Source organism: Sceloporus occidentalis, unplaced genomic scaffold (genome assembly GCF_023333645.1).
Source record: "Sceloporus occidentalis isolate IW3139 unplaced genomic scaffold, rSceOcc1.0.p SCAF_7, whole genome shotgun sequence".
NCBI classification, from domain to species: domain Eukaryota; kingdom Metazoa; phylum Chordata; class Lepidosauria; order Squamata; family Phrynosomatidae; genus Sceloporus; species Sceloporus occidentalis.
The window spans coordinates 54,483,972-54,628,150 of record NW_028316987.1 but is presented as its reverse complement, the minus strand read 5'-3'; the positions used below and the strand labels follow the sequence as shown (position 1 = coordinate 54,628,150).

At 39.3% G+C, this 144,179-nt stretch overlaps 2 protein-coding genes across 10 annotated transcripts in view; one reads left to right on the top strand and one right to left on the bottom strand.

The window, feature by feature from the left end:
• Positions 1–24,705: 24,705 nt before the first annotated feature.
• Positions 24,706–106,075, top strand: PLCL2 (phospholipase C like 2). Of its 3 annotated transcripts, none has more exons than XM_089532970.1 (6): positions 24,706–25,339; positions 76,847–79,333; positions 82,025–82,228; positions 89,876–89,951; positions 101,483–101,592; positions 105,513–106,075. In XM_089532970.1, the coding sequence occupies exons 1-6, from the start codon at positions 25,031–25,033 to the stop codon at positions 105,690–105,692; spliced, it is 3,366 nt and encodes a 1,121-aa protein (XP_089389096.1). In that variant the 5' UTR covers positions 24,706–25,030; the 3' UTR covers positions 105,693–106,075. The 3 variants fall into 3 exon arrangements, with proteins under 3 accessions (XP_089389096.1, XP_089389095.1, XP_089389097.1); XM_089532971.1 differs by lacking the exon at positions 24,706–25,339 and adding an exon at positions 71,678–71,700; XM_089532969.1 differs by lacking the exon at positions 105,513–106,075 and having other exon boundaries at positions 24,950–25,339; positions 89,876–89,947; positions 101,483–101,587.
• A 32,033-nt stretch (positions 106,076–138,108) lies between these two features.
• The window catches only part of TBC1D5 (TBC1 domain family member 5), a 329,050-nt gene continuing 322,979 nt past the window's right edge, over positions 138,109–144,179 (bottom strand). For 6 of the 7 annotated variants that reach the window (XM_089532977.1, XM_089532978.1, XM_089532981.1 and 3 more), the window contains one exon: positions 138,109–142,249. In XM_089532977.1, the coding sequence (XP_089389103.1) occupies positions 141,953–142,249 (297 nt within the window). In that variant the 3' untranslated portion in view covers positions 138,109–141,952. Of the gene's footprint in view, positions 142,250–142,341; positions 142,458–144,179 lie in introns of all 7 variants that reach the window. The other variant, XM_089532982.1, reaches the window with a different exon arrangement.

The following is a 144,179-nucleotide window of genomic DNA, read 5'->3' as shown; positions in this document are numbered from 1 at the left end:
TTTTAGCAGCGTGCGGCATCTAAAAGCTGTGCCGCTGGAGCGCTCAGAAGCTGTCTCACATGTGGGCAGCCAGGCAGTGTGAAGTCAGCTTCCTGGCTTGTTGGGGGCACCACACTCCCAAGCTGGCTGGAAGCTGACCTTTTAATGCTGGTCTTTTCCGGCCTTGTGCTGCAGAATTTTAAGCAGGATTTTGCTTGCATGGGAAATTAATGCCACAGCCCTATGATTGCTGTAGTCTTTTGTGTCTCCCTTTTTTGTGTGTGGATGGGGATATTGTGCGGATATTGATAATTTCTAGTCTGTTGGCCAGCATTTTGTTTCCAATATTTTGGGCACATTTTAGTTAACACTAGAGTTGATTCTATATGTGTGAATTGTAGCAGGTCAACTGGAATATCATATCTTCCTGGTTATTTATTCTTCCCAGTTTCTATTATAGCATCTTCTACCTCTCTTTCTTGAATTTGGGGTTTGTCTATGTATGATTCCTCATTCCATGTGTTATTTATTTTTCCTTCTCTTTTATATAGCTTTTCTGTCTATTTTATCCATCCTATTTTTATTTCTTCCTGATCTTGTAGTATTCCTGTTCTTGTCATAGAGAGCATGCATCCCGGCCTTTGATTTTTCTTATTTTGTGGAATAGATCAGCCATTCTTCCCTTTTATTATTGTATTCTCTTTCTCTACATTGATTGTTATAGTAATCTTTATCCTTGCACACTCGTCGCACTAGTCACTGAACATTTGCATTTCATGGTTCTGATTGTTCCCCCCTTTCTTCTTCTTTTCTTTTTTTCTTTAACTGTTTGAGGTGTTTTTGTGTCTTCTCTCTCTCTCTTTTTTGGCCACCATAAGTGTCTTCCTGCTTTCTTCGTTTATTATGTCCCTGGCCTCTGCACATAAATGGGATCTGGTGCTTTCAGGGTATTTATAATTATTTGAGTTGCCATTGAAGAACTAGTCTTTGCTTCTGGTGTTTCCTCCTGGCTGTCTCTTAGTTATTCTCAACAGCAGCAATGCTGAGACTAATATTCCTATGGGTACTCTTAAATCCACTTCTATTGCACAGAAGGAATTGTTTTAAGAACATGAAGGAGGAATCTTAAAAAACTAAAGATTTATTTTAATATAATTATGGAAAGCAGTCCCAAAGTATCTTCCTAGAACTACTTCATGTTGTTAATCAGATGCTTCCTGAGATCTGTAGTGCAGCTGGTGTGATTAAAGGAGAAAATATTAGTCTCTCCCCCTGTCCCCCCCCCCCATGTATCTCTTTGCTTATAGAGTCAGTATTCAAATACAGTCATCCCTCCTGATTTGTGGTCTTGCCATTCACGTCCCTCTGACTTTTGCGGACAGCAAGTCAGGAGGGCATAATGGTGCATGCGTGTGGGAGGACACCCCTATTGTAATCAATGGGGCTCCTATATTGGCGATTTCCCTTATTCGCGGGGGATGGGGAGTCTGTAACGGATCCCCGCAAATCGGAAGGGATGACTGTAGTATCTTGATAAGCCCATTTACAGCAGGACAATCCACTAGAGGAAAAGGACTTTATAAAACCTAAGCTGGAGCTTTATTCTCTGAGGGAGAACATTAAGTGAAGCTGTTTCTTTAAGGCAATAGCCTGGGAGCTAAATTATAATAATAATAATATTTAATAATAATATTTATTTATATACCGCCCTGTGGCAAACCAATCCGGGCGGTTAACAACAGTAAAATATAAAATATAACAATTAAAAACACTTTATCCCTCCCCCCCTTAAGACAATATTAAACAGTATAACATATTAAAAACACAATATCAGCATAAAAACAGCAATTAAAACTAAAAACCCTGATATCCCTCTGTTGATCCTCGACCATCACTAAGATGGGGCCACGGGAGGAATGAGGGAATCAGGGAACCTGGGCCGGGATGGTTAGTCTGGAAAGGCCTGCCGGAAGAGATCCGTCTTGACCGCTTTTTTAAAGCTGTCTAATGATGTTATCTGACAGATCTCATTCGGCAGGTCGTTCCAGAGTTTGGGGGCGACAGCAGAGAACGCCCTCTGGGAGGTCGCCGCAAGCCTAGATTTTAAAGGCTGCAGTAAGTTCCTCCCAGAGGACCGGACAGCGCGGGGAGGATTGTGTGGGAGGAGGCGGTCCCTGAGATAGCTTGGACCCAAGCCATTTAGGGCTTTAAAGGTAATAACCAACACCTTGTACTGGGCCCAGAAGCTGATAGGCAGCCAGTGGAGGGACCTCAAAACCGGAGTAATGTGGTCCCTCCTAGATGTTCCTGAGACAAGCCTGGCTGCCATGTTTTGAACCAGCTGTAATTTCCGAGTCAAGCACAGGGGTAGCCCCATGTAGAGTGCATTACAGAAGTCAAGGCGTGAGGTTACCAGCGCGTGCACAACCGTCTCGAGATCCCTTACTTCCAGAAAAGGGAGCAGCTGGCGTATCAGCCGAAGCTGATAACAGGCACTCCTGACCGTCGCATTTACCTGATTTGTCATCAGGAGCGACGAGTCAAGGAGCACCCCCAGACTGCGAACACAGTCACTGGAGGAGAGTGTGACCCCATCCAGGACTGGAGGTTGCAACCCAATTCTTGGTTTCGGGGCCGCTACCATGAGCACCTCCGTCTTGTCTGGATTCAGTTTCAATCTGTTTTTCCTCATCCAGCCCATTACCGCCTGAAGACATTCATTGAGAGAAGAGATGCCATCAGAATTCGAGGCCGACGAACGAGATATGGAGAATTAGATTTGGGTGTCATCAGCGTACTGATAACACCCAGCACCATGACTCCGTATTATCTCACCCAGTGGCTTCATATAGATGTTAAATAACATCGGAGACAAAATAGCCCCCTGAGGAACCCCACAAGTGAGGTACCTCTTACTGGAGCTACAGTCCCCGAGTAGCACCCTCTGAGACCTGCCCGAGAGGAAGGACCGGAAACACTGCAAGGCAGTGCCCCCGATACCTAACCCCCTCAGGCGGTCTAAGAGGATGCCGTGATCTATAGTATCGAAAGCCGCTGAGAGGTCTAAGAGCACCAACAGGGTCACACTCCCCCTGTCAATGCTCAGACGTAGATCGTCGGTCAAGGCAACCATGGCAGTCTCAACCCCAAAGCCTGTCCTAAAGCCGGTTTGAAATGGGTCTAGATAATCGGTTTCATCCAAGACAGCTTGGAGCTGAAGGGCAACCGCTCTCTCGATCACCTTGCTCAAAAATGGCAGCAATGACACTGGCCTATAATTCCTCATATCCAGGGGGTCTAGGGAAGGTTTTTTCAGGAGTGGCCTAACCGCCGCTATATTATCTCCAATATTGGGTGCTTATACACTGTTTTGTGAGATATTTAGCCTCCTCTGTCCAAGAGCTCCAGTGCCACAACAAACTACAAATTCCAGGATTCCACAGCATTGAACCATGGCAGTTAAAGCAGTGTCAAACAGCAATATTTCTACAATCCAAATGTAATCCACTTATGTCTCTGTTTTCCGCCAATTAAAAAAGTGTGTGCTTAACTCTTGAGTTTGTAGCTGGATTCATATTTTCTAAGCTGGAGGATGGAATGTTTCTGTTTTTTTCTCTCTCTGGTGTTGACACCATACTATTAGTGGAAGATATCATAGAGTTGGAACAATTACTAAGGAAGGTCAAAGAAGAAAATGCAAAGGCAGACTTGATGCAGAACATAAGGAAAACAAAAATAATGACCACAGAGGATCTACATAAATTTAACCTAGACAACGAGGAAATTGAAATAGTTAAAGACTTCCCATACCTTGGGAAGATTGTTCAAAAACGGACATTGCATTAAAGAAATACAGAGTATTTAACCTCTGATAGTTATAATGAATTCTTGTGGTTGCACTGCCCAAGCCTGCTAAATACCATTTGATTAGCAGCTTCTGGTTGGTAGAACATATAATATCTTGAATGCCATGTGCTGGTGTTACCTAGCTTTATTTTGGTTCCCAGAGGGAATAACTGTCCTTTCCTTTGTTACATTTGTAGCTCCTGCCAGGCTGATGACTAAGGAGTACATATCACCTTGAAATCCTTCTTGGCTGAGATAAGAACAGAAGGGCCCCGCCTGAGCAATGGAGAAAAAGCACAGTGGCTACTTTGAACAATATTATCATATTCTAAAAATATTTAGACCAACCAGTGCCAACCCAGTAGGGAGTTGTGCTCCCTTGACAGGTACTATATTTAGAGAGAACCACTTTGTCACAGCAGGGCAACAAAGATGGTCCTTATCCATCCTTTTGTCTGTTTTCTTCTCAAGCATGTGCAGGTCTGTGCATCTCTCTCTCTCTCTCTCTCTCTCTCTCTCTCTCTCTCTCTCTCTTTTGGCACCAAGTAAGGGTGTGACACCTTAATGCTCTGAGAAATGTATATGCAATGTCTGTACTTAGCAAATGTTGCCAGTTCTACTAGAATCATAAGAGTTGGAAAAGACCAGAAGAGCCATCCAGTCCAACCATGCACTACTGTTGCAAAAAACTGATGTAAGGTGAGTTAGAGATGAGGGCAACAGACAAATGCTGGAATCCTGTGATGACTTCTGCAGGTGAAAGAATAATTTAAATCAGCTGAAAAAGGGGAGCAGTGGTGATGTCTGGCAGTGGAAGCCATATCTACCAGAACAAAAACTATCCTGTTAGCTCATGAGCAGCTCTGGAGATGGGAGGGCAACTTTATTTGCCGTTGGGGATGTCTTTGACTGCTAAACACTCCCCTTGCTATGACAGCACTCCAGGTTCCTTTTCCTCTGCTGCTGTACATCCTTTGCCATTGTAGTTATACAACACTGTATAACACAAAACAAGAAATGGAAAGTATAAACATTGTAATACTTGGGATGGATGAGCTACAATGGACAGGAATTGAACATTTTCAGTCAGATAATTACACAGCATTTTACTCAGGAAATGAAAATATAAAGAAGGGAGGCACTGATAATGAGGAGAAATGTAGCGAAGCAGTCAAAGTATTTAATGCCAAGTCTGACCAAGTAATATCAATAAGACTTCATGGAAAACCCACCAGTATAACCATAATCCAAGTTTCTGTTCCAACTACAGAGGCAGAAATTTAAAGATTCTGTGTTGGAATCAAGGGGGAAGCTGATCACACACGAAAAAGGACATATTTGAAGCCAAGCCCTCCCTCCAGTCCATCTGCCTTGGTCCAGGCCTCGGAGGTAGAGAGGAACTGCTGGACCTCTTACCCTTTCCCGCCACCCTCCCTTCTCCTTCTGTGTCATGTCTTTTTAGATTGTAAGCCCGAGGGCAGAGAACCGTCTAACTAAAAAGATTGCATGTACAGCGCTGTGTAAGTGTACAGCGCTTCATAAATAAAGGTTAATAATAATAATAATAATAATAATAATAATAATAATAATAATTTGTAATCATAGGTGTCAAGATATATAGTTGGATACTAAGGTAAAGGTGTTTATGCCATTGCATTTCCAATTTCCATATATGGTTGTGAAAACAACTGATAGGAAGAATTTGAAATGTGGTGCTGGTCCAGAGTTCTATAGTTACCATTCTAAAAAGACAAATGAATGGGTCCTAGAGCAAATTAAGTCAAAAATTAAGCTAAGGTGACTAAACTGAGGCTATCATGCACTGGACATGAGAAGACAATAGAAAAGAGTCAGGCTTAGTAAGCAGACAGCAGTAGGAAAAGAGGAAGACTGCATTTCAGAGGGTTAGTCGCAATCAAAGAAGTTACGGCCCTGAATATGCAAGACCTGAGTAGGGCTATTGATAATTGAGTGACTTGGAGGCTTCTCAATTCATAAAGTAGCTATAAGCCAAAGTTGACTTGACAGCAGTTAAGAACGTCATCATCATTGGTGGTTACTACACTAGTCAGTTGTTTCAGGTCAATCAGCTTGAAAAAGACTTCTCCTGTACTCAGAAAAGTACTACAATGGCAACTTCCTTCTTCACTGCATTTGTGCTTCAGTGGTGTTTCTATGTTTGCTTTCTTATGCTTGAAATATAATACTGTTTACACACCCTATTTACTTTTGCCTCCTGCTCCATGATTTATGTTTATTTGTTTTTTTAACAAACAGGAAACCATAATTGTGGGATTATGCAATAGCCCAATTATGCAATTATGTATTGATGCTCTTCTGGAACCACCCCTTCTGGAACTACTCTTTGCCTGGGTTGGCAAGATGAGCACTGCTTCCACCATTTTTACCTTGTTTTCCCCCTACAAAGCAACAATTGTCCAATTCCACTTTTGTATTGCTTTTTTAACCTTTGTGTATTTATGCTTGATTGACTCTTTAAACTTTTCATGAACCCCATATTCTCAAGGCATTAATCCTTAATAGGAATTATATTGGAATTGCACTATTCCACTTATTTACAATTTTAAAAAATAAAATAAGGAAACATGTTGGAAAATACGAGAATGAACGTGCAGCAGGGAATCCTGATGTCCTCCCATCCCAGTCACCAGAGATAGTGGGGTGTTTACCTGTGGTAGATCCCCAGGGAATCCCAAAAGGTGGAACAATGGACACCCACCCCACACTTCCCACTGTGCTCTCAATATCACAGCAAAATGATTACTGGACCATAGTAGGATAGGGGGTGCATTTCAAGAGGCAAAAGAACCTATTTCCAAACAACCCAACACTGGCACAGTACTGAGAGAGCCATGATGTCATTCAGTAAGCTACAGGCAAAGATGGAATTAACACAATGCAGTTGTGGAATAAAAATGTTGTGTGATAAGTTTCTTTGAAGACCTATAGTCCCAAGGGGAAATTGTGGTAACCCATGCAATTGCATGAGCACTTGTTATCTTGTATCTGAGATACTAATTACATGGACAAAGACCACATCTTGCAGAATTCTGTTGGTTGCAATTGACCTTTTGAATTATACCACATAATAATCTTCACTGATGTCACCTTTTCTCACTTTGTATCTTCTTAGTCTAGATTAAGATTAAGACTTTCACCTTCTCTTCAGTCAGAACAGTGTGAGACATATATTGAATTCTCTCAGCATGGATTATTAGGGTAAATCTTAATTTCCCCCCTTTGCTACTGGCTGTCATAAAGCCCATTACAGAAATACCATGTAGTATAATTTCCAACACTCTCCTTTGTGCTTCATTGAAAATAGAAGAGGCTTAAATATGACTTCTTAACTTTGGTGGTGGTGGTGGGGATAATTTCACACAGTGTGTGCAGCTAGGTCACTGGGTGCGTTTCAAGGCTAAACTTGAAGACAGATAACAACAAACTATGTTTTTGCTCTGTCTGTTTTGCATTCAGGAATGCAGAGGCAGTTATAAAGCATGTAGTTTCAGTTGCAGTGGAGGGACAGGTGGAGTGGGGGGAGAAGAGAAATGTTAATTGTCTCCTTCACACAACTGAAAGCAGCATAAAATTATTTAACTGCACCACTGGTTGAATGGTGGAGCACAACATTGAGATTAATGTTTATGATGGAAAATTGGATGACCCATTTGGTCTGAATATGGTTCAGTCCAGGGAGAAACAAAAATGAGACAAAACAGATGGCTACATGCGGAGCAGCACGCTTGATGAATCAACCATCATTATAATATAATTTGAGAACTCCTGATATGGAGAGAATGTTGATAATTATGGCTAATAAAATAAATGAGAAAAGTACTGGCCTAATTATTAACAGATCGAATGCGAGATACAGGAGTTCGATTTTAAAAAACAAAATATGTTATTTATATAACTGGAGAAAAGCTATTTGTCACTCCAGGATTTTCCCAATTCCTTTTTGAATATCCATTGGGATACAAATACTTTGATGGAAAACAATTAAATATATTTTTAAAATTTTAACAGCTAGTTATTGAAAATGTTTCTTTTTACTGTCTTGCTTAGTAGGATGTTCTTGCAGTTCCCTCTGTTGTATGTTTGCACCTAGACTATGGTTAATGTGTAACTGCAGTGTTTACAACCGACTTTGGAATATTAACAAAGCACAAACATAAAGACAAGGCCCCAACTTCAGATCCCAAGGACATTGGTATCTATGGGAGAACTGGCTAGCTATTTAAAGACAGACCATTGTTTCACATGTTCAACATAATTCATCCTTGATGGCTTCAGACGACCTTTCATCATCTGTTTTAGACAGTACCAAGATCAAAGACGAGACTCCACAAACTAGGATTCCAAATTTGGCAGGCCCAACTCCATCAGGGCTAGCCTCTAGAAGAAGAGCCCTCCCTCCATGGCATCTGACACCATCCAGCCTGGGAGGGAGTGAAAATACAGGCCCAACGCCATTAGGCCTAGCCTCGATTAAGAAGAAGAGCCCTCCAGAGGGAGAGAAGAAATGCTGGACCTGATCCCCTTCCCCACCACCATTCCCTTCTCCTTTTGTGTTGTCTCTTTGTAGACTGTAAGCTTGAGTTTAGGGAACCATCTAATTAAAAAGACTGTATGAACAGCGGTTTAAATTTATAGCGCTATATAAATCAAGCTTAATAATAATAATAATACCTTTTAAAAATATGATTCTGATGGCTTCCAGACACTGTAAAACTGTTTTCATTCATTCCTAGCTCATGCTTTATTGTTTACCACAAATGTATTGGTACAGCATAGTGCCACAGCTCTGTGTTTCTCTATCCCTCCAACACTATCCTTCCAATGCTGATGCTGCTTAAATCTTTCAGCCAGATGATGATGAAGAGGAAAAGGAAGAGTTGGCTGGTCAATAAAACAGGCTTTGTAAAAAGTAACTTTTTTGTTAACTGAGGTGCAAAGCACACTGCAGAAATCATCCAGTTCGAGACCAATTTAGCTGCCCTGGCTCAGTTCTAGGAAATCCTGGTAATTGTAATTTATTGTGGCACCAGAGCTCTTTGACAGAAATAAACTACTGTTCCCATAATTCCCTAGCATTGAGCCAAAACAGTTAAAATGGTCTCAAACTGGAATATTTCTGCAGTGTGTTTTGGAGCTGAGGCATGCCTATAAAGATGTCCCTGAACCTGGGATAGGTCAGATCAAGATGAATCTTTGGAACAATCTATGAAAATTAGTTCAGTGTTTGCAAAACAATCGGAATTATCCATCTTGGTTGACATGAACATAGAGGAATGTTTGTTAGAATTTGCTTTATAAGGCTGAAGAGAGAATACAGATGGATCCCTTTTTGACAGATCTTTGCTGATGTATAATGTTCACAAGACAAGACATTATTTTTTTATTTTTATCTTTTATTTATGTTCTGCCTTTCTTTCAATGTGTGTCTGAAGGGGCTCACAGCACAGATTAAAACAGAATGCATCTAAAATATCATTTATATTTTAAAAGTTTTATAAAACTAAACAAGCTATCCAGTTTAAATTAGCACTAATTTAAAATGGTTTTTAAAAACTGGGAATATAGCAGTGAGGATAAAAATGCAGTATTTCCATTAAAAGCTCTTTCTGCCACAAGCAGAAGTCTTGTCTCAATAAAAAGTCTTTGCCTTCCAATTAAAAAAGAGGACAGATGGGGCCAACCTTAGACTTCCATGGGATGGAGTTCAACACCTTGGGAGCAGCCACAGGGATGGCTGGTCTATACACAGATACCTTATGCGAAATGGTGTGGATTTTCGCATCAACATGCAATTGCTTACACTTTTCTGTGCTCATTTCTACCTCTGCGTATTTTGCCAGCCACATGCAGCTGTCAATTGAAGGGGAGGACATACACACTTCTCCTTGTGTTGTCACCTTTCACTGCTGGTCTCATTTGATCTCACCTTTAAATAGGTTTTTGATCAAAAATGTTGTGTTCGCACAAAAAAAATGTAAAGCCTTCACTGCTGTTTTGTTCTCCCCCAACCCCCCATGAAATCCTGAAAAACTGAGGGAGGGTTTTAATATAATTAGCCCTCCTTTCTCCCAGGTGGAGGAGAGGAAACAATGGCCATGAGGAAGGCTTCCTGAGATAAGATATCTTCCAAGCCATGGGCCTGCAGGTGTATGTCTGGATGGTTGTTGGTCCCCACCCATGCAATCGTAAGTTGATAAGGGGAAGTGTTTTAAGAAAGCGAATGTTTATTTCTCCTTGCTGCTCAGACCAGGAAAGAGTTAATAAGTGGAGGAGGGGGGAGATGCAGAGCCAAGCAACATTTGCATATTTCCACCAAGCTTTTAACAGTTTAAATGCTCATTGCCTTCAGAAGTGGGGTAAAGAAATGTCTATTTGTCCACCCTTTGCCACATTGTGCTGCCATGCAATTAATCAGGCATCCACATGTTCAATAATGTACATCCTTCTGTATGCTACAGTAAAAAAAATGCAATAGTTTTTTCTTCAAATTTGGAGGACTTTGCTCCCCTCCAAAAGGATGAATGAATTTGAATTGCGTATTGGCAGATCACATTCTAAACACATTTTGTTGTTGTTTGTTGTGGTGTGCCTTCAAGTCATTTCTGACTTATGGCAACCCTAATGTGACCCTATTGAGGGGTTTTCCTGGCAAGTGTATTTAAAAGAGATTTGTCATTGCCATCCTCAGCTGAGTGTGTGTGACTTGCTTAAGGTCACCCAGTGAGTTTCCACGGTTGAGTGGGAATTTGAACCTTGGTCCCTCAGTGTCCTAGCCCAATGCTCAAACCACTGCACCACACATTCTACCAGGATGATTTTTAATCATGTAGATTGGCTCCTTCTTATGTGGTCTTATCAAACATGCCCGTAGCAGTGGTGGGCACAAGAAAAAGATCCCCCAAGGTTTGTAAAATTAGGAAAATATAATCTTTTAGACAGTCTGGACCTAGATTATATATGATGTAGAGTCCTAAGAGATTATAATTTCCTTCATTGTTGTTGATTTAAAGATAACTGTTTTGGGATGGAAGGAATGCTCATAACAAAATAACAGCTAACCTATAAATCAGGTTGGAAAATTCTTGGGCACGAGGGGCCAATTTCCCACCCATACCCCTTCATGGGACACCCCTATCCAAAATGGTGACCAGAAGTGATGTAGCATCACTCTGAAGTAATATTTTGGAGCTTGAATGGAGGAAATAGGCAATCCATCTGGATTGGGGTATTCGATTATTTTACTTTATACTTGAACCTCTAATCTTGTTCCTTCATAGCTGCCTTGGATCTCATCCTGGGAGTAAGGAGGTATATAAACTCAATAAATAAATTCAATAAGTAAATCAAAAGTTGCCTTTTAAAGTCCAAATCTTCTGACTTCTTGACTGCAGTCTCCATACAGAGCCAAGGTGTGGAAAATCTTTTGACTAGTTCAGTATCTTTACCATCTACTTTAAAGTTACGTAAATCACTTGTTGTCATTTGATTTCTTAATGTTAAGTTGTAACTCTGCTTTTGCACTTTCTTCTTTGACTTTTCCCAATAGTCTTTCCCAGTCTTTGATGTTTTCTGTTACTAGTATGGTATGATCTATTATAATTTTTTAACATTCTTCCCTTCAGTTTTCACATTTCTTTTCTTCAAGTGTAATCCAGCATTCTATATTACTTTTGTTGTTGTTTTTAACCGCCCTCAAGTCTATCTTGACCCATGGCAACCCTGTGGATGAGACATCTCCAAGGCTCCCTGTCCTCCACTGTTCTGCTTAGTTCCTGCAAAGTCATACCCATGACCTCCTTAATAGAATCCATCAGTCTATAAATTAAACAGATAGACCTCGCCTGACCCCCTTGCCAATTGGAAACCATTTTGTTTTTTCCTATTCTGTCCTGATAGTGGCCTCTCATCCTGAGTATAGATTACACATTAAGACAATAAAATGTTGTGGCAAACCCATTTCTTTAAGAGCAGTCCATAGTTTTTCATGAACAACACAATTAAAGGCTTTGCTGTAATTTATAAAGCACAAACTGATTTTCTTCTGGAATTCTTTGGTGTGCTTCATTATCTAATAATATGTTTGCAATGTGATCTTCAATGCCTTTTTCTTTTTTGAATGCAAATTGGACACCTAGCATTTCTCACTCCAAATGTGGTAAAACTGTTGTGAAGTGTTGAGCATCACTTTACTTGTATAAGGAATGAATGTAGTGGTCCAATGGTTATTGCCATTCATGTGACCTCATTCATGCAGATTGAAAGGCATACTGAACATCTCATTTATAGCATTCCTTCAATAGCTGTTTATTGGGTAGAAACCCAAGAGCTTAAGTATTTCTCATCTGTAGCTGTAGAGCAGGGGAGCCAACCTCAGCTAGCTGCAGCTTGCTTTCTAGTTGTATCCACACATTTATATGCCAGATGCATCTTAGAGATTTCCTATAGCCATCTCCTTGCACCCGTCTATCTGGGGTAGCACTGTGCAAGCCAGCCTTTCCAAGTGCCCTTTCCTCCTAATAATGAAGAAAAAAAAATTTTTTTTTTGAAGAGCATGGGGAAGAGGGATTTATGTCCTGGAGTTTTCCTTTGAAACACAAGAAAAGGAGGAACATCTTTGATCTTGCCTCCTGGTTGCGTCCATCTTGATATATGTGTGAAATTTTAAAGCAAATCTAATTACTGCAGCAACTTTTCTCATGATTTTCTGAATGTGTGCCTTTGTAGTGCAGCAGTGTGTAGCATAGGCAATTGCTTAAAATTCATCTTCAGAGACTGTGAAGACAGAGTCAGGTCTATAACTTTATTATTATCAACATCACATGAGAAAGAAAATTAAACATTTCTTCTGCATCTCTCTCTCTCAAACATCAGCCTATATCCGTCTTATGACTTGGTTTAATTTTTAGAAGATTACAGATTATGGTGGCACTGACCAGAGTTCTCTGACAAAGCTAAATATCTCACAAAACTACAGTTCCCAGAATTCCATAGCATTGTGCTAGGGCAGTTAAAGCAGTTTCAAACTGGATTATTTCTTCAGTGTGTTTTGGACCAAATCACAAGTGTTAAAAATCAGAATCCTAGAGTTTCATGACAACAGGGCTCTCTGTCTGCAACAACTGTAGAGATAACTGTGTAGCAGATTCCTATTTATAGAGCATCTATGGAGAACTTCCACCCACAGGCCTAATCTGCCCTGTGAGGATCTCCAGTCTGATCTGCATGGATTTTTCCATGGGAAAGCCAAGCCCTTTTAGCTTTTATCTGACATGCTTCCTCAAGGAGTCACTCTTTGAGGTGCTGACTCAGAGGTCTCAAGCTCTCTTGGCCCAGTCAAGAACTGTGAGCAGCAAGTAAAGCTAGCTTCAGACTTCGCATGGCAACTGAAGCAGTGTCGTTTCCTTGATGAGGGGTGAAGAACGTTGGGAAAAGTCAGCTGAATGAGGACTTTGAGGAAGTGCTCCCTAAGACTTCATTGAGTTTATTACATGACATGGTTGGACCACAGTTGCACTGCATTAACCCTGTCTTTGCATGGAGCGTATTACATAATATTGTGGCTCTCTTGGTGTCATACTGCTGTTGGATTGTTTAGAATTCAGTTATTTTCCCAATGGAAGTAAGCTGTTAATGATGCCCTGTCCTGCTGTGGTTTAGTTACAGCTTTGGATGTAAAAGCCTTGTTCCACTTTGTGGTGATATTGGGAGCATACTGGGCATGATGTGGGTATGCTTTCATTGCTCCTCCGTGGAATTCTCCAGGGATCTCCCATAAAGAAGGATCTCCCATAAGGAACAGGGTTAGCCTGAAGGACCAGGAATTTTCCATTTTCATGCTAATTCTTCTGTAAATCTCTAGACAATGTGCTGTGATAAACAGAAGAAGTAATTAATGTGACACAGCCTTTCAAAACCTGTCCATCTCAGCCAAACCTTTTAAACAATTCTGCACTCCAGACATAATATAAAGGTATGGTTTAGTGTTTTGTGGGTGAGCCTTAGTTTTCTGCACACACACGTCTCCTACTCTGATGTTGGAAACTGGATGTTTTTGCTTCCTTTTACACTAATCACTTGTTGTGGTTAGTCTGAAATTATGTTTAAAAACAAAACAAGCACACTTCAAAATGTGGCTTATGAAGTTTTCTTGTTTCAGCAAACTATTGCTAAGATTATCAACATAAAGCTCATAATGCTAAACTGTGGTTAATTTAAATCAGAAGGAAAGGTTGTTTGATTTCTTCTTTGTTGTTGTACAAGAGGAGAAAAGTACACAAGCTCAAGTTGGGCATGTAATGTTAAATCCCAAATTAGTGTTATGACCAGATGTTGCCAATGTGGGCCATTCATTTCCATCAAGTAATACTGTTGTGAGCAGGAGATGAAGGGTAGTTCTCATACAGTGTCACATCTCTTGATTTTATAAGTATTTCTAGGCACAGTGCAAAGGAGATGCTGCTGTAACTTTTGTGTAATTTATCCTTGGTAGTGCAGATCCCATCAAAATCACTGAACTTAAATTAGTAACTAGCCATCTTTTGTCACAAATAACTGGTCTTGTTGTGTTCCTTCAAGTCATTTCCAACTTATGGCAACCCTAAGGTGAACTTATAACAAGGTTTTCTTTTTCATGATTTATTCAGAGGGGGTTTGCCTTTGCCTTCCTCTGAAAGTGAAAGAATATGATTTGCCCACGCTCAAACTCAAGCGGGAATTGGACTCCTCTAGAGTTGCAGTTCAGTGTTCAAACCACTACCATGCTGGCTTTCTGATTTTGGGAGCTAATCCGGGTCAGCTCTGGTTAGCCAGTGAATACCAGGTGCTGTAGGCTATATTTCAGAGGAAGGAACTGGCAAAATCACATCTGAGTATTCCTTGCCTGAGAATATCCTATGAAATTAATGAGGTCTCCACAAGTCAACAGGCAACATGGAGGCACATACACCCACATAGAATTGCCTATTGTGTGGCCAGGTGTAATGTAAACACTCTATATCTTACAATAGTTATTCTCAAGTTATAAAGTTTGTGAAACTGCCAGAAGAAACTTAATTTCTTCTGTATATACGTGCAAATCAAATCTTGTTATCACTCTGATAAGTGGCCTAGAGATGAGTTCTGTACTTTGCATTTTAAGTAGCAAAGTGGCTGAAATCATTACTCAATTTCACTGAGTTACTGCTGAGGCTGCATGACAAATGATTCTAATAACATGGTGATTTGGTGACTTCTAAATTCTGACTTTTGGTTTGAGGCTAACAGGAGTGCGATGGCTTATTCTAGGGAGTCTGTGCATCTAAAAATATATTATTACAAATTTATGCTGTATTTTAAGCTGTCATTTTATTTAATTAGTCAAGCAGTGTTGAAGATCAATTCACTCATGAATTAAACAATGTCTGTCGATTTGGATACTTAGTTTAAGCACAGTTTTATTTATTTATTTGTTGGGAATTTATCTGCATTGTTACTGTAGCTTGATCCCAATAGTCTCTCCTTGATACTTCAAATGCTGAGGTTCACAGTTTCTTTTTTTCCTTTCTGTTTGTTGTGAACATGGTGCAATATTCTGACAATAGATTGTAAAACTGGTTATAATACAAGTCCTTCATCTGACATCCACAGCTATGTGCAAATCCAACCTTTGAGAGAGTGCCACTAGTTAAACAGGGGACTGGTTTCCAAACCAGGAGAGATTTCCATTAAAAGAATGCACTGTATGGTGTTTTTGCAGGAATAAATATGGCAGCAATGGCCTTTCAGAGGTCGACTATGATAGGTGCTCCTCTCTGGCTTTCTTGTGGACCCATGTATTGCCTTTTGTGGAGAGATTGTGTGCAGAACAAAATTCTGGCATAACTTTTTCCGTAATATATGTGGCCTATGTATGCAGCTAGAGAAATCTGAACACATTTAAGTCTTCTGTGTGAATCACATCTTTCTTCTATCCTTCCATGTTGTTCATCTTAATTTGTTTCTACTTCTTTCCATTTTTTCCATCAGATCACATTTTTCTTAGCATGACTCCTGATCCTTCTTTTATTCATCTTTATTCTGTCTTCTCCTTCCCCTCCCTTTGTCCTGTCCTAACCCTAATGATGGCCCTCTGTCTCCTATTTCCATCTCCTATTTCCATTTCCATTTCCATCTCCAAAAAGTTTCCTTTTCTCACTCTTGTTACATACAGTGCAGATTGGTTGTATCAGCACCAAAAACAAATATCTCATTTAGGAGGAGGGTGGAAGGACCTGGGTTCCAGTCCCCTCTCTGCCAGGGAATCTCTATCTGGCTTTAAAGAGTACTTTTAAAAGTGTTTCGTCAACTGTGAATCTGAAATAGTATAAAATGAAAGTCATGGATTTATTACCTTGTCAAAGGATTTACTGCCATACATTCTAGCTCTGGTTTTTGGATGTTGTGTTGTTGTGCCTTCAAGTCATTTCTGCCCTATGGAGACCTTAAGGTGAACCTATCACAGGGATTTCTTGGCAAATTTCTTTAAAAGGGGTTTCCCATTGCCATCCTCTGAGGCTGAGAATATGTGACTTGCCCAAGGTCACCCAGTGAAGTTCCAAGGCCAAGTGGAAATTCACATTTCAAATAACAAACCTTGATTTTGTCATTTTAGATAAGGGTCAGTATTTTACTATGCTGTTGTATTTAATGGGACTTAAGCATCTACAGATTTTGGTATCCGCAGAGGTCCTGAGACCAAACCCCAGCAGATACCAAGTGCCCACTGTATTACAATGCAGTATTTTGAGGTCATTCATGATCTCATGAGTGAAGGGACGGTGTAGATATCACAAAGTACTGGAGAAAAGATTGGGAAGGTATTGGTTACCTTCCCAATCTTTTCTCCAGTACTTTGTGATATCTGGCAAGCTTTGGCGAGCTTTTGTAGTTTTGGGTATGTGCATTTTTATAGTTGGATGCTTTTGAGATTCTTTAGTTTATAACAGTTCTTAGTGTTTTTAAAATAGTCTGCAAATTAATCTTTGGTTCTTTTTGTGGATTCACTACTCATATCAGCCAAAACACACTTTGAGAGTTTATCAATGGTTTGAACACTTATATGTAACAGTATAATTATAGAAGCATATTAGTTTATAAGCAGTTACTAATATGCAAAGGGATCTTGTAGCACCTTTGAGACTTCAAAAGAAGTTGTAGCATAAGCTTTTTTACACATAGGCTGCATCCATACTCTGAAATAACCTCATTTAACACCATTTGAACTGCTGTGGCTCAAGGCTATGGAATTCTGGGAAGTGTAGTTTATTGTGGCACCAGAGCTCCACTCTGTAGTTGCAAATACTACTACTACTACTAATAATAATAATACAGTATCTGAATAGATTCCTTGTCATTGGTCCAAAACACACTGCAGAAATAATCCAGTTTGAGACTGCTTTAATTGGCCTGGTCCAGTGTTAGGAAATCCAGGGAACTGAAGTTTATTGTGGCACGAGAGCTCTATGACAGAGAAGGCTAAGTGTCTCATAAAACTATAGCTCCCAGAATTTTCTAGCATTGAGCCAGTGCATCTAAAGCATTCTCAAACTGAATTATTTTTGTAGTGTGTTTTGGAACATTGACTACTTCCTCAGAGACATAGAATCATTGAGTTGGAAAGAGACTACAAGGGGCACCCACTCCAACTCCCTGCCATGTAGGAACTCTCAATCAAAGCATACCTGACAGATGGCCATCCAGCCTCTGTTATCTAGGAAGTAGGCCAAATCTATGAAAGCTTATGTTACCACTTCCTTCACATACTTAAGTCTCAGTGGTGCTCCAAGATCCCTTTGCATAGTGATATTCTAGACTGACATGTTTATGTCTTTGAATTCTACAGTTAGTCACATAACATTTTTGAAGAGAAATATAACTGAAAAAACTAGGGGAAGACAGTTCTTAATTTGCTAAAGGTAAAACTGGAACGGGTAGGAGGAGGTTGGAAGGAAGGGCAAAACTTACTGTAGAACACTTAATACGTATTTTACCATGTGTAATGGGATACTAGCTGCCCTGTACTTCTCTTCTTGTGTCTTGTGATAAGAAATAATAATAATAATATGATTCATTTATATGCCGCCCAATCACTGGGCATTTGGGTGGCTTACAACAGAGGGGATAATAGATGGTTCCCTGCCCTCAGGCTTACAATCTAAAAAGACACGACACAAAAGGAGAAGGGAATGGTGAGGGGGGGAGGGGATCAGGTCCATTCATATGTTTGTAAGGTTAATACGTAAGACTGGTGGATCTGTTCAATAAGCATTTTCAGTAATTATGTTTATAACTTCTTTAAGCAATTCTTTTTATGGCATCTACATTTTTTGGCAATTGATTGGTAATTTTGTTCATCAAGTTCTCTTTAATTAGGTAAAAGAACATTCCTGCTGTTCTCTGTTGTTCATGTATACATTCTTCTGATTGCATTTACTACAGGACCAGTGTTTATAGCCTAATATTGTATCCAGGGGTTACACAACTCTGAAAGGTGGTAGCAGGTTCCTAAAATTCACACTGTGTTTTATCTCATTGTCAAATATTTTGACATCCTCAAAGAGTACTGACATGAGTGAACATTAAGGCTGTAAGACAGAGATGCCCTCCCCCCCTCCTTTTTCCTTTTGTCATCCAACTTCTCTTCTCCCTTGCATCCTTATTCTCTCTAACTTTTAATCTGTCTTTTAGTTGCCAATGCACAGATTGTTCCTTCTCTTCTGCTGATACCTTGCTGACCTCTGTTTTGGCTTCAAGCCACTCCACTCCACTGTTAAAAAAGTTTCTGGCTATTTTTTATTCAATTGCCCCTCTACTCATGTCCTATCTTTTATATTTGTGATATCATTCTCTTGATTATTTCTATTTGTCCTCCACCTTTGACATTTCTGTCACTGTGTAACATACAGTGTGTATGGACATCTGCATTTTTCCAAATCAGAGAACTGGGTTAGATACAGTGGTACATTCAATTTGTGCAATAAGACATTTCAGCTGTGTGTTTCTGAGGCAGTGAGTACAGCTGACAAGACCTTATTAGAGGTCCAGTGTGGAGGCTGTGAAGTTTTCCAGAGATGGCTTTTTGTTCCAAATGAAAGAGTATTTCAAGGCAGAAAGGGACTTCCTTCACTTGACGATCCTTAGATAAAGTTAGTTTCAAATCTGGAATTCAATCATTTGATTTTGGCATTGTCTTAAAATTAACATCTCAAAATACACAAGGGGCACAGTCAAACAAAAGTCCTTGTTTGAAATATGATTGTGTTGTTTCCCTTTGTCTCTTTACATTAACAAAAGTGTTGGAATTTTGTCCTCCATCTATCTTCTTGAAACATACACTTATGTGATTTACTTAACACAGTGTTTTTGTCATACACTTCCCTTCATAAAAAATGCTTTTGGGAGGACTTGGCATTTTCTCTTCTGTAACCAGCCAATGTCCTGCCTTCACATCCTTCCCTTCAAGCCTCTATACTGACCTCCTGTGGATTTCTGTGTCATTTTCAAGCTAGTAGTCTCCCAGACTTCTCTTTCCTCATATCCCTTTATCCCTCTTCTTTTCTCTACCTTGTTGTACATTATAAACAGTCCTATTCTGGCCTACTCAAAGGTAATCTCATGCAGACTCTTGTGTTTGTTTATCAGTCAGAAGTAAGTACCATTGTGTGCCTCTTATTCCCTAGTTAATACAGGATCTTATTTCTTTGTAGTCCAGGAATGTGTTTTTATCCCTTGCTACGAAGCTAAATATCTCTCATTTTATATGGTTCCATAATGTCTACTTTCTTTGCAATGTGTTCTCAGAACCATTGCAGATTACAGTATATTCTGTTCTTTATCAAAGCATATAATCTTTGTGTTCCCTGTTTAATTTATTGCATTTATCTTCATTCATTTAACACAAATCAACTACTCCTTCAACAGAGCTTTATACAGAATTCAAAGTCATGTTAGTCTGAAAAATCAGTATGCAAAGGGATCTTGCAGCATCTTTGAGACTAACTGGAAGGAAGAAGCTGGTAGAACATACTTTCTCAGATACAGTCATTCTGTCAGTTAGTCTCAGAGGTGCTACCAGATCCCTTTGTATGCAGAGGTTTATATATTTTTCAGTGCAGACAATCAGGGTTGCAAAAGAGTGGTGTCATGGAGGTATTCTATCCACTATTTATATTCTTTTGATATTTGTTCTGAATTTTATGAAAACAAAGAAGGGCTGTAATTATTCCATATTAATTAATCTACAGGGAAAAGATTACATCCTGTGTATGATGGATGCACCTAATTTTGTAAGAATCACATTTTCTACAACACTGTAAAATAATGCAACATATTATTATTAGTACTGTTATATAAATACGTGATCGTCTCCAAATACAAGTGCAGAAATATGGGTTTTGTTGTAAGTGGCTAATGGATTGTACAATAAAATTGCTCCGTAATCATCTGGTCGGTCTGCTAGCAAATGCATACTTAAAAAAAAACCCCAACAAGTCCAGATTCATCAGTAGACATTCGCTTGTTTTTGTCTGCACTTTCGGCCTTTTTGGAAGTGTCATCTACATGTCCTTGAGTGTACACCATGTACACACATCCATTTCAATCTGATTTGCACTTTGGAAGCTATTAATGGACAGGAAAAAGGATTGATTGTCTAGGAATGTGACTCTAACCCAATCCAGATGGTCTGATGATGGGTTAACCATTGAGAGCCCTGGGGCATTTTCACAAGTGAAGCTGGGAATGCCTTTCAGTCAGGAAGTTATTACTTCTAAACATTATTAATGCAGGAGGGAGCCAGTTTTTTTTTAAATGGGACGTTCATTCCAGCCAGATTAGATTTTACATTCCAGTCACAGAGGTGGAAAATGAAAAACAAAACAAAACAGCTATTAGTGAAGGCACCCAGAAGAATAGCTGATGCAGTTCTTCATGCTTAGTGTGCCCAGATAAGAAGTCCAGCTTGTTTGTTTTTTTAAAAAAGGGGCTGGATCCATACTTGTGCATATAGTAAATAGTACAGGAGACTAGAGGTCAACCATGACAACCTCTTGGTAAGTAACAGTCTTTTAGCCTTAGAGGAAGTCATTGAAGAAAAGTTGCAAACAAAACCCTTTGAGGGGGTCAGAATAAATCAGAATTGACTTGAAGGCACATAGCAAAAGAGTAAATCCATTGACTTGAACAGAACTCAAGTTAATTGTGGCTTGTGGCACTAATTTCAGTAGGTCATAGTGTATGAATGAACCCCACCTAGAGCAGACCCATTGAATCTGATGGAAGTTAGCTAAGCCTTGATTTACCATTCAGCAAATGGATCTACTCTAGTTGGGAGTAGCCACTGGACAGAGGCCAATGAATTTCATTTGTGCCAAGGCAAATAAGAAAGATAAGTGATGTAAGAAAATGATAGCAGAAGAGGATGTGGGAGGAAGGAGACAGCATTTTAAAAAGGAACTGTATACAAAGACAGATGGTGGGAAAAGGTAACTAAAGGTCCAAAACACACTGCAGAAATAATCCAGTTTGAGACAGCTTTAGCTGCCTTGGCTCAATACCCAATTCTGGGAACTTTGGTTTTGTGAGACATTTAGTCTTCTCTGTCAGAGAGCTCTGGTGCCACAATAAACTGCAGTTCTCAAGATACCCTAGCACTGAGCCAGGGCAGTTAAAGAGGTTTCAAACTGGAATATTTCTGCAGTGTGTTTTGGACCTAATGTTGGCCTGAAATAGTAACCCGCTGCTTTCTTGCAAAGGGTGGGTGGATGAATTTAACTAAAAAGGGGTTTGTGACTTCACAAGGGAAGGAGACTTCCTGGATCTCAGAGGAAGTAACTTTTTGTGTTGCAAATGGATTTTAATTTTATCTCCTGGACTTTGGAAGGCTTTGTTTCCACTGCCACATGGACAGAATGGGGAAGGGTCTGTTTGAATAGTTATCCCTCCTTACCAGCTCCACTCCAAAACAACATTTTGACAAAATGCAGGACTGTGACTAAACATGATGATTTTAATTTTTCCCTCCACTCCTGTATGATTTTTAAAACCTTTGCCTGATAAAAAAATGCCAGTGTGGCTTCAGAAGCTTGCAACATGTATGTTGTGCATTTTTGTGGTCTCCATGGAGGAATCCCTATTTGGTGGATTTTGGATGTTGCTGTACTTACAAAGTAGGAGGGAAGCTAGCATGGCAGTAGTGGTTCAAGGGTTGGACTATGACTCTGGAGACCAGGGTTTGAGTCCCAGCCTGTCCATGAAACCCACTGGGTGCCTTGGGGCAAGTCACATGCTCTCAGGGAAAGACAATGGTACATCTCCTGAACCAATCTTGCTTAGAAAACCCCATTAGAGGTCCTCCTTTTGTTGTTGTTGTGTGCCTTCAAGTTATTCTCGGCTTAAGGCCAACCTATCATTGGTTCAGAGGAGATTTGCCCTTAGGCAACCAAAATGCACAAAAGACACACAAGTTTCTGAAGCCCCACTGGCTTCTTTATCAGAGTCATAGTCCAAGGGGTCACCATAGGTTGGGAAACGACACACAACAACTGTGAAAGCAGGCAGTAATGTATTTCATTTATGGTTTAAATTACATTGTCTTTTTTTTTTTTTTTGGAGAATAATATATTTCATAGAAGTGTAAGACGAAATGTTATGAAACTGGAGAAAAATCAACGTTAAATCATTTTCGCAGCTTGACACAAAGTGCTAGGTGTTGAGGAATTAGGAAAACATAGGCTGTAAATAGGTGTTTTTGTATCTCACGTTTTTGTGCCTAAAGTTATTCAAGATAGTCAGAAGAAATGTTAGGGTTTTTTTTAATGTACTTGTAGGTATACTTCTGTTTGCTTGTCAGGAAGCGTATATGCAAATATGTGTAGTTTATATGTCGATGTATATGTATAGTCATATGTGATTCTACGTACATACATGCACAGATCTGTATATGTAGGTGTGCGTATATATGCATGTAATGTGTATATATGAATGCAAGGTATGTACCGTATATACTTGACTATAAGTCAAGAGATATATGCCCCAAAATGAACTCCAAAATCATGGGTTGACCTATATATGGGGCAATAAGTGAATACTGCTTATAAAGTTCTAGAGCAGGAGATGTAGGGAGGGAAGTGGTCCTTTGCTTCCCCCATTAGCTCTTTTGTAACACGCCCCAGCATTTGACCCATGGCTTATCCGTATCAAAATCCGAGATTTTGGCTGCTAAAGTGGCCCTCGACTTATGCATGAGGCCAACTTATACATGGGCATATACAGTATGTTGTGTAGGTATATTGTGGGGATGTACGCACATGTTTTTGCTTGTGTTGTCTTGTATACGTTGTGAGGGAAATAATAAAAATGAAAAAACAACACAACAGTGAAAGCAATGAGCATTCCCCCCACAAAACAAATATGCCACTGAGGCATCCATAGGGGAGAAATATTCCCGGTTGACGCTGCCATGGCTCAAGGCGAGGGCATTCTGGGAGTTGTCGTTTGTTGTGGCATTTCGCTCTGGTGCCACAACAAACGACAACTCCCAGAATGCCCTCGCCTTGAGCCATGGCAGCGTCAACCCGGAATATTTCTCCCCTGTGGATGCATGACCAACTTCTCACAAAAGCAGCATGGAAAGGGCTACCTCAACTGTAGCCATTAGAGCCTTTCTCACATCACTTTAATGGGGAGGTATGTATTTTTGGGGGGGGAGGGGAGACCGAAGGGAAACATGTGAGGAAGGAAGAAAACTGTGGAAGAAGGCCCCTCTGAGTGAGTGGGGCTGTGGCTCCTGAGTGCTGAGGGCGGGAATGTGGGAGTGGGAGGGCAATGCAGGCTGGAGAGCAGAGAAAGCGAGCGGGGGAAGGGACTGGGACTGCTCTCTCTCCTCCATTGACAGTGGAGGAGGAGGAGGAGGACATGCTCAGTTCAGCCCTTGCTCTCCAAAGAGAGAGGTGTGTGTGTGTGAGAGAGAGAGGGTTGTCACTGAAACCAGAGGAGAAGCAACGCGCGTGTTGTTGGTTTTTGCACGCCTCGCCTTTGCAAAGCGGGAGGACGTAGGTGAGGAGGAGGAGGAAGGCTGGGCTGGACCCTGCAGGGAGAGGAGGGCAGACCCACACAAACATAGAAAGAGAGACCCTCCACACACAGAGAGAGATAGAGACCCCCACACACAGAGATCCACACAACCATACAGCGAGAAACCCCCCCACAGACCCACACAAACAGACACACACAGACCCCCCCCCCCCATACGCACATATAGGGACCCCTCCCCACACAAAGCCCCACACAAACACATCCAGAGACCCCCACCCAGCCCAAGGTGGCCGCCCTGGCTCTTCTCCTCCTCCTCTCCTTCCTAACTGCGAAGGAGTGGCCATCCCAAATGTGCTCCAGGGCGGGAGCCTCTGCTGTTCCCTATGGAGGTTCCCCCCACAAAAGCCCCTCAGAGAGAGAGAGAGAGAGAGCGCTGGCTGAGGAGGATCCCCTTCCCTCCCTGGCAGCCTCCCAAGGGCCTCTCCTTCGCCTCCTCCCAAGGGCATCAAAAACCCAAGGCGCCCGACTTGGGGCTCCCTCCTCCCTTCCTGAGGGACACCCCCACCCCTCCAACTCCCAGAATTCCATAGCCTTGAGCCAGAAAAGAGTTAAAGCGGGGCTAAACCAGGTTATCTCTCCAGTGTGGATGCAGCAATCAAGAGCAGGCAGATGGGGTCACCTTTGGTTTTCCCAATGCACTCCTTTCTCTCTTCTTTCTCACCCTTCCTTTTCTCTCTCTCCCTCTCCTCTTTCCCCCCTTCCCTTTCTCAGGTGCTGCTGACTGAAGAACCCAGGCTCTTCTTGGCCAGCCCAGCCCTGCTGCTGGACTAGAGAGAGGAGGCAGGCAGGCAGGCAGGCAGGCGGGGGCTGTGTGCAACCGGCCTCTTCCTCTCCTTGGGTGTGTGTTTACAAATCTGTTTGGGGGGAAGAAGAAGCAGAAGAAGCAGAAGCGGAAGAAGAGAGAAAGAGAAAAGCAGAGCCGGCAGAAGACAGAAGCACAAGCATCATCACCTCGGAGCTGCAAAGGAAGGAAGAAGGCGGCAATATTGTTGCTTCTCCTCCTCCTCCAGCTCCAGCAACATTGTTGGCTTCCCCTCCACCTCCAGCCAGGCTGATGGCGGAGTTTGGCAGCAGAGGGGCTGGCATCCCCAGCCCTGGGGGGCTCGCCTCCCCTCCCAGCTCTCCCCAGGGGAAGGTGGCCTTCAAGGCAGGCGATGGGGAAGGAGGGGGTGGGAGTGGTGGCCCTCCAAGGACCCATTTGGACCCCACTGGCAATGGGGTCTCCAATGGCGACTGTACTCTTTTGGGACCCAGAGATGACCCAGAGTCAGCCCAGCCTGGCAGCCCTGGCCTGGATCGAGGGTATTCTGCCCTCCACCCCGAAGGGAAGGCTGGCATCCCCAGGAAAACCAGCATCATCAAGGTAAGAGGAGAGAGATGTCACAGAGCTTCAGAAATAACCTGGCTCTGATTGTGGGGATTTCACTGGGTAGATATAGTAAGACTTTGGTTATAAAGTATGGTTAGGCGTGTATTGTGTTTGTGGGAAAGCTTTACAAATGACCAGGCTTAGGTTCTGGTGATTTCTTTGGGTAGGTATAATACGACTTTTCAAGCATTGAGTTTAGGTTATTATAAGATATGGGTACATGTGTATTGCATTTGTGAGAAAGCTTTGGAAATAACCAGGCTTGGGTTGTGATTTCATTGGATAGATATAATAAGACTGTTGGCCTGTACAAAAAGTACAATCCAAGCATTGAGTTTTGGTTATAAGATATGGATACACATGTATTGCGTTTGTGAGAAAGCTTCAGAAATAATCAGAGTCCAGTTGTGGTGATTTCATTGGGTAGATATAAAAAGGCTGTTGGCCTGTGGGGAATGTACAGTCCAAGCACTGAGTTTGGGTTATAAGATATGGGTATGCGTGTATTGTGTTTGTGAGAAAGGACGGCTGTTTTACTGGTTGGGAACATTGTCCTGGAGGTGAGAGGAGTGTTTCTGAAATGGTAACCGAAGCATAACTGGCCCCAGCAAAGTGTGGAAGCAGCCTGCTGCCGCCATGCAGTGTGCTTTGAGGTTACATGGGTTTTTGCTGATCCTGTGGGACGGTGAATGCTGAATGCACCTGTGCAGAGCAATTTTGTACCCTGTTGACAGATGTACAGCAGAGGAGGCAGAAACTGTGGATGAATGATGGGAATGAAAGGAAGGTGACAGCATATCAATCAAGAGACTGCTCCTGACAGCCTTGCCTGCAGTCCCAACCTTTTAGAAATGTTGGCTAGGTATTGGTGTTTGTGGTTCACACTGAACAAGCAGGACAGATGAGACAGTTTTTGTAGGTTAATAAAGTAAGAACGAAGGGATTGTGGCTTGTTAAGCGGTCAGAGGGCACCCAGAGAAAATAACCACTATATTTCAGAACTACCAAGGATGGGGTTCATAACAGACAGAGTGCCTGTGCACCTCACTGATAGTTTTAAGCAAAGATGTGCTGCACCAAGAGTTACATAAAACATTGCTGTATGCATAGAGATGCACGGAGCCATTCTGTAGACAATGCTACATGCCTGCTAGCATGAGAAGAGGCATTTTCAGTAGCTTTTCAAGAGTGAAATTGTGCTACAATGACTGGTCCATTAGCAGCAGATCTTGCGTTCTGGAACAAACTGCAGGCTCTTGTTTTGAGGCTCAAGGGGAGCACAAGGGCAGGCAGTGAGAGAACGCACTTGCCGAACATGCACCCACCCTTCCTGTCAGGGAGAGGTGATGCAGGTTGTTAACCACTCGCAGCAGTGTGCCTGCTTGACTAAGAAAACTGCAGTAGAGTGCCAAATGTGTGTTGTTTCTTGGATAGGTATACATTTAATATGCACCTAGTCTGCCAACAACTTTTGACCTGGGTCCAGAGTTAATGTCTGACTATGTGATTTTGCTCTCTAATAGTCCAAAAGAGGATACTCTAATTGTTAGCATATTGCTGGAATTCTTTAAATGGGCTTTCAATATGTCATTTGTTTATGTAGCAGTTTATGCCTGAAAAGGGGGTTGTCTCAAGCTATAGCTTGTTTTATGTTAGGGCAGGGACCCAGAGTGCAGTGATAATGAAATGGACTTTGCCTTCCACAAATACTGTGACTTCTTAGGCAGTTAATCTGTCTAACTGTTCCATGTAAAACTGTAGATTTGTATCCTAACTTTTTTTTTATATTAAACAAGTTTGGGGTTTTTTTGCAGTCTGTTTAGTTTAGTTACTGCCACTAGTTCCGAGCCCACTTGAAATACTTTTTAGCTGTGTCAGTTTATATTTATTTCAGGTTGACATGTCAGCCACATTTACAGCCAGAACCAATATGTCTTTACTTGGGAATAAGCTCATATATGTTCATTTAGAATTACACATATAAGAATTTTATATGCACATGAGTTTTGGAAGTACTTGGACATGCTCAAGGGTATCTCGCTGTGCATGTGACACAACGTAAAAAGGGTCAGTGCATGGTGTAAGAGTGCTGTAGATTATGGACTGAAGGGTGAGTTGCATCCTCTGAAATCCCTCAAGAACACCAATTCAGTTTTGAATCTGGCATCTGGCATGGTTTAACATTACATAATTCTCTTTTCCAAAACCAGAAGTGGACGCATAGCAGTTTTCCTGGTGTGGTGGTTTTGCAGACCATGCAGTCACAGAGGGTCCCAGAGCAACAAAATTGTATCTTAGATCCTTTGAAATTGTCCGCCTGTCTTCTACCTAGTAAAAAGGGCCTTCATCACACAAATTAAAGTCCAAATGCATGGCTGATGGGACAAGAGCTTAGTAAATTGCTTTACAAGTTAGTGATACTGACATTACTGTAGTTTTCCAACAAAAAGCCATGTTGGTCATAAGGAGAAAGGGAGGGAGAGAAAAAAGGGAATCTAGCAGCACCTTTAATTGATTTTTATTTTAATATGACTGTTTGTAGATATTGTTCTACTTTCTTAGATGGAATATAGAATAATATTAAAGCCTCCAGTTATTAAACATATTTATATAATTGTGAGAGTGCAATAGAATGTAATAGGTTTCAAAATGATGCAAATCATGACCCTTACCATAAATCTTTATATTTTTCATAAAAAACTTTCAGTACCCCACTCAATCACACCAGCATAAGTATGGAGCCCTGGTGGCGCAGTGGTTAAATGCCTGTACTGCAGCCATTCACTCGAAACCACAAGGTTGCGAGTTCAAGACCAGCAAAAGGGCCCAAGCTCGACTCAGGCTTGCATCCTTCCGAGGTCGCTAAAATGAGTACCCAGACTGTTGGGGGCAAATTAGCTTACTTGCTAATTAGCTTACTTGCTGTTCACCGCTATGATCTTTGGAATAGCGGTATATAAATAAAACAAATTATTATTATTATTATTATTTAAAATAATACGTATGACAAGTCCTACTGTCAGTGATATATGGAATTTCTTGAGTTGTCGGTTGCAAATAATATACAACTTTTAGTTATGTAAATCATGACCACTATAATGGCAGTAAAAGTGGCATTCTCCAGCTCTTTAATGAATTTCTGTTGGTGTTCCTTGCTGTCCTAAGGTGGACACTTGATCTCGTATGCCACCCAACCCTGGCTGTACCTATGAGCTGCTCTGCTTTGGTAGTAGACAATAGTTTGGTAGTAGAGTTCCAGAAGTGCTTATATCCGTTGTATCAGCACAGTACTGAATTTGGCTGATTGTGTAAAATGTTAACAATGCCACCACTTCTGGGGGACTCTTTGCTTTGCTCAGGGCATACAGTAAGAGAGGTTCAGTCTTGCACAGTGCTAATTTACGAAGTGCTGCTTCCCTCTGCTAGACCACATCTGTGTTTACATTCTTTATGCCCCAAATGTAACCCTTAGGATCCTCTTTATTCAGCAACACTGGATCAAACTAAATGTGGTGCAGTGGTAGATGTTCCTACCCTCACTTGGGTCATTCTTGGGATGCTGATCTTACCTGTAGTTAAGTAAACCTTTGCCCTTTTCATTTAATCTAATACAGCAGTTTCAAATAAATTGTTGCATTCTAAGTTTTGCCTTTGTTTTTCATTGGGAAGAACTGTGTTGTTTATTATGTACTGTATTTTCTACAGTGTCTTTTTCATCTAGAAGTTCTTTCAGTTTCTTTTCCGCTATAAGGTAACTTTAGCTGTAAACAAGTTCTCTATTTGTCTAATGGTTCTTGTACAACATGATAGTTTGCCTGGGAAGAAACAGTTAACTACTTTGAAAGTATTGAGTTTTCCCCCTCTCAATGTGTTAGAAGCCTAGTCTCCCTTAGCCATCCCCACTTTTACTCTTTCACGATGGTTTGGGCATGTACAATGTATTTCCAGAATATTTTGCTGGATAAGGCAAGTAGCACTTTTTTGTGGTGATTTTGACTTGTACAGTCAGCCCTCCATATCCATGGATTTTTTAATCCTTGGATTCAAACATCCACAGATTGTAAATATCTTAAAAACATAATACATTCCAAAAAGCAAACCTTGATTTTTGCTATTTTATACAAGGGACACCATTTTACTATACCAATGTATTTAACGGGACTTAAGTATCCATGGATTTTGGTATCCATGGGGGGTCCTGGAACTAAACCCCAGAGGATAACAAGGCCCCCCTTGTATTTTTAAATGTCCATGCAAACTGAAGAGCAGTTGAACCAACATGGTATAGTGGTTTGAGCGTTGGACGTACCAGGGTTCAAATCCCTGCTCAACCTTGGAAACCAGCTGGGTGACCTTGGATAAATCACACTCTTTCAACTTCAGAGGAAGGCAAAGGCAAATGTCCTGTGAACAAATCTGAAAGCCTTGTGGTAGATTCAGCTTAGGGTTGCCATAAATTGGAAACGACCTGAAGGCACACAACAAACGGAGAGCAATAGCAACTATTTATTCGCCCATTCTTCCTTTTTCTTTAAATTTAAGAGAAGTAGCACAAATGTCATTTTATGATAATAGTTTTACTTTCTTATTCTTTGTGACATTGCCAATTTTGAAATATAGCTTTTTAGTTTAAACGCTGTATGCTTGTCATCACTAAAAACAAATAAGAAGTCTACTCTTCAAACACTCCATGGTGTTACACATTGTTATCTCCCTCATCCTCAAACTGCAACTGTGTGATAGATAGCAACTAAGTCAAGATAGCTGACTATGTTAAATTACGAAAAAGCTAAAAACCCTGATAATTAGCAAGCTAAAACAGAATTAAACAAGTTTTCATTTTAAAATGTCATCAAATTTTGAAAAATGTAAAACCAGGGGGGAAAAACTTAAAAATATAGCATTCCCGCCTTTAAAAATTGACTTGTAATCAATTAATCTTTAAATGCCTCTTTTGGATATGAAGGTCTTTCCCTAATGGCAAAAGGAGAGCAGAAAGGGGGCTAACCTAGCCTACATTGGAAGGGAATTTCACAATCAATCAAGTGGTTGTGACTGTCAAGAAGGCTTTCTCCCACTAGACAGGCCTGGAATGGTGGTGAGACTGAGAAAAAGCCTTTCCCCAAGAATCTTAATAATAATAATAATAATAATAATAATAATAATAATTTGTTTTATTTATATACCGCTATTCCAAAGATCATAGCGGTGAACAGCAAGTAAGCTAATTAGCAAGTAAGCTAATTAGCCCCCAACAGTCTGGGTACTCATTTTAGCGACCTCGGAAGGATGCAAGCCTGAGTCGAGCTTGGGCCCTTTTGCTGGTCTTGAACTCGCAACCTTGTGGTTTTGAGTGAATGGCTGCAGTACAGGCATTTAACCACTGCGCCACCAGTGGTTAAGACTCTGATAGGCTCATATAGGGAGTTAGTACAGTTGGCCCTCTTTGTTCACAGATTCAACCAACCATGGTTTGAAAATATTCACATATAGCAAATTCCCAAAAGCAAGCCTTGATTCTGCCATTTTATATAAGAGACACCATTTTAATACACAATTAAATGGGATAAATGGAAGTTGAGCATCCATGGATTTTGGCATCCATGGAGTCTTTGAACCAAACCCCAGTGGATACTGACAGCCCACTGTATCATTCAGATAATCCCGGAGCAATGGATGCAAGCTGCAGGAAAAGAGATTCCACCTCAACATTAGGAGGAACTTCCTGACAGTAAGGGCTGTTTGACAGTGGAACAAACTCCCTCGGAGTGTAGTGGAGTCTCCCTCCTTGGAGGTCTTCAAACAGAGGCTGGATGGCCATCTGTCGGGGATGCTTTGATTTGGATTTCCTGCATGGCAGGGGGTTGGACTGGATGGCCCTTGTGGTCTCTTCCAACTCTAAGATTCTATGAAGATAGTCTTAACTAGTCCTGGATACTCTGATAGCTGTCCCAGTCCTACCATTTGATACTTCATGTATGGGCATTTTGATGGCTCACAAAACATATACATACTGACTACAAAGGTCCTTGTTTTAAAAGAGTCTAATCACTCTTAAAGAACTAATAATAAAGATACTAAAATAAGTAATGAAATTAAATAATTACCATTGCCAGATCACACCTATGGCTATAAGACAACATATTTTGGAATTACTTTTTACCGTTTGTGTATACTGTATATGTGTATCGTGCTTGAATAGAAAAATCCCCTTTTCAAAAGAAAAGTGCTGCTTGTTTTTTCCTTATCCCCCCATGAACAGAGCACTCCAGGACACAAAGATAGCACTGTTCTTCTGTACTGATTTGTGTACATAGGTGAGGAGAACAGAAGAACATGGGAACAGAATAAACAAGAAATCTTATTGCTGAGAATTACTTCTCCCTGCCCTTTATCTCAGATTCTTAGAATTTCTGGAACAACCATTTATTGCAGAATATGACAGTGACTTTGTTGTAATTCTGTGTTAGAGGAGCATTAAGAGTTGAAAATCTCAAAGCTGTATCCGTTTGTTTGAAGAGGAATTGTTTAGTCTGTGCAAAAAATATAATACTATAACAAAGGGTAGGAATTTCTTGAGTTGGTACGAAGCCTCTGTTTAGACTGGACTTGGCCCTCCGCAGGCTTAGCTGTTACTGGAGACCCTTGTTTATGCAGCAGCTACCTAAAACTCAGGAAATGTTTTCCAAATTGCAGACTTTCGAATGCAGTGAAGAGAGTCCATATATAGCACAAGTAACCATTTTATGTTCACAGTAAGCCCATATTTTAGGAACAAAATGAATTCAGTAAGACTAATGTGTGTGTCTGTGTGTGTGTGTGTGTGTGTGTGCGTGCATGCTTGCAAGTTGCCTGTCAATTTATGGTGAGCCCATCAATTATATAGGGTTTCTTAGGCAAGGAATACTAAGAGGTGGTTTTGCCAGTTCCTCTGAAATTTAGCCTACAGCACCTGGTATTTGTTGGCAGTCTCCTATCCAAATACTATCCAGGGCTGACCTGCTTAGCTACTATGCTCAGACAGGGTCTGGTGCCTTTAGGATATTTAGGCCCTGGTAAGATTCATCCTATACACTATAGAAGCTAACATTAGGTTTATTAAGTGAGACTTGTTGTTATACAAGATATATTCCATGACATTTCATAGATGCTTAGGAAGAATATAATTCCTACACCTATGTATAGTGCCCTTATTATTGACAGCACTAATAATTCCTATTAATTGGGGGGGGGGGGCAATTCTTGTTCATGAATCAAGCTACAATTCAAAACATAAACATTGATTCTTATTAAATAATAATTAAATAATTAAAAATAATAATTGTAAGCCGCTCTGATGGCCATTAGGGCTGAAGGGCTGGGTATAAATACCATAAATAAATAAATAGTGTACATACATTAAGATATTGAACTGGAGTCTGATGCACACATTGAGCATAGCAGAACCTAATTCTGAGTAAACATACATAGGATGCATTTTGGACAACTTTGGGAAGAACACTGTCTGAATATTGGAGTCTCTGAATGTACTGTGAACTACAGCACAAATAAAATGACAGAGTAATTTCAGTGTATGATAGAGCTGGGTTGGTTATGATTGAAAGGAACAATTTGCAGTGAGTTTCTCAAAGAAGGCATGTTGTCTTATGAAACAGGATACTTTAATAGGTCCCCTAGTGATTTTCTTGAAATGGCTAGTCATCCATGGCTTGGCTAGAGATACAGATAATGTGTGTAGCTTTTCTGAGTGCAAGCAACAGAATTCATTGGGACTGAGATGATGGTAGAGAACTACACACTATTTCCTGTTTGGGGTTCCTTAAATTATTTTTAACTGTTGTTATGCTTCATGCACTTTTACTTTTCTCCCTTTGTTTTCCTCTGTTCGCTGTGGCACCTGAACTTTTGACGGGTGCAGTATTGTAGTTTCAGGGTGGCTGTGTACTTCTGATTACCATATATTTCTATTATATACATTGTATGCTCTTTTGTTTTTGCAGGACAGGATTGAAATTTTCTTTTATGCATATGTATGTGAAGATATAATTCCATTACTAGGTGACAGGCCAGATTGAATATGTATAGGTAGCTATACTAGAAAATATTTCACATTTACTGTAAGAATCCAGATTATTTGAAAATGCTTATAAAGCACTTTTCATAGTGTTTCTGTCCAAAAACAAAACAATAAACTGACTTGTAAACTTAGCTTTTGGACATAGTTGGGTAAATTCATTTGCATATGACCAAAATGGGTAGAAAAGCAGCTTCATTAGTCTGTCCTTTGTAATATTAGTGCCAGAATAATATTTTCATCTACACTTTAGGTCACTGTTTTACATCTTGTCTCATGAAAAGAACAAGATGTGCTCTTGCAAAGATATGCCTGTTAGCCTTGAATTGTTTTAATACTGTTAGTAGTTTAATTCTATTTTATATATGTTTTAATGGTATTGTTCTTTTAAATTCTAAGCTGGTTTGAGTCTCAGTTTTGGAAGAAATAAAATAACAACAAAGACAACAATGGCTATATCAGCATCCTTACCAGTCTCTTAACACTAGACTAGCTAAGTCATTGCAAATGACCTACTGTCAGGGTGTCTTAAATAAATAGCAGTTTTATCTAAATACTGCTATTGATCCAGTTTTGAGTTCTTACAGAGCAGTCCTGTTCTTGGTTTACTTGGAAGCCAATCCCACTGTTTTCAGTGGAGCTTACCTTCTCTGAAAAAGAGTCCTACCGGTAATTGTGCCTTCCATCAAAAACGTTACCTTAAAGTAGCTAAAATCTAAAGGAATACTGTACATATGTTTTGAAAAGCAGGTTTTTTTGAGTGTAATGGGATTTACTCCTAAGTAAGAGCTGGAACAGACTGCCATAAAAAGCCAATTTCCATCTAGCTTGGGGGTATGGTGTACAGACGATGCTTGCCCTCGAGACACACGGAAGCTGGCTTCAAGCCGCCTGGCCGTCCTGATGTAGGCTGGCTTTTGGGCATTTTGGTGATACAGCGTTTATATGCCACATGCAGCTGAACACGGCAGGGGAGAAAACCTGGCTTTTTGCCAGCACAAAAAAATTTGCTGCTCCTTTTTCAGCTGGCAAAAAGGCAGTTTGGGGCTGCAGCATGTGGTTGCCATTGCCCCAATACACCTCCAAAAGGGGTGACTTTAAGCTGCCCCTTCAGGGTGGTCTGTTTCACCCCTAATTGAAAGTAAGGCTTCAGCTTTATTCTTCTTTACTGAAATAGTGATGAATGTGGCAGAATTTGAACCTGAGTTTTTCCAGTCTTATTAGTTACTAGGTCATGTTTCTTTCAAGTTGGATATCCAACAGACTAATGGCTTTTAAAGACAACAACAAAAACATGTAACTTTACTCTTCATAGCTGGAAAATACATGTTAAAAATATGAAAAATATTGTGCACCCTAAGCAGCAGTTTCCCAAAAGTAACCACTCTGGCTTTTCTTGATACATAGTCCTTTCAGAGTTCAATCTCTTTTCCCTTGTCAAGCCCTTGAGGCCAGGTTTGATGTACAACTCCAAAATCTATGTAGTCATAACAGCTAAACAGTGACTTGTGGAAAGCCTCTAAATGAGAGTGATGCATATTCTGATCTTGCAAGTTATCTTTGGCTTCTGTTATTTTGGTCTTCTCTTCCCCCGCCCCACTTCTTACTCTTCATAAGTAGAACCGTTTAGGGAAGTTTATCTTAGAACAGACACTGCTGCTTTTACACTTGGGATTCCTAGAGTGATCCAGTCTGTCCTCTAAAACAGGAATTCCCTAACTTTGGTCCTCCAGATGATTTGGACTTCAGCTCCCATGATTTCTGACTGCTGGCTACTTTGGATGGGGCTTCTGGCAGCTGAAGGCCAAAACAAATGCCTTCCAAAGGTTGGGAACCACTATCATAGGATACAAACCACTCTTCCTCTGATTGTGGGATTTTAGTTTTCCAAGCTAAGGTGTACTCCAGGCATACAATTTCAAGACACATTGAACAGATGAGGTCAGAAAATATTGTGACAACAAGTTCCCAATGTGAGTGGCTCCATATACGCTAAACATATGATTTTAGTAACTCACACATATTGATCAAAATCAAAACTACATTTAGTACTTGGAGGAAAAGTAGAACTTTTTTTCCCATATTGTTTGTGTGATTTTGACAAGATGCCAGCAGTCAGATAGGGGTCAAGCTTCTAGGTGCTTGAAAATCAGGAGAACAGACTGGCAGTATCTATTTGAATTCTTGACACGCACGAGGCCCTTTTCTTTAACTTATTAGTGCTGTTCTAAGTACATAAAAATTAAATCTATAGATCCCAAAAGTTGAAGACAAAAAAAAAAAAAAAAAATGCCGAAAGAAGATGGGTTGGCTTCCTTTGTAAGAATAATGAATGGATAAACTTGAGGCGTTGTGGAAATTTTTCTTTGTTTCTTTACTATTTCTTGCCTCTAGTCCTCTATATGCAACAAAGGTGAAGGGGAAAATAATTATTCCTGCTTCTTCTGCTCTTTAATTGCATCCAGGTCCTTGTTATTGTTAACTGTCCTCAATTCACCTTTGACTCATGGAGACCCTCTTGAATGAGACTTTTCCAAGACCCTCTATCCTCTACTACTCTGCTCAGATCCTGCAGGCTCAGGCACCTCTGACTGAGGCTAACCATTTGGTGTACAGTCTTCCTCTCTACCTTTCCACCTTTCCTAGCATCATGCCTTCTCATGATGTGGTCAAAGTATGATAGCCTCGGTTTAGTCATCCTGGCTTCCAAGGGAGTTCAGGCTTGATCTTTTCTAGGACCCATTTGCTTGTCTTTTCAGTCATCCACAGTATCCTCAGCACTCTTCTCCAGCACCACATCTCAAATGAGTTTATTTTCTTTCTATAGGCTTTCTTCACTGTCCAACTCTCACATCCATACAATCCTAACTTTAGTGTTCAGTGATGTGCCTTTTTTACTTTTGGAGCTTTGTCAAGTTCTTTCATATGCTTCCCAATCCTAGTCTTCTAACTTCTTGACTGCAGTCTCTGTTCGGATGTGTATTTGATCCAAGGTATGGGCACTCTTTGAATATTTCTAGTTTGTCATCATCTAGATCATTTATGTAGATCTTCTTTGGCCATTACTTTTGTTTTCATTCAGCATTAGGGCTACCTTAGCACTTTCTTCTTTGACTTTCTTTTCACTTTTCCAAGTCTTTTTAGTTTTCTGCTAGTAGTTTGGTGTCATCTGCATATCTTTTTTGGAATCTAGCTTTATTAACATATCCTCTGATCAGTCTGATTTTATTCTTTATGCACATATCTGACACCACAGGGTATTTTCTTCATATGACAGTGTTGTCTGTACTGCATGTGCTGATTATGAAGGGAGGTAAAGTATATTAGGAGTCCGAACTAGGAATTTGTTCTCCATTGCCAGCTCCAGTTTATCCTGGGAGCATTAGACTGATGACAGGAACACAAGCTCACCTCTCCATGTGAAACTTTTTCTTACTAAATTGATTCTGAGGGTTGAATAATAGCAGTTATGTCAGCAATCCCAGTTAAGACAAATGGACCTGTTCAGATGTTATTCCCACTCTCTGTATGGTCATTTTTTACATATTAGGCTTCAGCTCACATGCAGTTTTCACTTCAGCTTCCCACAATGAGAAGAGAACTGAGTAGGTTATTACTGACAAACAGAGCTTGGAAGTAAATAGTTACAGCTAGTTATGTGCAATCTATTATTTTCCCCACAATACTGAATGGGGTGAGTGGGAATATTATGCATTTTTGTACCCAAGAGCTTAACTTGTAGCATTCAGATTCTTAAAAAGGAGACTAACGAAATTGAGAATTGGAAAGTTAAAGTGTAACTTTTAAAATGTAGCATAGTTAACTACCTCTGGGGTGTGCATGTGGACTTGGTATGGTAACTGTAACTAATTAACTGTTTAAAAGTAACTTTCTAAACTCTGGTAAAAACCTTACTTAATTGTCATAACTGACAAAGCAATACTGTATAGCATTGTTGGGGAGTGAGTTCAGAGTGTTACCTCTAATCTGTTTATACTTTGTACAGCATTATTGCAGATGTCTGGAGTGTATAAATTAATTCCTTGCGTTCCAGTACAAAGAACACCCCTAATCACACAATCCCCCTCTCACTTTAATTTGAAACAAATTGTGTAATCATTTAGGTACCAGACCTACGTAAATTTGTGTGTAGGCATAGATGAATGTGACTGTATGTCCCTAAGCCTTTTTAGGATTAGGGATTTACTATATTGAAAATCTTCTCTGTATTTAATGTTGTAGCAGATTATGGCTAGGTTGTGTCCAGCCTCAGTATAACCAAATAAAACTCCTTGGAAATAATCAAAGCCTTTCCCTTCAGCTTCAAATGTTAAATAAATAAATTGATGTTGTTGTTAACTGCCCTTGAGTTGGTCTTGACTCATGGGGACCCTGTGGATGAGACATCTTCAAGCCCCGCTGTCCTCAACTGCTCTACTCAGGTCTTGTAAATTTAGGCCTGTGACCTCTCTAATTGAGGTTATCCATCTGGCATGCAGTCTTCCTCTCTTTCTACTGCCTTCCACCTTCCCTAGTATTATTGTATTTTCTAGCGAGTCACAGCCTCATCTTCATAATCTTGGCTTCCAGGGTTTAGATATGCGATATTTTCATTGCTTCTCCCAAATACTTTGTTGTTAACTACCTTTGAGTTAAACCCAACACAGCTGACCCTGTGAATCAGACATCTCTAAGTCCTCCTATCCTCTACTGCTCTGCTTAGATCCTGCAGACTCAAGTCCGTGATCTCTGTGATTGAGTCTATCCATCTATCATGCAGTCTTCCACTCTTTCTTCTATTTTCCCTAGCATGATTGTCTTTTCTAATGAGTCATGTTTTCTCATGATACAGCCAAAATACTGCAGCCTCAGTTTCATTATCTTGGTTTCCAGGGAGAGCTCAGGCTTGATCTGTTTAAGGACCCATTTGTTTGTTTTCTTGGCTATCCATGGTATCCTCAGCACTCTTTTCCATCACCACATCTCAAATGAGTTGATTTTCTTTGTCAGTTTTCTTAATTGTCCAGCTCTCACATCCATACATGGTGACGAGCAATACAGTGGCTTCAACAATTCAAATTTTAGTATTCAGTTGTATATTTGTACGCTTTAGTATTTTTTCTAGTTCTTTCATTGCTGCCCTTCCTATTCCTAGTCTTCTTATTTCTTGACTACAGTCTCCGTTCTGATCAGTGTTTGATCCAAGGTATGGGAACCCTTTAGCCATTTCAAGTTCCTCATTATCTATGGTTATTTGGAACTAAATCTCACTTATTAAACTGAACTTTTATCTAAAGTGGTCATTATTTTAACCTGCAAGGAAGTGTATATTTCAAAACATTTTATAAACTACTGGAAAAGATCATAATATTTTTTAGACAAATAGTAATAATCTTTTTAAAAAATCCATAATAGAAATAAGATTAAATTAGCATTAAAGTAGAAATGTATTTGTCAGGAATCTTTTTTTTAAAGTACAGAATATTTTTGGTAACCTGACATACACAACTAAATTTTCAGCACTGCTGATGATGATTAAGCATGCAGTGCCATGTATATGTGTTATATTGTTATGTTTGTATAATATCATGTGCATCATACATTTTCAGTTGCCCAATTCAAAAATAGCCAGGACTCTGGCACCTTCAATACTGATGATGTCATTTATAGGCCAAAATATCTGGAGGGTGTGAAGTTGAGGAGGGCTGCTTCAGACACTCAAGAGACTTAATTCTCCATCTGGCTGGGAAAGTTCTATGTATAACTTCCAGCCACTAAACCAGGAGTGTGATATTCCCATTAAAGATGTTCAGGGGTAGCTGGGTTGGCCATGCATCAAATTAAAGCAAAATACAATATCCACAAAAAAAAAGCAGTATGTTTATTGGCTAACCAAAATGCAAAACCCATATCATGCAGGCTTCTTCCATAGGCAAAAGATTTATAACACTCATAAGGAGAAGAAAGATGATGGTGTTGGAGTCACAGGCCTATATTTTGTATTAGCCATGAGGTCTTGCAGCCTTATCCTTGGGGATGTTTAGCCTGGAGAAGAGAAGATTAAGAGGTGATATGATAGCCCTGTTTATTTTTAAAGTGGATCATTATGTGACTTGAACCTGACCTGTAATTTGCCCATTAAACAGTGAAGTATTGCTTTATTTATATAGCGCTATAGATTAGCAAGACGTGATTCTATTTACTCCTTGGTGGCTTTGTCAGAGCCTGATTTTGAGACACAGAGCCTCTAGGGAACATTCAGAGCACTATGGGAAGGTATCAGAGGCACGAAGGTAAACTCAGAGCATTTGCTTCCCAAGGTAGTGCCTTCATGTTACGATGGTATTACTGTATAAAAGAGGCATACTTTGTTAAATATAGATAAGGGGTTTTAGGCAAGAGAAGAAAATTTAATTTCTATGAGGGCTTTGTTGTTGTTCGTGTCCCACCCTTAATTTAAGGAGCTCAAAGTTATCCCATTGTATCCTCAGAACAATCCTGCTAGGTATGTTAGACTGACAGACAGTGAATTCCTTGCATGTACTTGGGATATTTTATTGAGTTGGTCAGGGACTCCCAGTCTCAGTATAACTATCATGCTGTCTGTAGAATACAGAAGTATACACACACTGTTTCAAGTAATTTAGAAGTTGTGCAAATAGTGACATGATGGTTACAAGTCATGAAAGTAACAGCACAGTGCCATTAGACCACAGGAGGTTTAGCTATATTCAAACATCTCTAATATCTTTCAGAGGCTATTCCCAGAGTTATTTTTAAATAATCATGTGGCCAACTGCATTCCTCAGTCAGTAGCAACCAGGTTTGCTTTCTGCAACATCCACTCAAAGTATTTGCTTCTTTGTGTTACATAGTTAGCTAACTAATCCATTTTACCATACAAAGATAGGCTGTCTCTAGTTGTTTGCTATTTAAAAACATGTATTTGAATGAAATAAAAATATGATTATCTTAATAGCAGACAGATTGAAATGTGCTAAAAATTTGAATAGATTATAAAATATGCATCTTGAGTGAAAAGAGTTCCTAAAACCAAAGTGTTCAGTACTTAAGAGATTGTAGCACATTCTAAAATCCTAAATGCACTTAACAAACAATAAGTCCTGGACTCCTAACAAACACAGTGGGACTTTTGAGTAAATGTATAGCAAAGGCAGTTAACCTGATAACTTCCCATATTTTGGTTTATAATATCTACAGTCTGACTGTTGCTGCACTTGCTTGGATTTGCAGGAATCGTAATTCAAAAAATCTGGAGGGCCCTAGATTGCCTACATCAATTCATATGTAAGATTACACAATCAGACCCTTTTCACTAATTCGTTTTTCTGGCTCTGTGAATTCTACCTTTTTAACTAGGTTTTATTGTTCTGTTCTATGCATTACTTTCCCCCTATTTTTCACCTCTATATAATATTTTAAATATTTTAATATCATAAGAATTGGAAGATACCCTTGCTAGTGCAAGAATCAACAGTTGAACTACCCCTAACAGCCAGCTATTCAGCCTCTGTTTAAACAAACTCCATCAGAGGAGAACTCACAACTTCAGGTGGTCTCTTCCACTGTTAAACAGCTCTTACCATGTGATTATTAGTTGGAAATCTTTCTTGTACAGTAATTTGAATCAATTAATTTAAATCTTATCCTCTGGAGCATCCGAAGATAAGCAAAATCTATCTTCTACATGTCACCCGCCATATATTTAAAGACTGCTATCTTTCATCTCTGTCTTCTCTCCTCTAGGCTAACTGAACTCCTGCAACCATTCCTCATGGGTCTTGGCTCCCAGTATATTCCTCAGTCAGTCACTTCATTATTTAAATAGCACATTATTAAATGTGTTCAGTGGTGAACTGGAAATCAGAACAAACAATGAAGATGATTCTTTTCCCTAGTGGATTTTTTATAAAAAAAATCACTATCAATGAACTTGTTTTGAAGATAATGAATGTAGCTTTTTCAGACAATTGCTTCTTAGTTTTTGTTCATATCCTGGATGCATTTGGATTTTATGATTAAATGGTTGTCATAGGGGATATGAATGTGGGTGAACCTTGGCTTCACATCTTCCTCCTCCTCTTTCCAGCACCGAGGAAAGCTTTAGAAGCCTTAGGCGGGATACAAACCGCCATATAGTACGTATTCTATACGTACTAGGGTTAGGAAGGGGCGGTGCTTCTGCACCCCCCTAACCCTAGTACGTATAGAATACGTACAACATGGCGGCGCCCCTTCCACATGGGGGCCACCATGTTTACATACTGGACGCATAGAGTCCAGACGTGTCGCAGCACCTATGACATCGCGAATGCGCCAGCGGCGCCTCGTGGCGTCATAAAGGCGCCGCAAAAAGAAGCTCCGAAATGGAGCTTCTTTTTTGCTCCGCATGGGAGTCGCGCGGTTTGGCTGCTGCAGCTCCCGTGCAGAGCAAATGGCGCCGGTGGGAGACCGCCGCAAAGCGGCGGTCTGTATCCCGCCTTTGCTTCTTTTTTTATATTGACTGCAGCTTATTGTCGCATCCAAAGCTAAGAAAGTGTGATTAATCTTAACTATGTTTTGTTCAAACAAGCCAAATTGATGGAGCAGGAAACGAAGGGAGTGTGTGAGCCTGAGGCTTGCTTTTTGTTCATTTGCATTAAAATATGCCATAATGTCTTATGACCATTGAGCTGGACCATTGTGTCATGGTACTTGGAACATACCAAAAGATAATTTCTTTCCAAAATGACCCAAATAAACTATAGCCTTTTTACAGCAAAGATGGAAAATCTTTTTCAGTCTGAAGAATGAGTGCAACTTCTGGTATGTTCCTTTGGGGTGTGGATATGGTTCTAGATGTGGTGGCAGAAGGCCACAGGGCCCAAATACCATATTTTACTTTAAAGCTCTTACTGCCAGTAATTAAGATTTAGGAGAGGCATTTAAACATTTTAGAACAATAGAAAAGCTTTACATAATACCACTAAAGATCTCTGGAATATCACTAAATTCTGGAGATCTGGATTTGGCCTCAAGGCCTGTGACTCTTCACCTGTGCTTCATCATTTGTACAATGGCTGTATCTGTGGCATATTAATGTCTAATGTTACACAATGTTTTGCCCTTATTGTTCAGAAGTATTTAACATAGGGATGCCTTACGTTTGCATGGAACATATTATTGTTAATGTAATGTTTGAGAGCCAAATCCTAGTTGGAAAGCAAGTTAAATAAGAGAAGAAATACAGTGGGCCCTCCACATTTGTTGGGGTTACAGGTGCAGGATCCCCGTGAAAGTAGAAAAACTGCAAATAAAAATACTGTACAGGTTTTTTTTAACCAGAGAAAACACCTCTCTAGAATCTCTGGGTCTTCCAGAGCAACTCTGTGGTCAGCATCCAGCAGAAGCTGACCATAGTCACACTGGAGGAACTACAAATGCCTAGAGAAGTCTTTTCCCTAGGAATCTCTAGGTCCTCCAGTGTGACTCTACGTTTAACCTCTGGCAGATTCATGCTGGAGAGCCTAGAGCTTCCTAGAGAGAACATACTAAACAAATCCACAAATAATCAAATCTGCAAAAGTCAAATCAGCAAATGTGGAGGGTCTATTGTCTTTCTACTCCAAACCATTTGGATCTGTAATATTCCCTGCCTTTAAAGAGGCTTCAAAACAGCTGAAGTAAGTGGGAAAATTATTTAAGTATGGGTGCATGTGCACTGCAGAAATAATCCAGTTTAACACTGCTTTAACTGCCATGGCACAAGGCCATGGAACTCTGGGAGTTGTTGTTTGTTGTGACACCCAGAATTCCATAGCCTTGAGCCATGGCAGTTAAAGCGGTGTAAAACTGGATTATTTCTGCAATACGGATGCAGCTTTAGTCTTGCTTGTGTTTGAAGTTTGGACCCACTTCCGGATGGAGTGGACTTGGATCGAATTTTCACGCTCATCTGCTCTGGCCTTATGTTTGTTTTGTCTGTCAAAAGTTTTCATTTCTGTGATTAACAGAAAGGTTGAGGCACTGTCATGCCCAGCCTGGAGGATGGCTTGGAGGACTCAGAGGATGAGCTAGAGCCCCTGGGACCTGAACCTGTAATGGAGGAGCCAGAGCCCCTGGGGCTTGAACCTGTAATGGAGGAGCCAGAGGCTGGCCCTAGTTCTGCTGGAGCAGAGTCTATGGCCCCTCCAGAGATTCAGCAGTCAAGTTTGCCTGGTGCCGAGGCTGTGGACATGGAGGAGGATCTGGGCAGTGTGCCTACCTTCAATGAGCGTCGAGCAGAAAGAGAGGGCCTTCGAAGATCTCGGAGGCTTTATCAGAAGCGTCTTCGTAATCAGACACAGCTGAAGGCCGGCTCCTTGCCTTCTTAAGCACCTAGAGATGTGTGGTTCTTTGCCAGTGGATATCTGACTCTTTTAGAGGAAAGACTCTGTCTCTGGCTCCTTTGGCTTCTTGTCTTGACTACCCGGAAACCTTGACCTTGGACTGCTTTATTGACCTGCCTATCTATTGCCCTGAACCTCGGACCGTCTGACAATTCTCTTGGTAATCCCTTTTGGTGGAACTACTGTGAATCTCCAGGACTGTGTAGCTTACACTGACTTTTCTGTGCTGGGAGGGGGTTTGTTTGTTTGGGAACTAGCTGCCTTATCAGCCCTTTGGCTGCTTTCCCGGACAGGCACTAGGAGTAGTGGGGTTATTTGCAATTATTACTGTTAATGCATCTGAGCATATTCTACCAAACTGAAAGTGGCAGATTTTCACCTCCAGAAGTATCTCTTAACTGTGAGAAGTTCTGATGTAACATTTTGTGGTCACACTCCTTTCCCCTCAGGAAGTGGTGGAAAAAGAGATTATGTTGCCACTTTCCTGAAGAATTTGTATTCTTATGATTTGTAAGAGTTATTCTGCAGTATACAGGATAAATTTATTTCATAGGAGGAAAAGACCCCCCCCCAGGATGTTTAGTTGCACAGATCCTGGTTATATACGAAATTCAAAAAATTGTAGATGATTTTGTACTGGTTTTCTTGCATGGAGGTTTATATTCAAATGTAAGAAGTTAAGTTGGTCTAATTGGTGTGTCATAAATAGGCTCACTTAAGGGAAATTGACTACCTCCTTATATTATTATGAGTGCTGATGAAAACTTTGGCCTGGTACAGACGGGCCCTTTGCGGCGCGCCCATGACGTGCTAGGGTTGCTCGAGGGCGGTGGGTGCACACGCCCCGCAACCTAGCACGTCATGGATGCACCGCAGTTGTGCAGCGTTGTATAGACGGTGTGCGCAGTGATGATGTTGCAGCTCTGCTGCATCCAGACGGTGCTCCTTTCTTGCTCTGCAGCAGCCCCACACAATTTGGTTGCTGCGGTGCTCCTGCGGAGCAAAGAGAGGCGCCTGGGAGGCGCCTCTTTTTGGTGCTTTGCACCGTGCCTTTGTATTCTTTCCCTTGGAATTAAGCACAGATTGAGTTACATGACATCAGCCCCTACCCAACTTTTCTCCACTGTATTTATGTTGAGTCTGCCTCTGAGTATATACATGGGTTGCAATTTGCAGTTTTGTGATAACCAGTCTCTCTAGATGCTCTGTCTAGCACATGTCCTTCTTCAAACTATTGAATAGTTGTTATTCATGTTGCATGGCCATCTTCAGCCTTGGAGTTACTGTTGAATAGATACATGTACTAAGACCATTATAAAGCATTTAGAAACAGAATAACATTGTAATAAAAAAAGAGAGCATGCCATTTAGAAAAGAAGCAAAAGAATAGAATTATGATGATCTTCTCTATAATGGCTTGGTGCTTTTGATAGCTCACTGAGCTGCTTCTTGTTCTTTAAAGTTTTAAAGCGAAGGATTGGCGTTAGTATACTTAAAACTGGATCAGAATAAAAAGGATTATGACCAATTTCTGGATCAGAATAAAAAAGTGGTATAACCTCTCCCTACAGTAAAAGTTTTCCTTTCCAAATGAATGCTTTAGGAGATACAATTTTGTCTTGAGAAATTTTGTGAACCAGACCTAGATATTGGGGACTCAGGGACGGAATAGACAGGTAAAAAAAGCCTGCTTCAGGGTGGCTTTAGAATGCAGTGTTTTGATGACACATGCTCTGAAGCTGCCTGGAGGCTGGTTTCAGGTCACCTGGCTGCCCAGACATGGGCCGGCTTCCCAGTGCTCTGGGGGCACACCATTTGCATGCTTTTGTAGCCTCCTGGCTTCTAGCTGCAGTGTAGGTGGCAAAGCTGGCTTTTTGTTGGCCGAAAAGGAGTGGCTCTCTGCTGTTCCTTTTTTGGCTAGGCTGAAAGCAGTTTGGGGCTGTGGCATGTGGTTGCCGCAGCCCCAGAAGGGGCAGCTTGTTTCACCCCTCAATGTCATTTGCAAATTTTGAACCATCCAGCAGTGATGTTATCTCTCAAACTGGTTCCATTGTTCAGTATGCAAATGAAACCTGAGCCTATCCAGACGTTCCCTTGTAGTTCATTCATAGCTGTGTATTACCTGTGCATTTATCTATTTGGAAGCAAATGTGCAGTGATTAGAGTGACTGGGGATTGTTCGGAAAGAAGTGTTCCCTCATAGAAATCTTGGTTCATTTTAAGATAGCTTGGATTACAAATGGTAACTAAGGGGTTTTCTTTACCAGTGAACAAATTTCTGTGTGAGTGTGTTTTAGGTAGATAACATATTTAATTAAGTCTGTACAGTTTTATTTTTTAAAACACAAATGTTTTTTAAAATATATACAGGAAAATAGATCCAGAGAACTGTCTTTTCAGGAAGTCTATAGACTTGGAAAATCCTCCTCTTCTTACCTTTTTATGTCTGCCATCCAAAACACACTTAATAGTCCCACTGAATGTCTCCTGAGTACATACATATAGGATTGCACTACAATTAAGTGTTTAATCTTGTTTTCTTATTTTCTAATTTAAATACTTTTAATGTGAATGATTTTCTGAAAATAAGATGCAAGTTCTTGGCCTTATGTCTAAGATTAAGTGTAAATGCTATGAGAGATGCACAGAAAACAATGTTCTTCCTCTTTTCTCTCACCCATCCAGGGAGTATCTTTGCTTTGTTTGGGTTAAAACAGCCTAACAGGTTAAAAGAATGACTGTATTCATTCTGCTGGACTATTTGGTTATAATTTGTGACTGGGGATATAAGTTTTTGTAACTACTCATTCTTGCCGGCAAGAACAAATAAGCCTTTTCTCCCTGCTGGGAGAGAACGCCTTCAAAATTGCATGGGTTTTTAAGGTTTATTTGCAGTTCAGGGCTTCTCCTGTGGAGAAAAGTTTAGTTGTCTGCATGGGAAGCTTATTTTCATAGGAGAAAAAACATTATTTTCTGTACAGGAGGCAAGTTTCCTATTTGGAGAATTTTTTCTTTCTCTGCAAAGACCTGGCGTGTTTTAGCACACCCAATTTTGTCACAGGAATCCCAGATGACAAAGAATTTTGCTGTGTCCATATTTACCTTGCTGGGGTTTTCCTATACGTAGTTGGGAAATTGCTTTTGTTACTGTTGTTGTTGTTGTTGAGGATTAGACCATTACAGGCCTTTTCCTTCAATTTGAGTCTCTACCTATTTTGAGACTTAATCCAGTTCAACATCTTGGAGTCCATTTTGGCTTATCATGACTTACCATTAATATATGTAGCACTGGCTTGTGACATTTACTTCCTTTCCCCCTGTTATTGCTAACCGGCTTTTCCTTCCAGTCTGAAATTCCCATATCTCATCTGTTTGTTCCTCTACATTTAGATACTTCTCTACAGTGTTAGATATAGTCTCTCCAAATCCTAAAATCCAGCTTCCGCCTTGTAAAGATTGTCCATACTGCTATTATGCCTAGCTATACAAATTGCAGTGCTTATTGAAAGGAGAGGGAGATGTATAGGGCCAACTAAGCCAATCCATTTGTCAGTGTAAGAAATGTCAAGGGGATGCTTTCCCTTTTTGGAACAGCTGTGCCAGATGAAGATCCTCTCCTCCTGAGAGAGGCAACAGTCTTTGCTAGTGAGCAAACAGTTGTACCCTATCAGCCATGTAATTGAGTGGGTGGATTTCAGGTGATTGGCAGAGGGATAGGAATTGAACTAGGGTAAGTGTTTCTGAATGGTAGGAATATTTCAGTTTTAAATTAAAACCTCTAGGTCTGCATTGCTAAATATAGTTAATGCATATTTTGTTCATATAGATTTGGAGGCTAAATTGTATGTAAATGTATGATGCTCTAGCACAACAGTTTTCAGTTTGTTAAAAATGGAATCTGGCAGCCCCCACAGTCACCAGCCCCCAACCATTTCAATTGCCTGCTGTTTGGCAGCTCTAGGGATGAGAGGGTCTCTGTATGCAGATTGAATTTCATCCAGCAGCGAACAGAAGGCCATGGCAATGTAGTTTAGTACAGGAATACTGCATTCCTGATGGCTTATGCTTTCTTGCAGTCATCCTTTTTTCTCAGCAATTGCAAAAGGGCTTTTGTTGTCATAGTTGTTGCAAAACAAGATTTCTTGTGTCTTTAGTTTTGGAAAGAAAAGATAGTACAGACATATTAACTGGGGAATATTGCTAGATTAGACAGAAAGTATTTGAGGGAGCCTCTTGTTAAAATTTGGGAAATATTTTACTGTACACAAAGTTGTCAAGGGCACAGCTGAAAAGCAGCTGCTTTGTGTTGCTTGATGCTCTAAGAAGCTGACTTCATTTCTCATTGGAGGTATATTTGGCTTGTTTTATAGGCTAAACGTTGGTATTTTACTCATGGTGGAGCCGTTTTTAATAGCCTACAATCATCTGTGTGGTTCAGCTTCCAATGTTAGGTATTGCAGAAGAAGTGTGTAACAGCTGGACTGGGGCCACTATAAATTCTGTTACAGATTGCCAAATGTTACAGCAAATACAGCAAGGCAGTGTTTGTCAGGTTTTGTCCCAATGAACCTTATAAATTAAGAAGAAATATTGTAGGGTGCTTAGAAATAATTTATTTTCTTAACTTTATGTAAATAAACAGGGAGTATGTTGGCCAAAAATATTTTCAATTAACAAATTGACCTGTATCTTTCTTTACTGTATTTCAGATAATATAATGATGATATATTTACTTTACTGGGTTGTCATCTTCTGAATACATCTGTATATTTCTGTTAGTTCTCTGACACAGTTAGAAATATAGTGGTATTTTTGCTTTTAAAAACTGTTCCACATACATCCATGCATGTTGGAGCAATAATTAAACTAGTAGACTGTGACTGATACAGAAAATTCTTTTGAAAAAGTGTCCACACATTCTATCTATCTATCTATCTATCTATCTATCTATCTATCTACACACACACACACACACACACACAGAGAGAGAGAGAGAGAGAGATGCTGGTCTTCCTTTATTGCGATAGTATCCTGTTATTTCTGCAGAAACAAAACAACTGAGTTCAGTAGGGTTGACTCCTAAGAATATGCTCATACGCTTGTATCTTAACTGTCAGTGACAGACCAATGTCTGATTTTTTTTATTAAGCAATAGAGAATGGCGGCATAGACATTTAAAAATTGCTTCTATCTTCTCTGTCCTTCCAAGCTTTCAACAAACATCACATTTGCCAGAAAGGCATTCCCAGAAGAGGCAATGACATACTGTTTTCTCTCCAGAAGCCAGTGGGAAAACAAAAGAAGTTGCTGTTCTGCACCTGCTGCACAATATGAAGAGAAGATGCACTGTGTTGCTTCCTTTGTTTTTTTCATTTTTCATTTTAAAATTATGAGAACAGTGGTATTAGTCAGCTGTTCTGTAAATATACATAGCACTTTATGGTATAAGAGATAATACAGACTTGAGGGAGAAGAGAAGAAGAGAGAGACATCAAGGCAGTACGAAAATGAAATTTCAGAAAAGGACAAAAGGAGATTGTGGAAGGAGTGTATGTGAAAGGAGTGTGAAAATTGGAGCAAACTTGATACCTGTTTGGCATATAATTTTAACAAGGATTTTAGTTTACATTGAGCAAGGGTTGAGCACAAACAAAATTGACTCTTTTGATTCAGTCCCATGTACACCAGAGCCAGAATCCTTTTTAACATTTGTTATTGTTTGCCTTCAAGTAGTTTCTGACTTATGGTGACCCTAAGGTGAGCCTATTGTGGGCTTTTCTTCTCAGGTTTTCTTAAAAGTGGGTTTTGGTTTTGCCTTCCTCTGAGCCTGAGAGAGAATACTTGCCCAGGCTAAGCAGGGATGAGAATCCTAGTCACCAGAGTTGTAGTCCAACACTCAAAGTGCTACAGCATTCTGGAGCTCTACATTCTGTACAACCCATATATAGCTAAGGGCTGATCAACACATTTAAAATACTCCTCATTCCAGTCAAATAGAATATTATCTGGCCACATGTGATTTGCAGGAGTTCCTTAAACTCTGTGGGAAAAGGTTTCACATTTTCCCGCCAGAGTATCTTCCGAAATCCACAGAAATGTGCATTATTGCATGTCTGTTTCACATGTATTCCGATAGCTGCACGTTTTTTTGTAAGAGGGAGATGATTAGATGCAAATAGATGCAAATTTGCACAGGAAAGTAAAGACTACTGTCAATGCAACTGTGCAAAAATGCACACCAATTTGCGTAATATATGTACATGTAGACTAAGTGAATAGTCACTGGAGCTTTGGGAAAGTTATTTTGTGGACATTATGGACCCATTCCTTTGCAGTGTTATTTTAGCTCTTCACCTGCAAGGAAGGAGGCTAAGACTATTGTTGGCTTTGCTTGATTTTGGAGATGGTGTCCAAGGCACATAGTAGGTGGGATGGCAAACTTGGGCCTGTTACAGAAGCCACACCAAAGCCATGCTCCAGTCCTTAGGGCTGGAGCGTGGCTTTGGTGTGACTTCTGGACTCTTAGGACGCATGCATCATTGAAACACCATACCTCCACTGTGACTCGAAGCAGCTTTATTTTGGCTGTCTGTAACAGGCCTTGGGGCTTGCATCAGAAGATTCTGGTGATTGAAATGAGTCCAGTCTCCGAGTTGCCTATTCTTAATATAAGTGTTCCATCCGTAAAGGGCTGGATAAGAAGAGAAGGCTGAAGACACACACAAATCAGTCCTACTGCTAAGTCTGTGTACATCACTTCCTTTGCAAGAGTGAATGGGAAACAGCTGGGAATGGTGTGCAAGCTGCCCTGTATGAAGAGATTCTGACTATCAAACTAATATTTTAACAAATATGAGTGGCAAAACATTGGGAGCAAAGGGAGGATTCTGTTAGTGATCATCCATCCCAGAAAAGAAAAAATAGGTGATGTATGTTGGCAGGAACAGAGTCACTGAGGGAAAAAAAAGAGAAGTAGTTTAAACTTCTTTTAAAAGTTTTTCTGTATGTGCTTGACTATAAGTAGACCTTACCTATAAGTTGAGAGCAGGTTTGGGGGCCAAAATTATGAATTTTGATATGACCAGTGGATAGGTTGAGGGTAAAACTTAGGGGCACAAAACAAAAGATGTTAAGGATGAGGCAAAGGAAAATGATGGCAAAGATTTAACACAGAAAATTTGACAAACATGCACACATGTCTTCTTCTTGTGCAAGGTGAGAAGCAGTGCCTCAGTGGAGAGAGTAGAGGGGGTCAGTGCCTCTTGGTTCTTCTGAGATGGACTAAGCTTTTCCCACTCTACTCAGAGAAGGGGTTGGGTCATTTTTTGATAGGAGTTAAAGTACAGTACTTTGGCCTGTTACAGACTGCCAAAATAAAGCTGCTTCGGGTCTCTTTGGAGGTATGCTATTTAAATGATGCATGGGTCCTAAGAGTCCGGAGGTCGCGCCAAAGCCACACTCCATTCCTAAGCACTGGAGTGCAGCTTTGGTGCAGCTTCTGGATTCTTAGGATGCATGCATCATTTAAACAGCATACCTCCAAAGAGACCCGAAGCAGCTTTATTTTGGTAGTCTGTAACAGGCCTCTGACACATGGATAAGTAGACCCAGGTTTTTTGGGTCAATTTTTGACTAAAATTTCTAAACCTGTACATGAGTATATACAGTAATTCTGTGCTTTAAATTGTTTTTAATGTTGTTAGTGTTTGAATTTTATTCTAATGTTGATTTTTGTATTTTAGAACTATGTTGTATTTGTTTAATTTGTTAGCTCCCTTCAGTCCCAGTTTGGGAAAAAGGCCAGGTATATGTAAAGATGCTAATGATGATCATCTGGTTTTTTGAATCGTTTGAACTGTCTGTCACCTACCAGGACTCCTGTCATTATTTGTTGAGAAATTTTGCTGTCCAAAAATTCAGGAAAGCTCTGTTGGGTTTAAATTAAACTTTAAGTGCTCCTGAAGATTTTTTTTACCTTTGTAGGTTTCCACACAGCCTGTTGTCATAGGGAAGCTGTTACACATATTGTTAGGCATGCACTAACACTCCAGAGGTCTTCTACATGTTGGAGCCACTACAAGAATGTGGTGTTAAGTCATAAGGAACCTTGAATGGATAAAGCTTAAGGTGTGCTAAGCAACCTGCTTAAACTGAACCTAATGTTTGTATTATAGAAAACCACATAGCACAATGGGCCTTATCACACGAGTGGTTTTGCAGCTCAGATCCAGAGTCACTGCAGGTCCAGCCATGCGTATTCACATTATAACACGATGTATTATCAGACATGATTGGTTTCAATGGGGGCTCGTTCCAAGGCAGATCCACAGTCAATTCGGAGTGACTCCTCATTTTTGTGAATTCGGTAACAAGCGAATTCACAAAAATTGTTTCCAAGCTCACTTCGATTTCACTTCAAATTGGTCTGGTGTGGAAGATCACCCCAATCTCTCCCCCAGTGACCCCCTGCGACCTGTCCCATCATCCCCTGCCTGCTCCTTCACCCTGATCTCACCCACAGTGACCCCCTCCGAACTGTCCCATTATCCCCTGCCTCCTCCACCCCGATTTTGCCCCCTCTGCCACCCTCCCACCTGTCTCATCATCCCCTGCCTGCTCCTTCATCCTGATCTCACCCCCAGTGACCCCGTGCAACCTGTCCCATCATCGCCTGCCTCTTTCTTCATCCCAGTCTCGCCCCCTCTGCCACCCTCCCACCTGTCCCATCATCCCCTGCCTCCTCCTACACCCTGATGAAGGATGAGAGCTAAGGAGGAGGCAGGGAAGGATGACAGCGTCCAGAGCCCACTGAACATGTGCAAGGTTGCCATTTCGAATTGTTGAATCCCTCTGGTGTGGTAATACAATGTGCACTTGCTCCGCTTTGCCCAAGTAGAGACCACAATTTCATTCCTCAGGTATGATAATACATCACGTGAATTGCCTTGGATCCAAAGTGACTCTACTCCCCCCTCACTTCGAATTGGAGCTCCTGTTTCACGTGTGATAAGGTCCAATATATGCTTCTGCAGTAAGATGCTGAACCTATCATCCATATTGCTGGAATTCCTCTTCAGCTTTCAGAATTTTATTGGTTAAGTTAAACATATCAAGTTTTCTTAACCAATTTGGGTTAGTTTTTTTTATACCTAAAAGATTGGATTCAAGCAGTTGGTGGTCCTATTCTAACCTTCGGTTTCGGTTGCCCTCTTCTTCTAGTCCACTTATGTAACTGTTCTTTCTAAATAAAGAGATTAGCTTGGTTTGTTCTTTACTCTCTTCTCATCTAGCCATTACACAAGAAAGCTTTCTCTAATTTGTGTAACTTCTAACCCTTTGATTCATGCGCAAGCAAATTTTGACTATACAGTAGTTCATTACTTGTCTTATGTGTGCTTACTTACTGCTGCTTCAGATGATCTCTGTTTACCACTTGCCATACTTTGTAAAAAAAAGTTGCCTTGCTTTTTAAAGACTTTTAAAGAATCGAGGAAGATGATTATCTGGATCTGGGCCAGATACAGTCCATGGGTGTTCTCCTTCTAACCTACAAGTTTCTTCTATTATTAGCAGTCAGTGACTGGAAATAAGAACTATCTTAAAGCCTGAGAACCTAGTGTATAAAACTGAACTCTGGTTTCTTCCCTAAGAACCTGTGGCATTGGGGATTACTCCTGAATGAGTAGGCATGCACTGTATTTGGTACAAAAATGTTAAACTAGATAAACACACACACACACACATACACACTTGCTTCTGTCCTTAGCTCCATACATTACTAGATTTAACATTTACTCAAACACTTAGTGACTGTCAAGTGTAGAATCCTTAACTTCCAATTAATAAATATAGAATAAAAAATTAAACAAAAGAGGCTGTGCAACATAAACCTTTGTAGACTCCAGCCCACTTGATCAAATTCATCTTTTATACTTATTTTTGATGCTTCCCCTCAAGCATAAAAACTAATAACTCCTCCTACTCTACTTCCATATATTGCATAAGATATAATGTGCAGAGTAATCCTGTTCTTCAGAAAACTTTCCCCTTCAAGGTCTCCTCAAACTCACCTCCCTTGCCCCAAAAACCCTTCAGTGGAGAACTTCACATTTAACTTCCAGTTTTTCAGTAACACTCTGTAAAGTATGTGCATTATGGTAGCCTACAGATGGTCTATGGAAATAGCACAGGGAATTTATGTGGGTCAGTGAACATAGAGCAGAACATTGCTAGTTAGTGTGCAAGGAAGAACCTTCTGTCCCTGCTATAATTTTAGGGAAAGCAGTCCACTTTCTTTGTCAGAGTATCCTGCAATTTAAGTTGCCAGCAACCTTGAGCAATATTTTTGTTTAGAAACTGGGTTAATGATGCAAGATAAAATATATAGCCATAGTCAACATAATTCATAACTATTTTCTTAGTTTTTAGTCTTGGATGAGTTGGTTCAAAAAAATAATTCAGGGTACACGTCTTGGTGTAAATATGGAACTGGGTATTCTGTTTGTTACTGGATATCTGTAAAAAGTCAGAGAGTGTAGGAAAACAGGTACATAATTCTTTTGTCTGTTAGGTCCGTACAGTATGAAAAGGAGATAAAACAAAGTACGCTGCACTGTTATGCATATCTACTCAACAGTATGTCCACTGTATTTAGTAGGCCTTAATTAGTGATAAAGTATGTTTAAGTTTTTAGAAAGGGGATGCCAAGGGTTTTTCATCTATTTGTTTTGATGCAGAAAAGAAATTTTGCTTCAGTGCCAAATACATTTTGATGTAGAACTGACTGGTATTGTATGTAGTTAAAAGTATAGAATAGCAACAAAGCTTCCAGAAAGCTTAGAAATATCAATTTGGGAAAGGAGCCACAAACAATTGTTTCTGCTTGGGGAGGGGGCATTCTCAAACTGGAGAGCTGATCTCACAGCTGCCAAAGAGACCCTTGAATGGCCATTACTGAAGTACTTTTAAGAATAAAAGCTGAAAAGAAATGTGAATGAAACTACCATCAGAAGGAGGCATTCACAGTACTGTATTGAACTTTATGTGCTACATAGCAGGGCCAATTTGCTTTCAAATTAAAATACTGAAGAAAAGATCCTAGTATCTAATGATGTTTCATTCAACTTAGAACTCACATACAAAAAAGGCAGAATAATATGAACATATGATATCATACAGGTCTGATACTTTTTGATGAACTTGGAACCAGAAAAGACCACCTCTACTTTCCCTTTTCTAGAGTTAAATCTGTGATGGGTTTGTTTGTACTATGCCAATATTTGTACTCAGTAGAGTGTTCTCTACCTTCACAAAGGAAGGAGACATACTGGATTCCAAGGAAACACCTTCTTTGAATTGTAAATGGACACTAAATTTCTTTAACTTTGAAAATGTACCAGTGACCACATGGCCAAAGGGGGAGGTGCCAACCTGTAGACAGCCCTCCCTGTCAAGACCAGAAACGGAAAATGCAGGCCTATATCTAACATCTTCACTTTCTTTCTCCTGTTTGCCTGATGAAGAAGCCAGTGTGACTTTGAAAGTTTGCAACATGTAATTATGCATTCTGGTTGTCTCAATAAAGGTATTATTGTTTGGATGTTATTGAATTCTCTCAGAAGAGGGTATATGGTGTATAACTTTGAATCACTCTGGTACGCATTCTAGACATCTGGACGGATGAAGGATGTGGGCTTATTTTGAACTGTGTGTTGCTGGCTGCATACTGGAAAACAGTATTGTACTTTGTGGGAAGTAAGGAGTGCAGTTAGTGTGATCTGTTAAATTGGTTAGATACCTTTTGTCGTGTATACCTTTTCAAATGTGTATTGAACCAAAGATATATTAAGGATTGTGAACCAAAGTTGTTTTATCAGTGGGGCACCACTAGCGGTCAGGCAGGCTCCGCTTGATGGGTCAGTGACACTGTTCATAAAATCTTCTTTGGATTAATCTTGTATCTGTTGACTTATATGAACTGAACTCAAAGTACATGTGAGTTGTAATGGATAGGGTTGCATTCTTAGTGCAACTGAGCAACTTCTTCACTGCTTCCCAGAGCACAAATTCCTTTATGTTCTTTTACGAATGCCACACAGAAGTTTTCCAAAGGGTTTTCTTTTCTTTTTTTTTAAAGTAAAAATAAAAGTGCAGTTGGCCCTTCTTATACACGGATTTTTTATACACGGATTCAAGCATACACGGTTTGAAAATGTTCCAAAAAAGTATAAATTTCAAATATCAAACCTTGATTTTCCATTTTTTATAAGGGACACCATTTTGCTATGTCATTATATTTAATGGGACTTGAGCATCCATGGATTTTGTTATACATGGCGGATCTTGGAAACAAACCTCAACGTATAACAAGAGTCCACTGTATATTAAATTAACCATCAGTCTTGTAAAGAAACAGATTTTTTTGCTCACGACTGCGTATTGAGCACATTTTCTTTAGAAAAAGGTCCAACTTGTTATAGTGAAATTTGCTTGCAAGCAAGTACAGTTAGTACTGTAGCCCTAGTAAGCTTATGTTGTGTGCGTTAGCATTAAGCACAATAGCATGTTATTCAGAGGAAAGCAGAGGATTAGTATCTGTGGCTTACAGAAAGGATACTACTTAAATTAAGACTGGAACATAAGCAAATATAATTCAGGCAGATTCTAAATAGCATTAGGGCTGTTATTTACAGATGTAATGATTTTTTAAAATAAAAAAATCAGCAGTAAAAGTGTGATTTCATTCATGTTACTTGTGTTTAAGTAAAATTACATTTGTTTGTTTCCATTTTGTCTTGGTCTTTGTTTTCATCGTCCTCACCTTTCCTCTGCCATTAGTCTCAACATTGTTCCCTGATGCATATAATATGACATGAAATAATCTAACATACAGTGCATTTCCTTCCCCTCGTGTAGCTTAGAGTCTGCAGGAACCATCCTTCCATATTTTCTCTTGTGTGGCTAGAGATAGGAAAGACAACTGTGTTTGAGATGATGGACTGTGGAGCAGAGTTCTTGGTTCTTCATTTGTCTCAAGAACTTGGGGATGCCATCAAGGAATTAGGCTAGCAAATACTGAACTGTCAGTATACACCTTGGTTATTGCTCATACTTTAAGGTGAAAGAAATGACAGAGATTTATTTATTTATTTATTTATTTATTTATTTATTTATTTATTTATTGGATCTCTTCTGGCTTGTCTTCCCAGAATAAAATACTTGGCCACATAAGACTCCCCCACACATGTGATGACTTGGCCCATAGTTATCAGTTATTGGTACTGGTTATTTTGGTTTTTAATTGTTGAATTTTACCCTTATACTATTTAATCCTTTTTTAAAGGGGGGGGGGAGATATTATGTATATATTGAGGTATTTTAATCTTTGTATGCCACTTTGATTGTCTCGACAAATAGTGGGATAGAAATAAAAGTTTTATTATTATTTATTATTATATTTTGGACTAAGGTGCTGAAAACTTGGTAATTATTCTAGAAATGTTAGCTGCAATGGTCTCACAATACTCTCTGTATTGTAGTTTCCCATAAATGTCAGAATACAAGGGGATAGCCTGAATACCCCAAAGGCAGCAGATCCCATCTGATCTTGGAAGCAAAGCAGGATCAGCCCTGGTTAGTTCTTGGATGGGAGACCACCAATGAATACTAGGAGCTGTGGGGTTTATTTCAGAGGAGGAAACTGGCAAAAATGTCTCTGAGTATTATTTGCCTAAGAAATTCATGGAGTCACTATAGGCCGACAAGCAATTTGAAGGCAGACATACATGATAGGATGGCTCGTTTGTTTTATTGTCCTGGAAGAAATGACTAAATCTGTACAAGTAGTTATAAAACCTCTCCTCTCTGTATGATATATTGACTATCATAAGATTTTATTGGTGGTTACCATGTGCATACCTGCTCTTATAGTTAGCTTTAGTTTCAATTAAATTTGGGCTATCTAGGAGTGTTCGATAATTATAATATGCTAGTGGGGTTTGAGCAGACCAGCCTCTCATCCCTGCCATCCTTTCCCCCTCTTTTGTTTTTGCTTCTAAACTGATAGCTCCTACATTATATGTCTCAATTGTTCCCAGCCATAGATTAAATATTAGACCAATTTCCCCCATAACTGACTGGGGGACTCTGGGAGTTGTAGGCCAATATATTTGTAAGGCACCATGTTGGAAAACACTAGGGAAATGCCTCCAGTCTGCTAATGTCTGTTTCTTTAGATGTGGGGGATGGGGAAGTAGCCCAACCCTTTTTTGCAGCCTCAACTCCATTTTACCCTCTAGATCCCCATTGGGTGGACAAATATTGCCCATATCATGTCCCCAAATACTGTTTGGTGTAGCACTAGGCTTAAAAACCTCCCCAGCCTTCCTGACACCTAAGATTTACAAAAAAGGAGCAGAAATGCTCCCAAAATCAGCTGAAAAACAAGGGGTCAGAACTGAAATTAGATTTCTCATCACAGGGTACATTTTCAGATGAAAGTTTGCACCCACAATCCACTATAGCTCTTGCCTCAGCTGTCCACCTCTGGTTTGTATGCAGTGAAAGCTGCTGCTCACAGAAAGCAATAGAGAAAGATCAGTGTAGCTGAGACTGGGCAGCAACAAGAAAATAGCAGCAGTTAGGAATGCTTTTGCTTCTAGCATTTGTTGTAAATCTGGATCTGCAATCTCCAGAATATTAGATAAGGTACTCTAGAATAGTGGTTCTTAAACTGTGGTCATGAAGATATTTGAATCTTCAACTTCCAGAATTCTTGACCATTGCCCCTGCTTGCTGGGACTTTTGGAAAATGAAGTCCCCAAACCTCTGGAGGAACAAAGACTGAGAAACATTGCTCAGGAATTTTTATGCTGCACAGCTGTAACTGGTTCTTGTCAGCCCATTATGAATTTTAAAATATTGTGGTCTTGTATACTTCTGCGGGAGTGTTTCAGGCATGTTGAGAATACTGTTTTAGTTTGGTATGGCCTCAAAATCTTTGGCTTCAGGATACTAGAGCAATTGATATACAGGTACAGATATAGTGAGTTTCTGTGCCTTTGAATGTATATATCTATGACTTGGGAGAGTCCATGGCTGATACAATTACTAATTTCAGAGACTTCTTATTTGTATCGTTGTGTAATGCAGGGAAGTTGTGCGTTTGTTTTTATAACCTTGCAATATTGTCATTGCACTTGTTAAAGACAGCATTTAAAACACATTTAAAACATAATAAAATCAAAACACTATTCCTGCCAGGAAAAGATCTGATTGCCGTAACATACTAAAAACCAAATTCTCCTTAAATGTTGTTCTGCTTCCTGCACTGTACTATTTCACATTGGTAGCGCTGCTGCTGCTTTTGCCACTTTCAAAAACTTTCATGTATATACTGAGTGGTTGTAAGGAGGAGCAAAGCAATAGCAAGCAGATGTATGGGGCAACAGGATGAAATATATATTAAATATCTGGAGACTTAAATAGATCAAGAGCCCTTGTCTTGCTTCACATATGGGTTTCAGGTTTTAGCTGTGAAATCAGATTTCCCCTATTCTGGTTGACAGTTGTTGAGAGCCCTTCCTTAAAATTGTTTGTCCAGCAGTAAGCAATCACTGTAAGGTGCAGTGTTCCTTCAGTTCTTTCCCTTATTTGTACCAGAGGATGAAACTCCAAATTTTTGAAGTTCAAACATACTCCCTGCATGCTCAAGGTTTTTTGATGGAACAGGAAGAAAAGCCAGTGGGAAACAACTGAAAGTAGAGTGAAGAAGAGCCAATGTAAATATAAAAAGCCAGAAAACAGGCCAGAGGCAATTGCTAACCCAGAGATGGAGCAAAGATCAAGTGGTGCTAAAGTAAGTAACAAGCTATGATATCCAGATGAGATATGAACAGGAACCGAGGAACAACACATGGAGATCTGGGAAACCTAAGAGAGGATTTTGAATATCTTTTCAGGCAGAATAATTCTCAGGCAAACACTTGAAGCTGACCTGGAAAGGATTATCTCCAGAAGGATCACTAATTAAAATACCGGTTCTGGCTTTCTTGTCTTTCATTATAACCAAGGAAGCGTGAGTTCCAGTATTAGAGAAGAAGCCAAAGTCTATGAAAGAGGTTATGTATGCATCCCCAATTGCATCTTATAAAGAGGCGGGATATAAATAAATAAATAAATAAATAAATAAATAAATAAATAAAGTATTCATTATGTATTATGTATTCATGTGAAGGGGAAAGCATGAGTTAATGAGAATAGCTTTTGTGGTTTTTTTTGCCAACCATGGTTAGATGCCTGAAGTATACTTTCCACAGATCAGAGTATCAACTGAACATATTAGCCTCATGATTATCAACCATTTTGATTTCAGGTGTGGTCATAACTATGAGTCCATTATCATAAAATACTACTTTATAATAAGACTCAAATGTATTATTTTATGTATTCAGGTCCTAGAAACGTCAAATAATTTACTTGTAGAGATGAATATATTGAAGTGTGTTAGTTTGATTCATTATTTTAATTGATTACAAATCAAATTTCTGTTACAGAGATAATTAAAATAATTGCAAGGATAGATATTTACCTACCATTTTATAATATGAGAGTTTTATAGTAGAGTTTTATTATCCTAGATTTATGAAACACAACTGCTCTCTTTTCATATTAGATTTTAATGAGATTCTCGGTAGGTTTTCAGACATAAGATACATCTAGCATTTCTTGAAGAACCATTTTCATTTTGGAAAGATTTCTAGTTATTGTAGTTCTCATTATATTGTAATATATGTTATATTATATTCAGCTATAAAACACTGGGGGCCTTGCTTCAGTGTTATAAAAAAAGAAGAAAAGAAAACCACTATGTTTTCACAAACATGCAAAAATGTTGGTTGACCAAATAATGTGAAAAATTGAAGTAATTGAAGATTTAAGATCAAGAAAGAATTTAATCCATGATTACTACAATGTTCCATTCTCCATTTAATCTGGAAGTTAGCTATGATTATGTAATACAGTTTGGTAGATGAGAAGAAGGGAACTGGGACACAGAAACACAAATGCAGGCTCAGTGAGGCATTTACATCCCTGGCTTGGTACTATTGTCTCTGTGAGCCACCTCCTGGAGGGCTGCAGTTCAAGTGTGTGTGTGTGTGTGTGTGTGTGTGTGTGTGTTGGGGGGGGGGGGAGAAATCCAAACCGGAGTTGAACTGTAGCAGGTGAATCTAATCTTAGTGTGCAAACATGCATACTGATCACCTGAATTACATGCTGATTTTAAGTGCATTATTCTTCTTTCTTTTAGTTCAGTATGTTCCATCCAGAAAGCATTTTTAAGAGAGTATTTACAGTCCGATCATGATTCTTAATCTTTTTTTTTGTTTCTTAGTAAGACCAAGAATAGTATGTGTGAAAACATCTTAAACCTGCATCATTCCTATGTATTACCATATTGACTTTTCTGACCTTAGGGAAAGCTAGTGTATAAATATTAGCCTGTTGCAGCAATGAACAAATGAATCAGAGAAGCACAAATAACTCTTTGCTAAAATACGTGACTGAATCTGGATTTGGAGAAATAGCTTTTATGATTGAATGCATCATGTTTTCAATAGTTCAAATTTTACTGGCTGTGATACAAAGCTGTTCATGACCGGAGAGCACACGTGGGTCTGTCACTAAGCAGGTGGTACAGTTCAATCTTCCACATGCAGAAAACACTCTATTGCACACACAGAGGGTCAAACCAGTTTGTTGATAATATGTCAGGGCTCTCTGCGTGTACATAGAGCTTCTGGCTTGGGTTAATTCTCTTAAGGAATTGTTTTAAAAAGCACTAGCATGTAGCGAATTTCAAGTTGACAGCAAGCAAATGCTTTTGAAACTCAGTTTATTTTTGATATTGTTAGTTTTATAACACATGCCATCACCATGTATTCTAGATGAAACCATGTAGCTCAATATTGCCTATTCTGATTAGACGTGTTTGAAATTGAACACTTACCCTTATCACTGTTCCTTATAACATTGATTGTGTGCCTTCTGCTCCCAGTTCTATGCTCAGTTTATGGAGCTAAGCTTTCAAATAAATTAATACATGTTTTCATTCTGAATAGTGATTTATGGATTGTTTTGAAAAGCAATTTGTTTTAAATGTGAAGCCTAGTTCATTTGTAACATTCAGACACAACCTTCCTTGCTTTTATATCAATTTTATTCCTGCTGTTAAAATGCAACACTCTGTAATAATACAACTGTTAAATTCATTGCTAATGGTTTTCCACTAATTGCTCAGATAAAGGGAACTTTAATTCATCTGCCAATGGTACAGTATTTCTTATAGTGGGGCAATTATAAGTTTGGCAAAAACAATTAAAGATGTTCACTACCTTTTTTGATCATTCAAAATAATAAATTACACTAAAATATCAAGCATACACTATTTTAGAAATCTGTTTCTTAGTTGGTTTTTATTTTGACCTACATTCAGCAATGGGCAGAGAAACCTTAACTTGCCCCAAGGGCAATTAACTCCAGAGCTACGGTTGTATCCAAAGGTTTGCTGGCATCCATGCATCCTGTACAGGAGATGTGTGTGGTGTGTAACAGTGTTCCCTGGTTTTTCTACTGGCAGAACATGTTCTTCCTTCACCCCAGTTTATTTCAATGGGAGGAAAAATAGTTTATGGAGTCTTGTTGGGGAACAGAAGGGCTGCTATTGCACCGTCTCTAGAACATCTTGTTTGGGGCCCTCTACTAGCTACCATTGGTAGGAACACTACTTGCATGCTGACATTAGTTTTGGAGTATATATTTATGTGATTTTAAAGTGGTATGCAGATTGGTTTGGACAGATCACCACAGGCACAATTGGAGCATTGGAGTAGGCAGCCCCTCTCCCATCAGCACAGAGGAACCTCTGCAGTATCCTAACCTCCAGCTCATCAGATCTGGGGATCAGGACTACTCATAAAAGTATTAATTATTGTTATTATAATTATTTTATTAACATTTTAAACCTACTTTTAGGTCTCACTACCCTTGAGTTCAGTCTTCCGAGGAAGACAGCAAACACTGCATAACAGTGCTCCCAGGTCCCAGCCCAGAGACTCAGGCCATAATGATACCATGGTTGATGGTACTGAAAGCCATTCAGAGGTCTGGCAGAACAAACACAGACATACTCCCCATATCCAGTTCCCTGCTATATAGATCACCCACAAAGGTGACCAAAACTGCCTCTATCCCATAACCAGGCCTGAAACCTGAAGACAGAATTGAAGTTATACTGGAAACTATAATTAAAAATTATGCTTATCAATATAATCTCAAGCTTTAAAAGCCTAAAAGAAGGATTTGTCATAGCATTAGTTATCAATCCATTGCACCAAAAGAACAAAGTGTCTTCTGGCACCTAAAAGGTTAACAGGTTTTGTCTTGTGATAATAATTTTTGCACAGCAGCCTCCTTTTTCAGATGCAAGTGAATTAAGATTCTGTCTGAAGAAGTGGACTGAGTTCGTGAAAACGTATGGCAGATAAAATACATTAGTATTTAAGATTCCACAAGACTCTTAGTTGGTTTTGCGAAAACAGAATTTGGGGAGGAAAAAAAAATGCTTATTAGGATTTTTTGTTTGTTTGTTTGTTTCACAAAACTTGTCAGAACATGGAATGGGAAGTGATGGAAATGCCTGCATTAACAACAGATATTTACAAGTGTGTTTCATGCCTAAGTTAGTGTGTGAAGTGGACCAGGCTTTCTTAGGTGAATTTCTTCCAGGACTCAGATTTAAGTGCTCAGAATATAGCTGTACAAGTTCTTTCTCTTTCTGGGGCAGAAATCTGCATCAGCTGTGCAGGTCTGGACATGTACTCCTTAGTCATATGAAGACCAGGTCCGTAAGCCTTAGTAAGGATTAGAATCCTATGGGGTGAAGCAGACTGGTGACTTAGATCATCCTGTGGCCACTGCAGTCCTGATCAGCTGGTGGCTGCACAGCCTGCTCTGAAAGTGGGCTACTGCCACAGTCCCAAACAGGTTGCTGGCATGGAGCACTTTTTCTGCGCTGCTTTTTCTGGCAGCTTTGGGCTGATGTGGCAGTGTTTATCATCTGCATGCCCTACTCCCTATGTGGCTGGAAAGTGGAAACCCCTCTTTTTGGCCCGTGTGTGTCGGACCTCTGTTTTCACTCAATGGAACTTTTAAACTAGTAATATCACCTTCTTGGCCTTTAAATTTCACCAATAGAAGATGGGTGGCAGTAGCCCCATCCACCTGGCACTGTCAAGATAACTACCACAAGATGTAGTGTTGCTCCTCTAGGAACTTGTCTCCATGTGCATGAGTCCTTTTCTTCCTTCTAGTACAGGATCTCTGTTTGTCTAGAAGAGAAGCATATAGAATATAGGGATTGTGGCATCTCTCCCACTTTTAAACACTCCTCCTGTTATTTTAAGTTTGTTCTCATGTCAAGTACATTTGTGCTTCCTTACAATCTCAAGTATTCAACTATCCTCTTAGCTTGTGTTACATTTATCAGTTCTACATTATTTAACATCATTATTATTTCCAAGTATAAATGGCAAAATAGTCTGTGATAGAACAAAAGGATTAGAGTATGAATTCATCTGTCTGGGTACTGTCTAATATCTTGTGCCACATCTGATTTAAAACAGACCAGATGGTTGGCAAGGGACTATCCCAGAAGCCCAAAGTAAATTACCTGGGGATAATTTAACATCTGCAGTACTGTTCCCATCAATTATATACAGTACATGCCTTATATAGTGCTTCCTACCATCAAGTAAATTTGTCTATAAAAGATTTCATGAGTTTAGAATAATATTTCTAGTGCATTGACCCCCTCCCTCATTCCAGCTTTATCTAAACTCTATATTTATAGAAGACACATAGATTATTAGTTAACATATTATTGTGTGTGTGTGTGTGTGTACGCATGTACTGGTTACATGTTGAGTCTCCCTTATGATAAATACTTGGGACTAGAGGTATATTGGATTTTGGAATATTTTGGATTTTGGAATATGTAATCAGCCACAGGAGCTTCTCTCACTCTCTCTCATGGGTCCCAGTCTTTTGTGTGTGGGTGTGTGTGGAGGTGGGGAGGGGACAGACAGGCCAGATTTAAGACCTCCTGGCTCTAACTCAGCTGAGGCTCAGAGGTAAAGTGCCACTTTGAAGAAGATACTTCACGTCTATTACTTTCTGACATAGGAGGAGGAGGAGGAAGCAACTGGGGGATTCAGTAGTACAACCACCACTGCCTCCCCTTCACTGGCGCTGTGGCTACTTGCCTGCCCCGGATGCAATAGCAGCCATGAGCTGCTGCTTGTAGGTAATGGACACCTCCTCTTCAGACCCTTTTATTTTGCTCTTGGGGAGCCAGAGATGGTGATGGTAGTGGCTGTAGGACACTCTCCAGAAAAGAGAGCAGGAGAGAGTAGTACTGCTATTGGAATTGGCTGAATTTGAGATCTGGGCTCTGATGGTGGAAGCAATGGGAAGAGGAGAGATGGGCTTTTTTTTTGGGCACGGGGCTCTTTTCTAGATCAAGCCTGGAGATGGTCACCACCACCCATTGTTGCCAAATCCTATTCTAGACCTCACTTTGGATGAAGTGAGAATGAGGTGGAGGAACAGCAGCAACAGCTGCCACTACACTGCGGCTGCGGCTTGTGCAAAGTTTGGTTTCAAACTTGGCCATGCCATCTTCTTCTCTACCTCTGCTGCTCCCCTGTCATGTTGGTGCTAAAAAGGGTTATAAATTTTTGAATATTTTGAATTTTAGAATTTTTAATAAGGGAGACTTGATCTGTATTAATTATCAAAATTTTTATCAGCGAGAATATTCTCTGTGGATAGTGTTGTCATTGCTGAAGAAAAGTATATTCAACACAAATCTTGGCTTCCTACAGAAATGGAAATACCAGATTAAAGACTGTGTGCAAAAGTCTCCTGTTTTTATACAAGCATTATTCCTGTCACCACACATGAACATTTGGAGGGGGTGTTAAGGTACTAAACCTTTATTTTGCCTTTATTTGGGACAACAGTTACTCAAGGGAATTACTCCAGTATTTAACACAATGTAATTTGTCTATTGTTGCAAGTCAAAAATCTTAGTATATCTTTCTGCCAAGGAATTGCCACTTTGTGTTGATGTATATGCTTTCTTGCAAGCTCTTGTCATATCCATTGTATATGTCAGGGAGGCTTGCTGCTCCAGGTAGCTGAATATTTTAGTACCAGAGGCAAACAACAACAGCAACAAAACATTTAATACATACATACATACATACATACATAAATACATACATAGTTACTTGAAATATTTTTACCCAAATCTTCTGCTGAAAAAAAATTCCTTCAAGCTGCATACAGAAATCAATAATAAGATAGTCCCTACCTTCATGTTTAGAACTGAAAAGACACAACACACAGCAATAGATGGTGGTTGTGGTTGGGAACAAATGCAGGTACAAATTATAAATTTTCTAGTTCTTATAATGACTAGCAAGGATATAAACAATTTGGTTCACAGGTGAGCCAATGGAATGGACTGCTTCCCACCTCTTCCGGGCGCAATACAAGGTGTTGGTAATTACCTATAAAGCCCTAAATGGCTTGGGCCCAGGTTACTTGGAGGACTGCCTCTCCCCATACAATCCGCCCCGCACACTCAGGTCAGCCGGGAAGAATCTGCTAAGGGTTCCGACTGTGAGATATGCGTCAACTTCACAAAGGGCCTTCTCTATCTCGGCCCCAAAAATTTGGAACACCCTTCCCGATGAGCTCCGCTCCACCACCTCCCTGGATCTCTTTAAAAAGAGACGTAAGACCTTCTTTTTCCACCAAGCTTTCCCCCATGTTCCCTGATATTATATGGTCCCCCCCTCCCCCCCCCCCCCCGATATGTATCTGCATCACTGACATCAACTCAGCTGGCTTTGATTTGGTTATATAGCTTTTTAAATTGTAAATGGTAATTTGTTTTATTGTTCTATTTTATTGTATGTACATATTGTATTTTTAACGTGTATTATTGTATTCTCTGTATTTTTGTGCACCGCTTTGATCAATGTGGAAAAGCAATATATAAATAAATGTTATTTATTTATTTTATTTTATTTATTTTCTTGCTGCAGTCTGATAGAAGGGTAGCTGCCAATTGGTGGGGAGAGTGCCGATAAGAGTTGGCTGCATTGTAAATCAAAGCACCACCTCCTAATATAACCTGCCTTCCTTAATTTGTGGAACAATTTTTTTTGCAAAAGTTGCTCCTTGCAGTATTGTCATGTGGAGAGGAAAAGAGCTTCTAGCATTCATTATAGCTCCCATTCCCCAACTATTGATATCACTGCTAAAAATGAAAATCTCAACCAACTGATATGATTCTCCTTTAGCATGATGGTTGTCCTCCTCCACTCCAGTTTTGGCAGCAGAACTCTCCATTTACATTTGAGATCTTTGTTTAGTCATCTTTTAGATAAACCAAACAGTTCTTTTTTAATTTTCTGATAAAACAGCTCTTATCGAATTCCAGTGATTCTGGTAATGTTGAGATTTTTTTTAATAGGTGGTTCATTTGTAACATCAGTGTGCGAGTGATACAGTTTCCGGGTCAAGTGACAATTCACTGAAGAAGGTCAGTGATGTAGGCAGCAGTTGCTCATGTGAGCAATTTATATAAATTATAGATTACTATAAGCTACCAGCATCTACCGTTGAGTGTTACTGAAGAAGGGAGATTTCATATTAGTACTGGACACAATCCAGTCCTCCAGATGCTGTGTGACTGCAGCTTCCAGTTTTCATCATTTGGAGGCCTGCATTTTGGACATCCTTGTCCTAGATACAATGGAAGGAATTTGGAAATTATTCACAGAATGATTAGTCGTGTTGCTACACTGATAACTGCTATGCTGTCAATTCTTGTCATTTGGTGGCTATAACTGTTCAGTGCTGAATTAGTAATTTGTGTGTAACTACATAGGGCTGTGTCTCAGAATCATCGAAGCGATTGTATTCTCTATTACTACCATGCATGGATGTGAGAGCTGTACAGTTAAGAAACAAGATAGGAAGATATGGTGCTGGAGAAGAGTGCTGAGGATCCTGTGGCTGGCCAAAAAGACAAACAAAATGGGTCCTAGAGCAGATCAAGCCAGAAATCTCCCTGGAAGCCAAGATGACAAAACATAGGCTGTTGTACTTTGGACACTTCATGATAAGGCATGGATCCTTGGAAAAAACAATAATGCTAGGAAAAGTGGAGAGAAGTAGAAAGAGAGGAAGGCCACCTGCTAGATGAATGGACTCTATTAAGGAAGTCATGGGCATAAATGTAGAGGAACTAAGCAGAGCAGTGGAGCACAAGGGTTCTTGGAGATGTCTCATCCACAGAGCTGCCATGGGCTGAGATTGACTCAAGAGGAGTTAACAACATCAAGCTAACTACAGTAATTCCTATGTACCTATAAGCTATCTTTCTCCCCATGTGGTGACATTGATGGCTTCTAGGACATTTAGTCTCACAAACTTCTACTGGGTTTCCTCTGGTCTTGCACCAGAGTTCCACCTGTATGGCTAATATTGAAAGAACTGCTTAGGTTTGTGTTAGTCCAGTGTATTTCCTACACACCCAGCTTTTGGAAGTACTGCTCCCCAACCAGTTGCAAAAGCAGTTTGCTGTGTCACTACATGAAATTATTTCCATAGATTGGAATCCAAAGAATATTGTGCTGTCAAACTTGTGCACACCCAGTTCTATATTTCTTCCTTTGAATTTGGTGTACAGTAAGTTCACAAACTGCTTTGGTATGTTTCAGTTGCAATATGACATTTCTTTTTGAATAATTGTTTGATGGAACGAAGTGCTCTTGAGCAGTATTTTTTAGGTCCCAGTTGTAGTGCTCTTAAGTCTTTTCCTGATTTGATTAGCCTGTTCAGCTGTTTCTTTGTGAATTTGGAAAGGTGTTTTGCTAATGCAACTCGACTAATCTTTGTACCCAACTTGGAACCAACTGTACAAAGTCTGAGAGGTTACAGCCTGTTTACACAAATGTCAAATGAAAATATTTGATCAGGGTTTAACTTCATACCTCCTTTTATCTACAGAACATTTAAGGCGAGATCTACCATTTGTTTTTTGTTGTAGTTTTCAAAGAAACTGGTAATTGATTTACCCAAAGGGACAGAAATTGTGCAGCAGCCCTGTAATGAAAATCCAGAGTTAAGGCTGCATCAGTCAAGAAAATGTTGAAGCAGCATTACAACATGTTAGCAGGAAATTGCACGATAGGAAGGAAAAATGTCTAAATTGATGCATTAAAGGCATGTTTTTGACTTAATCTAGCAGAGAGACAAATTACACATTTTAAAGCCATGTTTCTGCTCTGTAACCATGTGTTAAATAATTACTTGAAGGGAGCCTTCTTATGGGAGGTGCTTTAGTTTTAACTTGTGTATGCTTTTGAATGATTTTATAATATTTATAAGCTATCATTTTAATGCCATGATTTTTTAAAATTACCTCTTATTGTTAGGTTTTAGATTATTGTTTTTATGAATCAAGTTATGTCCCACTCAGGGAGAAAAGTGACATATAAATACAATAAATAATTAGATAAATAAACAGATAACTTTTTAAATCTCTGGAATGATGACATACATGCCTATGTCCAGTTGGATTGGAGAGAGTGAGCTATTCTTACCAAGCAGCCAAGTACACAGCTCCACCTCCTTGAAAAGTTGTTTTGTGGTTGCTTTCCCATTCTCTCCCCCCCCCCCCCCCATGCAAGGAAAAAGGGAATGTGAAAAGGGGTTATACCTTGGTGGCAGACCATATACCAGATGGCATTCAAAAGATTCCTATCTCTGTCCCTGGAAGCTGCAGGTTGAACTGGGGCAGGTTGATGAAAACCTGGATTACTGCAGCCAGTTATTGTGGCAGTACAAGGCTGGATATGGCTCTTAACTTTGATTTGGAGTAAGGCAGATCATGCAATAGGATTCATCTATTGTATAGATGATCATAGATGTTTTATGTAGCTTGTTTATTCTTGATCAGCTGTCTTGACTTCTATGTTTATTATTGCTTTACATTTTTTAAAAACAGCATTGGGTCCCCAGGCTAGGGAATAATACATTAATTTGCTGATGGCAGCACGTTAATTAAGTCTGTATTGTATTGTGCTTATGGCTGATAGAGAAGCACATACAACTTAATATTGTGCTGTCCAGCTTTTCTGAGGGAAAGGAAAGTTACCAGTTTCTCTAGAACTAACATTTACAAGATGTAGGAACTCAAGGGAGTATCGCTACAGATGAGAGTATAGAATTAACTTGGAGGAAGAAAGGTAGAAGTGTGAGGAAATGGATCAAGGACACAGGGCACTGAAGTAAGAAGGATTATGAAGATAGCTTTCAGTGTTTAGGATAAGGGCTGACCTGATATATCAGGAAGTGAAACAAGATTGCTAAATGAGAACTGTCTAGCAATGAAGGATGGTGGGAGATGAAGTCTTACAATTTCTGAAGTGTCAGGTTTGCTTGTTGCTGGTGTAAAGTCTATGTGTTGTCAAGACAGTGTTGCCCTTTAGTATCTCGAAGGTACACTGTAGGTTTAAGAACAGTAGCTGTGTTTTTGTTGTTGTTGTGTTTGCTACCAAGTCAACTTTGATGGAGTTCTCTCAAGCATAGTTTGCCATACAAGAGCTGCAGTCATCAACAGCCCTGCTCTGCTCTTGCAAACTTCCTTGATTGACTTCATCCACTTGTTGTATGGTTTCCTTTTTTTTCCTGCTGTCTCCCACTTTTTCTTGCATTTTTGTCTTTTCCAGTGAATCCTGTTGTCTCATAATATGTCCAAAATACAATAGCTTGAGTTTGAATGTAAATTGAAGAGCAGTAGTGGTACTAGGGGTACTGAATTTTATCATACTGATTATTTGGTTGTAATTTCTAGTTATCTTCGGGGTGAGAATCATGAGGCCCACCAGACCTTATTGGACCAAAATACCTAGCATCCCTTAACACTGACTATGCTGACTAGGGCTGCTGGAACTTGCAGTCCAACTATGCTGGAGGTCTGCATGATTCTCACTCATCCTATGATGACCTTCAACAGTCTAAGGAAAGCTTATAGTTGATATAATATTGGCCCTGTACAGATGGGCCAAATTACCTGGGAGCATCCTTTTCAGACGCTCCCTAACCCTAGTACATACTCAGTACGTCAAAATGGCAGCACCCTGTCTACATGGGCGCTGCCATTTTGACGTAACGGCTGCATCGCATCCAAATGGTGCGGCGCGGCCGTTATGTACTGGCGCCCTTTCAGCTGTGCTGAAAGGCGCTCCAAAATGGAGCTCCTTTCGCCGCATGTATTGCTGGCGCGGTCTTTACACAGCCGCGCCAGTGATACTGAAGAGAAAGGGGCTGAGTGGCCCCTTTCTCTCTCTCCCCACCGCTGTTGGGATGTCCTTGGGGCATGAAGCGTTTTGCCACTTCCCTGAGGCCTGGAAAAGCAGCAAATTGGGACCTCCGGGGCTGTTGCTGTGGCAGCTCAGGCCCCAATCCGTCGGTCTGCACCCGCCCCAAAGGGGTGGTCTGTATCCTGCCATTAACTACAAAACCTTGTTCATCTACCAACACCACCCACAGAATACGTTACGTTTGAAATCTGGTTTCATTGTGTTCTTGTTACAAAAGAGAGAAAAACTCATTACAGTAGACTGTTTTTGTAACCACTTCCAAGCTGTGTCCCACACACATTAATGACCTTATTTCCAGAGCAAGTAAAGGATGCAAGATAAACACAAGGAAGCAAAATACACTGCCTTCCAGAAGGAGTCCTTGGTTTAAAGGTGTATGTTTGCTTAAACTATTTCTGAATTTTGCTTCTACTAAATGAGGACTTGAGGAGATTTGTGGAGTGATCCACTCATTTAAAGTGAACCAACACAACATAGGACTTGTTTGTCAACATAAAGAACTTTTGTTCAGGAATTAATTTTTCAGCTATGAATAGAGATGGATGCATTATATCTATTTTTTTTTTATTTCAGTTCATGAGTAGTATAAGGGACCTCTCTGATTGTTACTGAAGATGAATGAGGCCTATCCAACTGAGTATTTGTTGGATTGTGCCTTTGGGTGTCAGTGGTCATCAGCATATCACACAGCTCTTTCTATGCAGTGTATTTGTTTTGTGAATGCTTCTTATTTTTACACTTCCCTAATAAGAAAAAGAGCTGAAAATCAGGAATCACAGGATGCTGCACTGAGCTATTCCTTTCTTAATTCTTCAAAATATCACATTTCAGTGAGATATTTGAACACCTGTAAATGAACTGGATCTAGATTAAATTGCTCATAACTGAGATCAAAAATGTACTGCAGAAATAACCCAGGGTGAGACTGCTTTAACTGCCCTGGCTCAGTGCTGAGGAATTCTGAGAACTGTAGTTTATTGTGGTTCAGTGACAGAGAAGGTCCCTATCACTGGGCCAGGGCAGATAAAGCTGTCTCAAACTGGATTATTTCTGCAGTGTGATTTGGACCTATATTGCTAACCACTAACTTTTCACACTGTTTTCAGTGAGACCTACCTAAATGATATTCATTTAGGTTGGATTGGATTATTGAGGGATGTCTCTTTCAGTGCCATGTGCTCACACTTGATTTAAGGTGTTTTGATAGGGGGACCCTGTACACTACAGATCACAGTTTATTAAACATCAGTATGATAAAATGAAATTCATCTTAATATCGAGAACTGAAGAACTGTGGTATTTAGTCTCATGTTCGAAAAAGGACAAGCCTAATTTCTAATATGATAAGTAGATTTTGAATTAAGTGTTCCGCTTCTTCTGTTAGGAAGAAATAAGAGTGTGCAAGTGGGATGTTGTAGATTACATCAATTTTGAACCTTTAGAATGCTGCTGCTGACATTGGTAATGTTGAAACAGAGATGATTTATTTACAAAAGTGAAATGAAAATGTAAAAAAAAGGCTTTATTTGTGTGTTGAAATTTTCCAGATTTCCACTTGTATAGTATTCACTTTAAACTTTTTAAGTGGTTTAAACTTTTCAGCCACTTTTGATTGTAAAGAGGAACAATTTAGCAGTTTTTCCATCCCTCTAGGCAAGGAAAATCCTTGTGTCTGTCAATGTGGGACTGTCAGTATAATTTAATTATTTATAGACATCTGGACCAGCAGTCCGCTAGCTGTTAACAAATCATGGGTGCACATTGTACTTCCCACTTGAGACTGTAAAAAGGAAGAGACAGCCAACAGCAGGCTATGATGGCCTTTCATTTGCCATTGATGACTGTAAGAAATGGATTTAATCAGCAATTTGCCTATGTTTTCTCTTTGCCTGTTTTCTGCCCCCCCCCCCCCCTTGCCACACGTTTGTATCCAATGCCAAGCGAAGCAGTCTCATTTTAGGGAGAAATTACAGATTTAAATAGTGGTTTGCACTGCAGTGTAGGCAACGTCTTATTCTTGTTTAGTGGCATAGCATGACAGTTTAACAAAGGAGTAACTGCAATATATAGACAAGCTTGAATTTGTTATAATGAGATTAATTTAACTTTTGACACACAGAGAGAGTGTTGTATGTTAATTTGCTCACCAGAAGCACTGCTGATGGATTATATAGGATCCAACCATCTGCACATTCCTGACAGAATAAACTGTGTTAGCAGAACCAGCAGGGATGTGTCTTCCCCCACATTTCCCCTTTGCACCATCAGTATATGTTTTGGAGCACTTGGAAACCTTCTGAAGTAAAATTTTCAGTGGTATGAATGAACAGAAAGAGAAACCCTTGATGAAGTTATTGGGAGGGGGCTGCTCGAAAGGAGGAAGATGACCCTTTTTAATTGCTTCAAATATGCTTCTTTTCTGGCTGTACACCATTGGATCCTGTGCACTATGTGTCTGAATTTTCAAAAGTGAGTCAGACAGCGATATAATAAATATTCATACATTAGTGTAGCATGTAGAATAGTAAGAAATGTGCAGAAAAATTTCATACGCAGCAAGAAATTAGAAATGCAGCACCAGATCACCTGAAGAAAAGAGAACTGATTGATCCACTGAGTGGTGAAACTAGTTCTGTGATCCCATGGGCAATGTGGATTTGTTTTTCTTCAACTGGAACATACTCCATGATACATGGCAGGCTGCTTGAAGTGTGTGTGTGTGTGTGTGTGAGAGAGAGAGAGAGAGAGAGAATATTTTCTCTCATTTTCTAGAAGAAATCATTTTCCCACTGGCAAAATATTGTTGTTTGTACTCTTAGAATATGTGCCTTAGAGAAAGATACCCATGTCACTCCTGAAGTTACATGTCTGCATTCAAACTAATAATCTAGGAAGGCTCTTAAAGTATATGCGTTAATATATCTTTCAAGCATTTTATGTCCCCAGCTGTAAAATCCAAAAACAAAACAGCTCTGCATGCATTAATGATGAGACATGTATTTTCCAATACCTTTCATTTAATAAGGTCTTTTTGAGACAGTTACATTAGAAATATAATTTTGTTTGTAAAGCAATAATGATGCATTGACTGTGGAAACACTTCCACCTGGCTTGCTTTCTTTCTGATTTGCAGAGATATACATTAATAATTTAGTATAATGGATTGTACCAGCAATGTATTCCAGGAGAACAAAAGCATCATTCTTTAACATCACGATACTAGAAGGGACTGCCATACCTTAGAAACCATTTTATTGAGACACACATTTTTAACACAACATACTATTTCATCACATAACTTTGATTTCCTATGTTCTCAAAATTCTGAAGGATTATAGATTGATTCTTTTAGTTTGAGTTTGCTATGGATTTTGCTATGTTTATTTACTTGGCCCCAAATAAATTGATGCCAAAGCAAACACATCCAGATATGTTTATTAAGAAATTTAAAAAACATTTCACTGTTATGGATAGTAGTACACTGTACAGCTGTACTTTAAACAGTAAAAATACACAAACATCTAGTTTAAAAATACTTTTTTGTGGGGTTTTTGGGCTATGTGAGTGTGTTCTGGAAGTTTATTCCTGACGCATTGCCAGCACTTGTGGCTGGCATCTTCAGAGAATGCTAACATGGAAGTGAGTGGCGGATATATACTGTGTGACCCTTGATTGAGAAGAAGTGATTTACATATTTGTCTGTTGTTGAATGGCAAGGCCTCAGGGTGATCCATCCTGACACTGGGTGGTTTTCATTTGCACTTGCTGATTTTTGATTTTGGTGTTTTTCAGGACAGGTAGCCAAACTTTGTTTACTTTAAGGGTTTCTTCTTTTCTGTTGGAAGTTGTCTAGGTACTTGTAGATCATTTGGAGGTTACGTTTCCTTACCAGTTTCCCTATTCTATCAGGGACTCCTTTGATGTATGGTAAAAAAAATACCTTCACTTTGTTTTTTTGCCTTCACTTCTATGGGTTTTCTGGATCTGGCAGCCCTTCTGATGTCTGAGCATTCATCTGACAATTTTTTCTGGAAGACATCATAGCCCTGTTCGAACATTGCTTCACCACAAGCTACTTCCAGTGAAAGAATGGATTCTATGAGCAGAGGATGGGGTAGCCATGGGAAGTCCTCTGAACCCTGTGATAGCAAACTTGTGCATGGAACACTTTGAACAGAAAGTCCTGGAAACAGCACTAAAAAAGTCCACAACATGGTTCCGATATGTGGATGATGCTTTCACCATTTAGAGCCACAGAGAAGAAGATTTGACCATGTTTCTTAACCATCTGAATAACATCCATCTGAACATCTAATTCACGATGGAAGAAGAAAAGGAAGGAACATTGCCATTCTTGGATGTCCTGCTCATCTGCAAACTGAACCAACGTTAGGACCACATAGTATACAGAAAACCTACACATAGAGACATCTACACAAGAACTCCAGCCATCAACCAGGACAAAAAAGAAGCACAATAAAAACACTGGTAGACTGGACAAAAAGGATCTGTGAATCCCACTTCCTGGAGGATGAATTGAAGCACCTAGACTGGGATGTACAAGCTAACGGCTACTCCAGCTCATACATCAGAAGGACTGCCAGACCCAGAAAAAACCCATAGGAGTGAAGACAAACAACCACCCAAAAGGAAGGTATTTTTACCATACATCAAAGGAGTCACAAACAGAATAGGGAGACTGGTGAGGAAACACAACCTCCAAATGATCTACAAACCAACCAAGAAAATCCAGCAAATGCTATGCTCAACGAAGGACAGGAGAAGCTTTAAAGGTTTCTTCTTTCCTGTTGAAGTTGTCTAGGTCTTTGTGGATATCAGTGGCTTCCCTGTGCATTCTGACCTGATAGTTGTTGGCATGGTCCAGAATTTTAGTGTTTTCAAATAACATTTTATGCCCAGGGTGGTTTATAACATGTTCTGCTACTGCTGATTTTTCTGGCTGACTCATTCTGCAGTGTCTCTCGTGTTCTGTGGTTTTTATTTGAACACTGTGTTTGGTGGTCCCCATCTAGACTTATCTAATGGCTGCAGGACTTTACAGCATACCGTGCAGTAAATGAAAACCACCCAATGTCAGGTGGTTTCACAGCAGACAATGGAGCACTAATTAAAGAGAAGGCTTTCAGACTGGACTGGGAAGGGACAGAGGAGGAGCTGATAGGAGTGTTTGTTTGATGGGAAGTGAAGGCTTTCAGATTGGGACTGGGAACCTCTTTCACACACCACTCTCCTGCTTCAAGGCACGAAGAGTGTGGCATCAGGCGGTGCTTGTTTGAGGACCTTTCTAAGCAGTATTAGTGTACTGACCTGTATATAAGTCGACCAAGATTTTAGGGCCAATTTTGGGGCATAAATTTCTGGACTTATAGTCAAGTATATATGGTACACCAAGTTAAGAAGAAAGTATGCTAATAACCTATTTGATACAAGTGTTTGAAAAGCATATATTTGTATGGTTATGTGGCATTTATCCTGTGAAATTTCCTTCTACTTCTAGGATGGCACAAAGCAAAAAAGAGAACGGAAAAAGACAGTGTCATTCAGCAGCATGCCTACTGAGAAGAAGATCAGTAGTGCCAGTGACTGTATTAATGCCATGGTTGAAGGCTCAGAACTCAGAAAAGTTCGATCCAACTCTAGAATATATCATCGATACTTCCTTTTAGATGCAGATATGCAATCTCTGCGTTGGGAACCTTCAAAGAAGGATTCAGAAAAGGCAAAGATTGATGTTAAATCCATCAAAGAAGTGAGAACAGGAAAAAATACTGACATTTTTCGTAGTAATGGAATTTCTGACCAGATTTCAGAAGACTGTGCATTTTCTATTATTTATGGAGATAATTATGAATCTTTAGATCTTGTTGCAAATTCTGCTGATATTGCAAATATTTGGGTAACTGGGCTAAGATACCTGATATCTTATGGAAAACATACACTAGATATGCTAGAAAGTAGTCAAGATAAAATGCGGACTTCATGGGTTTCACAAATGTTTAATGAAACAGATGTAGATAATTTGGGGCGTATATCCTTATGCAGAGCTGTACAGTTTATAAAAAACTTGAATCCTGGTTTAAAAACAAGTAAAATTGAGCTGAAATTCAAAGAGCTACACAGATCAAAAGACAAAACTGGTACAGAAATTACAAAAGAAGAGTTCATTGAAGTTTTTCATGAGCTTTGCACTCGTCCTGAGATTTACTTTTTGTTAGTTCAGTTTTCTAGCAATAAAGAATTCCTTGATAGTAAGGACCTTATGATGTTTTTAGAAGCAGAACAGGGTATGGCACATGTCAATGAAGAAATAAGCCTTGATATTATTTGTAAATATGAGCCATCTAAAGAAGGTCAGGAAAAGGGCTGGCTTTCCATAGATGGATTCACAAATTATCTTACTTCCCCAGAATGTCATATATTTGACCCAGAGCATAAAAAGATATGCCAGGACATGAAACAACCATTATCTCATTATTTCATAAACTCATCTCATAACACATACTTGATTGAGGACCAGTTCAGAGGTCCTTCTGACATCACAGGATATATTCGTGCTCTGAAAATGGGATGTCGCAGTGTTGAGCTGGATGTGTGGGATGGTCCTGACAATGAACCTGTAATTTACACAGGGCACACAATGACCTCACAGATAGTCTTCCGCAGTGTGATTGACATTATTAACAAATATGCATTTTTTGCTTCGGACTACCCTCTCATTTTGTGCTTAGAAAACCATTGTTCTCTCAAACAACAAAAGGTGATGGTTCAGCATATGAAGAAAATATTGGGAGACAAGATGCACACACAGTCTCCGAACATAGAGGAATCTTACCTGCCTTCTCCTGATTCCCTAAAATGGAAAATACTAATTAAAGCCAAGAAACTATCTCCCAATTGCTCTGGGCTAGAGGGAGATGTTACAGATGAAGACGAAGGAGCAGAAATGTCACAGAGAATGGGAAAGGAGGGGGTGGATCAGCAGAACATTGTCACAGTGAAACGATTTCAGCTCTGTAAGGAGCTTTCAGAACTGGTAAGCATCTGCAAATCAGTCCAGTTCAAAGATTTTCAGGTTTCATTTCAGCTTCAGAAATACTGGGAAGTTTGTTCCTTTAATGAAGTGCTTGCTAACAGATATGCCAATGAAAATCCTGGAGACTTTGTGAATTACAACAAACGCTTCCTGGCCAGGGTTTTCCCTAGCCCTATGAGGATTGATTCTAGTAATATGAATCCACAGGATTTCTGGAAATGTGGCTGTCAGATAGTGGCAATGAACTTTCAGACACCTGGGCTGATGATGGACCTCAACATTGGTTGGTTTCGACAAAATGGCAATTGCGGCTATGTACTACGGCCTGCTATAATGCGAGAAGAAGTATCTTTTTTTAGTGCAAATACAAAGGACACTGTGCCTGGAGTTTCACCACAGCTTCTTCATGTTAAGATTATTAGTGGACAGAATTTCCCCAAACCCAAAGGGTCAGGTGCCAAAGGCGATGTTGTAGATCCTTATGTCTATGTAGAAATCCACGGAATCCCAGCGGACTGTGCAGAGCAAAGGACAAAAACTGTGCATCAAAATGGGGACAATCCAATTTTTGATGAGAGTTTTGAATTTCAGATTAATCTCCCTGAACTTGCTATGGTACGTTTTGTAGTGCTAGATGATGATTACATTGGGGATGAATTTATTGGACAGTACACAATTCCCTTTGAATGTTTACAGACAGGTTATCGGCATGTTCCGCTTCAATCTTTAGTAGGAGAATCTTTAGCACATACTTTCTTGTTTGTTCATGTGGCCATTACTAATCGAAGAGGTGGCGGGAAGCCTCATAAACGAGGCCTTTCTGTCAGGAAAAGCAAGAAATCCAGAGAATATGCCTGTATGAGGACGTTATGGATTAAAACCATTGATGAAGTGTTCAAGAATGCTCTCCAGCCCATACGGGATGCCACAGACTTGAGGGAAAACATGCAGGTACCAACTTTTATTCTTGTTACATCAGTAATACAGTGGCAGATGTGTATGTTTTTATGAGAGATCATGTGACTATTGCTGTTTTTAATTGATTAGGTGTTTTTCAAAAAGGACTCAAATAATCTCACAATATTTAAATGTTAAAAAACAAATATCAGTAATATAACCTTCCCCCAAGAATTAATCACAGAATGGACTCAATTCAGCTTCCCCTTAGCATAGTATAAATATTTGCATGCAGACCTTATGCTGTGCTGACCCATATACCACACCCCTGATTTTCTTTAAAGTTTTGAAGCTGCCTCACACAGGCTTTCTGTACATCAGCATAAAGAGGCAGGATTGGAGAAGGTCTGACTACCCTCTGTCCCAGACATACAGTGATGACGTTAGCACTGAGGTCTGGAAATCTGGGCCTTCCAGAGGTCTCCGCTCTTCTGTAATCATTGTGAATCTGGCTGCGGTGGGGGTTGCAAGATGCTTCTTTGATCTTGCCTGATCACTTTGACACACGGAATGCCTATATGAGGTGGTGTCAAGTCTTTAAAGTTGACAGTGGATCTTTGGTCTCTGCATAGAGAGGATGGGAATACCAACCCCTGCAGCACCTGAAAAAACACATCTTCATAAAAACACAGCGCTTCATAAATAAAGGTTAATAATAATAATAATCTGTATATGTGATATGTACAGTGGGCCCTTATGTGGAGGATCCGTTCTAGATCCCCCCTCCATATAAGGAAAATCACTTGTATGCTCGCGCCTCATTTCAAACAATGGGGTGCATGCTTGTGGTGCAGCCCAGCGCACACTCCATTTGGTTGATTGCCATGTGGCTTCAGTGTATGTGTAAAGCTGCATATGATGCACCCGTGTACAGCGCAGGTGCACTGTATACATGTGGATGCCCCTGTCTGAATTCCAGCCAATATCTGTTTAGATGGGAGTGTGAATCATGCAATCTGTGGACTACGTGCAGCTGCTAAGGCTGTCTATAAGGCTACTGAGTCCCTCTTTATGCATCTCATGACAAAAAGTGGAAAATCACACATCTGGAGGTCATTAGGGGTCAGAAGAGTTTTAAAACTTGAGAATTGGGAGGACAGTGACAAATCACTTCTGAGTATTCCTTGCCTGACAGAACCCTATGGTTTTATGAGAGTGCAAAAAGCAGAGAAGTGAATTGAAGGAATATACTTTATATTCTGCTGAGAACCCTTAGTCCAGATGAATCACAGGGATTTTGGTTCTTTAATCAAGGGTGTGTATCATGTGGGCAATCGCATAATGCTAGCTACAGCTGTTGAGCTTTTAGTCCTACAACCTCTGGAGGGCTGCATGATCCCTACCCCTTGCTTAAACTATACATTTGGAATACATAACTGTAAGAACAGGAATTTAATTGCAGTTAACAATCCAGTACATAAATTTCATTTGATTAAAAGTTATCACAACCTGCCAAACAGTTAATTGTGCCAGATTCTCAAAATAAGAATTGGCTCAAGCAATTGAAATAATGGAAAGTATGGTCACATAAACTTATGCCAATCAAATGAATGGGATCTGTTTTCCCATGTTAGCCGCCTGCCCCTTCCAGTGATCTAGAGACTAAAATTAGATTTTTCTCATAAAAAGGTATTTTTAGTTGCATACCAAATGCAGTTGTCCATTTCGTTTAACACAAGCATCAGAAAAAATTTTAACGTTTTTAGTATAGTGGTGAGGCATATATAAAGTGCATGCATCACAAATATGCTAAACCAAGTGCTAGTGTGAAAATCCTTACATTTCCATTTTGATTAACAGTAACATGAGGCTCACTCTTTAGCTAGCAATAGGGAGATGTAGACATTTGTGGCCTGCACTACTCTGGATTATTCAAACTATCTTGCTTTGATTATTCTGTCAGTTAAAATACTTGGAAGAACTGCTATAGGAGTGGGGTTTGTAATATTGTGGATAATAATTCTTTATTACATATGTTGTACAATTTCACATTTTGTAGTTCCCAGGTGACTTCACTGCTTTCTGTCAAAGACATTGATAGGCATTTGAAAAATATATATTCAGTTATTCTGAAAAAAACACCGACATGCTACTTATGCCTGCTTTATTTGGTTAGTGAAGGGGGTGAATCAAAGGGTGAAGTAGACAGAAAGACAGCGAATAACCTTGGGAAAGATCAAGAACTCTTGTCTCATATCTTTTTCATCCCAGAATAAGTGATAATGGACATGATACAGGTTTTTTTTAAAAAAGTCTTTGAAGGGGGAAGTGAATGACCCATGTATTTAACCCTCAAGAGATAAAAGGTTGCATGACAGTCTGAAAGACTGACTCTCATCTAGAGAGAAGGATCATACTGTTATGACAGTATGATTAACTTGGACAGTCTTCTCTTGGCCAAGAAGGCCATTCTTATCAATTGCCACCGAGCAGTGAAATTGATTGCTTTTAGCAGCATTTTAAAAGTCTTTGTATATTTGAATATTCTTGATAAATAGAGCAAATACCTATGACACCTTGCTTGCTTTGGAAGACTGCCATGTTTTGAGGGCATAGCTTTATGTAACTAATTGGCTACCTGTTGTAACTGCTATGTACCATGAATTTGAAGTATATTATACTGAATAAAGTGGAGTCTCAGATTATGCATCTATGAAATATAACTTTATTCTTTCTTATTAACAGAACGCAGTAGGTATGTTTAAAGAGCTGTGCGGCCTTTCTCCTGTAGCAAATCTCATGCAGTGTATTCTGGCAGTATCTACGCGCTTGGTGAGATCTGATAACACACCCTTGGTGGTGATGAATCTTAATGATCAATATCCTGCTATGGAACTGCAAGGGATTGTTCCAGAGGTTTTGAAAAAAATTGTAACAGCATATGAAATGGTGAGTAATCCTTCATGTCTTTCTCAGCTTGAAAAACTTATTTCTAACAATACCTTCTTTTTCAAAGTCTAATCACCAGCATCTTTCCCCATCACCCAGTGATGCCTGGAAGATTAATCCTGTTAAACAAAGCATATAACAAGTACTTTTGGATTAACATAAGAGCCGTTACTTAGGGAAATCAATAACTGTCATTAAAAAGAACCATTTGTTCGGTGTGTATTTATGTATTTTCTACCTGCACATGTGTTGCTGCTGCTTTTTACAAAACAATTTTTACGAAACAAATTACTAATCCTTTGCTCTTTATTTTAGATGTAGTAAAAATAGAAAATTACATTGGTTTAGGGTTTAGCTTTATGAAATGTAAATCACTTTACAATCTGTTTTGAAACCTAGAATCAATCATATTCACATCTAGTAACTGGTTTTTTCCCCAAACTTAAAAACTTTATGTGTTTTGGGAAACACTGTTTAATTGTACATGCACGCATGCACACACACACAAACAAACCCTAGCATATTAATATAAATATTCCATGTGGTAGAAATAAGTTACTTATAATAGGTTGAATTAACCGGCTTTTAATTTATGGAAAAGATGAGGGGGGGGGGGGAGTTGATGTTTAGCCAACGAAAATAAAACATTTTCATTCTCTGAAGATGCCAGCCAGAGATGCTGGTGAAACGTCAGGAAGAAACTTTTCTGGAACATGGCCACATAGCCCGAACCCCCCCCCCCCCCAAAAAAAACCCTATAAAACATTTTCTATTATGTGTTCCCAAATATGGCTCGTTCTTAGGAAACTTAACACAAACCACTGTTCGTATTATAAAAGTGAGCTTAAAACACCTATCTATTTCAATTTCACACCAAAATAGTTATGGAGGAGCAGCATGAGGCATCAAACAGCCATGGAAATCCTCCCAGGTGCTGACTCCTTGTGCATATGCAGCCTTCATAGTCAAGCAGGTCACCATGGGAGTGTTCCTTCCTGCTTTTCCAGTGGGAAAGTGTACGTGTATTTTTGTCTGCTTCCAGACAAGACAGGGCAGCACATCTATGTTTCTGGAAATTCTGTGGCCTGTATCCAACAGTGTTACTGCACTATTGGAACATTAGCACATTTTCAAAAGTAATGCAAGTGTGGCATCCAACTCAATTTTTGGTGCACAAGCAGTTGAGCAGCGGTTCAACCTTGTGCAACTATGCTAGTGAGGATTTTCACTACATTTGAGAGCTAGCATGGTGTAGTGTTTTGAGCACTGGGCTATGACCCTGAAGACCAGGGATCTGTTTCCTGCTTAATCACTGAAACTCACTGGGTGACCTTGGGCAAGTCACATACTCTCTTCCCCAGAAATCCCTGTAGCCTGAGGGTCATTTGTGTTCTAATGTGCCACAGTTGTTGCTGCATAACAGGAAGAAAGCATGGGCATTTTCTTCTGGAATGTTTTAAAAACAAGCCTTGGTTACTATGGTAAGTGCATGGGCTATCTCTGGTTTATATTGCTGTTTGTTCAGAGTGTTCCTCGTGGTTAGCGTGAATGTTTCCAAAAGTACAGTGGTTCCAGGGTCAGTCCATCTCACTAATTTAATACTTAACATTTCTTTGTTAGAAATACCTCTCTCGTAATAAAACTGAAATAAACATTTACAGTTGTAGCTAGAGGGATGAACAGACTCCCACTCTTCGCTAGAAGTTTTGCACAGTAAGTAACTATAGATCTCAGTAAATGTACTCACTGAGTTATGAAAGTTTGTAGACTTTCCACAAAAACATGTGCACAAGGCAACCCACATATTAGATTAATTTTAAAAAGACAAAATACTACAGGGGATTAAATGAAAACGTGTGCTATATTGTAGGAAAAGTAGGTAATTAATAAAGAACCAGTGTCAAGTGAGTAAGTAATTTTCAGTTAATTAAAATGTCCCTGGACAACAGTTGGATTAGAACTATAACTATGAGCTACAACAGAATTTATTCTATAAATTTAGTATATATTATTGTATGCAAGCTGTTAGAATTGTATTTGTACATTTAGAGATGTACTTGTGTATTTGATTCTATGGGCCTAAATACCCTAAATGCACCAGGCCTCATGTTATCTTGGAAACTAAGAAGGATAAGCCCTGGTTAGTACTTGGAGGGGAGACCACCGTCAGATACCAGGTGCTGTAGGCTATATTTTAGAGAAAGGGACTGGCAAAACCACCTCGTGAATATCCCTTACCTAAAAAAAACAACCACCCAATGAAATGCATGAAGTTGCTATAATTTGACAGGCAACTTGAAGGCACATACACACACACAGTTGGTTCCAGGCTCGTGGATAGCTTGGGAATGACTCCAAATTGGAGTTAGTTGCATTTTCTTTCAGATCTAGTAATAATTAGGAGAGGATGAATCATAGAATAGACAGTCCTATCCATACTACTGAACAGAATGCAAAGTAGAGCTTTAGAGAGCACTAATTGTGCTTTCTTGTCTGACATTCTTTAAATAAGGATGGTGTACTATCCCTTTCAAAAGTAACACTTAAATTATAGTTATCTAATCTGAACTGAAAGTATATGGTCAAATCAGGGGAATGAAATGTACATACTGTTGAATCATCTAATGGAATTTACATACATGTTGATTTACCAAATTCAGTTGGTCTACTCCAGTTGGAACTAATAATTGCATTTATGCCCAGATGATTGTAACCCAACTAGACCTGAGAACCTGTTTCCATTCCAAACCCAGATCAAGTATATATTAACTTGGTGCTTGGTTTCTGTGTTTAGGTTTAGTGTATTAAGGTTTAGTGTTGTGCAATGATGGTTATTCCCTCACACCATGAATTTGTTGTTGTGGTCAAGTCTTTTCCAATTTATGTTGACCATAAGGTCTTGGGTATCTTGTGGTTTTCTTGGCAAGATGTTCAGATAGAGTTTGCCTTTGCCTTCCTCTGAGGTTGAGAGAATGTGACTTACCAAGGTCATCCAATGGATTTCCATGGCTGAGTGGGAATTTTAATCCTGGTCTCACAGAAGCATGGTCCAGCGCTCAAACCACTACATGTCTCTCTTGGTTTCTCGCCACTAACAGGAATCTGTATTCATTTGAAAATCTATTAAGAAAATTCTGCAGTTTAACTGAAAGTTTCACAGTTAAAATTTGTATGGAATTATAAGATGTAAGTGGTTACCTGATGTAAGGAAATCTGAACCTTTCAAGATTAAAATATTTTATGAAATATCCAAAGAGATTCTAATTTTGTATAGGACTCAATATCTTTTTTGTTATCTTCATCTTTTCTGGTATTTGCTTCTAAAACTGCACAGCAACTTTCTGTCTGACAATGGGAATTTTTCAGCCAAAATGAAAACAAAATTCTCTTTGTGACCTCAGTTCACTGCAGCCATTCAGCATCTCAAAGGAACCTAAAGGCTATGAAAGCTAAGAAGTCCTTTTGAGTGTGCCACACCCATCTTTCTCTGTGAAAGAAACACTTTTTGTAATTTGTTTGGTAGAATGCAATGAAATGGAAAGGGCAGGAGAGGACGCTAAAATACACCTAGTTGCTCTTGCCATCCATGTATTCGGTTTCATTTAAAGTAATGAAATTAGGAAACGTGTACTTTAGAAAGAGGTCAAGCATTTCTTCTGTAGGCTTTCTCTACTCACCTTATGCCTCAATAGCTCCAAGGAGACCATATGATATTCAAAGTATTGAAATCAGTTCTGAGATTGTGGCTTACAAACATGACTATCTGTTACCTTTTTTTTTGCAGTGGGATGGCGCACATTTCTAAACAAATGTTAGACAAATTCAATCTCTTAAACCTTGAGTAACCAGTGGTATATGGGTGACAAGTACATAAATAATGCGCAGAAGCTTTGTTTTCTTACAATGGCAATTTTGGACAGCACTTAAAACAGTAGAAAGATCAATTACACTTCATTATAAATTGACTTTGACTGTTTAGGTTTAACCACAGCTGGTCTGTAATGAGGTTGCTATTGATTGCTGTCTTGTTTGCACATTCTTTTTCTCTATGGGCTGTCACTGAGGTTGAAACAAAAACGCCTCTCTTAACTGAAGGGTTATACTTTACCAAGCCATGATATTTCTTGATGCAGTTGTAATTTATTTGAATCAAATGAATCATTGGGAGAAAATTCTGAAAGGCAGATATTAATTTTATTTAATTTTTTAAAATAAATTTATTTATGTTTTTTACCAACATATTGTAGAGACTACAAAATATAATATACTTAACATGGTAAGAAGTGTAATTATCATTAGGTATTGTTTCAAGGAAATGAACTGAGGTAGATATATTACCTGTCATTTTCATGTGACAGGTAAAAATGTACTGGAAGATAATTTGGGTGTACCTATCCAAGTTTGAGATTAGGCTAATTTGGTATGCTGAAACAAGGATCGAAAAAGCAATATACAGTTTTGACCTAGGAATATCATTATTGGTGTGGAACACTCACCTCATCTTGACCTATATGTATGTATGTACTGCTTATGACAGACCAGTTCAAATCAATCCCTTTTGCTTCTCATGTGAGACCTTAGTTTCTGCCCCAAGAGACAGCTATCTGTTGCAGGGAATTTTCCTTTCTCTGTCCATAGTTATTTAAGTTATTCTCTGTATTCTGTATCTACATTCTTTATCTATTGTTACTGAATTTTTAATTACCTTTTTTTATTGGGCCACCATCATTCCCTGACTTTGGTTCCCTCAAAGGATCTGTTTTTGATGCTGAGTTTGAGAGTGTTCCCTATTCCAATTACTTTGTTCTCTCTATTCTGGCTGAAGAATTCTCTTAGGATTTCATAAAAGAAGAAGCAAACATTATTTCGCCATTAGAATGAAAGGACTGAGTTATAGGGTGATAAAAACGGGCCGGATGATAAATGAGTTACTGCAAGAATTACCAGAAAAAGTGTTAACAGCTGTTCCTGACAGTACTAAGTGTCAATATAGCTCCCTTTCTCCTGTCAAATTCAACTAGTTAACCTGACTTACTTTGCTAATACAGTGCATATTAAGTAGTATATTGGGTAAAAAAAAAAATCCCTCATATGTTGGATTTGCTAAACTCAAAAAGGCAAGTAACATCTCTTGCGGTTTTCTGCTGAGATACTCAAGAGTGAGCCCATTGAATGCATCAGTGCCAGAGATTTTTCATGCTGCTTAACAAAATATACATTTCCTAAAGGAAATTGACATGTAGAAGGGGTTAGTAGTGGTGCACATACCTTACATGCAAAAGGATGCCTGTCTGAAATCTTACACAGAGAACTCTCCCACCAGGTACTGAACTGGAGTGATCTAACACAGCACAGAACAAGCTAAATATTGCGTGATAAAGTCCATTGCAATCTTGAACTGCAATCCTGACCATCACAACACCACCAATTAACATTACATTGTGTGAGATTGCATCTAGCTTCCCATTTCAGAGAAGATGAAAGAAAAATAGTTGTGGTTCTGCCTTCTTCACTTGTTAACATTGCACTGTTTACTGAACAGTGGATCTAGCATTTCCTTTGCCTTCCTCTTTGACTGTTCCTCTCGGAGAATGTTCCCCTATTTGCTGGTCTTTAGCATCTCTTACCAACCTCAGCTTTTTCTAATATTTAGCCTTCCTGACACTGTCCCTACCAGTCTGGGCAACTTATCCCCCCCCCCCTGCCCTTACATGTGTAGCCACATTGTTGTTTTTAATTGGTTTGTTTCTAGGAGTTCTTCCATATATGTGATTCATTTGACTTTGGATTAACATTCCCAAAAAGTTATTACCTGTAACATTGGATGTGACAGAGTTGAAAAATATCTATGATAGGAGAGAATGCAACTGAAGACTGGAATGAAGCTAAGCCAAATAAACATCAGTGGGTATAAGGAAAAATAGCAGTTTGAATGTGCTCCAAGAACCTTGAAAGTGAGATAGGAAAGGAATGATGAATCTCCAAGCAGAAAGACTATGAGAGATTACTTCAGGCAGTTGGAGTTTATATTTTAGAGAATGTGGTTATCAAACTATAGGTGATTTAAAATGGCAAATACTGAGGCTGCCAGTTTATTTCTGTCTTGAGGACTATGGTTCTGGATCTTTAGCTCACAGAGAAAAATTGCCTTAAATTAACTGTTGCAACCACTCTGTGGCCATGACATGGCCCATTGTCACCTCCTTGCCATTTGTTGGGCAATAGACCAATAGATCTTTGGCCTTGTTTGACTCTTATAATGGCTGCTGTTGTGGAACAAAGAATTTAAAATAAAGTCTGGTAAGAGAAGATAGCTGAATTTGGATAGGTTCCAAAATTTTAATTTATCAGCAGAGGTTTGAACAGAGATAATGGTTTCTTAGCACTGTACACATATCAAAATGCTGGTTTTCATTTAAGTTGAGTGTGGGCAAATACCATTCTCCAAGAGAAGCTTCTGTAGTTTTGGCTATTTTTTCTTTGTGTATCCACTATATACACCTCTGAGTATTTCTTACCTAAGAAAACCCTATGAAATTCCTGGGGTCACCATATGTTGACGGGCAACTTGAAGGCATGTATGTGTGTGCGTGCACGCACACAGTGTGTGTGTTAATATAGTACTTGCCATCCCACCACTGTTTTGGCATAGTTTACATTTTTTAACATCAGACTGTTGTCCACACTCCCATATTTGTATAAATACTTATCTACTGAGGTTGCACTCCAGCATCTGAAGAAATAGGCTGTAGTCCACAAGAGCTTATGGTGAAATAAAATGACCAGACTTTAAAGAGCCACAAAGCTCTTTCTTTTAAATTGCTTTCTGGGGTGGTGGGGGTGGTAAGGATTTCAAAGAAGAATACAGAGAGTAAAACAAATTGAATAACAAAAAAGTTCGAAAACATAGATGGCTTGAGATTTGGGGGAATGTGGTGAAAATTCTGGACAAATCTACTTGGAGAAAATTAATGTGCTATGGGGTCAAGGAAAAACAAGGACAATTGCAGGAAGAAAGAGAGAAAGCCATGGAGAAGAATTTCTGTTCTGAATATAGGTAGAGATGGGGTGGAATATTGGAAAGAAAGGAGGAAAATTGGCTCATCTTATGAACCAGTTAAAAGAGACAAATGAGAACTGGTTTCCATAATACCTTATCATTTTCTACTGAATTTAGTTTGACCAATGGAGCTATTTCAGGAATGAGGAGGAAGACAGGAAAAAAAAGTGGGGACGTTGCTTTCAGTCAATGAATTTGAAAGTTCTTCATGGACTGAAATAATTCTAAAATCCAAAGATTTGAGATATTTTTATGTCTCCAAGCAAAGCTTTAGCTTCAAACTATCTCCTCACATTTGAGAAGTGAATCAAAAGGTAATATTGAGAGAGAGGGAGAGAGAAAGTTAAAAATGATCTTTCTCCTTTCTTTTTGGTGTATAAGGCTTCTTCTCCTTCACTGGCTTCTGTGTCCCTTCACAGGTCCAGGTGAGAGAAACAGGAGAATCTTTTGGTGGTTATCCTAAGCAACTGCCACTGAGGTGACATAAACCAATGACAACAATGGGACACTAGAGGTCTTGAGTCCTAGTCTTATGAGTTTGTTTTGTTGTTTAAACTAGTTGTGCTCTCTCTTTCCCTTTTTGGCAGATGATTCTCAGTATCAAGACTCTGTCAGAAACTGCAGATAATGTGTATGAAAAGATAGTCCAGTGTCAAAAGGCAGGTAAGAACAAATATCTCTTTAAAAATGCAAATAGAAACTGTCACATTTTTTACTGTAATCTATGCAGTGTTTATTTTATTCTATAAAACAGATAAAATATTCTACATGAAGATTTTGTGTAATCTCCCAAATTCAAGAGATAAATTGGTTTTAAAAGATTTGAGAATTATATGAAAAGACAGGTTATACAGCAAGTGTGTTATTAGGTATTACATCAAATGTCTGTATCAGCTGTCTATCTGCTCCATTCTTTTAATCTTTAATTTCAACTCAGAGTACATATCAACTTGAATTTTGGCTAAATGAAACATTTAGAGTGGAGGTATCTTGCCAAAGGTCACAAATTAGTTTAACTGGGATAAGAAACAAGGCTTTTTCAGTCTGCCAGTGCCAAACTCACGAAGTGTTAACTGAGATGAAAATCAAATAAGCAGCTTCCTCCTGCCAATGGAAAGTTTCATAATGTCTTCAATCACATACATAATATTTATAATGCATAGCATATAGAGTCCTTCTCAATTATTTACATCTTTTATTTGATTCTGATATAGAGGAGCCATGCCAACACACTGTATTTTTTAAAAATTTAGGATGGATTTATGCCATTTGGACACCATGTATACGGTAGTATGCACTCTGAGCCAGGAGGTGTCACATTACAGGTTGCTTAATTTATCCTTAATTTTCCTTGTTCTATTTATAGTGCAGAAAGTAATACTTTCCTGGTAGGGATGGCGAATATTTTTAGAACCAAAGAAGTGTCCATGAAGGAATATATAATTTGCAACTAAGTTAAAAATAAAATTGAATTGAACTGAATGCAGTGGGACTTGCTCACAGGTAAGAGGTTGTATGGATGCATCCTTAACAGATAAACTGGGATGGACACAAGCTCAGGTTCATCTCAAAAGCTTGCTATGGGATATTATCAATCCAGATATACCAATAAAATGTGATCCGAATGTATTTGTTATCCGTTATAACCAAATGAATATATTTAAATGTTTTGAAAAGTATCTACTGATTTAATCAAGAAACTAAATCTTTAAATCAGTAGATACTTTTCAAAACATTTAAATATATTCATTTGGTTATAACGGATAACAAATACATTCGGATCACATTTTATTGGTATATCTGGATTGATAATATCCCATAGCAAGCTTTTGAGATGAACCTGAGCTTGTGTCCATCCCAGTTTATCTGTTAAGGATGCATCCATACAACCTCTTACCTGTGAGCAAGTCCCACTGCATTCAGTTCAATTCAATTTTTATTCCTTACTACAAAACCATAGCAAAGAACAAGGTATTTCAATATAACACAGTATAACACAACATAAATGTCCATAGTAAGTTAAACATATCATATCCATATTTAATATATTAAACCATATAGTAGAATGGTGTGGGGAAAACCCCCTAGCAGTACACTAAATTGTTTTAGCTCTGAGTAGATATGTGTATGATTGTGGTGTAAAAATGCCAGCTAAACAAAGTATGATTATATACTTTTGAGGTGTTTTTCATTTGGGTTGCTTTTTATTTAGGCCAGTGTAAATATTCTGGCATTTAACTGGAAGCACAGAGAGCATGGATAGGGAAAGTGTAGCTTCAGGTCACAAATGGCTCCCAGGTACCCCTGTTTTTTTAACAGGATTTTTTTCAGTTTGGAATGACCTGTATATCAATTCCTTGATTACCTCCTGCTGAAAATGACCCCTTTCTTTGACCCAAAATGGCATAGTGGGCCCTAGTGCATGGCAAAATTGAGCTTACATGGGAGGAAAATTGGGAAGCAAGTAACAACAACAACAACAACAACATCATTTAGGGGTATGGTCCTTCAAGATCCCCCGGGGAGGACAATGCAGTCTGCTAACCCCTGTTGCCCACCCTTGCTGCATCACACTACTGTGATTTATAATTTCTCAACTATGTCTAAAAAATGGCACAACTGCTTCATGTCTAGTTTAACTTCTTCCACACTCTTAAGACAATGGAGATTATCACACAGGAGGCAAGCGTCCTTCTCCTGTTGTTAAACCGTCTCATTTGTGTGATTGGGGGGAAGATTGCCACACTCCCATGTGCTTATTCCATTCTTCTCCCATCGGTAAACAGTAATGGACCCATCATTTAGTATTAACAGAAACTCATTACTGTTTGCCGTTTACTGTTTACTAAATGGACCCATCATTTATTATTAACAGAAACCCATTACTGTTTACCGACAGGAGAAAAATGGGATAAGCATGTGGGAGTGTGATAATCTTTTTCCTGACCGCGCAAATGACACGGTTTAATGATGGGAGAAGGACTCTTGAAAGCTCTATGTGATAATCTCCATGGTCTATGTTTGGACCCTGGTTATTTTGTGCCAAGTCTAGCAATAAACCATATGGTAAACTGCTGGTTCCAGTAGCTGAATTGTTGAAGGTAATATTTGAATCAGGTATACACCTGCTTTATTGTTTTGGCTCTGATTTAATAAGCTGTTACCATATTACATAAGGTTCAAAATGACAAATACCAATATCCAAATATTTAATAAGTAACTTGGATGTGTATAATTAATCTCCTGTGTGTACTTATCCTGTTTATTTTGTATGTCATAGTGTTGCCAAATGATTTCTGAGCTACATTTGATAAAGGGCAAGGTTTCCTTCTTTATAAAAGATTACAGTGAAACTGGATGAATAATTATTTGAACAGCATACTAGTCCCACTAATGTATGAGAATGAAACACTAACTTCAATAAAATCAAGTTTCTTTTTCATCCTGTGTTTAGGATTAAAATTTCTCTGTGTTTATATGGGAGGGGTTGTGAGAGATATTTCAGCATTTAGCCCTATTTAGGATCTCCAAGGTAACTTGCTAGAATTTGTTATGGTGAATGATCAGAATTAAAATAAGGCCTGCTGTGGCTCATGAGGCATAAAATATTACTGTGCAGCTGTCTTCATAACCTTTACCCAATGGCTGCTAGTGAGTATCTTACCTCATGTCCTCTGTTTTACCTTACAAGCTCTATTTGTGCATAAAAATAAGATGTTAACATTTGGACACACCAGCGATATCATCATTGCAGCCTAGGCTGATCAAACAGCTCATAAATCCAGAAACCACAACAGACCTAGTGATTATACTGTAAAGGTCATAACCTCTATCATGCTTGGTAGATATGCAGGTGGCAGAAGTTGCCTTTCAACACCCTCCTGACATTGAAAAGAGTATAAATAGGTGGTGAATCTTGAGCTCAGCAAATTTTTTCCTAACTGGAAAAGTGTTTCACCCCCATGCTAAAAAAAATTTCTGGTCTGGTAAGAAGAGGGAATGCCATAAGATTTTAGGTGTTATTGCAATAGCATTGTTAACATATTTTTATGCAACTGTGTTTGTTTGTCCCTTTCTATTATTCTATGATTCTATTGACATACTGACTCAGCACTCTAAAGTTTACATCCCATATTATAAAATATATTTTAAAAGAAGAGTAAGGGACCTATGTTCTAAAGAAATCTCATAATTATTGAAAATACTTTCTGTGCGCATATATTCTGTGAGATGTTAAGTTTTTTCAGCACCAGTGTTATAAAGAGCAGAAGTGCAAGTCCCCTATATAGCTTACAGCTAGTGAATTCATCAGTGCGCTAACAAAGGCACTTTGAACCTGGACAGATTTGTCACAGGGAAATGTGTGTATCCATACACACAGAGACACAAATATGTATGTCTTGATATACACATGAGTATATAGAAAAGCTTTTCGGTGCTATGTGTTGGTGGACCACAAATAGTTAGTTTGTGAGTTCAGAATAAATGTATAACCTTACAAACTGCCAACAACTAGCAAATGTATAGTCTCTTTACTTATCCCAGAAAGAAGATCTGTTACTTTGGACATGGTCTGTTAATCTACCAAAGTCTTGGCTCAAGCAAGTAATAAGTAATTAGCCTTTATTAAAGTTCTCTACAGATTTTGGAAGGAAAAGGTGCAAGATTTTGGCTTAGACATCTTCTCATTGAAATATATATACCATATGTATACACATTTCAGACTGAAGGGGTGTTTGAAAAGCAAGATAACAGAAAATAGAGCTATATATCTATCAAAAAGGTTTTTTGCAGAACCATAACTGTACCTCATTGTTGTGAAAACTTGGATAATAATTTTTTTGACCCTAAACTAAAGCTCTTTTCTCTCAGTACAAGATGCTGCTTGAAACATAAACTTATGTGGCAGCTGTTGTGAGCAATATATGTTGTGTATCTGTTTGACACAAAGATTGGCCATTAGAGTATGGTTTCTTTCTGCAGTTTCATCTGTTATCACAAATCTTTGATGATATATTATGAAGAAAAAAAACCTGGTTAAATTAGCAACCTTGTCAAACCGTACTAGTATACACTCAAACGGTACTAGTATACTAGTATCCCTCAGATCCAGACCACAGCCAAGGCTTGTAGATTCTTTTTGTACAATATTGCCAAAATCCGACCATATCTCTCCGCCTCTACTGCCAAGATCCTGGTCCATGCCCTAGTGACCTCCCAACTTGATTACTGTAACGTCCTCCTGGCTGGGCTTCCTCTTTCTCACCTCCGTCCAGCATTCAGCTGCACGTATTATCACTTTCACCCACCGCTCTGACCACATCTCTCCTGTGTTGGCATCCCTTCACTGGCTCCCTCTCCCGCATTCAGTATAAGCTCCTGCTGTCGACATTTAAAGCCCTCCATGGACTGGCCCCTCCTTACTTATCAGACCTTCTTTCTCCTCACCTTCCCACCAGGGCCCTCCGTTCTGGGCTCCTGTCTCAGCCCAGGATTTCCTCTGCCCCATCCTGGATTCGCCCCTTTTCACTTCCTGCCCCTCACTCCTGGAACCTTCTTCCCCCACAAGCAAGAGCCATCACTTCTTTAACTAGCTTCAAAATGGAGTTGAAAACCATCCTGTTCAGAGAAGCCTTCCCAGGCATTGCATAATTGTCGCTTACCATCTGATGTTCTTTTAGTGCCTGTTTATCAAACCATTTCCTGTATTGCTATGTATTGTATATGTATTATCCTACCTGAGAGTATGTATTTTCCCTGAATGAAGATTAACCTTCCATTATGAAGCCAAGCCCTCCCTCCAGTCCATCTGCCTTGGTCCAGGTCTCGTAGGTTGAGAGGAACTGCTGGACCTCTTACTCTTTCCCGTCACCACTCCCTTCTCCTTCTGTGTCATGTCTTTTTAGATTGTAAGCCCGAGGGCAGGGAACCGTCTAACTAAAAAGATTGCATGTACAGCGCTGTGTAAATTTACAGCGCTTCATAAATAAAGGTTAATAATAATAATAATAATAATAATAATAATAATAATAATACACAGTTATCAAACTGCATAGCATAGTCACAGTACTGAGGGAATGGCAGCTGTATCAAGAGAGGCAATACTAAGGTAAATATATAAAATAAAGGGAGTTCCTACTAATTTTCTATGGTCCAAAACACACTGCAGAAATAATCTAGTTTGAGACCACGTTAACTGCCCTGGCTCAGTACTAGGAATTGTAATTTATTGTGGCACCAGAGCTCTCTGACAAAGAAGGCTAAATGTCTCACGGAACTACAGTTCCAAGAATACCCTAGAATTGAGCCAGGACAGTTAGAGCGGTTTGAAACTGGATTATTTCTGCAGTATGTTTTGGACCTACATTTCTCTGTCTCTCTTGATGATTTAGGATTCCACCCACAACAATAACTACGCAGTTGTTTGTTGGAGAAAATCCAGTCATTTTTTCTTAAGAAACCTTGAAAAAAAAAACCAACAACCAAGAAATCAGATTTTTCTGATGTTTAAAGTTCATAGAAAACTTCATTTTGTTTGACATATGAAGCAGCACAAAGTTTAAAATATTAAAACATGAAGTAATTTTTGGATGCTTTAAAATTAGACACACAGATCATTGACCAGATAAGGCCTTCTGTGTAGAGCTATTATTCTGCTTCTTTGCATTAACCAAATCTTTCTCTTTCAAACATTTGCATTTTTTAAATCCAGTTTTATTTTATCAACTATGCTCATTTTTCTTGCCTCCTGCCGTGATGCTTGTTTAACCAAGTGGCAGCCCTCACAGTATGCTTCTCAAGGCAATTTATCATTCATGCCTTGTGTCAGTTTTGCCTTTCTCAGCACTGTATTGGCATTAGCAAAGATGCAGTGATAAGGAAAACAAGATCTTTAGCATCCACTATAAGGAACCTGAGATGCTTTTGTTTTTGTGTTTGGAATTGCAAACAGTATAAGTCACAGTGTTGTAAAACAAAAGACCTGTCATTAATAGGCACCTTGTTTAGTTGGCAGAAAGTAGACCTGACTAAATTCATCAGAATTCAGTAGGCATAAATTAGTGTATGAACCAGTGTTTGCTCAGTTATGTCGCACTGTTGAAGAGAAATGAATTTTCATCAACAGATGTCTGTTAGTAATTTCAACCATTGCACTTTTGGCTGATAAACAGACTAGCAATTAGGAATCAAGAGGAACTGTAGTTCAGAAAACAAGAGCTGTAAATCAACTGATGATTTGTATAAAATGATGTAATTGTAAAAAGAAATGCTATATCTAACATTCACTGTTCTGTTCTAGATCTGATTATCATTCCTGCTTTAAAATTTTCCCCTTGCAATAGAGTTGCAGTTCTAGAGCTGGCTGTTCTAAGGGAAACATATCTGGAGGTTTTTAAGTGAGACCTTGCTGCTTATTGAACCAGATCCTTTTTTCTTGCAGCTGGTGTACTATCTCCCAGAATTGCAGATAGATTTTTGTAACTTTCTATGTTATCACTACAAATTTGTCTGACACATTTAAACCAAGCAGTAATCTTAGCATTTCTTTCTTTCTTAAATTCTTTCATATGATGCTAGTTAATGTTATTATTGTGGTCGTTCTTTGTCTGGTTTTAATAGTTATTAAATTTCTAGAGAAAATTTCTTAAAACTTCTTCCTATTATAGTGTCTTTTGACCTGTGAATTCATTCGCAAACTAACAGACCAATGCCTGAAATTTAAGATACTTGTAGGCATGGCTTGGAGCTAGTCTAGTATAGCTGTTGGATCCAGACTACCTTAAAGACTGTCTCTTCTAATGTTAGCCTGCCCAAATTTTAAGATCCTCAGGATTTTCATGGTCTTATCACCATAATAGGCATATTGGCAAGGACATAGATTGAACCTTGTCAGTGGCTGCTGCTCCCATGTTTTGAGAGCCATAGAAAGCTAGGTTCCTTCCCCCCTTTCTACCAACAAGTGAAGACCATCTGTTTACTCAGTGTTAGCTATCTGATGGAGACGGTCTTTTAATTGATTGTATTTTTTATCATTTTAATAGTCTTTTAAAGCTGTTTCAAATTAGTGGCTGGCATCCTGTTGTAGGGATACAGGTTAAGATTCTGACTCTGATGATTGCAAGATCTGCAGGTCAGCAGTTCAAGGCCCAAGTGCCATGTGATGGAGTAAGCTCCCATCACTAGTCCTAGCTTCCGCCAACCTAGCAATTCAAAAGCATGTAAAACTGCAAATAAATAAATAGGCACCACTTCAATGGGAAGGTAATAGCATTCTGTGAAGTCATGCTGGCCACATTATCACAGAGATGTCTTTGACATTGCTGGCTCTTCGGCTTAGTAATGGGGATGTGCACCACTCCCCTACAGACTAGACAATCTAGTTATGGAAAACTTTTACCTTTATCTTGTTGGTGAGTCCCAACTAGAGTTGACCCACTCAATCAATTGTTGAGTGGTGAATCCCGTTGACTTCAGTGGGTCTGCTCTAGTCAGGATGAACAGAATTCAGGCCAGTATTTTCAGCATGGTTGTTTTGTTTCATTGTATTTAATTTTTGTATTATCCATTGTTTTAACTCTGCATTGTTTTAACTCACATTATGAATCACCTTGTGCCTCATATTGAGCAGAAGGTGGTATAAGAAAGAAAGAAAGAAAGAAAGAAAGAAAGAAAGAAAGAAAAGGTAGGTAGGTTGGTTGGTTTACCTGTCTTCCATTAAACCTCCTGCAGCTTCTCCTACTCCTTATTCCATATTTCACTTACTATGGCAGGTTCTGCTGCATGAAAATGTTGTCCAGCAGAATAAATGTTTATTTTATTAGGAATATTAACAGTGAACTTATAAGAACATTTACTTGAATGTTAGGACTACTTAGTTTAGTGATATTACTGATGTACATGTAGTCAGGTACATAGTGGATTTTCTATACTTAATGTTGACTTTAGGACAGAAGAAAATTATTTTTGTGACACCTATGAGGGCTAATACTGCATTTGAACAACCATAAAGCTGCAAAACTGGCATCAAGTTGGAGAATGATAGTGCATCCATAATCTGGAAATCCAAAAACTCAAACTTTTTGCTGCCAACTATCCACTTCCACCTTTGAGTCAGCGGCTGCACTCCTGCTTATTGTTCTCTCAGATTCTCAGTCTCTCTCCTGCTTCATATCTCAAACACAACAAAGGTACCAAACAAATGAGATGCAAGGCTAGAGAGGGACATCTATGAAATGGTGGGAGGCATGGATTCACACTGAACACTACACTTGGATTCACATCATTTCACATATGTTCAATTTCTTTCTAACCACATTTCTCGCCAGTCTTGCATCTCTCATGTGTTTCCACCTTCACAAATATAGTACTACACTATTTGTGTTGTATATTGTGTATTATCTATATGCAAATACAGTTGTTTCAAAATCTGAAAATATCTGAAATATGAAACACTTCTGGTCCCAAGCATTTTGGATAATGGGTACTCAACCTGTACTATGATTAGTTTTAGCAAATCTGCTTTTTGATAAGAGGTAACGGGAATTTATTATTAGAGTTCTTGAAAACTGTTACATAGTGACATTTTATTGTGATCTGTAAGAAGAATTGAATGAGTTAAAGAAAATGGGGCCTAAAGTTATTTTGCAGATGGTTACAGATTTAATTTCCAATTAATAGAGTGTTATAGCTGCAGTCCTACCCACTGGCATGAAATTAAGTAGAACTTCATTTCAAAAATGGAAATGAACCAAAGTGGGACTTCATTTTTCAATAGTCATGTATAGAGTTACAGTACAAGTGACTTAAGAGTAATAGCCTTTGTTTTCATGTTTTGAGGGGAAAGTATCAGAGGATGACTCATGGAATTAATTTATTGTAGGATGAATCATACATCACTCGTTTATTTTAATGAGTTTACAATAATGAGAACAATATACTCCCCCCTCTTCCCTCATATGCATTATATTAAAGCAAGTTGTCATTCTGCTGCAGAAAATCTTGCATGGTTTATATCAAACACCTTTAATTTTCAGCTGATGGTGGCTTCATGTGTAAGATATCCTTTTATTTTCTTTGTTTTCTCTTAAGTAAGTTGCCCTTTTGCCTTCTAATGTCAGTATCCTAGAGTTTAGGAATGATCATGACATAGTAATTCAATGTAATTCAGTGTAGTTAGTTCTTCTGCATTTTGTTCTGTATTTTAGTTTGATCATACTACAGTGGTCTGCGCAGGGGATCCATTCTGGACCCCCCGTGTGAGGGAAATTCTTCATATGCTCGAGCCTCATTAAAGCCCATTACTCTTTCTGGGATGTGGCAGTGCTTCTTCCGGTGTGGCTTCCAGCGTATGATGTGGGTGCACTGTATAATGGGCCCTCATATTTGCTGTCTTGGAATCTTTAGGTCCTCCAGCAGAATTCTGTGGTCAAGATCTGCCAGAGGTTGAGAATAGAATCATGATGGAGGACCTACAAATGACTGGAGAAGTATTTTCTCTAAGAATCTCTAGGTCATCCAGCGCAACTCTATGTTCAGTTCCAGAATAATTTTTCTGGAGAGCTTTGAGATTCCTAGAGGGAACATATTAATCAAATCTACAAATAATCAAAGCTGCAAATGTCAAAGCTGCAAATGTGGAGGGCCGACTGTATATGTAATTCTCAGATGCTTAATATTTTTCTATTATTTTCCTCCTGCCTTACATTGATATCTTGTATGTTAGCAATTAATACAGATAGCCTTTGTCAACAAAGGATCAAATAGAATCTAGTCTTCTATTTGTATATGTGTGTGTGTGTTCATTGCATATAAACTCATAAATTTCCACCACACAAAAACTACATTTAGCAGCCAGTGGTAAATGCGGGTTGCTCTAGTGAGATTTTCAACAATGGTGTCAGTTATCTACTTGCAGGCCAGAAGTCTGGAGCACGGTGTTAGATTTGATTGCTTTCATGCTTCTTTCTCTGCTCACATGATCAGAGCTATCATTGATAATTTGAATGAGCCTCCATGCATGTAACCACAGCTGCTGAATTGTGCTTTTGTAGAGGGAACAGTATGCACAGGAAAATAACTGAACTGAGGCCAGTGGTATTTCTGTAGGATTTTTTTTGTTGCATTATTCTGTGAAAATAAATATTTTTACTGCTGCCTTTTACAGCAAACAGAATAAGAATTGAGTTCTGAAGCCTGAAACAAGGGCTCTCCAACATGTAACTGAAATGCATATGGCAAGGATAGGCAACTTTATCTCCTCCAGATGTTTTGGATTAGTGCTCCCACTAATGTTAGAAGCAAGATCAGTAGACAGGGATTATGGGAGTTGTAGTCAAAAATATCTGGATGGTAACAGTTGTATTTTCCTAGTACAGAGCACAAGTGATTTTATCTCTAATTTGTAGAGCTTCAAAATTCTTTCTTTGCAAAGTGCTCCCTGCTGCTATCCTGGACTTTTGTTCCACTTTACTTCCAGAACCAGAAAATAAGAGGCATGTGTGTGAGAGAGAAAGAGTGAGTAAGAGAGAGAGATTGTACGAGACAGTTCTCCCCCTTCTAGTGCCGTAAAGTCAAAATATGATGGAAATGTGTAGTGTAACTTTGACAAATTTTGTAAGTGTCAAATTATTGTTTTGTGTGCTTGCCTGGAAATTTCTCAGATAAATTTGCTTATGCAGGAGCTTCAAGATTTGCATCTTAAAATGCAAGCATTTCTTAGATGAAATTCAGGTTGGGACAAAGGCATGGTCATGGTGGGTTTTTCCCCCTCCTGTGAAGAAACATTGTGTGAAAGGGAAGCATTCAAACATTTGTATTCTTTTAAAGCCTGGCTTACCATGGCGTGATGCTCCATGCTCAGTTACTTCCTCTGAAGTCCAGTGGTCATCTTAGACATAATGGTATAATGGTGCCAATTGTGTGGGCAAGATGTGGATTGAAATAAGGACTTAGTTCCAGTCCATACATGTTTTCACTTCTCCCTTGCCCTAGTTAACTGGTAGGAAGTCTCCTGAGAAGAGTAGTGGGTAAGCAAGCTATTGCTATGCTAATGATTCTTTTGGAATCCCTCACTCTAAAATTGGGAACAAGTGATTAAAAAACATATTTCCATGTCTACTCCTTTTTTTTAAGTCATGTTCTAGCAGAAAAAGTAAAGTTGAATGAAGGGATTTAAATATTTTCCTTTCCCTCAGCAATGGAGTTCCATGAAAACTTACAAAGTATAGGAGCCAAGGAAGGTTTAAAGGAGAGAAAACTACAGAAAGCAGTGGAGAGTTTCACCTGGAATATTACAATTTTAAAGGTAAAATTTTAATGCATTTCACAAGGATAATGATTAATAATACACTGATACTAAATGTATTTTATTAAGTGATTTGATGAAGCATTGAAACATTGGGCAGCAGTTCATCCCAGGCTGTTTGCGTTGGATACCAATGTCTATTTTTTCATCACCATATTTTGAAAGGAATACAAACAAGAAAGAAGCATAGATTGAAAATGATTTAGCTGGGTGGAAATGATGGGGAACACCAAATTTTATTGGACTTTTTCTTGCAGCATTCCTGACTAAGCTGGCCAGGGCTGCTGTGAGTTGCAGTTCTGCATCTGGAGGGCCTCATAATTCCTACACCAGGGTTTAGATAGAGAAAAAATTATTTGAATTATCATCTGCCTAAACCGGGAGTGGGATCGGAGTATTTGAGGGTAGTCGCAATGCAAGTTCTCTGTGAGCTGCAAACTTGGCAAAGATGCTGGACTGCAGGTGTGGACATTGAAATGGATGACCTAGGCTAAAGGGCCCAGGGCTTTCTTTGATGTTATGGAGACCTCTGTGATTTCATATAACTTAAATATGCATTTTGTTCAAATAAATGCAATGGTCTAATTAAAGAATTCAAAGGAAAAGCAGAGCTAGATGGGTTATTAACAACTGCACTTTTATTTTTGTTTCCTTAAAACAAAGTTCAATTGAATATTTTGTTGCTGTTGTGTTGTTTTCTTTTTTAAAAAACACAAAAAACAAAACAACACTACCCATTTACATGCTGGCAGAATTCCTCATTGTTTTGAACAGAAACCTGGAATAATGATTACCATTTTTATTTTATTTTTGGTGAGGTGACAAGAAATCCAAAGAGATTCTTTGTAGCCATTAGAAATCTGTTTATTGTTCTGAAAAGGAGCAGCTGTATTAACATTAATGCAGTTAGAAAGAGCGAATGAAGTGGTTTGCTGCTTGTTCAAAATTCATCAATAGTGTTTAATGAGGTACACAAAAGATTAATGTATTTTCTTTTTTAGTAACTGAATATGTTTGCTTCCCATTTCTCTACACTCAACTACAGAACATTTTTTACTTTTCATTTTGTCTGAATAAAAAATCATGTAACAAATAAAGCTTCCCCCCTCACATATGGGAATACACAATTAAAATGCAATACTGTGTGTTTTTGTCATCTGTAATGTTTTACATTCAGCAAAATGAAGAAGGATAATAATGTTATTGCAGCTGTCTCCCTATATTTTACCACCTAATTCCATCTTTCCAAAACAGATAAAGATTTGCCTGTTGAGCAACTCTGCTCTGCACTAAACCGTGGATATTTTAATGATACAAAATTTCATGGCATTTTCTGTGTCCCACACACTTTTGAAAGATTTCTTTCAGGGTTCTCTCCCCCCCCCCCCCCCCCCCCCAATACAGTTTCATTTCAGTTCCTCTCAATGTCATCTATCCCACTCAGGTCTTTATTGCAGAAGCTGTTGCACAAGTGTATTCAGTATATATACAGTATACTAATTGTCTCACAAAACTACAGTTCTCAAATTCCCTAGCATTGAGCCAGGGCAGTTAAAGCAATCTCATCCTGGCCAAGATCTGTTTTAGAATGAGTCCACAGAAATCAATTCAGGTGCATCTTTTCTACAGTGAAATGTTATTCTTCCTGATCACTGTTTTCCGCTGTGTATTACAAGGACATTAGAAATGGATTCTTCATAAGATATCTTGAAATGAATGAGAATTCTATGATTTCATTGAGTCTTGTAAAGGAGAAAGTTCTGCCTAGGCAAACCATGAGTGATTATTTTTTAAAACTTACATTATATACATGTTCATGACTGAGACTGTGATGAAGAGAATGCAGTCTTAGGATAAAAATGAGTTCAATATCAATAAATGCACAAAATGCATCTTATTGGTCCAAAACATACTGCAGAAATAATCTAGTTTGAGACCACTTTAATTGACCTGGCTCAATACGGGGGATTCTGGGAAGTATAGTTATGTGAGATATTTAGCCTTCTCTGTCAGAGAGTTCTGGTGCCACAATAAACTACATTTCCAGGTTTCTTTAGCACTGATTCAGGGCAGTTAAAGCAGTCTCAAACTGCATTATTTTTGCAGTGTGTTTTGGACCATTGTAAATTAGGGAAAGAGTCTGATAACACTTACAGAACCATATAGGTTTCAACATGCCAATGCCTGTGCCGTAGGCTTCTTTTAGATTTTGTCATTTAAACCTGTATATGGGGAGTTCTACTGCTATCAGGCATTTCTGGATCAGGATAGAATATATTATTGCCCGAGACAAATATGCTATTTCTGAATGCATGTTTCTTGTTGTGTGCCTTCAAGTCACTTCTGACTTACGGCAACACTAAGGCATCATGGGATTTTCTTGGCAATTTTCTTCAGAGGGGTTTGCCATTGCCATCTGAGTCTGAGAGAGAGTGATGTGCCCAAATAAATACTTGAAATGTAGCAGGAGCCAAGAACACAAAAAATGGGATAAATCATGGAACAAACATGTTCTTGAAAAAATGCAAATATTAGAAAACGAAACAATTAAATTTGAAATCAATACATCCACCCATCCCTGTCAGAGCTGACTTTAGGTACCAGAAACTTACATGAGCAAATTTTAGATGATCTTAGAATATTTTTTCCAGTGGGATTTTAGTTGACTCTGTTTTTCAGTAGGACTTCAGTGAACAGCATACATTTCACTCAGTTTCATTTAGCAAATGCAAAAGCCAGCTTTGACTTGCTGAGGTCTACATAAACTGAAATCTAAGTGAACTAGATTCAAAATGAATGTACACAGTACTGACGTTTGTGGAAACATTTGTGATAACATATATATGAATCATCTGTTCTACTAGAATAGTTTCTGTGAACTTTCTGTTTTATGGGGATGTTTCTCCCCCTGCCCCCAAAACACCATTTTCTTTTGAAAGGCTCAAGGATGCTGTTGGAGCCAGAGTTCCATAGATTAATGTTTTCTCTTACAGCACAAACATTAACTGCCAAATACAAGTTTCCAGGGGCCTGGTCTGTTTAGCCCTCTTGTATTTATAAAAATGTGTATGTCATTAGATAGAAATGTGAATAATTAATAGCTTTCCTAGTTCTGTAAGAACTGCCATGCTTTTTTGGACCATGGTTACATTGTCCAGGCTGCTTCTTAAAAGATAACAGCATAGTCCTTAGGGAAATGCAATTCTGGAATTCTGCCATGCTTGTGGTCTTGTGCTTGCCAAAACACTGCACCTTTAGGGTCATTGCCCTTATCTTGGTGAGAGAAATTTGATACCGTGCTACCTGTAGTTCATGAGTTGCCAATAAAAGCAGTATTTCTAGCATCCCTTTCAGTAAAATATAGATTAGTAAAATATGTGTTCCCAACTTTTCTTGTGTGCTAATTTTCTTAAAATACTTGTCCAGATGCAATTCTTATTACACAAATCGTTCAGCTTTGTGGTAAGATTGTTTCTAATGCCCTAGTATGTAACCAGTACTTTTGCTGCCAATTCTGTATAAAATACCTGAAAATAATCAAAAACTGTAAATATATCCATGTCCAGAGTCTCTTTTTTCAAAAGGTACTGTAGTTGTATGCCCAGGGTTTTTCTTCTTCATAGAAAAGTATAAAGCCCAATATGTTAACATTGTTCCTGCTTTCTCTGGTTCTTGGATTCCACCCAGCATGCTAAAACTCTAGCAAAAGTTCATTGCCAAGAATTGTTTGCTGGGAAAGATTCTTGTCTACTTTAATTCATTTGACCAGTCACATACAAAGCAATCGAGTATTGTATTTTCACGTGTCTTTGCTCAAAGTAATCCGGTTTTCATCTTCATTTAGAAAGCTATTTTACAGTAAATCAGGAGAGGAAAATGGTCTCATTATTGATTGTTGTGACTGCTTTTGTTCTTAACAGGGCCAGGCTGATCTTCTCAAATATGCTAAAAATGAGGCACTGGAGAACCTAAAGCAAATACACTATGCTACTGTTTCATGTGGACTGAATAAGACAGGATCTGAAAATTCAGAGTCTTCAAAACCTCGTCGAAGCCTGGAAGCTATACCTGAAAAGGCAGCCGAAGAAAATGGACAATGAGAGAGAATTCTCACTATTTTGGAGTTTATAACTCTTCAACCATTGTAGCTGCACAGGACATTTTGCTTTGCACTTACTGTTGGGGGGGAATCCTGGAATTTTAAAAGCACAACTGGAGAAGCTAATTACAATCCCTGAAAACTGTGAATGTACGTAGCAATTCTGTGTGTGAAGGCAATTGAGTTGTTCTACCATGAAACAATATTGCTGGCTAAAACACGCTGTATATGTGTAAACAATGTTCATGATTCAACAACAACTTGCAGAAATTATCATTGTCATTCAACAAACAAATTGGTTTTCCTGGTTGGAAATAATGCTATAATGGCAAGGGAAGGAACTTTTGTTAGTGCTCAGAAAAGTGCCTTGATTTTGGGGGGGGGGGGGGGGGGGAATCTAGGTGTGCAGTATAATTTCCTTGATTTAGGAGCAGGGCAGTTCTGCAATCATTTGAAGGAACTAGATCTATCGCTGCACATCTGACCCTTTTTTTTAAAAAAAAAATGCACACATTTTACCAAATTGTGTTGTTCAGATACTTTCAGTGTTCAAGTGTGAACATGCTACAGTTGTTGTAGGTTTCTTTTTTTGTTATTGTTGAGCCATAAATTAAAAGGGGAATGTAAAGACAAAGTGCTTACTCGTGGCACAGCACACTGTGTGAGAGCCATTGCATAAGAAGGAACATGTGCAATCAGTCTGCCGTTAAATGCCTGAATAAGGTGCATAACCTATTTACACTGAAGAATATCTGCAGATGTCTACAGCTAATGTAAAAGTGACCAAATTGCAAACAAAACATTGTAAATAATTTTATCGTTTTGTGGATGTGAAGATGTATTCACATTAAACTGTTTTATGATACAATTCCCACATTATTGGCCTAAACTGAAATTTAATGATGTACGTTTTGTTTCAGGTTTAAATAGCCTTTCTTAAACTTCCAGATCCATCACTGTTGTCAGTACATGGTTTTAACAGTGATTATTTCTGTTCTCAAAATTTCATACACACTGTGAGCTGTGAATACGTAAACCAAGATCTGCCTCCAATGTTTCTGGTATAAACAAAATGGGGTGCAGCATCTCAAGGTGCAATAAATGTGAAACGGAAGAAATTTTTTTCAGAGATTTAAAGTGTCATTTTGTTAAGGAACATTGATACCTTTCCCCTCATCAACACTGATTTCTTGTGAGACAGTCAATGAGCATTTGCTATGTTGTGCTAAAAAGACTTACTGCGTTCAAATGTCTTTGGTTCTGTGCATCTCAAAAGCTTCCTTCCCTTCCAGCAGGGCTTATTCAATAAAACTACCAGATGCACCATTTTAGATCTTGTTTCTACAATTTAAGATACTTTCTTGACTTACATTATTTAAAGACAGTTTCAGGATATGTATAAATGACTGCAATACTGCAGTCTGAAATGGGAAAGCAGTAGTAAAAGCAGAATTGAAACTCTAGCCCTCCAGCACTAACCACCATAGCCAATCATGAAGAATACTGGAAGTTGCAGTGCGATCGTGCTATTATACTGGGAGTATGCCTTTTACTCCCAGCTTTTCCCCCCATCTGATAATCTCTATTGTAGACCAAAAGGGAGAAACAGAGGTCTAAAATCTACAGAGGCAAAGCTCTCCAATCAGAGGCCAGTTCCCAACTTGAGCCTGTTATTCAGCTTTGCCTTACAAAGCAGAGCAATGTACCTTCTGGCATAAAAAAGGTGATTTAGAGGTAATAGATAACATGTGAGATCATTCATCAAATCAAAACTAGGGAATTAACTTCTGCTGTAAGGATCTCCCATCACTTTCACAAGCTTCCTTCACTGATCCAATAATGTGTGTCCTTGGCTTCTGAGTCTTTTTTTCTTTAATGTTATTGCTTAAATCCTATGGTTAGTCCCAACTAGAGTAGATTCATTGAAAGGCAATATATCTATATAAATTCAATGATTTGGTGGGTCTACTCTTTGGGCCTAGCGATTAAGAATTAAGCCCTTTTTTCCATTATTGTAACATTTGCCTTCTCTATAGGGTTGCCAGGTCTCCTGTCCTCTTAATGGTTATATAGAAGAGAGAATTTCACTAAGTGCACAAAAGGAAATTTCAGCAGGTGTTGCTTGCATGACAATTCCCTCTTTTGGGAATTGTTTGAAATTCCTTCTTTTAAACAGCTATTAAAGGGAGAGGAGTCCTGTTCCTCATTTCACCTCTCAGTTCAACTTCATTGATCTCAGAGTATAAAAATTTCAAAGGTGATATGAGAGCTGTTCAGCAATTTTTAAGATACAAAAAAATTGAGGAAAAAGTTAAAAAGAACCACCACCATCCCCAAACCAAATAGACTGGCCACCCAGATGAATAGCAAGATGAATATTTGACTTCATAAAAACCAGTAAATAAGGGTATAAAACTACACCATCTGCAACTCTGTGCAAGCTAATACATTCAGCGTTCCTGATTTTTGCAAACAGTGTGCATACTGAGTGTGAACCCATATGGATCCCATAACCAATGGAGGTGAAACATGGTAGGAGTGAGTATTGTGATCCATTTTGTAATTTTAAAAAATGAAAACCTCTTTGAAATAGAGCGAATGCCCCAAAGGCAAAGCTGTGGAATCGAGGGGCTAACTAATAGGTTTTTTTATTTTATTTTTCAGATTCTGGAGTGAATTAGCAACTTTTTGGCCAGCAAACTAACAGCTTGTTATCTCAAGACATTATCATAGGTTGCTCTCTTCCATTCTCAAATGTTTGTTATTTCACTGGTCCTCTGATGATTGCTTTATTCCCCTTCTCAGACTTACAATCTGTCTTCCTGATTCTTCTGTTAGGTACTAGGATTTCTCCCTGTCACCTCTGGCTGATTCCCACGTACTTTTAAATACTTCCAACATTAAGGATACCAATGCAGTAAGAAACTTAAGCACACATCTCTTTGCTGTGAATATTTGTAAAGTTTATGTTTTCAAGCCAGACTGAGCAACGCTGATACATTAAATCACTAGGAGAGCCAAGCTTCCTACCTTTTTGCATCAGCTGGTTTTGATTTCATCAGGAACAGAAACCAACTGAAGCACAGGAAGAACATAGTGCAGTGGTTTCCTTTCATGGTGCAATCCCATTCGCTGTAGCGCTTCTGCTGTACCGCACCACTCCCTTCTGAATAAGATGTTTGAACACAGTTCAGAAGATTAAGATGACCTGTTCTTGAGGAAAACCACAGAAACTGTCAGAATTCTGCTGTTATTTAGAAAACATGCAGCAAGACATCTCTGAAACCTTGTCTTACTGACCTGGAAGCATTATTAGTTGCACTATAGCTACATTTATGATGATAATGATATCATTCATTTGCTATTTCAAAATTAAAGATTCTTGCAGGTGGACTTAAGCAATGGGTGAAATAGCAAAGGATAATTAACAAGATGAAAGAAGAATGGGAGAGAGAAAAGATGGAAGGAAAAATCAGGTGAAACTATTCAATTGTGGGCCACAGATCAGCATCAAAGAAGAAAGCACAGCTTTTTCTGTCAAGCTTTTGGTACACACTTCATTATCTACACCCTTTTACCTCCTACTTTTCCATAATCTGAGACAGGAACCAACATTCATATAAGCTCCAATTTTTTTTTCTTAGGAAATTTTTACTAGGGTAAAACATACCTTTATTTCCAGGCTGAGGAATTCTAAGAATAGATAGAGCCAGAGTAAACATTTCAACTGGTGGCTAATAAACTTGGCTTTTTCAGTGGGCCGAACAAAACTTGAGTCAAAGTTGTGCCTGCCTTAACTAACACTCACTGAGATTTCCTATACGTGTGCAGGGTTTCCAGTGGATATCACTGGTTTCGCGACAATCCATGTATGCTGTTGAATTAGTGATGCAAGCCACAGGCTTTCTTGTGTTATCTCAGTATGAGACACATAATGGACCTCTGTGGGAGGCAAATGGAACACCCCTTTGAACCCTCCAAAGTGAGGAGCCATGTGAAAAACAGGGCAGCTGGCAACCCTTGTTCAAGAAGATGGGCATGCTGCGAAGTGCTGTCAAGCTGCTTTAGGAGCAATTTGTTGGGATTCAGGGATGCTGTTCTAGTTGAGGGAGCCTGGGACAATTTGCTGGCACAGATAACATGGCATTAGAAGCCATTTATATCTAACAAAACCACAAAAGGACATTAGGACATTGAAGTATGGAAATCTTAAAGATAAATTGGTGCAGGTTTATGGTGCAGGCTAGAGTGAGCAAGTGCACAGGCAGCACTTCTGTACCATTAAGAATTGTGCAGAAAAGGGAGGCCAACAGAAAACAATAGATTTGCTCTCATTTCTGCATGACAGACAGTCTGCACTAGCTAATGCGTTATTCTCTGAATTTTAAATTTGAAAGCTGTGGAACTGGCTTTGGCTAGGCTAGGCTGCTTATAAGGCAGGGATGGGGAATGAGTAGCTTTCCATTTGTTGGACTGCAATGCCCATCATCACTCATGACTGGCTGAGGTGGTTGGGGCTCATAGGAGTTGTTTTTCAAAAACTTTGGGAGGCCCATATTTTCCTCTTTTCTGTTTTAAAGCCCTCAGCTCACTCTTGCCCTGATGCCTCCTGCATTAACATATGGAAGTATTTCCTTCACAGTGATATTTTTGTAAGTATTCATTTACTCTGGAATTAAAATTCTTATCAATACTCTATCTGATTAAATCCTACTTGGTGGTAGCTATCACACAATCCAGGTATCACTTGATAAACCTGCCTCTGCCAGCAGATGTCACATGATCAGAAGGTGCTCTGTCGGGGATGTTCTGTGATCTCTTCACACTAGCATACTATCATATAGCAGTATATGATATACATAACTGTTTGAATTTGCCCTGGGTTATTCTTGTAACACTGTCCAATGTGCTCTAGCCTGAGTGGTTTCAACATGGAATAAAATACCCTCCAATGTTGCCAGCTTTCTCCAAATTAGACTGAGAGGATGTGAACAGCTGCCAGTCTTCCCCTCTCTCAGCAAACATACAGCAACAAGAAACTCAGTGTGAAACTTTCCGTGGCATCACTTAAAATCTGTTTACAAAGATTTAAAGAGCAAATGTTTACTGTCTTCTTAATTTAATTGAAGTCCACCTTCTAATGGATCTTGGGTTGGAAATGTTTACATCCTATTAAAACAAAATTGTCTTAATCCATTGTGAGCTTTTAAGACTGATAATAGCCAAGGATTGCTCACAATGGCCCAAATTCAATTACTAGTTATTAGTCCCAAGTAGACCTACTGGATCAATGGGAACATGGCAAGTCAACACTTACTCAGTGGGTCTACTCTTGTTGGAAATAATAAGATATAGCTGTATGTGTTTTCAGAATTACACAAACTACTTCATTAAGTTATAAACCAAAATAAAATTAATCCAGCAAGCCCAGCTGAGGATACCATTGTTACAAAGTCATACTAACACTTTTCAGATGCTTAATCTTTAATCAGATTCTCTTAATTAATCAGGTTGGGCAAGTGATATAAGAAATTAGTTTCAGTTCCTTATCAAATATCAATGAAGCATATAGTCAGCCCTCCTTATAGGCGGGCTTGTCTTCCGCAGCTTTGAGCTCAACTGGAAAGCAAGCCCAGGCAGAAATAATGGGTTGCATACTCGTGCCGCACACCCCATGCACTGCTGCGAGCATGCGCCTCATTATTTCCTATGGGGCTTGAGCATACGCTCTTTTTCCTATACATGGGGGGGGGGGGTCTGGAATGGATTTTTATAATATTTTTATAATTTGTTTGCATGAAACAAAGTTTGTGGGCACTGAACTACCAGAAGGTGAATGTGTCACTATCTCAACCACCCATGTGAACAATTTTGGATTTTGGAATATTTCAGATTTTGGAATTCTGGCTAAGGGAGGCTCAACTGGGAAGTTTTTCAAGGTGAGTACATTCTGCACAAGTATCAGTGCTTTCTTCATTTGTAAATTATTGCTGGATTGAGCCACATTCTCTGATGACTGATCACTACATTAGTGGGCCAATAAGATAAAGATAATTTAAACAGTCAGGAGCCTTAAACGATAAAGGAACTAGTGAATCACAATGCTGCCATTCATGGCACCATCCTAACTCCTCCCACTGAGGCTGCAGACTTGGGAATTAAGCCCATTGAAACCTATGGGACTTCATTCTGAGTAAACACAGCTAGGATTGCATTGCAATTCTTACTGCTGTAAAGTAACAATGATGGTGCTAGTGCTGGAGCTGTACAAGATCAACCCTGTTGTTCTTTGGTCACATGTAAATAGTAAAATGAAGTAGTAAATCCTGACAAACAGCTATGGAATTTCACCAACTTGGACGTGGCTTGTGCCGAGCTCAGTTTGAGCAGTTAGATGCAACTCTGCATAAAACAAATATTTTTATCATTGCACTCACATTAGTCCTGACAACAGCCACTCCTGATCCACAGAAGCTCGGGGCCATCCTGAAATAATTGCACTGGCTCAGTTGAATTTAAATCTGGATCCAATGCACTGTGTGTCTCTGTGTGTACATGAATAACCTTTGAGTTGTTCTTCCAGCCTATGGAAGATTTCCACTCTCAGGCATGTCTTAGCTTTATGATGTTGTTTACAACCAAACTGCTCAATCTCATTTGTGATGATGTCTCTGGAAATGCAGCCTGTGCTCTGATCACTTTTGTATTTCTGTGTGAATTCCCTCCGCTGTGTAGGATTTGTTATGAAAAGGAAGGAACATTTCACAGTGAGGCATTTGAATTCCACAGAATGTCACAACACTGTATGTGCGTGCAGGCACATGTACTCCATGGACACCAATGTGCACAAGGTTAATGGTGAATTACAATGGGACAATGACATGGAGTTAATGGCACTTTACATAGGGAACCTTCATGTTCTGTTTTCATGAGATGCTGAAATGTCACCTAACTGCATACATTTCATTCATAGGAAGCCTTTGCTATGAGATCATCAATAACAAGAAAGTCTAATTAGGGAGGGAAAAGCTGGTGACAAATGGAGCCCTTTGTCATATTGAAATGCTAATCAATTAAATGCAAGCCATGAAGGATATTATTCTTTATCACTTCTGGCAAGTACAAAGCTCACAAACTATGCCTACTACCACAGCATGATTAAGTGAACTGCTTCCTGCCCCCTTTCGCCCAGCCATTTATTTTCTAAGTAAGCTTGCATTCGGCTGCATACACGTGTTGAATTATAACATTTTTATGGCTGTCACAGCCATGATGGCAACTGAGGATAAAGAACTTGCCTGTGTAAAGATTCCTCCTGAAAACTTACAGAAATAAATTCCCTTACCAAGTCAGATGGACCATTCACATGCAAAATTAGGCTCCCATCAATCAATGGACCAAGAAAGTGCATAACTAGTATACTGACTCTACCTGCAGCTCATGTAGTACATGCAATGTTTATTCATAGTTTACCCACAGCTGCCTTTTGGCCCAATACACATACTTATTGTGTACATTAGACAGAGGTCAGTTGAAATATAATAGTTGGAAGGGGGCTATTGTCCATTACGCAGACACTATCTTATACTGGTCAAATCATAATTGAGCCATATGTTGGACCACAACAGGCAGGGGATCAGACCCAAAGACCAAAGAATAATAGTCTACATGCCAGTTTGACCTTTGATCAAAGCAGCTAATACATGCAACTATCATGTTCATTTAAAGTGTAAGGATCACTGCCCTTTGTGTCTGCAGAATTTTGGATGCAGACAGGTTGAAAGGGTGGGGAATTAAACCCAACAACCAGGAGTGCAAAAGATATGGAAGTGCAAAGATATGGCACTGAATACCAAAGTTAGGATCATCTAAGCCATGGTATTCAGTGAAGAAAGCGGATAGAATGAAAAATCAACTGATTTGAGATGTGGTGCTGCAGAAGAGTGCTGAGGATGCTGTTGGTAAAAAGACAAACAAATGGGTCTTAGAACTTTCTCTGGAGGCCAAGTTGACTAAATTGAAGTTGTCATACTTTGGTCACATCATGAAAAGGTATGACCCATTAGAAAAGGCAATAATGCTACGAAAGGTAGAAGTCAGTGGAGAGGAAGATCACACACCAAATAGACTGAATCAGGGAGGTCACAGGCCTGAACCAGCAGGAGCTGATCAGAATATCCAGGACAGGGAGGCTTGTGTCTCATTCAAAGATGTCTCATTAACAGGGTCACAATAAGTGTTCAACATCAACTTGAAAGCAGTTAACAAGAAGCCAGGAGCACCTTACCAAGTCTCCCTTTAACCTGGGCTACTTGAATATAGACCTGCTAGTTCTATTCAGGTAAATCTATTCTATTCAGTAAATCTTGCCCAGGCTCCTCTTGTGTGGTCAGTTATTCAGTTGCCCATACTAACATTATGGCCCATCTCCAAAACCGTGACTTACAAACATGTGCAAGACATGGCTGCCCCACCAGTTTCTGCTTTCCACACCTCAACAGATTGCTGACTTATGTTGAAGGACACCAGGATAGCATCAGCATCACAGCACTTTCTGAGAAAAGCAACACCAGGCAAACTTTCCTTTCCCTTGACCTTCATACATAAAGGGATACATAATGTCCTTCAGATTGCTGTAATGAGAATGACTGTGGAGGGCCATTGTCAATCCAAATCAGAGAATAAATGAGCAAATGAGGCTTGACAGTAAGAAAATGGGGATAAGTGCAAGAGAGCAGCCAATTACTGAGAAAGAGTCTCTCTCTCTCTTCTCTCTTTCATTTTGCTCCCTGTGCTGCAAGAACTGAGACTGCTGTCTGATTCCAAAATGTTCCATCACTCGCCTTTCTGAAGTGCTGTGAGTGAGAACCTTCTGAATATAGAAATCTCTTCTTTGTGGGGCTACTTTGTTTCAAAATTAAGCCATGGCAAAAGCTATGATATGCAAAATAGTGTTTGCATTAATATTTTAGTTGCTGGCTTATTCCATTTTATTTTATTGAAAGGTTGTCCTGCTTGTTTCCACTGAGGAAACTCACATTAGCAAACAACACTGAGGTGCATAACTTCCATTAAATTAAGAGGTATTACAAAACAGAGTGAGGCCTACATTTAGGGAACGTGAGGTCATTGCCTCAGGTGGGAGGACACATGGGGTAGCCAAAGACATGTTCCCCCCTCTGTCTCCTGCCTCCCCAGCTCCAGGTGCTTTCTCTTGTCATTGTGCTCTATTGCATTCCCTTCAATTTCCTTCTTTCATTCTCTGTCATGCTCTCCTTGCCACTGCCACCGCCTGACCAACCACTCTTTGTGTAAAAACACCAGGCAGCACGTCTTTGGAAAGACCACAAGATGTATTCACTGCATCTGGAAGTATAATCCAAATTACCCACAGTCTTTCCACCATTCAGCAGAACAGGATCATTTAGCAGAACAGGATTTTCCAATGGGGCAGGCCAAGCACATTAAAACAAAAGAGCAAGGAGGTGAAGGGAGGTGGGAAGGACGCACAGATTGGTGAAGATCCACAGAGGCAGCTGCAATGGAAGGTCTCAGGCAGTTGCTGCAAAAATGGGTTGTCAGTGGTTCTCCTCTTCATGATTCAGGGAGTGGAGAGGTTGGAATCCTATATAACCTGTTACTTTATGTAACTAAGTATACCTAAGTTACATAGCAGAAGTGCTAAGAAACCCCTTTACTGAATCGTGAGGATGCATAATGCGACAGCAGCAAATGTAGCTGATGTACAATGGTGCCCACTGGACACCAGTCCCGTTGTGCATCGGTCAGCAATGTGCATCTGTTTCGTAATACCCTTAATTTAATGGAAGTTACGCACCTCAGTGTTGTTTGCTAATGTAACACCAGCATCCCTTTGCTGAATATGGATATTATACAACTGCACAATTCCCACATATTTCCCACATATGTAAGTTCACTTATGAAGACAAAAGTCCCCAGCTGGATTCTGATCTTATATTAAACGCTGGAAAGGCTGTATTCAGCTTAGATCATGCTTTCCATAGACATTGCTTAGCATCCTGTTAGTGACGTTGTTAACGGCCCCCAAGCTGATCCCGATTCATGATGATGCTGTGGATGAGACATCTCCAAGACCCCCTATCCTCCATTGCTCTGCTTAGATTCTGAAAATTCAGGCTTGTGACCTCCCTGATTGAGCCTATCCGTCTGGCATCCTCTCTTTCTGCTACCCTCTACCTTTCCTTGCATTGTTGTATTTTCTAATTAATCATGACTTCTCATGATGCGACCAAAGAATGACAGCCTCAGTTTTATCATCTTGGCTTCCAAGGAGATTTCAGGTTTGCTTTGTTCAAAGTCCCATTTGTTTGTCTCTTTGACTGTCCACAGTATCCTCAGAACCACATTTCAAATGAGTTGATATTCTTATCACCTTTCTTCATTGTCCAGCTCTCACATTCGTACATGGTGATGGGGTTTGGATGATTTTGACTTTGATGCTCAGTTGTATATCTTTAGTCTTTAGGATCTTGTTTAGTTCCTTTATTGCTGCCTTTCCCGTTCCTTGTCTTTTTCTGATTTCTTGACAGCAGTCACCATTCTGATCAATGTTTGATCCTAGATATGGGAATTCTTTAACTATTTTGGTTACTTCATTGTCTAAGTTGGTATGTAGGTCTGCTATGGTCATTATTTTTGTTTTCTTTATGTTCAACATTAAGCCTGCCTATAGTAGAGAGAGAGAGAGAGTTTGTGTGTGTGTGTGCGTGCGTGCGTGCGAATGCTCTGTATGTATAGTGACATACCTGTACATAATAAGTGTGGCTTATGTCTATTTTAGGACACAGGGTGCAAGGAGCTATTCTCTAGCCCTCTGCACTCTGTCTTCCCCTTACTTGCAACTGTCAAGCTCTAGGGAGATGTGATGCTGTTGCTGCTTATCAGTGGAGAGAGACAGGAAGAGAGACAGTGGAGACAAAAAAGATGCTGCTGCTCTGGGCTCCCTGGGGATGGAAAAAGTGGATCTGCTCCATTTGTCAGTAAACCCTCATTTCTTCCCCCCTCCAATCAGACACCAGCTGTTTTTCATAATCTGAATTGTATCTGCCATCCCTCTCCTCTCCATTGGTAAGCAGCAGCAGCAGCAGAAACCTCTTGCAGGATTTAATAGTTGCTGAGACATGGGAAGGTCACAGAGCTGTGTGGGTGGAGCATTACACTTGTTTAATGTAGGATCTTAGCTATTGTGTCCTGCAGTAAGTAACATCTGGCAACGAAGCCGGATAGAAAGTAGGGCTTAATCTCTGACCTAGCTTTGCTCAGTCTTTTCCCTCAATCAAATTTAAATGTATTGTATGGGCACACAACAACAACAATGAAGAAGATCTCATAATCTTTCTTTTAACTGGCAATAAGATTGGAATCGGCTAGCAGGTGGGAGTTGGACACAAGTTTTCACTAGCTAATAGCAGGTATAAAAAAGTCTGGGACACAGTGCTGTTGGAGAAATTAACGATGAATAAGGCAAAGGAGGGAACAAACTGAAACAAGCTTTTGAAGTGCCATTAACCATCCCTTTATTGAGTGCTAGGAAATACAGAGAATGAGAGAAAACCACCACTGCAAGCACATCAAAGGATGTGGCTCAGGTTGTTTGGATAAATATAATTTTGCTTTCTGTTAACTAAGGAGTGTAATTGCCTTTGGTAGTCATTATTCTGGTGAGAACAATATGTATTTATAGCAGTTTAAATTTAATTCAACTTTGAGAGACACACAATCAAGACAGGAGCTGTGTTCTAGGTGGGGGGGGGACCCCCTACACCATGAAACACTATAGCAGCAGGAATTCTGGCCACATTGATTACTACCACCTCTGATGTTATATACATTGTTTTGCTTGTTGGGCTGGGATAATCTTTGCAGCTCTTTTTGTGATGGTGGATGGTCATCTGCACTATTGATCAGGCTATTAAAATAGGGTAGGGAAGTCTCCCCCCCCCCCCCCCCGTCTGCCACCTACTTACCTGGAATGCAGCTCAGATAATGCCTTTTTATGGTTGAAATTCAGCCCTAGGGGGAAGCTCCTCTCCCTCCCTACCTACCAGAAATGCCCTCCCCAGTCCCACACGTTCTTCTCACAGGGGACCATCAGGAAATGGAGAGGAGCTCCAGGTCCACTTTGATATCATTATAAAGAAGGAACTGAAAGCATGTAGCCAAGCAGCAAACTGTTTGCCACTCTGACATCACTTGATCCACTGGGTGGGCACCATGAAGCAATCTAGTTTGTTTGACAAAGGAACATTGACATTTCTGCATTAAGACATCTCTGCAAAAATTGAAAGATTTTTAAAAGATTTGAAATTGGAAGGAATAGAATTAGGAACAACAGAATTGGACAATTGGCTGCAATCTGGAAAAACAAATCATAACAAAATTATATAGAAGATTAATAAAAATGGAGATGTAACAAGAGACAATGAAAGATAATATAAATAACTGGCCATACAATTCAACTGTCGTTTCCCCTCAATTAGTTTACTGGCAAAAAAATAAATAAAAATAAAATAAAATAAAATAAATGGAACAAAAATTTACAATTGAAAAGTAGTTATATTATAAAATAAAAATTTTACAAGATGTTTTTCAGAGAATTGATGATGTGGGAACTGACAACAGATGATTCCTTCAGTACTTACCATAATTCTTCTCTTGACTTTATCAGACACCACCTTTTTTCCAGTTTTAATGACTCCTTATATGTTATCCACTTGCCTTCTTGAAAATTTTTATTCTTGGGGAATATCAGAATCCACAGAAGTATTTTAGGACATAATCTTTTTTGTATTGTATCCATTTTTAACAGTGGTTTTCTTACATAATGATCCATCCTCTAATTCTTTATGAACGGTTTTCTTGTTGTACCACAGATACACATGCCACCCAAATTGTGTATTTAGTACTTCTAATGGTAATAACTTCTTATTACAGGTATTATTAATTCTCCAGGGTTAGGATGTTACAGCTGGCTGTTCTTGTCTGCATGATCTTATTTATTTATTTATTTATTTATTTATTTATTTATTATATTTATTAAGATCCCTCCCTTCTTCCAAGACTGGGACTCAGGGTGGCTTACAATATTTAAAAAAACACAGTACAATTAAAAGTATACAAAAACAGTACATTAAAACAGAATTAAATTACTACAATAATTAAAACAAATTGCACGTTAAAGTATCAAAGTATCAGGTGAAAGCAAATGTCTTTATTCCGGTAGCATGTATGATTCTGTGGATACAAGAAAGACACTCCAGGGCAATTTTCCAGCCAGCTTCAGTGTAATATACTATTTATTAAATGTAAAATAATGTAGTTGACACACAGTTGGCAACCAATTTCAGAATGAATTAAATTAGAGTCTAGTTTAGCTGGAGGACAGTGCAAATTACAAATAGAAAGGCAAGATCTGCTAAATTTTACCATTTATATATCAGGATTAATGGTGTTGATTTTGTGTGCTGATGTTGTCCAAGTATAGTGCAGAATTTTTATTGTTTGCCAACAATCATAGTGTACAATGCAATTACTAACTGTTCTACATTTAAACAGAGCTTAAAAGAAAGCAATTAAATTAAAAAGCCCATATAGTGAACCAGGTTATCTTGAAAATTACTTGGATGGACCAATAAAATCAGGGAAGCGAATCTTTGGTCTTCTGATGTTGTTGAAAGTCAGCTCCCATAATCCTTTGCTATTGGCTAGGACTAATGGTATCTATAATGCGACAACATCAGGCAAACCACAAGTTGCTCATTCCTAAACAATCTAGGTTGATGGCGGTGACGGATTTTCATACAAATGATACCCTGTTTCCCCAAAAATAAGACATACCCATAAAATAAGCCGTAGCAGGATTTCTAAGCATTTGTGCAATATAAGCCATACCCGAAAATAAGATATAGTGATAGGCCTGGCAATATGGTGGTATGGTGCCCTGGACATCTATATGACCCACAGGCAGCTCAAAGCATCTGCAACAACAGCAGTCGTAACAGACATAAAAAAGGAAAACGTGCTTTTGGAAATCACAAATCAGGCACAGAAATGAAGGCCCTTCAATGTGATTTATGTGCAGAACAACACTAGGACTGTCCTAAAATATTAAAACCTTCATGGTTCCTTCACTTCCACAAACCCACCCGTCAGATCAGCTCCCTGCAGTTTGTTTTGATCAGATAACTGGGAAATCTCTAAATCCATATCTTGGTTACCTGGGCTGCATCCACACTGCAGGAATAATCCAGTTTGACATCACTATAACTGCCATGGCCCAGTGCTATAGAATTCTGGGAAGTGTAGCTTGTTGCGGCACCACAGCTCCACTCTGGTGCCGCGACATTAACTACCATTTTCGTGTTAAATAGTTTTAATATGACCACATTAACTGACATGAACATGACAACATTAATGTGACAACTTTAACTACCATTTTCATGTTATGGATTTCATTAATTTGATTTTCTGTTTGTTTGAATCATATTCATTATGCATATATATGAATTAGATTTATTATGGTTTTCTCCACCATGCATTTTAATTACTCTTCTGTTGTTTGTTATGTCTATGTTTTCTATCAAAAGCAGTATGACGTTTTCAGGTGTTTTGATGCTTGTGGAGCAAATGTTGGACAAAAAGAGACAAAGGTGGGTTACAAACCGCCACTTGGGACATCCTCAGGATGTCCCAGTTTAAAAAAGGGGCGTCTCTTCCAGACGCCCCTCTTCCTGTTACGGACTCTGTCCGTAACAAATGGCGGCGGCCGTTCCACACGGCTGCCGCCATCTTGACGTAACGGACGTTGTGTGTCCGCACGTCACTCGGCGCTAATGACGTCGCAAGTGCGCCATCGGCGCCTCACGGCGTCATGAGCGCGATGCCAGAAGAAGCTCCATTTTGGAGCTTCTTTTTTGCTCCGTAAGGGAGCCGCGCGGTTTGGCTGCGGCGGCTCCCTTACGGAGAAAACAGAAGCGCCGGGAGACCGCCGCAAAGCGGCGGTTTGTAACGCCTCTCCATGAAGAAAGGAGCTTTATTTATTAGGCTTAATGTTATAGCTATTAATTTCATTGTCATTCTCCTTTACCCTGCCAACTATAAATGCATTTTCACAACTAAAACAAACATAACTACTGGAACTAATGTGTTTCTTTTTTAAATTGACTTTTAAGAACGTTTTTTCCTGCCAATTTCCAACAGAAGAAAGTCAAGGCAGTGGACAAACAAAACATGCAATATTTAAAACATGCAAATAAATTCAATGTCCTATTCATACAACAATCTAAAAACTTCAAATAAATACTGTCAGCCCTTGGCATCTGCTTGGGTTTGGTTCCAGGACTCCCTGTGGACACCAAAACCAGCGGATACTCAAGTTACATTAAATACAATGGCATTGTAAAATGTTGTCTCTTATATAAAATGGCAAAATCAAGGTTTGTCTTTTGGAATTTATTTTTTAAAAAATATTTGTTTATAGATAAAGAATCTATGGATACAGAAAGCCAACTGCGAAGAGAACCCACAATTAATAATAATAATAATAATTTGTTTTATTTATATACCGCTATTCCAAAGATCATAGCGGTGAACAGCAAGTAAGCTAATTAGCAAGTAAGCTAATTTGCCCCCAACAGTCTGGGTACTCATTTTAGCGACCTCGGAAGGATGCAAGCCTGAGTTGAGCTTGGGCCCTTTTGCTGGTCTTGAACTTGCAACCTTGTGGTTTCGAGTGAATGGCTGCAGTACAGGCATTTACTCACTGTGCCACCAGGGTAAAAAGCTCAAGGAGTAGTGAGATCTTTAGCAAAACACCTTCAAAAATATCAAGATTTTATACACTGTCTAAAAGTCATCAAACTTGGGTCCTCCAGATATTCTGGACTTCAACTCACAGAAGCCCCTATCAGCATGATGATCAGTCAGGAAAGCTGAAACAGTTCCTCAAATAACACCTTGGATAACAGATAAATTCCACTCATTTTTTTAATGTATGCACACTTAGAATTTTATTGAGACTGGATGAATTTTATTAGAGCTAGGCTTAGGCTGCATCTGCACTGCAAAAACCATGCAGTTTGACACCACTTTCACAGTCATGGGTTAATGCTATGGGATTCTGGGAGTTGTAGTTTGATGCGGCACTAGAGCTCATTGACAGGTAAGGCAAAATATTTCACAAAACCATAAATCCCAGAATTCCATAGCATTGAGCCATGGCAGTTAAAGTGGTGTCAAACTGTGCAGATAAGTACTTAGTCATGTTTAAAACTGAACTATTGACATTAATATCATGTTTGTATCAGCTAAGCACGGATTGTGGCTGCAAGGGAGGTGCAAAGGCAGAGGTAGGATCTATCTTTGTCCCAGCAGCTTGGCTACTTCCCAGGTGCCTTTCACTTAGCCAAGGTTTCTTGGATGACTTTGGCTCCAATCAGCCAATGACATGGCATTTAGTTGGCTGGGAGATGGGATTTCACAGGCATCCCTGAAGACTGAAATCATCACATTGGTCTGCCTGAGTTCATAAAGATGTTCTCTGGCCATGCTTTGACCACTTAAAGTATGGGCAGGAAAGTGTAGTTTGCCCCACATGCTCCCTTGGGACTGTGAGAAAGCTATTTCATCACGTTTTCCACACCTCCCACATTTTAGGCCCAGGAAAAGGGTTTTTTTTTTTAAGGAAATTAACTTATTTTTATTAACTTTTTTCATTTTTACTCACTGGTGGCCCTTCCTCTTTCTGGTAGGCCAGCAAATTCTCCTAATACTTTATTTAAATATAAATCCATTTGGACCCAACCCAATGCCTTAATTAACCTACTTTGTAATTATCCTATTTAGTTTCCCAGAGTGTGGGTAGGGTGACATTAGATTAAATAAGTATAAATGTAGGCGGGAATCCCGTATGGGAGTTGCATCTTCATAAGTAGACTTAGGTGTGCGAGAATTAAAATGGGAAGATATGTAACGCTTATATAAACATCTACTAATGCTTCTCCAAAAGAACAAAAAAAATTCCCTTACCTTACAAAGGCTACTTGACTGAGGTCTCATTCCCACTTACAGATAAATCGGTATGTGATCCAAATCGATGGATCGATTTGACATTGGAGCGTGGTTCCCACTACATTTGCCCCGATTGCATTTTCTGTCATTTTCTGGCATCAAAATAATCCACTTGTGGTTCCCATTCACAAATGAATCAATTCAAAATGATTCAGCTCCAGCTGGCTGAGGGGCAAATTTGAATCGATTCTGATCTGCTTGTGGTTCACACTTGCGTTGAATCGATTTGGTGAAAAAGAAACTGAAAAAGTCAGTGTCAAAAAGACGCAGGTTAAATCGGTCTGGTGCATGGCCACCCCTCACCAAATCACTTCATTGAATCGATTTAAGTGGGAACCAGGGTTGTTTGAACTGGTTCAAACCGAATAGCAATCCAGTTTAAAAGGTAGTGGGAATGAGGCCTGACTTGACTCATTGCTCAGCAAGGATGTAGGCGGCAGATTTTGAACTGCAGGCACCACTCATGACAGTCCTCATGCAGGGAGATGTTTCAATCCACATCACCAAACCACCTCTACCCATTTTCGTCTTCACCAGGACCACTTTTTTTGTAAAGATAATTGAATCTCAATTGCCCATTCAAGACCAAGCCATCCAAAATATTTTGCATTACAACAAGGATAGATTGTTGCTAGAAAAACCCACTCCTTCTTGCCACCCTCAACTCTCTGAGGATTACCGTTAAGATGTCAGGGTACAAGGAAACCATCCCTCTGTGTGTGTGTGCTGGGACATCATCATCCCTGCCAAACAAAACATTCCCATGCTTTGACTCTATAAGCCCTGGCTCCACTGCAATACTGCTGCTCAGGGCACTGGGAGCATGTGAATAGCTTCATGAGAAGCAGTTGCTGCTCCTTTCTAGTAAGTAGCTAGTATATCAACTTTCAGGAAATAATGACTCCACAAAATTGCGACAACAAAAACCCTTCCCTCTGTTGTGGTGCTTGCTGTGAAGAAGCATAGATATTAACCCCATGTAATTAAGTGATAATATTTATGGACTTCAACTTTGCATTTTCCTATGGTATCTATGGTATCCTGCTGATAGACTAACAACAAACGAAAGCTCTTCTTCTATTAACATTAAGGCTGTTGAACAAATATGAACAGAAAACCATTCTTCAAAAGGGAGCTGCTTGCATCCCAGCAGAACGGCTTTTAAGATTCAAACTGTCTATTCCATGGGGTCACCTTCTTTTCTTTGAATTGTCTCCAGAAAGAACATTGGAGACATCTGCATTTGGAGGCCCTCATCTCTTTTTCACTCATGGATAAAAAAGCAGCTTGAGGATGGCATTGACACCAGGGGGACACACACATTGAAACAGCCTCTCCTTGCCACAATTTTTTTTTGTTTTGTTTCTTTTTCAAAAGGTTGGCCAAAGACATTTTGTCACCAGAATAAGATGACATCCTTTCCATTCCATGTCCAAAACCTCACTTGGCAAGCAGTTTAATTTGTTCAGCATTGGCAATGGTCATTATTTTCCAGGTTACATGAAGCTAGCTTAGAAGGCAGAGATCAGGACAAATGGGAATGATTCTCTTCTTCAGTGCCTTATGGTGATCTCTCAGCATCTGTCACACAAGGTAGCAGCCTCACGCATCCCTTGCAGATGCAGTCCATCTCAGGAGCCTTCTTTGCTATGAAGTCTGATCTTAAATTATCTTATCAGAAGGCGTAAACTTTATTTTTCATCTCCCTACCTCCCCACAGTTTCCTACAGAATGACTCATCAATCACCTTCAGATTTTCCTAGCAATCAATATACAATGTGATCCAGTGGCACTCGCCCATGCTTCTTCCAGCTGGTAATGCTAGAAAAAGCTGTGCTAAAAACACCACAACATTTTTAAAAAACACCTTTTAAAAAAGAAACATAGAAAGCTACTTTATACCAAATGTTGGGAACTCAGGTGGGCAGTGGTTCTACAACATTACAGTCAAGATTCTTTCCTGACTCTATCTGTAGATCCCTGGTGTTATCTGATGGTCTTCCATCTGAGTAATAACCAGGCCCAGATCCTGCTTAGCTTCCAAATCAGATTATATTGGGTATGTTCTGGTTACTCTTGTGGTAGAAAAGGCTAGGCTTTAAAAACCTTAGCCATTTTTAAGAACACCCAAACCCCCAAAACACTGAATGTGAGAAGGAAATCCCCAGTATCTCCAACAAGTAAAGATAGAAGAAGCCACACTGCTATTTTTGATCACTAATCAAAGGCAATGGGGATTTTCTCCTCCTCCATCAGCAGGAAGATGATGATAATAATAATAATAATAATAATAATAATAATAATTTTTATTTATATACCACTATTCCATTCGATCACAGCGGTGTACAACAATTGCAATAGCGATACAATACAAGATAAAAATTTCAATAGATAATTAAAACAGTGCACAGTATAAATAAATAAATAAAATCAACATTAAACCAAGCCAGCAATATACTCGAAGATGTTAATCATATGGGGGGGGGGGCACACATATCACGGAACATCAGGGAAGGCTTGATGAAACAAAAAGGTCTTCAGTCTCTTTTTAAAGAGATCCAGGGAGGTGGCGGTGCGGAGCTCCTCGGAGAGGGTGTTCCAGATCCCAGGGGCCAAGATGGAAAATGCCCTTTGAGAGGTTGACCAATATCTTGTAGAAGGGATCCTCAATAAACTCTTCCCAGATGACCTGAGTGTGTGGGGCGGATTATATGGGGAGAGGCGGTCCTCCAAGTACCAAGTGGGGCTTTGAAATGGAGGCCTTTAGGAGGAAGGGACTGGACTCTCCACGAGTCAGATTGGTCCTGTAAGCCAGACTGGTTCCTCTGCTTACAGACTATACCTGATACAACAGAGAAAACTTTTGACAACATATGTTGGCCATTAATATTCTTATTGTTAGAAAAGATGAATTTTGGAGACTGGATTAAATCAATACATGACACTCAATGAGCACAGATTTTAAGAAATTGAGATTGGACTAAATCCTGTCTGGTTCAGAGGGGAACCAGACAGGGCTGTCCCTTATCATCTTTGTTATTTTTACTTGTGTTCAAAATCTTTAATGGGGAGATAAGAGCGGGAAAACAAGAGTGCAGATATTGAAGATCAAAGTTTTAAGATAAGGGCCTTTGCAGATGACTTGGTGATATCTTTAGAGAATCTATTAGAGGATACTGAAAGGTTAAATTTAATTTTGAAAAAGTATGGAGACTTGGCAGGTTTTAAAATTAAGAAAGACAAAACAGTTATCCTGAGTAAAAATTATGACAAAAAAAAATAAAAATCAACAAACCCAGATGTCAGAAAAATCTGTCTATATGATTGACAAAAAAGGTAAATACTTGGGAGTAAACATTTTGAGTAAGAATTCCAACTTATTGAAAGATAACTATGCTAAAACCTGGACTGAAATTAAACAAGATCTTCAGAAATGGGAAAAATTGAAACTGTCATAATTGGGAAAGATTTATGTAATCAAAATGAATGCGTTACCTAAAATTTTATTTCTGTTTCAAAATATACTGATTTGGCTAGTGATATGCCATGCAAGAAATGGCCAAAGTATATTTCAACTTTCATCTAGCAAGGCAAAAAAACCAAGAGTTACATTCAAAATACTGCAAGACACAAAACAAAGAGGAGGTTTGGGCTCACCAGATTTAAAGTTATACCACAGTATTATGTTTGTTGTTTTGTATGGATGAAAGGTTGGATAACACTGAGAAATGTAAGAATGCTACAATTACAAGGCTTTGATTTCGGATTTGGTTGGCACAGATTTATTTGGTATGATAAAGACTGCATCCACACGGTAGAAATAATGCAGTTTGACACCGCTTTAACTGCCATGGCTCAATGCTATGGTTAATCCAAAATCCAGATTTGTCATACCTTTATCTGGCCAAATAGAAGGGGCAACCATCCACCCATCACACCCCTGAGCACTAGCTTTTGAAGCTCATTGGCTTCTTTATCAGGCAAAGATGGCACAAAAATCTGTCACAGGTTGCATCTTATTTGTTTCAGTGTTACAGAAAGAATGTTCAGTAAGATAGAAAGTTAACACTTCACTGGTGGCATCACTGGGATTGGTGTCACCCAGTGCTGTAAGTCACCCCCAGGCTGCCTGGCACACCCCGAGGTCAGGCCCATGGTCCCTCGCCTGTAGATCAGGCCAGTGTGGAAGAGCAAGGCTGGCTTCCTTGCTGTTGACAGTTGATGGACCATGGTACCAAAAGGGACAACCCATCTCCCAGGCCATTCTGGTTACCCATCATGTTCTCAAGTCCCAAAGGGGGATGAGACACCATTCAATGAAGGGAGAGGCCTCCAGGAGTACAAGTGCAAGAGGTCCTGGGAGAGGAAGATGCCTGGGACCAATCTCATGAGGGGGATACACACAAGTGTACTTAACCTTTTGGTACCTCTCTCAGGGTCTGAAATGCTGGTAGGTAACTCCATGGTAGAGGTGGAAGGTCCAATTGTGCAGCCACAGGGGGGCAGGATGGAATTCTTGGGCGGACACCCAAAGTTCTTGCTGTGGAAAGCCTGGACACTTGAGCCCTTCTGCAGCTTGGAGCCATCAGGCCAATAGTCCGTCGTGAATAGCCAATCATTGGGATGCTGAGGAAGGTGGCATCCTTGCTGCCACTGAGGAAGTGGTCTGAGGTACCTGAAGGGGTGAGCTGTGTCCCAGGCTATTCTGGTCTACCCACCTTGTTCACATCTTCTGAAGGGATCCAGTTGCTATATTGTGACAAGAATGGCCTCCAGGACTTCACTGTGGTCTGCCAACAGTGTCTGCCTGGCTTGCTGCCTCTGGAAAGGTAAACCAAGTCATTTCCAAGACTTTCAGTCTCCAGGAGTCCCAGTCTACCCATGGAGGGGCACAGCAGTATGTACCAGAAGGCAACCCCTTCCTAGAATGCCACCAGGAGACACCCCCTCTGAGGTATCACCTGGTGTGGTTTGTACTCCTCTTCCCAGCTCCCACAAAAAAGAAAAATGGCAGAAAATTGGCAGGAACAAAAAGTAGCAAAAGAAGATGATAAAATTTTACTTCTCCATTGCAGCTGCAAAGTATCTTCCTTTGAGATCTGGTCTGGCCCAACAAAAGTTGTCAGGCTGAAAGGATGGGGCTCCTATCTTACTTGTGTGATAATATCTATTATTTATTTTATTCATATATGTCATTTTTATCCCCCCTTTCTCCCAAGTTGGGACCCAAGGCATCTCTCTCTCTCTCTCTCTCCATATATATATATATATATATATATATATATATATATATATATCTCACTTTAAAAACAATTAAAATAATCCAGTTAAAATGATAATTTTTTTTTAAAAAATACAACATACAAAATTTAAAACATACAAGGTTAAAAATAGACTAACCCCCCTCCCCATCCCCCTGCATTAAAACCAGGCACAGGAGTCCTATCCCTTATTTCAAGGTTGCTCTAGTTCCCACTTGTTTCCTGCATAAAGTCAAAAGCTCCTAAGGTGGGAGAGTTGGACAGTTCTTTCAGGAAGTTTTCAAGCTGTCAGTTCTGGAGAAAAAACTTATTTGAGGTGACAGCAAGTGGTCAATAAAGTCAATTTAGAGTGCTTTATCTTGTTCTTGAGAATCCACTTTTTCAGGTGCGCATTCCCCTGCTTTGTGGCTGAATTAGGTGAAGGTATCTTCAAGTTAAGAAAATTCAGGTTCTGCTTCCTTCCTCCACACTGACTCTTTAAGGAAGTGAATGGAATTGATATAGTAAAAGAAGGTCATAAAATTCTAGTTCTTCATTGCAGCCATACAGTCTCTTTAAGATAGTTAATTACTTAGAACTGCTGATAGTTACCTAGAAGAATTGGTATACAAATGGTTAAAGAGTGCACCAGTTCTACTGATGGGTTGCTGTCTATCTAATGTTTCTGTGTAATGATTATCATGATGTTTCTTTTTATTTAAAAAACTAAGCCAGACCAAATCAGCCCCTTGCTTTCTGCAGAACAAATGGAGCTTGTAAATGTTGGGTTGTGCTTGTCATACTCTACCCAAAAACTTTTTTCCTGTTTTGTCATTCTTTCATGATAACAAGTGAGACATATGAGGCACTCAGTGCTAATCTGTTTTTTGGCGTATCTTCCGTAGACCCCACTGGTTGGAATCCTGGAAGCATTTTTCATTTTTTCTTCTTTATAAGGTTTTGATATGACCTTAAATGATGTCTACTATCATGGTTTCTAACAGGTCAATGGATAACATGTCAGTCGTTTTGAAATGGCCATCATACTCCCATAGGCATGAAGGGAAGTTGAAGTATAAATGAGGATCAGTGAGCAGATGCATATATTTTAGACATTTTAGACATTTGATTGCATTCAAAAAATTTTTTTTGGACAGTAGTAGTGAAATGAACCATTAGCATCTATAGGCTGAAATACCAAGACACATAGAAGGAGCATGGAAGTGGAGTCAGGAAAAGTAACATTTGTTCCTTCCATCCCAAGCTCTATCAGACTGCTGTCTTTCTTGGCTTGGCTGAAAACAGGATTAAAACTGTGCTGCCATCTTCAGCTGGAGAGCTGTTTTGTCACAGTGAACATATTCCTTGGAAACATGTGGATCAGATTACCATCAAACATACTCTCTACAAGTTAGCCTCAAAAAAATACTTCAGTTGGTGTAAAATGCAAAGTAGGGCTGCAGACAGAAAACTGATTTTTTGTCCATATTAGAAAACAGTGATATTGTATCGACTCTGGTAGCTGCCAACTGTACTGTATGTTCCTGCCAAATTCAAGCTACTCGTTCTTACGTTTAACATATAACACATTGTAGCACCCCTTTGATGTATTCGCCTATGCATCAGCTAACAACATCAACAAGTCTTCAAACTGTTAGCTTTGTCCAACCACACCTGTAGCTGAGCCACATCAGAGTCTTGAGTGCTTTGCCTTCGGGGTGATTGTGTAACCACCACTAGGAGTAGACATTAAAAACTTCCAGGTGGAGGGAGGAATTTTTTCCAGGAATAGTGATACCACCTTAAGAGTATCAGAGAAGAACATTTCATGGAATGATGTCTTTACCACTTCTAGAACGGTGTGGAGAAAGTGGGATTTGTGGGCCACATGCAGCCCCCAGGGATGTTTTGATGGCCCCCAACTTTTGGTGACTTGGAACACCTCTTGGGGAATTGTGGCAGACAATATTGGAACCTTTTCCCTGTCCCTCCAGCTGTTTTAGGCTGCAAACATCTGTTTTTTATAACAAGAAGTAATTCAACAGTTTACTTCTGGGTCACTTCTGGTTGGAAAAGGCCTCTCCAAGGCTTAAAATGATCTAAAGATGACTAAGTCATGTTATAATAGCCTCCCGTATCTTCCAGGGGGTGGTGTGGGACATTTAGAGGGCAAAACAATTTTTCCAAAAGGAGCCCTGGTGGCACAGTAGTTTAATGCCAGTATTGCAGCCATATGTTTGTAAGTTCGATCCCAGGCAGGGCTCCAAAGTCCACTCAGCCTTACATCCTTTTGTGGGTCGGTAAAATAAGTACCCAACTTGCTGAGGGCAATTGGCTTACAGATTGTAAACTGCTTAGGGAGTGCTAGTTCACTGATAAGCGGTATAGAAATGTACTTGTTATCGTTATAGTTTCTTCTGTGTGGTTTTTTTCTTTAAACCCCCCAGCCCCCCATTTCGGTAATACTAGAACCATTGAGATCCATGTAAATGTTGGCATTACATCCAGCAATTGAATGGTTGGGACTAGGATTTGGATCTGTCTCTAAGACTTCTCTGCTTTATTTTTTTTTAATACAGCAGCAAGGGCTGAAGTCAAATCTCTTCTTAGTGACTCCCTAGAGCTACAACATCTCTGGTGATAATAGCAATACTCCAAGAGATGCGCCAGGCTCCTGTCAGTGGTTTCCCAGACTCAACCTAGAGTCACCATTGAAGACTCCTGCTGAGGGAAGCAGGAGGAGTGACTAGGCAGTATGTATGGCCTATTGGTCAACAATGCTGGATGCTAAGGCTGGCTCAGATGGTAGCACCACTCAAACTGCAAGAGAAGCAGCTGTTTTACACCAGCTATTTTCTGTTTTGAATGTTTCAGGCTGAAAGTGAAGCATAAGCTTGGCTTGCATTTGCCCACAAAGAAGCGAATTCATCATGCTGAGTTGTACAAATGCTTTTGATAATTACCACAATTATGCTCGCCACTAAACCACCGTATATAAAGACTCCAACCATTCAATGTGGCAACGTGCTCATTACTCCCTCTGTTTGTTTTCATTAACTAAAGATTTAACTGCCTTGGTAACCAGTGATTCTGTCTATATTTGTAGTTGGTCTGAGGTCAGGGCAACATGCAAATGTTTCTTTTCAGGGTTGAAAGTCTATGATTTGTGTCAAGCTATTAATCCATTATTAAGCCTTGTCTGTTGGCCCTCATGAGAAAAAAAAATAGGAAGAGGAAAAGGAAGAATAAAAAGGATCAGTCAGTGGTTTCTTTTCAAAAGGGTGAAGAAAAAAGAGGAAAAACTCTAAACTTAATATTAAGTCTGTATTTAAGCTTAAAGAAAGTGGAAAATGGAGATTAAGACGAAATGTTTGCTGTAGAAACATATCCAGAAAAATTAAGCCAATAAACTGGGTACTGATAACCTGTTGTCTTCCAAATGTTATTGGACTACAACTCTTGGCCCCTTTAACTGCAGGCTGATCAGACCCAATGAAAATGGGAGTCCAAGAAAATCTAGCAGGCTACAGGTTTTCCATTTCTTCTGTACAAGTGTGTTTTCTCCCACTATGTATAGAAGGAACAATTATCTGAGGTCAAACAGAAAATAGAAGCAAGGGGAGAAAGTTTTTTGAAAGCATGTATCTGTAAAGGTCGACTAGGGACACGGTCAGTTTCAGTATTCTTCTAAGAGACTCCATTACAGCTTCGAATTAAATGAGAAACAACAAGTTCAGCACGGGTCAATAGTTCTGTTTGAGTCATGGGGTGCTTTGCTTTGGGCAGGCAGAGGAATTAGCTCTGATCATAATAAAAATTAATTTGTTCAAGAGACTGTAAACAGCTCAGTCTCTCATAGGCAATTTGAAATATGCTACACTGTCAGAACTCTAGCCCACCACAAACTGACTGCTCCAAGGAAAAAAAAATGAAATCGAGCCAATGGCCTGATATTTTAAGAAGGTGAAGTCATGTCTTTGCTACTAAGTGAAATGAACCCAGTGAGCAGGTCACATGTATGCCTGAACAGTTCTGGGACCCACAGAGCCAAGTTGCAAACTAAAATGTCAACAATGAACAGATCTAATGTTGCCTTTTAACACTAAACCTACGGATGAAATGAGATGTGACATGGAGTTCTATGTCTTTCCTCTCAAGCATTTTAAAAATAAAAATTGCAATGAAGGCCTCATTCCGACCACAAAATAATACAGTTTTGAGTCTAATCAATGAAGCGATATAGCACCGAATAGACATTCACAGTATTTGAGCCATGATTGAACCTACCTGTTTCAATTCAATCTACTTTGTGTTCACATTCAGCAATGGATCGATTCAACATGGAGTTGCCTCACAGGGGTGAAAGCACCACAGGCAACTGATCCAGATTCACAGCCCGTTCACATTAGCACTGAGTCGATTCATTATAAAAGAAGTGGGCAATGCCGCAGATCTGGAAGAACTGGTTTAAATGGGTTTAATGCTGCCCCCCCCCCTCGACAAATCATGCCAGAAATTCAGCACAAGTGCAAACAAGGGCCATTTAAACCGGGTCAGATTGGATTGCAAATTGGTTTATTATACAGTGGGAAAGAGGCCTAAAACTGCTATTTGTCCTCAAGCCTACCATGCCAGAGGCTGCTCTGGTGAACCAAAGATGTGCATTGCCCAGATTTTTTTTTTCCTCCAAAGTTCGGGAAAGAAAGCTCAGATTAGGAGTGATTTTTAGGGGCTACATTATGGAAGGTTAAGTAGTAACCCCTCATTGTACTTTTGCTCCTGATTACAGTCTTCCGAGTTTGTTGTTTTGATTGTTGTTGTTGCTGCTTCTGTTGTTGTGCCTTCAATTATTTTCCAACGTATGGCAACCCTAAGGTGGTGAGATTTTCTTGGCAAGATTTGTTCAGAGGAGGTTTGCCACTGCCTTCCCCTGAGGCTGAGAGCATGTGAGGCTGCTTTGACCAGCTTTGGTTGACTTGGTGGATGATTTATGGAAACTGGACAAGGGATGCATCCTTGTTGGTTCTCCTGGACCTCTGGCTGACTCTCAATACCATTGACCATTGTTTCCTCCTGGGCCACCTCTTTGGGATGGGACTGAGGCTACTATACTGTAGCAACACCAGTCTTCCTGGAGAGATATGCTCAGAAGGTGGTGCTGGGGTATGTCTGTTTGACACCCTGGACACTGGCTTGTGATATCCCTCAAGGCTCAGTTTTGTCCTTTGTACTGTTTAACACATACATGAAACCACTGGAAGAGGTTGCTTTGAATTTTGGAGTCCAGAGTCACCAGTACACTGATGATATTTAACTCTATTTTACCTTTCTATCCAATTCCGAAAGGGCTGTTTTGATACTGAACCAATTTCTGCTGTCGGTAATGGATTGTATGAGGGAAAACAAACTGAAGTTTAACCCACCCAAAACAGAGGAACTTTTGGTCTGTTGAAAGGCAGATCTGATAAAAGGAATTCAGCCTGTGGTGAAGAGCTTTATGCTACTTTGAAACCTCAGATTCAAAGCTTGAATGCACTCCTGGATTCAGCCCTTAGCCAGGTGACCAGAGCACATTTGAACAGTTAAAGCTACTGATGTGAACCGCTTTGATCTCGAGGAAAAGCAGTATATAAATAAACAGTTTATTATTATTATTATTATTATTATTATTATTGTTATTATTATTATCATTATTACTGTGCCAGCTGTGCTGATTCCTGGAGATGTCTGAATTGGCCATGGTAACATATGCCTAAAGGGTCTAAATATCCTAAAGGCACCAGATCCCACTTAATCTTGGAAGCTAACCAGGGTCAGCCCTGGTTAGTACTTGGATAGAAGATTGCCAACAAATACCAGGTGCTGCTTTATCTCAAGTGAAACCACCTCTTTAGTACTCCTTGCCATAAAAAATCCTACGAAATTCATGGGGTTGCCGTAAGTTGGCAGGTGACTTGGAGGCACATGCACATACAGACAACATATGGCTTTGTCACATTCCAGTTGGATTATTGCAGCACTCTGTACATGGGGCTGTCTTTGGAAATTGTTCAGAAATTCCAGTTGGTCCAACTGTTGTGACCAGGTACTAATCAGAGCCAGAAACATGGAACATATAATTCCTTTGTTGCAACAACTTCACTGGCTACCAGTCCCTTTCAAAGTACAATCAAAGTGCAGGTTTTGATCAATAAAGCCCTATCCTGCCTTGGTCTAGACCATATAGAAGACTAGATCTCCCTGTATGAGCCAGCCTGAATCTTATGGGCTTTCTCTTAGCCCCACCACTGTTAACCAATGTGCATGGGAAAGGAGCCTTCTTAGTGGCTGCTCTGAGATAGCTGAATTCCCTCTCACAGATTTTTGCTTCTCCTTTCTCTTCTTGCTGACATACAAAGAACTTGCTACCCAGGCTTTCAATTTTTCATTGCTTGTGTAGAAGGATTTTTAATGGAGTGTGCTGGATATTTGTCTGTATTATATTTTAAACATCTTTTTACAATTTGTTGTGGATACTTTTTCTGGCTCTCTTTCAAAAGTGCTCTGGTTATGTCTACAGACCCAAGCACCCCTGATCATTAGCTGAACTCAATACTTAGCTTGTACTCTGAACTGATTCACTGCTACTTACCATAGTGAGAGACACAGCAGAGCCTCCCTGCCAGATAGCAATGATGTGAAAACTTGAAACACATTCAAATTAAATTTACACCTACTGCAAAACACAAGCAATGAGTTTGCTCTCACGTTGGCATCATTAACAATGTACCCATGTGTTTTGCTAAGATTTGCAAGAAAATAAATCTGCCACATGGCACGGAAATACAATATGCAAAGTACTTGGTGAGGATTGTCAGAGGAAACTCTTAGAGTCTAATTTGCATTACTACGGGGGGGGGGGAAGGGACACTTTAATTTCCTGTGTGACCATTTCTGTGTTCTTTACCAGCTCTCTAATGGCTAGGGAGGCATAGGGAAACTTCTTAGATTGTATTGAATAAATAGGAAGGGTTTTAGCTTCCGGGGAGCCTAGAAATAACATTAAGGGAAGCTCAAGATGAAACTGTCCATTTGACGTAGAAGCAGCAGCTGCAATGAACTGGCTCCTACCCATCCCAAAAAACACTCAGCCCCAAATGAAAGTTATTGTTGGTCAAATGAGCAAGGGCCATTAATAGCCACTGAATGGAAGAACAACACTAAGGGATGATTATCTTCACCCAAATGGAATACAATTGCTTACTTAGCACATCACACAATAATAATAATAATAATAATAATAATAATAATAATAATAATCATTTATACCCCACTTGTCAGCAAAAAGGCTATCAGAACGGCTTACAGTTTGTTAATTAGAAATTTCCTTGCCCTCTGTTGTGGTCACAAAGATCTTTCTACCTTTCTCTCCACTTTGCTTGTGTGTCTTGCCTTTTGGATATATAAGCCTGAAATATAGATTTTTGTGTGTAAGCAAATAGACATAAACAACAACAGGTAACAAATACCAATGGTATTGCTCATGACAGAGCCTGGAAATATTAGTTTTATAAATTACAGTTCTGAGAACCCACCTAGCCATGCTGGCTTGGAAAAGTCTTTAACTGAAGATGCCAGGCTCAGTCCTTGACATCTCCATTTGAAAGGATGTTAGATAGTAATAGGACAATGACATTTTCTAACCTGTGACAGTTTGTCATAGCAGATACAATTAGAAGCTTGGTTGGATGAACAACTTGGCGTATGGCAGTTTCCAATGATGCCATTACATCTCTGACTTCGATCACCATTCTTCCCCTTATTCTTTCCTCTGAGCTTTTCCTTGGCCTTGCAAAATCCCGTCCCTGTCTCTGCCAAATAATGGGAGCAATCAAAGGCCATTTTTCCACGTAATGTAAGAGTTTATTTCTGTTATGTGTGTGTTTCTCATGTGGTTAATGCAACTTGAATCCACAAAAAAAACATTCCTATGTATTCCCACCCCTCTAACTACAGGGTACCTCTTCATGATTCCATATAGTGAGCTGGATACCAGGGATAAAGTTGGGAAGTTGTTGAGCACAAAATCAACTACTTTCAATGGATTCAGACATACTGGACAGTTCCTGAGAATAATACATCCTGAAATTAATGTTATGGTACATATCTACCCAAATACACAATGACCTAATCACTGAGCATAGTATATGTCCATGTGCACAAATGATTATGAAAATCAGCAGCTATTTCAGACAACTGGCATTTCCTATTCATCATAGGCTTTTACTTGACGGACAGCACACAGTGAGGTTCTGTTTGTAGTAGCTGTGTACACAGGTGTTCCATACAGCCTCATGTTCACCATTCTCATTCTTCCATACCAGTATCCTAATCTAAGTACTCTTAGGCTGCATCCACACAACAGAAATAATCCAGTTTGACACCACTTTAACTGCCATGGCTCAATTCTATGGAATTCCGGGAATTGTAGTTTGTTGTGGCACCAGAGTTCTCTGACAGAGAAGGCTAAATGTCTTCCCTGAATTCCCCACAGTTCCCAGAATTCCCGAGCATTCAGCCATGGTAAAGTGGTATCAAACTGGATTATTTCTGCAGTGTGGATGCAGCCTTAGTTGGTGTTTCAGTGGGTGAGAGGCAAACAGGAACCTAGGGGAGTGACGTAAGGTTGAACGCAGTAAGAGAGGCCAAAAAAGTTTAAACAACCCCCTGCTGCTACCCCCATTCTGCCTGAGCCTCAGACTTGACAATTTTTTATTGCTGTAATTTAGTTTGTAAAGAACAAACAGAAGGGATGACCCAAGTATGTACTTTCTGCATAATATGTTGCTTAGCCTTATTTTTAGTTAGAATGAAGTACAATGAGATAGTGAAGAGCTGTGGTGATCATCCTGTGGAGAACAACAGACTGCAATAGGCAGCATGATAACCGTCCCGCCCTGAGAAAGGTTTAGTGTAACAAATTACACCTTTCATGTTTAGTCATTGTCACAGGTATACACTTGAGATCACCACATTTAAAGGCAAAGTAGCACATATGTGTGTGTATGTGTGTGTGTGTATCTATATATATGCATTAAAAATCAACATTCAAAAGGTAGGAAACTGACTGATTTGGCTGTGCTAATATCTAAGTGACACTGCTGTACGTAAGGGGAGTGTGACAACCCAGAGTTGTTAAATCTATTGTACAGGTCTTCACTGAACCCCCAACCTTCCAAATTATCCACTTTGATAAATGAATGGTTCAACGGTTTTAATTTTAAGCTCACACATTTAATTTTAACAGAGGTAGTTGTGATGCACAACATAACAGGCACCACACCATACCCTTGCAATCTGCATTAAGCAATCTAGAATAAACCAACTGTTTCAATATCCACAGTCACCAAAGAGTATGCACTGAAAAGGAGAGAAAATCCACACATAATACAGTATGCTTTTGAATATGAATATGCTCTGGTTAGATACATGTTTCCAGTTGCTGAACTAAGTTTACAGGGAAGATAGCAGTGGGATCCTAGTCTCCTTCCTTTTGTCTACCTCCATGTCTTATTTCCAAATATTACCTTATATGTAGTATAGGGTTATGCCCACACTATTGCTTCCTATTTTGTTCTTCTTCATGAGAGTCTGAAATTCCATTATCAATAGAATTGCAAAACATATTAGTGAGTAAAAATGGTTCACCTTAACCTTTTAGCATCTGTGCAGGTACAAAGAAACAATGCTAAACAAGAGTTAAAGCAAAGCATTAAGAAAAAGGAAACACATTGGTTATACATATCATTTCTACCAATTAGGAAAAAAAGAGTTGTTGGTCTGTCTTACTGGCCATATACAACTATGGCTGGACTTGGTTAGCTGTTGCCATTAATCATATCACCATATTTGAGATATTATTACATACTTATTAGTACTTATAACATGTAGTACATTTTTGGTTCACAACTGTCTTTGTTTTCTAGTTGACACATAAGCTAATTTTTCTGTCTCTGCTACTCTTACGAATGGTGTTTATATTATTATTATTATTATTATTATTATTTGTAGTATTGTAGTATTGTGGGCTAGAGAGGAACATCATTTTCTTTCTTCTTAATTTCTTTTTTTGAGGCAGGCATGATGCACTACTTTCTTGGAGTTTAATCTCTCAGGAGTTTTCGATCAAATTTCATCTTACAACTGTTTCAGCAAACAAAATTCTCATGAGGTGGAGACGGGGTCTGCTTTTGTAAGACTGGGAGGACTTAGGATAATTATTGCTTTTCCAAGAATCAATGGGAAACTCAGAACTGTGCATGTTAGTTCTTTCTTTAATAAATTATTCCAGACATTCTTATAGCGGAAAGATACACATTTCCACATGTAAAAAGGTACATCCAGTCAACTATATGGTCATCTCCATTCTACAGTAATGTGGTGGACATTACATGCAAGAAACTCGAAACAGAGACTTACCACATCAATGATGTGGTAAAGTTGCAAGGAAACCAAATGAGTCTCCAATTGGCTGAAAAATGCTTTATAGTTCAATAAATTAATGCTAATCAGTCACTTATACTACATGTCATTTTCTATCAATCACCATGATCTATGGGTAATATGAACAAACTTTACAGATGATACTTTAAAGTGGGAGTAATCACTAGTAAACCTAATGTAAGGTAATATGGGATTATTATGACCTAATTGGTTTGCACTGATGTGAATATAAACTTAAATACTTTCAGTGTAACCAAAGAGCAACCTCCAGTATATAAGTGCAATGTACTAGGACATAGTATCACCAGATGTTAACTCCTGTAACAGCATTACTCAGATTCATCTTTCACCATGAGTAAAGTAGTATTTATTTTCTGAAATAATGGATAATTACAGGAACTGCAGAAGTTAAGATAAGCTAATTATAGCACTTTAAAAAAAAATCTGGTGAGGTTAAAAAAATATCAACCGTATTTTAAAAGTTCATGGCACCAAGACTGCTCTAACAAGAAAAATAATACAATCTTTGAAATCAATTGACAGCAAGAGGCAATTATATATATAAAAAGCCTAAACACATAATAATATTTTCCCCCCTACAAGACGATTTGTCATTCTCCAAGTTCCCTGCTGCTTGGGTTCCCACTTTTAAATAGGAGCTCCAAATGGCACTTTTTCCTGTGTTATAACAGCACCAAAGCTAGGCAGAAAGGAGTAGGGTTAGGCATTTTTAAAGGATTATAAAGAGGTACCAGTCATATAATCCTTTGTTTTTGATCCTTACACATCCAAGGAAGTTAAAAAAAAATTACACACCGAACAAAAGGTGGAATCCTGAGGTGATTTTCTGGGAAAGGTGGTAGAAATTTATGGCTTGCATAAGCAGAGCATTTTCTTCCATCTAGATCAACAGCCACATATATACTTTATGCAACTCCTCACAAACTGTATCTTTATTAGACTCTTTGTACAACTTCTCAGGACTACTCTCATTTTTATAAGGTGTCAGGACATCTGTGTGTGATCAATGACCAGACAGTACCTGAGTACATAGATGTGAATCTGCCACCATGTTACAACAGTTGCCTGCTAATTTTGGCCTTCGTCCAGAACACACATGGATATAAAAGTAGCACAAAAGTACATTCCATTGCAAGGTCAGAATTCCGGGAGATCCAACTGACTCAGAAAACTTATTCCTTTCAGTGTATGTAAAAGAACAATAGTGGTTTTGTCACTCCTCAGGTTCACCACCACTGCTGCTAAGAAGGTCACTAATGCAATATTCTCAGAAGGATTCTGTGTATTATGCCACACAGTTTGATGTTTTGGGGGCTGTTACAATTCCTATTGATTTACATTCACATTTTCATGTTCTAGCATTCATGATGCAACTAGTTCTGTGTGCCTCCAGTAAAAATAAAGCATACAAGTCTTTTCTACTTGTAAATAAAATATTCAAAATAGCCTCTGTCAATATCTATGTATGGTAACACTAGCAAGAGTGATTTTTGTTTGGTCACCATCAAGGTTCTAGAGATAATGAAGTGAAATATCTTTTGCAAAAATTCTCCTCCCTACTGTTACTGATTTCATGGATGAAAGGTTTTAATTTCCATATGTAGACTAAAAGCAGATTAGAGAACTAATTAGATCTTTCCAGTGATTGAAATCATTCAAGAATTGCCTTTCTCTTTACTAGGTCTGGAGAAAGCTTTTGCCATAGTATACTTGCATACTACAGAGCTAGCACGGTGTAGTGGTTTGACCATTGGCCTAGGAACATTGGGAGTCCAGGTGTTGAGATTTTATTTAAATCCCCGATTGGCCGTGGAAACCCATTGGGAGACCTTGGGCAAGTCATACACTCTTGTCTCAAAGGAAGGCAAAGCCAAACCCCCTCTGAAGAAATCTTGACAAGAAAACTCCATGATAAGTTCACCTTAGGGTTGCCATAAATCAGAAATGACTCAAAGGCACACAACTACGATACTTGCATACAAAAAAGATAAGAGGAGGAATGGCTAGATACCAACATGTTTTTGTTGTATAAAGCCATTTCACTTTTCAGTTTTACTGCATTCAACCTTCAAGGTGGAAGTGGGAAACTGAAAGATCTCCCACAGGTCAGTGACTGCGGCTTATAAATCTTAATAAATCCAAGTTCCTCTCCTAGGTCACTGAAAATAGTCAATGTAACCAAGGGCAATGCTATGTATACAGTTTAGCCTTGGCTTAGAAGTGAGTAAAGACCATGTTTTCTGCTCTTCTATGAAGCTTATTATTTATTATACTGATAGTGCAGGGTGCAACTGCTGAGCAAGAAGTACTTTGAAATTAGACTAAAAAAGCTGGAAAGAAATATTTAGTACCACTTCATTAACACTATTTACTACATACTAGTTCTGGGCACTGACCTATAAATTCTCCTTGATTTCCCCTTTGTCATGGTAACAGGGCAAACTGACCCAGACTACAGTTTAGTTTGCGTCAATGTTGTTAGGAGACTGTTGAAATAACAAGCACTAGGAATCTTACTGACCCTTGTGTGAATAATGCAATGAAGTAGATGGTTTGCACTTAAGTAGACTTGAAGTATTATCAAAGAACTGTTTCTACATTGTTAAGGAATATTGTGTCATGATGCCCCTCAATGAACTTTGTTCTTGGATCAGAAGGGATTGTGGAAGTCCTGAAATAGTTATAAAAATACATTCCAAACAAAGCTTACTGAGAAAATGTGAGCTGTATACATTAGAGAATGAATTCATATCTCAATGGGCCTGACTGCCTGCAAATCATTTAATATGCACTTAAATTGTCCTTTCTTAGTTCATCCTGCCTCATATGAATAATAATGCAAGGCCATCTCTTATACATATACCCAACATAGATACTTCCCCCCTCCCCCTGCTGAGAAAATGGTTCAGGAGGCCAGCTGTTGTCTGAATCTTTATTTTTCTCATTTACTAGCTGATGTATTTCAGGAAGAAATTCCTAATCTCCCCAGAACAAATCTGTCAGGATCTCAAATTGTTACCATATCCATTTGTTTTCCTCATAAGTGGGGATGTCCAGTTGTTTAACTCATGAGATTATATGTAATCTACAATCTATTCTACAATGATGAGGAGACTATAAATTGCTGCTTCAATATTCCAAGAAGCTGTTAAAAGAGTAAACTTTCAATACTTTTAGTCATAAATCAGATCCCACTGTTAATGTGTGAATGTTTTAAAGGAAATCCTTACACATTTGCTTTTTTGTTCTTTTTTTTCCTGGAAAGAATTGCCTTTACTATGTCTGTGCTCTGACTGAATATTCAGGCTTTTTGACTCTTGAGTCAGAATCAGTCAGCATGTCCTGTGGAACATCATATGCATGTGTTGATGTTGTGTAACAGACCTGACAGTCTATTTAAATGGCTTACTTAAATCTCCAGGGGGCTAACAATGGTAAAGTCAGAATCCTTGCTGTTGTTGCTGCTGTCATCATCAGGACTGGAACTGAGGTTACTAGAAGAGGCAGAAATGGACCCCATTAATGGATCAGAAAATGCTAAGGAAGAGTGGGATGGGCCCTCAATCTTGGTGGTCATATCCTTGCAGGTTGGCACAGTCTGCTCAAGCTCAGGAGCTGCATTCACATTTCTCTCCTCTTCTTTGGAAACTAGGATATAGTCATCAGTTTGACTATTGGCCAACTTTGCACTTGGATCACTGGCAGCCTGTGGAAAAAAGTTTAGAATACAAGACAAAATCAGAAAAGCATTTTTCCTCTACCATGTCGAGTGCATCTATCATCACAGCTGGCACATACCTTTACAGGCGCAGCCGCTGTTGCCTCCACCACCACTGCTCACGTCTAAAGGTACACACCAGTAAAGGTACATATAAAGGGGATCCTAGTTGGGAACTCTTTAAGCAGCGCTTCTCCTACAGATCATAAAGGATGAGTGGGTTTATAGGATGGAGGTGTTCCTTCCTTAACATAAACATGCACAGGATTAAGGCTGTTTGGGGCATTTATAATCCTCCCTCCCACCCAAGACACGCTTGCTTCCCAACACAAGAACATTTCCTCATTCTTTACTAAGGATGTACACTTTGTTTTCCTATATAGAGATTATCTCTGTGAAAGATATCAAATGTGAAGTCATTCTTCATGACTCATAATGGGAGAAAAACATTAGTAAGGTTTAATGCTAACTACAGCATTGAAAGGAAGCTATTTTAAAACAACCCCATTGTACAGTTTAAAAGTGTGAAAACTAAATTTATACACAATTATTTCCCCTACAGCCTCCTTTGCAATGGCTGAGCTTTTTCAATACTGATATTTCCAGAGGTGAGATATCTCCCTACTCCTTCTTCTGCCAGTTTCGGTTTAGGGAAACTCATAGTGACATGAAACATGTTTTCTCCCATCTGCTGCTGCTACTGAATAAATGGAAAATGACAGGATTATACTTCCAGTAGCTTTGAAAGTTAACAACCTACACCCAGTGCCATATGGCTCCTTGAAACATTTTTCCATATTAAGAATTTGCTAGTGGGATGAAACTTATTTGTATCACCTACAGAGAAAAAAAAAAAAAGAATAGGGGAAACACCCTCAAATAAAATGTTCTAAATGGGACTGTAAGCTTCATGGCATTCATCTTCCTTTTGTCATCCACTGGCAAAATCTTTGGCATGGCAAGGGCCAGACTGGAAATACAGCAGGGCAACTCTATTGCCATCTATGCCCCAGAGCAGCAGAGATCAGTGGTGATGGAGGAGGAGCATTAAAGGAATTACTATCTCTCTTGGTTGAGCCTCAATGAGAATGACATAGGTACTGAGCAGAAGTGGTGAAGGAATGAAGAGAAAGAGGAGTGTCTTAAACTACAGGAGATAAAGCAGGTCTTCTAACCTCAATTTCAAGAGCATTTGAAATAATTAACACACACACTTCCTCTTTCCACCCAGCTCTTAAAAGGTACACTTGACTTTAAAATGTGCCTAGACCACCAACGTCAGCTTTTTAAACCACTGTAGTGTTAGCACTTTGACTCTCCCCCCCCCCCCCCATCTCCACACCAATAGTCATAGTCAAAGAGCTGGAAGAGGGCTTATGGGCCAACTAGTCCAAGCCCCTTCTCAATGCAGGATCTCCAGTTAAAGCATCCTCAGCAGGTAGCTGTCTAGCCTCTTTTTGAAAACATCCAGAGAAGGAGACCCCTCCCCCCTAAGCAATTGGGCCCACTGCCAAGCCACTATCACTATCAAGAGGTTCCTTCTAATGTTCATTTGAAATCTACTGCCCTGTAACCTCAAGCCATTAGACCTCTAGGGCAGCAGAGAACAGGCTTGCCTGCTCCTCTCTGTGACAGTCCTTGTGGTATTTAAAGAATGCAATCGCATCATCTCCTCAGTTTTCTCTTCACCAGCCTTCAACCCATAACGTGTGTTACCTTCTCTTATCATTCTTGTTGCCCTTCTCCGAACTTGAGGTTATGCAAATGAATTTAACTTGTACTTAACTTTAAATCCTATATTTAACTTTTTTTTAAAAAAGGATGTCTTTTCTGTCGTTGGACCTAATTGTAAATGTTAGAGTAGCACTATTACTTTGATTCCTCTCTCATCTCATAAAGAGAAAAAATAATGTAGAGC

Excerpts from the sequence above, each read along its gene's own strand:
- PLCL2 (XM_089532970.1), top strand. The coding sequence starts at position 25,031 with ATGGCGGAGTTTGGCAGCAGAGGGGCTGGCATCCCCAGCCCTGGGGGG. Across the intron at positions 89,952-101,482 it reads AGTCCAGTGTCAAAAGGCAG|CAATGGAGTTCCATGAAAAC; the intron begins GTAAGAACAAAT and ends CCTTTCCCTCAG. Across the intron at positions 101,593-105,512 it reads GGAATATTACAATTTTAAAG|GGCCAGGCTGATCTTCTCAA; the intron begins GTAAAATTTTAA and ends TGTTCTTAACAG.